This window comes from Sabethes cyaneus, chromosome 3, assembly GCF_943734655.1.
Source record: "Sabethes cyaneus chromosome 3, idSabCyanKW18_F2, whole genome shotgun sequence".
Classification (NCBI taxonomy): Eukaryota; Metazoa; Arthropoda; class Insecta; order Diptera; family Culicidae; genus Sabethes; species Sabethes cyaneus.
The window spans coordinates 176,688,374-176,832,552 of NC_071355.1; the positions used below are offsets into that span (position 1 = coordinate 176,688,374).

The 144,179-nt window shown below is 40.5% G+C and overlaps 2 protein-coding genes across 2 annotated transcripts; both read left to right on the forward strand.

Moving 5' to 3' along the window:
• Window positions 1-37,325: 37,325 nt before the first annotated feature.
• LOC128743390 (zinc finger protein chinmo) lies at window positions 37,326-103,134 on the forward strand. The gene is made up of 6 exons (XM_053839954.1): window positions 37,326-37,440; window positions 90,589-90,809; window positions 90,876-91,369; window positions 102,418-102,562; window positions 102,635-102,839; window positions 102,914-103,134. The coding sequence occupies exons 1-6, from the start codon at window positions 37,326-37,328 to the stop codon at window positions 103,132-103,134; spliced, it is 1,401 nt and encodes a 466-aa protein (XP_053695929.1).
• Window positions 103,135-131,914: 28,780 nt separating this feature from the next.
• LOC128740436 (uncharacterized) lies at window positions 131,915-132,694 on the forward strand. The gene is made up of 3 exons (XM_053835976.1): window positions 131,915-132,023; window positions 132,116-132,264; window positions 132,515-132,694. The coding sequence occupies exons 1-3, from the start codon at window positions 131,915-131,917 to the stop codon at window positions 132,692-132,694; spliced, it is 438 nt and encodes a 145-aa protein (XP_053691951.1).
• Window positions 132,695-144,179: the final 11,485 nt, after the last annotated feature.

Below are 144,179 nucleotides of genomic sequence, written 5' to 3' on the forward strand. Positions count from 1 at the left end.
TTGCTCTGGACGCAGCAATCACCTTCGAGTGTCACCCGTTTTGCTCCGGACTCCGGAGCGTTGTATATCACTGCTAGAGTGTAGACGGATAACGCACATACTGCTCGTCTTGTACACACTACCGGCTATATCCTACCACCCACCATAGTTGGGTGAAAGTGAAAGTAACCGACGAGTGCTGCGCTTAGATGGCATGTACCCTTGCAGGGTTGTTGTTACCTAGCACCACCCAACCCGTAAGGACTTTCCACTTGCCCAAAAGCTCTCCGCACTCGCACCCGCGCCCACTGACTGTGGCTTAGAACCGGGTTTGTTGTTCGGATAGAAATGGGTGGTCGGTTTTCCCACCCTGTGGCGTTTATCTTTGGTGGATGACTGTAGACTATCATGCCGCTGCTGCTCTGCTGTTGCTGGTTTCAGTTATGTTTTTGTTCTCGGCTTTTGTTTTTACTCAAGGACTACCGCTCGCTCGTTCGGTGCCTGGTTCGTATTGTCTATCATCGTCGCAGGAGACAGTTGGAATACAAGGAAGCTGAGCGCGAGTGATCGCAAACGCATACAGCCGCTGGCTGGTTGGTTGGCTGACTGGCTGGACAGGATCGCAATATTTAGCTTGTGATAGTAGGGCACTGTTGTCGCCATGGTGGGCGGGTATGCCGGGTTTTTCTTCTTTTTTTTCATTGACTGATTTTTGCTTCTCCAATTCCAATAAAACGGATTTCTGGTTTTTAAAGCTTTCTATAATTGGTTTCAAGGAACTTGAAACAGGAAATGTAAAGCATCTGGCTGTGAATTATTGCCGCTTTAGTTTGGGACTGGAAACTAAAAGCGAAGCAGGTTATTGGAAAAGACTTTTATTGCAGAATGAGAGTACAATCCTGGAAACTGGATTCAGCTGGCGCATAAAGTTGTAGTCTAAAGTTTTGCACTGAAAAGCATGATTGTATTGTAGAAAATACTTCGGGAAATTCTTTATAAACTGTTTATTCGTACGCTTCTCGAAGGTTAATGAATCATTTTACAACAAACGTCAACCTTTTATATACCTCTGCTCTACACTCTGCCTACTATTTCTCCTACAGTTCGGCCATCCTGACAAAATACATCGTCCTCGATGTACACTATTATAAATCATTATCCTGTGTTTCCATAATTTTAAAATCTGGAACTAGACTTCGGGCTTCGGGATAATGAAGAAAAAATGTCTTCTTGTAGGCTCTTCAATTGATATTTTCTTCGGAAGTTACACCAACAATTCATCATTTCGTACTAGAAGCTTCAGAATTTGCAATCCAGATTGTCAAGTCATAAACGACTGCTCCAACAGTTGTTACGATTCTAATAGTTGCTGCTCCAACAGTATTAGTCTCACTTCTGACTGCCCCAACAGTCACACTAGTAATCGCACCAATGGCTCCAATTGCTGCTCCAACAGCATCAGTTTTGATTCTGACTGCACCAACAGTCACACCAGCAGTCGCACCAACGGCTCTGGATTTTTCATAGAAAAAAAAACTAAACGATACAGGTGATTTTGCTCCAAATTCAGTTCTTCCTGATTTGTCGATTGCTTTGAAAAAATGTAATTTGCCTTCGATTCTCGAAAAATTTTGCAGTGTGGCTGATCGTAAATATGGCACTCGAACGGACATGGAGGATAATCCCACTTCTGATAATTGTAGAAAATACTTCGGGAAATTCTTTATAAACTGTTTATTCGTACGCTTCTCGAAGGTTAATGAATCATTTTACAACAAACGTCAACCTTTTATATACCTCTGCTCTACACTCTGCCTACTATTTCTCCTACAGTATAGAGGTAGAGTTAGAACTCCGTCGATGCTTTAGTATCGAGAAACGATAACCGGAAACAGTTTCATTTCTTGGTACTTTACCAAGAAAGAAATTAGTTCAGACAAATCTGAGGCAGCCTTTATGAAAAGCACATACAAATATAGCTGTAATTTCCCAAGGTGAATCGTTTGTCAGTCACTTCGGTGGTCGTTAAAATAATTACAAGAGGAACCTTTCTACCCTAATTTGCATAGTCTGTTGAGAAATGCTACGAACCGACTTTCGATGTGTAGCGAAAATGGTTTTGGCTGTAGAAATAACTTTTTACTGCAGCTGTAAAAAGTGCGACTAGAGAAAATAAAAGTAAGCTACTACTGCTTGAAAGTGGCACACAAAAATGCGATTCTAAAGTCCTTTCACAGAAATAGCGCTTTGCTGCCGGCTTCAGTGTTCATAAATACCGGAATTATCCCAATGGAGTACACGCTTGGAAACGCATTAGCTCTCCTGATGAAGGAGTGCGTCTAATTAGGAGGTAGCTATTTTGGAAGAGGAACATGAACTTCAACTTTTAAAGTATACACCATTTGGTTTTATGTACCTGGCAGTGTACAATTAAAGTGCTACAACTTAAAAGCTTAAGCATCTAGATAAAGATCTTAATATTAAAGTACTTATTTTCAAATAAATTATTATTTGTTAATACTTCATGAGAATGGTTCATATGAACGTGCAACGGCTTACTTTAATATGAACCACGTAAAAATTACATTTTAAATCAGCAGGCTGCCTAATAATTGCGCACCAATTCAGTGAAATTTATAAAATGCATTCGACGTTGTTCGCCCGGTAGGATAGCTTGACTTGACATAGCGGCACTTGCTGATTGTGAAAATTATTTTCAGCGTTTAATATTGTGCCATGTCAATAAACATCACCGGCCGGTCCGACAGCCACGTATAAAATTTTTGAGAAAAAAATTAAATTTACAAGATGAAGTAATTACTAGTGGCTATAATAAAAGTTGTCACTTAAATGGGCTTTAGCAAAATCAAATACCACTGCACTAAGCGTACGTTTGTCCATACTGATGATGATCAAAAAGCAAACTAGTCATTTTGATGCTATCCAATTGTGTTACTTGCCATTCGAACGTGTTCCGTCCTATCTGCTTACTTATTCACGAACTGCAACTTCAAATAACTCCAAAGAAAATTTCAAATGACTCTTCAAGAAGAATTTCAACGCAAAATTTATTTAAGAGAACCTCCAGAAAATTTTAAGTAAATTTTCAAGAATATTCACCACCATTAAGTCCAATGGCACCAATGGCAGGTGGGGCACGTTCTTTCGGTTGGCACCCGAATGTTTTACTGATTAAACTACTGCCGCACCCTTATATTAGGTCTTCATTAAGTGTACATTTTTCCGTACTGGTAATGATCAAAACCCATAGCCGTTGGTTTGAAGCTTTCCAATGCTGTTTCTTTCGCTCCGACCGTGTTCTGTTCGTTTCTTCAATACATGAAAATTGATTCACAGTAGTCAGTCCGGGGACAGCATCCCCGTTGGCGGATCTAGCAGGCCAGTCGTCGTATTTTCCAATCTCTATACTCCAGTCTGGACTGGACCGGAAACTTGGTAATGTTCCCAGCACTGGGTGATAAGTGTAATGTATTTAATTACCGTGGAGTGACCTCTCTATGTGTTAGAACTTTTTAATAGAGTCTGCTTGCCCAATTTGACTTTCTGGATGTGTCATAAAACTTTGTCTGCTCGTTCGAGTCGTACGTGACTTATCTTCGAGCGTGTATCAAATTGAGATTACCGGAATTAGATGAATTGTACACCCCTGAACATGTCCCACAAGGTAACAACTTGTGGCCGTTATTATTTATTATTTTCTTCAGTGACGTCTACCTTGTGTTATCGAAAGGTCGCAAACTTTTATTTAGCATAAGCATAAGCATAGTATATCGCCCGTGTGCTGCGTTATTGACGTTATTGACCAGGACCGATGAAAATTGCAAAATGATGGCTGGAAAGAGCATACTTGGGACAGCACGCTATTCCTCATTGTGCAACATTATCAGGTCCCTGCATGCTGATCAATACCGACGCCGGCCACGTCCGAATGCGGGTCCTGGTGGGATGGGAAGGAATGTTAGTACAATACTTGTTGCTACTAAAGACCAGGGAATCCTCTGCATCTTCACAAATATTTCGAGAAAGGAATTGTTGTTAGTAGATGGGGGGAACTAGATGGCTAATGTAAGTATGTAAGCACCAGTTATATGAGACTAACCTGGATATTCAAAAAATTTCTTGTAAAGCCAGTAATTACGAAAATTAAAATACCTTTAAAAAATACCTTTTTAATAAATTTAATATAATGCCATTGGTGCTCATATACAACCATAACATAATTATAATATCGAAAAATACTACGCACATGCGAGATTTACGGCTCGAAAACTACGTAACAACTATAATACTATAGTTATAATACTATAATAATAATAAGTAACTGAAAACAAAAATCAGGCATAATGAAACGAGCCAATATAGTCCCTAAGTTGATAAGCATTTCCTGCTATCAACGCTAATATGCAGAGATATAGCGCCCTACACGCTTCGAAAGGTCGCAAACTTTTATTTGTCGAGAAACTCAAAATCTTCTACACTATCAATGCAGTTTTAAAAACAGCAGCCATTGTTTGAAGTTCGTTCCGCTGCATTTGGATCCATAGAAATGAGAAAGATCAATTCAGATTCATAAAACATGCTTCAATACTCCCATTAACGTGTTAACTGTACATCAACAGTTGGTTGCGAACTATCTATGTCAAATTACAACAGAAGGTCAAGGGTTTAAAACGAAATTTAGCATTGAGACTTTGATGTAACGTTAGATTACTTTTTATCGATTTGTATATGCATCCCAAGTAACAATTTGGGTTTTATTACACTCTTATGATGGCATTTAAGACCAAAATTGACCTTGAAAACCGTCATAAGAGTACAATAAAACTCACATTGTTGCTTAGGATGTGTCGGCTGTGTTTGAGAAGTTGACAAATCGTGGAGAAAGTAACTCAAAAGAAAATTCCATATTACTTTTCAAAATTAATTTCCACGAGACTTTCTAGTAAAACTTGATGAAAGTGCTAATAACTCTTTATTAAGCATACATTTGTCTGCGCTGATAGCGGTATTAAAATGTTAGTCGTTTTGTTGCTATCTAGTCCTGTCCAGGGATGGAAAAAAAATTGCTTCTAGCGATCAAGATCATTGGAGCGATCAGATTCAGATTCATTGACATCTTTACTTGTAAGCGACAAATACTTTGTCGCGATCTGTACAGATTATGATCAACTTCATGTCAGATCATGTTCATTGCATGATTGCGTTGTGAAATATAACAGATAAGGACGATTGGTTGTGTGCAACGTATGAATCTAAATTCAAACAACATGAATAACCTTTTCTCTCGCTGCTTGGTAAGATATAACACTGTATCGACTGGTGAGACTGTTTAGAGAACAAAATCTTGTGATTAATGCTAAAGATTCACGGTTTGTCATGTACTGTACGGAACGTGATCTGTGCGTGTGGTGATAACTCACAGATTTGATCAAAATCACTGATTTTCCATCCCTGGTCCTGTCACTTCCCACCGCGACAGCCAATGCACTGTCTCAAAAGAAGAATGTCGTGTTAGCTCTTTTGTATATACCACATACGAAATTTGCTCCACTAAGGCTAGTTTGTATATGCATGCGTCTTTTTTGTTTTTGCTTGTACATGACTCAACTCTTTTTTGTCATGACGTAAACTCTTTTTTGGGGAGTGCGGAAATGTCTGGTGCGAAGAATGATAAACTAAGTGGACTAGAAAATCTTGCTTGCACTCACACTCTTTCGGTTGGTATCCGAATGTTTTACTAACTAAATTACTACTCCAGGAATTTTTTTTTGGACGATTTTCGGAAATTCCATTGTTCGAATTTCCATTTCTGTTTCGTGCTAGAAGCGTTAACTCAACTTGTACACTCATTTTTCCAGTTTTTCAGACTATAGAGCCCACAGACCATTGATTTTATAAAAAATTTTTTACTCATATCCTACAAATTATTTTTCTGCCCCTCGATTTTCCAAGCCAACGGGGGTGACAAAAACTTTGAAAATGGCCTTATCGTACAAAAAATAATTATCTTCATCGAGGTGAGTGTGTGGTGCGTGAAATAAAAGAACTGGAAGAATAAACCCAAATTCGACATTAGATTACTTAATATAAGGGTGCAGCAGTAGTTTAGTGAGTAAAACATTCGGGTACCAACCGAAAGAGCGTGGGGGCGAGCTCTACCTGCCATTGAACGACCAAATATATTGACCAGACCAGAGCTCCGATAGACCAGAGACCAGAGACCAGAGACCAGAGACCAGAGACCAGAGACCAGAGACCAGAGACCAGAGACCAGAGACCAGAGACCACAGAGACCAGAGACCTGAGACCAGAGACCAGAGACCAGAGACCAGAGACCAGAGACCAGAGACCAGAGACCAGAGACTATTTCAAAAACAATGGACAATCGTTACCTTTTGAGTCGTCCGAGTCACCAAACCCAGCTATTATTATGCATTTTGAGTTTTTTTTCTCGATTCTAAAACTCTAACTGCTTTCGCTCAATTTTTAAGAGAACTTACAATCGACTTATTAGACTAGTTTGAATTGTGTGAATTCATCATACAACACTAATAAAACTTAATACTCTTTCACTTACTTTGTTTTTTTTGTGTTCATATCTTTGCAGATATTACCAATTCACCGTTAACATTGAATAGGTAAGTACGCTTTTATGTACCGATGGAACATACATAAAAGTCACTGTTTATGGTTAAAGCTGCAGCATTCCATTTTCGTGGAAATCAAATTTGGTACATTCAATATATTAAACTCTATTTCAAAAACATAAAGCTAGTTCTTAGTTAAGAAATAAATAAATCATTTGGGAATTGGAAATTTTTGCTAGACATCTTAAAGATTATTGGTTATTTTTTCCAATAATTGCAATTAGCTGTTCATTGCGAATTGTAGAAATTCAGTCACATAAAAAAACAAAAACCATTTGATTCAAACGAACTGCCTAGCACAGAAAGCCTTTATAATTGGCTAGAAGGTTGCTCCATTTCGTGAACGTTAAAATACCCGGCAAAGCTAAATCTCCTTAATATTGACGTGACCGAAGGAATAATTGGTTCAAGTAACAAAACGCGAGAAATCAGCGATTACCTTTCTTGCTATGGAAGTGTTGGAGTTCGGAGTAGTTACCTCCTTCGTGCTCTTACTTGAAGTGTGAGTTGTAGATTGGCGTGAAAAGTAATTTTCCTTTGAATTTTGATTCTTGTTTGAAAATGCATTACACTTACATCGAAATTTGTTAATGACTGAAATTTAAAACTGTGCATTTGATTAATTTTGGTGTGCCGTTATAGATTCGGAACAAATCCGGATCCAAAATTGGTAAAATCTCCATCATATTCTCATTAAGATTTCTCGTACCCAAACGTAAAACCCTGGTGTTATTCATTCATGCTAGACGGTCATTAAAAACTACTTCCTGCGAACTGTCAGATTCTATTTTCTGATTATAAAACTCGCCGGAAAATTTTCCTTTCCTTCGCTTAAGGTAAAACTAAAACTCATTAGTGCTGGCGCTAATTCTTTGGCACATTCCGAGCATAACCAGAGCCTTCCGTTGTTGAATCGCGTCGTTCTGTTCCACACGTGAAGCTCGTAAAACAATCATTGAACCTGGCAACCCAGACGGACATGCAAGCGAAAACTACATCCTCATCCAAATGTTTTTCAGCATTATTTGCTCTACTAACTATAGAGAAATGTCACCAACGTTTATTACTTTCAACCGCATGTTACGGTCTAATGCTAAACATTCCGCTGAAAGTACAATGCATCCGATGGGAACAACCGGTCGCTTTGTTTGAGCTTCGAATCCGGCCTGCAGTCGCACAATGAAACAGTCAAAAAAAAAAAAATCGTGAAAAGACCGCTCAAAGAGCATAGCGACGGAAATTGCATTTGTGAACACACGCACAGTCAGTCGTTTCACTGACAAACTAATTGAGTTCAATTGCCGAAAAAAGCGAGCGCATCCATGAAACGAATTTGACCTACAAAGCAGTTTTCGGTCGGTTCGCGCTGGGTTGAGGCTGAAGCTGCCATGCATGCTTGGGAGGGGGGTGGTAGTAATGGGACATCGTTATGCTACTTCTGTACGGTTCAGAAAACGACGACGACGACGACGGCTGCGGCGCATCACCCTTCCGTCACGTTTGGCAATACAGCAACTGCATGCGCACACACACGGAATGCAGCTGGACTCGATGCGGTGCAGAGTGGATTCAATCAAAGGCGCATGAGAGCGGCCGCCGTTTCCACTTCGCTTGATGGTCGCGTGGTCATCATCCATCGTTGTGTCCTCAAAATATGGAAATTAATGAGCAATTAAAAATGCATACAGTCAAACGTGCCCGCCGCCTGGCAATGCATGCGTGTGCTTTGTTTGATTGTTTTTCTTCTTTGTGTCGGAGGCAATTTTTTTCGGAAGTTTTTGTTTTCGGGCGGGTTTATAAACATTTGCGGAAAACATCGCTCGCACGAGCCCAATGTTTTACCCTTAAAGTGCAGTTCTGTGTAAATTTAATGTTTGTAACAAACTGCACACGCATTTTAGTCGGCTGTGCGTGTAGGTTCAACAAACTAAAGAGTTTTCTGGTAGATTTTTTGCCCCCCCCCTAAAAATTTGTTTATTATGCAATCCTGCAGTAGGCAGCTGGCATAAACTGCGTAAGTGATTGCGTTAATTTGAGCTTATTTATTTCCGCCAGGTTTCGCAAAGGCGATCAAATAACAAAGTGTTTAGTGTCAAAACACACCCGGGGGAAATATTGGGGTATGATTTTACTGGAGTCATTTAATACTGCTTGCTGCAGTAGGTAATTCAACCTGGTCAGCTAGAATGCGTTGCAATTGGGTACGCACACCGGACGCCTTTATTTATCGCTTGGGTCCAAAGGGTCAATTGTACACAGTTTCACATCTGGAAGGTCTGATTCCTATTTTATATTACTATTATTATTGTGTTGTACTATACTTTTAAGAAGATGGCGCCTGTTAGTGTTAGAGAATTCTGGCATAAAAATTTAGAAGATTATTTTTTAGAGATCAATAACAAAGGTTGAGACAACAAATTCAAAGATGGGGTTTGAAGGCGAAGATTTGAAATATTTTACTCAGAAAGCAAGGTATTTTTTTCAATCCACGGATTTTATTAAGCTCATGGAAGGAACTTTAGACAAAATCCAATAACAATTATAAAAAAATAGTACAAATAAGGCCATTGCAAATAATTTCAAAAGTTGTTGTCACCACCCCCCCTCCCCCCCCCCCCCTTGGAAATTGGCTTGAAAAATCGGGGGGCAAATAAATAATTTGTAGGATATGAGTTAATTTTTTTTCATAAAATCAATTGTCTGTTCTGGGTGGGTTCTACAACCTCAAACCTCGAAAAATGAATGTACTAGTTGAGTTCAGGGATGCCACATATAATTCTGTGTTTTTTGTTAGAAAAATCTGACAACCTGTACGGCGAGGAAAAATATCTGTGCAAAAATCTGTCCAATGCAAAACAATGAGAGTAAAAGAGATAGAGAGTCATTTTGCTGACTATTTCCGCCTCTTTCACTCTCATGTAAAAGCCCAAAAATCTGTTTAATCTGTGTAATTTGGCGAAAATCTGTATTCTATGCATACAGATTCTGTACAGGCGATTTCTTTCAATATCTGTTAAACACAGAATAATCTGTGCATGTGGCAACCCTGGTTGAGTTAATGCCTCTAGTACGAAACAGAAATGAAATTTCGAACAACGGAATTTCCGAAAATCGGCCGAAAAAATTTTCTTTCGTTTTTGTCAATGCCGTGGTACTATAATCCGCTTTCGGAACTTGATCGTCTATTTGAGGCTAGTGCTACGACCTTATTGACTTTTAAACGTCTGTTAGTCGAGATTTGATCCTTTATGACAGACTTTGCTGTCGGCTGTTAGGGTACTAGACAACTACAGAGCTACAAAATAAATAGTAAACCCAAAGGCCTCCAAAATAGTATGAAACAGCACAAAAACAAATACAAAAATATGGTACAAAAATAGTCATGTCGATTTTTTGGACCAAAAAGCTTAATTATGAGATTAACTTGTTTAAAAGAATGATATAAATCATTGTGATTTCATGACAAAACACAATGACATGACACCAGAATGCATGATGTAACCACGATTTGTAACGGATACAGACTAGAGATGGTCGGGTATGAAAATTTGAATACCCGAACCCGACCCGTACCCGATCAAGAAAAAAATTAAAAACCCGTACCCGACCCGAACCCGCAAGTTTATTATTTTTGATACCCGAACCCGACCGCAACCCGACGGGTACGGGACGGGCCCGGGTACCCGACCATCTTTAGTGTTAAAAAGGTCAATAGAGATACCCCACCCGACCCATACCCGGTTTCAAAAACAAAAATTAGAACCCGTACCCGACCCGAACCCGCAAATTATTTTTTTTCAATACCCGAACCCTGCGGGTACGGGAACGGGTGCGGGTTTCGGGCAAATTTTCCGCTACCCGACCATCTCTAACACAGACATTGCAAAAATTGCATAAAACTGGCAAAACTGATAATAATGTTGTATAAATAGGAAACGAAAATGACTGAAAATTTTACAAAAAATGATATAAAACCCACATAAGAACACAATACAAATATCATACCAATGAAAAGCACAATACTAACACAAAAATTATACATGTACAGCATAAAAATAATGCGAAAATGACCCCCAATTGGTACAAAATTGGCGCACATTTATACAAGAAATACAAGAGACTCCCAAAAAGGCATTGAAATAACACAAAACTGACACAAATATTACGCAAAAATGGTACAAAAATGAGTTAAATCGAAAATATGCCTTGAATTGAAAGTGTCTCAGTATTTTTTTAATTTTTATTTAGTGCTAAAATTTTTAAAACAAACTTTAACAGCTAATTTGGGAACAACAAATTGAATCTCGCCTTGTTTAAAAAATGTTTTAAAACACGAAAACTGCATAATAGAAACGAAATAGAAACGATGCTGAAATGATGCATGCCATTAAAATTAGGCCATTGCAAATCATTTCAAAAGTTTTTGTCAACCCCCCCCCCCCCTTGGAAATTGGCTTGCAAAATCGGGGGGCAAAACTATAATTTGAAGGATATGAGTTAAATTTTTTTTATAAAATCAATTGTCTTTGGGCTCTACAGCCTGAAAAACTTGAAAAACGAGTGTACGAGTTGAGTTAACGCTTCTAGCATGAAATAGAAATGGACAGCGGAATTTCCGAAAATCGGCTAAAAAAATTTTCTTTTATTTTTGTCTTTTTTTCGTAGATTTTTGCATGGAAATTAAAAACGAATATATTAAAAGCAAGCATAGATTTGGTTTCCACGTTTAAACTTAAAATAAAAATGCCTAAAATCCATTTTTTTGCTCGATTAAAAAATTCTCTTTGTTTTTCTTTCGCCCCCTCCCCCTTCAGTGGCCCAACACCGGAGGGACAAAAACTTTTCAAAATACTTGTAATGGCCTAATGGAAGAATGATATAAATAATGACAGAGAAATGATTCCAAAAGGATATTAAAATAGTGCAAATGTGGTATAAAAATGATACAAAAATGACACAAAAATGAATACAACTTTGATACAAGATCACAAAACATGACACAAAAATGGTGAAAATGATAATGATAATAATGTTGTCAAATAGGATACGAAATTGACACAAAAATAGTACAAAAGTAGATAAAAAATGAAGCACGAAAAGATATTAAATGAAATAATATTATTGCGACATTTGCCTCTATTTAGACTACCCCGATTTACACGATTATCACAGTCGAATCTCGCACACGATTTCGCTCAAAGAAAATGAAGTGAAAAGAAGGGGAAGAAGGAAAAAGAAGTCAAACTCATTAGTAGATCAAACTAGAAGCCACTCTAGTGTCAGATTAACAGTGCAAAATGCGGTACGTTGCATTAAATGATTCACAGTAGTTTAAATAGTCATAAAAGGGGCAATAAATGCTATACGAAAATGATTCGGAAAAAACACAAAAATAACATAAAATAGATACTAGAAGCAATTAAAAATTACACAAACTAATGAAAAAATTAAATAAAAGCCATATAATAATGACAAAACTGTAGATATATTACCAAAATAAAACAGCAAATACTAAATACTGATACTGAAATAAAAATAAAACGTGAATAAAAATTAAGCCGACAAGAAAAAATAATGAAAATAAAAGAAATGAATGCAAAATAGGCACAAAAATAGGTTAAGTCGATTCTTTTAGCTAAAAATGTTTCAAATTATAAGTGCGACAAACAAAATCATGGCTTGTTTAAAAAATATTATAAAACATGGCAATTTCATCATAAAAATGGGACACAAACGGTACCAAACTTATGAAACAATGAGACAAACGATGACAGAAAAATGATGTAAAAATAATTCAAATTTATTCACGAAATCAGCACAAAATATTAAACAAATAGGATACGAAGATGACACAAAAATGGTATAAAAGTGACCCCTTCTTCTTCAGCAGCATAGAGCCGGGGTGGCTCGTGCTGTTTCAAGCACTCGTCTCCATTCAACTCGGTCTTGGGCCACTCGTCGCCAATTTCCTAGTCGTCTCAGAAGTCGCAAACCGCTCTCGACCTGGTCGAGCCATCGTGCACGTTGGGCCCCCCTGTTCCTGGTGCCGGTGGGGTTGTTGAAGAGGACTATTTTCGTCGCACAGTCGTCCGGCATCCTTACGACGTGTCCGGCCCACCGTAGCCTGCTAACTTTCGCTAGATGTACGATGGGAGTCTCCCCAAGCAGTGCCTGTAGCTCGTGATTCATACGCCTCCGCCACTCTCCGCTTTCAGTTTGTACTCCGCCAAATATCGTCCGCAGCACTTTCCGCTCAAACACGGCAAGGGCGCGTATGTCCTCCGTAAGCAGCGTCACGGCTTCAAGTCCATAAAGAACTACTGGTCTAATAATGGTTTTGTACATTGTTAGCTTCGTGCGGCGGCGTATGCTTCCTGATCGTAGCGTTTTACGAAGGGCAAAGTAGGCCCGATTTCCCGCTTGGATGCGCCGCTGGATCTCCTTACTAGTGTTGTTGTCCGCGGTCACCAGCGATTCCAAATACACGAACTCTTCTACCACTTCTAGTTCGTCGCCGTCAACGGTTACCGTCCGTGGGAGGCGCACATTTGTTTCCTTTGAGCCTCTTCCTTTCATGTATTTGGTCTTCGACGCATTTATTTTTAGCCCAATTCTCCTAGACTCCGCTTTCAGTCTGGCGTAGATTGCCTCCGCCGTCGCAAAGTTCCTGGCAATGATATAAAAGTGACCCAATAATGGTGAAAACATTTATTTGAAAAATCATAAATATTATATCAAAACCGCACTAACACATATATGAAATGAAAACTTAACAAAAGTGGCATGAATTATACAGGTACAGGGATACCTCGATAGAAGACAATTTACAATTTCTAAAAGTTGTCTTATATCGAAATTGTCTTATATCGAAGCATGGTTTTTTCAAAAAAAAATTGCATTAGCGGTCGCCAGTTTTGCTCTGTGTTATGTGTTTACGGTTTTTGAACTATTAATTATTGTTTGAACTATTAGTTTTCTACTATTTTTGGGGTTATTTTGAAATAATGAACATCTTCATGGCACCGATTTCAGAATGGAAAATCAGCTCTGGTATCGTTACCAGCTATGTCAAAGGGATTTGTTTCGATATAAGACAAAATTGTCTTACATCGAATTGTCTTATATCGAGGTTGTTTTATAACGAGGCTGTCTTATATCGAGGTATCCCTGTACACGAAAATAACTCAACAGCAATACTAAAAATCCATAAAATAACACATGAAAGACCCCTAATTGATAGGATAATGATGACAAGAAACAGTGCAATAAAAAACCAAGAGTAAATGAAAAAATACAAAGAGAATCCCAAAAAATGGCATAAAAATACGTAAAGTAGATTATATTTTGGTAGAATATTTTAAATTATGAGTGCGCCATTATAAATTATGCCTTTTTTCAAAAATAATATAAAACATGACAACCATAGAAACAGTATTAAACTGCCGTAACAATAGACAAATGATGGCAGAAAAATGATGTAAAAATAATACAAATTTATTCATGAAATCATCATAAGTTTGATATAAATATGACACAAAATATTAAACAAATTGGATACGAAGATGACAGCGTCATCATGACACATACAAGGTACAAAAGTGACCCAATAAGGCTTATACAAATACAAATTTGAAAAAAAGTTTATGTCCTGGTCCCAAAATATTGTTGAAGCCCCCCCCCCGGTCAAGAAAAAAATAATAACATCAAACCTTCAATAACTACTTTTTCTTGCTTCAATAACTAAACAAAGGAGAAGAAACCAGCATTTGTTTATCCATTATATTAAAATTTTAACATATTAAAATGTTGATCTGTAAAAAATCTGCTTATCACTAAAGAATGCAAAATAATGATATAACAGTTTATTTTTATGCCCCTTCACTTTTCGAAAATTTTTGAAGGGGGGGGGGCGACATAAACTTTTTTTTTCAAATTTGTATAAGCCTAATGGTGCACAAAATTATTTGTAAAATGATAAATATTATATCAAAATGGCACTGACACATATCTTCTATCTTCTTCTTCTTCTATATATAAGAGGCTTGTCTGTAACCAAAATCAGGTCTCTGACAGGGCGTTATAAGAGGCTTATCGGTAACTAAAACAGGCCCTATACATGCTTTAGTAACAATGGGTTGTATTCTCAGTCACCTCACTGGTGGACTGCTGGATGGCTCGATTTCTCAACTGGTCGACTAGACTGCTCGACTGGACTCCCCGACTAGACTGTTCGTTATGATTGCTCGACTGAACTGCTCAACTGAACTGCTCGACTAGACTGCTTGACTCAACTGCTCGATTCTACTGCTCGACTTAACAGCTCGACTCGACTGCTTGACTGTACAAAAAAAAAAGAAAAAATTCGCATAATATTTTTTTCGCAATTTCCTTGAATTCTTGTATTTGAAAGATGATAACTCTTGAACGCATGGTCAAAATGCTGTGATATTAATACTGAAATACCAAGAAAACTGTTGTGAACACATTTTTCATATACAGTAAAGATTTGTATAACGCGGTGGGTGGTGCTGTACGCCCAGCGCGATATCTCAGCTGTCCATTAACCAATAAAGTTGATTTTTAGTACATTGTTAGCATATGGTATAACCTATTCAACCACCAAAAATCAACTTTATTGGTTAATGAACAACTGAGATATCGCGGTGGGCGTACAGCACCACCCACCGCGTTAAACAAATCTTTACTGTAGTCAATTCAGAACAAAGTTCGTATGTGGCTCTAAGCAAGACTGTCACAGTATCTTTTTGAACACAAAACCTTATGGCAAACTAAAAATTTCAAAGCATATTATACATTTTGCAGAACTATCCTCTTTTGAATGTACACAACGTAATAAAAACATTTGGAAATGTGGCTCGTTTATGAGGGTACGAAGGTTGTACTTGGACTAGACAATCTCAGTTGCTAGCATGGGTCAAAGTCACCGCCAGGCACTGTACGTAGGTACAGGCAGCGTATTTTTCCATTGTGTGCAGTTCAAACAAGTTCCTCTCGAAACGCAACGTAATGACTGGACGATCAACAAAGTGCGTTTCCATCCACAGTGCGTTCGTGGCCTGGCAAAGCACTGCTGACCTGCTTGAGTACCGAAGTACGTACCTACCTTCCACCAACCGACCGTAACAGCTGTGAGTTGCGTTTTTTTTTCTCTTCAAATATTTGCTTAGGAACACCTTAACTCGGCACCGTTGCGTTGTTGCTATGCACCAAACGCATAAAAAGCTCGCGCTTATTGATTTGTCCTCGAGACGCGTTATGGCCTTGCGTCGTCGCCGGTCAATTGTGCTGCACGGTTTTTAAGCTCACCGAGCGAACGGATGTGAACGCACTGCTTAATTGCTGAGCAGCCCAAACGGTGTGGGTTTGTAAAAAAAGAAAAAAATCATAAGCATTTACGCCAATTCATTGAACTAGGGTTGGTTAAGCAGCAATAGATACCTTTAGTAATCTTTACAGATTAGTCGAGTAATTTGTAATTGCAGTGAATGGTGCCCGAAATACCTCTATCTAAAGTCCTACGTATCCTAATCGAGCGCCACTACATTGGCTGTCCTTACGAAAGGAAAACAAGTTCCGTTAACTAAGGACAGATTAAAAAATGATTCTAAGCCTACGACCCTTAGTTGCGTGGAAACTATATCTTGAACCAGCTAGGGATGAGTTTTCTAATTTCTATAATTACACAAACGACACACGTGCGTAGTAACATGCATACTGACAAAAAACCAGCACACAGCAATGTGTTGCAACATATAACATATCGCAAAATAGCCTGCAGAAGGAAACCGGTTTTGGTTTACTTCTAATTGAAAGTTCTAATTGAAACGAAATTTAGATGCTTGTGAAAGGGTGAAAATAATTAATGTGTACGAGATAAGTCCAGGTTTCATCCTGATACCAGCTATGGCAAACCAGCAAAGTGCACAAGGAGTTCAAAGAAAGTTTGGGCCTAACCCCTTTCCCCTATCCAGATTTTCCGAGTTCCCCTTCAAGCAGTAAACTGAGGATGCTGCATTTAGGGAACACTAAACTGTGTGGAATCGTTGAAATCGTTTGCGACAGCTTTGACGACCCACCAATGTTTGAAAACCTTGCTCTTTATGTCTTTCGTAAATGTTTTGTAGGGAACTGATTTATTAACAAAAATATTTTTAATTTTAAAATGCGAATATATGAGATCTAAACCTGTATATTTACTCGATTATGGGATTAATTATTTTTTAGCTGATGTTTATGCAATAGAAAATTTTTATAGGCTGATTTTTATCACGGACGTGAATTAACGCATCATTCCATCGTTTAAAGAAGTCTTTTGCGTAAAATAACTTTCCACGAAATAAAACAAACCACTCAGTTACTAATCTAAAAACACTTTCCATTCGGGCAAAAACATTAAACTCGAAGCAGCCAAGCCTTTCATTTATCGTCTGTGTATTTTTCCGCTCGGAAGAGGCACGAGGAAGCGAGGATTTTTATGCTCATTCCACCGACGGGAGTCATATTTTGCGCCCAGATGCTGCCACAAACCGGTGGCGGTAGCGGCCGGCCGTATATTTCCATCCGATGCGATCTGCGTGGTGCGTTCTGTGGAAGAATGTACCTACACCAACTACCAGCAGCAGTAGCAGCAGCATCAACCAACCTCCCCTTGATAGTGCCTTTTTTAACCCAGTTTAGGTTCTACGCAGTGAGTGTGATGCCGCGCGGCCAGGATCCCTTGTGCCCGTTTCCTTCTTATGCAGCAGTGAGCCATTATCGTCCAGCCCGTTCACCGCCGAAGAAGGGAAGCGGCACGCAGATGGGGTGTAAATTTTATGCCCGTAAAACAAGCGATAAAATGCAATTTTATTACAAAATATTTCAGTTTCCAAGTGCCTCGGCCGCACGCTTCGGCAGGAGAGAATGGGGATCGTTATGAGGCAACTGCTGCTGCTGCTGCTGCTTCTAAAATTTGATGGTTTGACTTTGCAAAGAGCAGGATAGTATTAACCCTTTCGTTGTTGTCAGAAAGTAATAAAATTGCATGTGACAAAGAGTCGGCATGAGGAGGCTCATAAAAGTACGCCAGGTTAGGTGAAGTCGTAGAACTCTAAAATCGATATCAAATTTGAAACGAATCCGACCAGATAGAGATATCAAATTGAGATTTATGCCTGTTGTACGACCCTTGTTGGAAAACTCATCCATATGCAACTGAATCGGTTGTTTGCAACGCAAGAATTGGCACAGAAGGGGGTTGAGGGAGCTTGCGCCATGTTCCTTTTTTTATCGTCTGAAGAAAGAAGAAACAGTCTACAGTCGTGGCCGCAGCCAACCGCCGCATTAAGGCTAAGTTTGTTTTGCCTTTCTACTGGTGTATGATCCCTACATAATGCAGGCGCGATGTACTGCAGTATCCTTAGACGGAATGAATTTTCACTTTCACCTCAGCACCATGGAGGGTCGCGGAGGCAAGGTTCTGCATAATGTTTAATTCCAGCATATAAACCATCCGACAAATGCTTCCGTTTTCCCCCCACCACGCCACGTGAAGAAGGCGAGAGGTAAGAGGAGGTGAATTTTGGGGGCAAATGTATCAATGCAGCTTAGGGAACGCATGCTTCCTTCCACGCTCGCTCGGGGGAGTGGTACCGTCTGGTTTATGTGCGGTTATGTATAAAGCAGGCAAAGTGTATGCTAATTTGGCTGCCTTCGAGTTTTCCATTTTACGCTGTGCAAAAGTAAACTTCGGGGAGTTGCATTTATACGAGAGCGAACCTTTTTTACTGCACGAAGTACCTCTGCAGTGGCTGACGGATGAAGTTTATCGTTAACTAGCAAAAAATGGCGGCGGGGATGTTTTTTCAACTGTAAATGTAAGCGGTAAATTTAGGAATTTAGGATAGTAAAGGTAAAAATACTGAATACCATTTTTAAAGGATTTGTAGTGTTTTAAATGTTAACTTTGAATAATCTCTAGAGCTCCACGATTATGAAAAATATAGAAAAATATTAATTATTTAGAAATACTCCCGTAGTCCAGGTCCAGGCCCCAACCCAAGCTTAGACTCAGACTCAAGCCCAAACCAATGCCCAAGCTCAAGCTCAAGCCTGAGCTCAAACCTAAGCTCAAGTCTTGGTGTTCTTATTTTTTTCAACTAAGTACGGGTATAATTTCAAATTTTCAGACTCTACCATCTCTACTTAGGACGCTGGGAGTTATGGCCATTGCCGTATTGGAGGTTCGCATTGCCTTGGATGGGCTTTCACAGGATATACTTGTAATAACGCGACTTCCCTTGGCTTTAGAGTAGGTATGCATAGCAGAGGCGAGTCTGTGGTGCGTGTGTGGAATGATAGAGTAGGGAGAATAAAACAAAATTGAATATGAGACTACCTAATATAAGGGTGCAGTAGTAGTTCAGTCAGTAAACATTTGGCCAGCAACCAAAAGAGTGTGGCATCAAGTCCCACCTGTCACTGCCCAACCCAATATACAGGGTATTAGATAGCTTAGTCCAAATATTTCAAGGACCACATTTGACGAAAAAAATCCTTTCGCTTCAATCATTTTCATCAGACTGTGTTCGTCGCACGTGGTAATCTAGTGTGCTATGCGTGATGTATGAATTCGTGAAGTATCCCGATTCCGGTTAAAATTAAATTGCAACGAAACTTAAGGTATAACGGTATTGACTCCTAACATTGCCGGGACGATGGCTCCCATATCCTCATATTAGCCATTAGGAAAGTTTAAGGGTAATTTTCATTACAAAATTTTCATAGTTAAGTACAAAAGTTCATTGTTTACATAGTTTTTAAACTAGCGCTAATTTAAGGCAAACAGAACCGAAAACTAAACACGTTTAATAACTCTGTAACGATAGGAAATTGATCATATGCGTAGAAGGATTTTTTCCGTTAAATTTGGTACTCTATCACCCCCTGAAATATTTGCACTAAGCTACCCTGTATATTGGGTTGTGTAATGGCAGGTCGGACTCGCACCCACGCTCTTTTGATTGCCGGCCGAATGTTTTAGTGACTAAACTACTGCCGCATCCTTATATTAGGTAGTCTCATATCTAATTTTGTTTTATTCTTTCAGTTATATCATTCCATGTACGCACCACAGACTGGCCTCTACTATGCGTACCTACACGGAAAGAAATTTGATTCTGATGCCATGAATGAAATCGTGAAATCATGAAATGTGAAGAAGCTCGTGATATCATAATTATTATTCATGGTGTATTTACATAAATCATAAGCTAGAAACCTGGAATCATGAGTCATTTTGCTCGTTTTGGAGATTAAATTCCTATCCATGTAATAAGCGAGCTATTTTATATTGTCATAAACGAATCTCAAGTAACAATTCCAAGTTTTATTACGTTCGTATAGTGGTTTTCATAACCAATTTCATAGAACCGCTAATAAAACTATGAGCTCCACCAGAACTTTCTGATGACCGCTATAAAACTGCTTTCTGACCAAGTCAGGCCCACTCCTCAGAATATTTTCATAACCTTTATAGGAATCAGGTTATAAGCTCAAGTAGTCGTATCACGCTCTGTTGAAAGCAGCAATAAAACCGGTTAAGCTTTCGCTGCTTGACAACCGTCGCCATAATTTAATAAAGCTTTTCACTTTTCACTCTGGTAAAAGCTGAATAAGTTTGCCAGTTTTGTCAACTTGAAGATACATCCGTGAGCAGAAAAGTTAAAGGTTTACTGTCAAATTATTCTGATCGATTTCGTTTAAACGACCGTAATAAAATATCCTATAAAATATTTAATAGACTTTAAGCAATTTCGTTGGTTTGCAACATGTGCGCATTTAATTTTATCGTGCATATTGATATGTACGGATACGGATGTTGGTGCGCCACTGAAAGTTTGCAATTATCGAAAACTGGTGGTTTTAACAAAACAAGTTAGTCAAACTCAATTTCAAGCAAAATCATTTTAGTTGCTTCCTCTGCCAGAAAAACCGATTGATAATAACTTTCTGCAAAACACTTTGCTTTGATGAATTTTTGTTGGGGGGTTATAAAAAAAACTAGAATATGGCAATATGGCCTCGCATAAAAAAGTGATTTTGGTGTTGAACCTCAGTATTCTTCATAAAAGCAAAGCAAAACCGAGGTGCCGTTATTGAAAATTGACCTCCTGTTTCTATACGACAGACTTCGTAGCCAGCTGTTAGAGTACAGCACAATTGCAGGGCCAGTTGCTACGATTCTATTGACTCTAACAGCCTTTCCCAGTCGCGATTCGAATATACGACGACTGGCTTATTAGGCCAGTGTCATACCTCGAAGCCAACTGGGAGGCTCTAATTGTTCATAATAGCCGCAAAAAATTGTTTGATCAGGTTGTTACCGTTTTAAAAGCTCTATAAAACAAACAGATTTCTTGCGGTTTGACAAGTAACCGCGAAAAGATCAATTTTGATTGGTGCGCCATTTTGTATTGCTACGCCACAATTATGGTAAGTTTATAAGAGACGTAGTGCAACCAACAAGTTTTAATGTGGTAATAACGGGTGGCAAATAAAATTTTGGAATTTTTTCGTGGCCCTAATGCTTATCAACAAACGAGCTCAGAGAGAAAAGAGAGTATGTTTGTGTGAGCTCTCTCTCCTCTTTTTGTTAATATTTTTTGTTTTGTTTATGCTTGCCCAGTTTTGCTCAAAATTGCGTCGAAACAAGAAGCATGTCGGGAGCGCGTTGTACATTTCTACGAACTGCAACAGAAATCTCGGCAAAAAGTATACGGTACAACATTTGAAAAGCAAACATGTTGCGGCTTCGACTCTTTACCATATCCTAAGATACCCAACAGCTATTCGCAGGCAAGCTAATGGAAGACCAGCCAAAATTATGGACGCAGAAAGACATCGTTCTATTTCTCGTTTCTTCAACAACAAACCCTCTGGTTTGGCTATCAATTAAAATGCACCAGACGAATGTTTGAAGATAGTTTTGATGGACAATACGTATATTGGCCGGATAGAGCATCATCGAATTACGCCAAAAAACACAATCGTTCCTGAATACCCATTTTTACCCGAAAACCACGACCCGAAAAAGCTGTCTCAGTGTGCCAAATCGAAGATTTCTTCGGGATTTTGAGTTCCTTGGTGAACAAAAATAACTGGAGAGCCACGAATTGCAAACAGTTGATTGGTAGAATCAAGAGATGCATTCAAAATGTTGACATGACGGCCGTACAACGCTTCTGTTTCGACATCAAACGAAAGCTTTTCCGAATAGCCAATTACGGGCCGTTTTCAAATGTACACTAATTTTTTCCAACAATGGATAATGTATCTTTAATTTCGGTAAATCAGATCTTCTTCATGTATCTTTGTCTTTTTTTGACAGCTTGAGAAAAAAATTCCAAAATTTTAGTTGCAACCGTTATAGGCAACCACAATAAATTTGCTTTATTAATAGTTTTATTATGGTTTTCTAGCTAGTTATAAGTGTGTTTGGAATCGTATCCTCTTGGTATTGCGCAATATCACAATAAAACCAGAGGCAATGATTAACACCGCAATAAAACCTTTTCAAAATTCAACTAAAACCAAGTGGCTTTAAAACTGTTGCTTTGGATACTTTTGCTGCAGACAAAATCGGAAAATCTCAAACTCGAAATCTAACTCTAGTTTTATTAGTTCTGTTCAATTCCCAAACAAATCAGATGTACCACAAGGCAGAAATATGGGCCCATTGCTTTTTTCGCTGTACTTTACTATAACGATGTGACATTATTTCTGGAAGACGAATGTAAATTAATGCACGCGAACGACCTGAAATTATTTCTACTGTGTTACCTGACTCATAACGAATAAACGTTATATACGGGGAATTCGAATAGAGCATACAAATATAAACTATATTACATAGAAATTACATGTTTACTCCTAAACTAAAAGCATGAGAGATTTTAGAATTTCGGAAATAGGGGTTCGTTATGAGTCAGGTAACACAGTAGCTGTACGGTCCATTGAAGACTGTCGTAATCTGCAAAAGTTACTGCATAGTTTTGTTAACTAGCGTCATAAGAACTGGCTCAGCGTTGGTACTGCAAAATGTCAGCTTATTAAATTCCACGGCATTGTCAGTCCAATACTGTTTGAAGACAACGTAGATACCGAGACCATATTCAAAAAAAGTCGAACTCGTCAACAATCTGGGTGTTGTTCTTGATGCAAGGTTTTATTTCGACATGAACCACTCGGCTATCTCCAAAATTTTCAGACGGGACTTCGAGCATGACATTTTAATTTCTTGGGGTTGGTATTGGAGTTGGAAATGATCACTTTTCGTGACGTTTTATATTTTTTGGAATGACTTCTTCCGGTAAGACCTAATACCACGTCAAAACATTGCATTTTTCAGATTTCCAGTGATATTGAAATTGATTGAGAGCGGATTGTTGAAGTGTGTTTTTTATGCTTGTGAACAAAATGCACGTCTGTATGTAACACTAACTTATGAGTTTACGTGTTTAGAATATACACTGATTGTTTATTAGATTAGACGTCAATGAAATTTATCGTCAATATCGAATTATTTTCATATGTTTTGCACTTAGAAATTAGCAAATTGTCTTAATTTGGACGTTTGTTGATGAGTAGAAGTAGATAAATGGTTCGAAATAAAGCGTAATTTTTGTACGGTGCACTCTACGATTAATTTACGTTACAATTTTGGTTTTATAAGCCAGCACTTTCTATTTTTTGTGCTCCGTAAATCTAAAACTACTCCATTTCGCGATAATATATCACGAAACGGATTGGTAAGCAACGTACTTGTCAACAATTTTCGATAGCTTTCCCCAGGATATGGAGAACAAAGGGTAGACTCTAAATGGAACTATACCGGTAAAGTTGCTACTGAGCTACCGATTAATTTTCGATTTGATCATTCCTCGAAGTTTAGCTTTTGCATTCTACGATGTGATTCACTACTTCGGCTGAGGTAGCAGTTCGGAAGAACTAAGTTGATTGTACCTTTATTCAATCGTAAAGGACATTCCGCCTCCATCCAAACTTGATGTACTATTTTGACTTTATATAGGTACACATCTAACTATATATTGCATCGTGCTTCTTATTGTTCGTCGACATTTTCCAATTTAGCCCTCGGCATTCGGCTACGAATGGCTTCTCGTTGCGTAACAACCTCAAGTGCAAATTTCAACTAGAAACTTCTGTACACAATATAGCCAGGGAATAATATATAATGTGTGTGTGCCACGCAGCAGGCAGGCAAGCTATTCCTCACGCACAGGACCACACCGACGACGACGACGACGACAACGAAGGCAATAGTAACAGCAGTAGCAGCAGCAGCAGCAGCAGCAACGCCTAACCATCGCACGCACATAGAACATAATTTAAAATTTCCACCCGCATTCCCACCTCCTAGCCGCTAGCGAAATCAGAAAACCAGTATTTTCCCAGTACTTTTGCGAAATAGAGTTGGGAAACGCACTCGCATTCTCTCGGTTGGATGCCCCGGACCGGGCCGAGCTGGTTTGAGGTCATACGCACCGAAATAGTAGTGCTATGCTATAGTGGTGGTGCTACGCTGCTGCCCTGTGCGTCATTTTATCGGTTCATGCGCATTTTGAACGCATTCGCAATCGAGAGTGCGTTTCCCATTCCACCCCTTCACCGCACAGAGTGGTGGGTGGCGGCTAGGGTAGCAATCTTCTGTCCCGTGCCTCCTGTTCTATCAACTATAGCAGCAGCAGCAGCAGCAGCAGTTTCCTCTAAAGAACACCGCTCCACAGATCCCCAGCCGCACGGTGTTCCATCTTCCTTCCGGTGATTTCGATAGGTTTCTCTCTCACACGCTTTCTGTCCGGCTGTCACTCTCTTTCTCTTGCATTCGCACTCGTACTTCTTCGTGTTATGTACATCAAATGCGCTGCGTGCGGCAGGCAGGCCGGCCCCGGCACATAGGCCAACTAAGGAATGGATTCGCCTTACGGGTTTCGGACCAGACGGCGCCGGGTGGGATGGGAAACCGTGCACTGCGTGATGTAAGATCGTTTGGAATACGAAACGCATTCAGCATTCTTCGGGTTGCCCGTTCGGGGAAACCGGGGGGTTGCCGCTCGGTTCCCCGAAGACCGCGCCGGATGTATGGCAAGGCCTTGTGCGCTGCGGAGCGGCGATGGCGGCAGCGGAGTGGTTCTTTGTTCGTTGCGTTCGTTGATTTGGCTGTATTTTATGTTTTATTTTTTTTTCTTTCTCGGGGGTAGTACGACTGCACACGCAATGCCAGATATGGGGTTAGATTAGGGTTGGCTTAGTAGAGTCGCAGTGCAATTAAGGGCCTTTTTATTGAGCCGAAACTTATCTAGTACAAGCAATCAAAAGGAATAACCATTGCCGTTTCTTTTACGAGGACAAGGGTAACCTATACTGCGGGCTGGTGGATGCTTTGGCTGTACTTTTTGTTTCTAGTCGTTTTTACTATTTTGAATTGGAACAAAGCTATACCTACTTATTCCGTTCATGCTCAACTGCATATTGAAAAGAAAATTGGCGACAAACAGATAGGAAATAAACAATAATTTTTTACTAATTAGGAGCTAAAAAGCAAATTTTATTTTACTTCATTCAGTTATTCAACACTTTATAGTATAACTAACTGCGAAAGTTCGCACGCATCTCGGAAAAGGTCGCATTAAAATAATAATTGCCGCTGCTCCACTTTAGCGTGCGCTGGTCATCTGGTCTGAAGGTCACGGTTTCTGATACGAATGGACAACTATGCCAACAGCCATTAGCATTTCACTGATCCGGTCCGATACGGCGGTGCCGGTGGTGTGGTGGAAAGCCACCACCGCCGGTCAAGTGGCAACCATCCGAATAATTACTCGACGTGAAGTTTTGCTGCTGCTGGTGCTGCTGATGCAATAGAAAACGCACCGATAAATTAAAGCAGAAACCGCGCACAACTCGGAACGATTGTATACTGCAGAAAAAAAAGACGTAGAAGAAGGCGAATTAATATTTATAAACTTTTTTGATTGAAATTGAAACCAACACAAGCGGTCGGTTTAATGCCGTTTCTTTGGCGGTCATTCCGGTGCGGTCGGTTCCGATGCAGCGGCAGCAACAGCAGCAGCAGTGCGGTGGTGGTGCGTTGGTGCGTCGTCGTCGACGGGCAGATACGCACGGACGCATATCGCAAGGAGGAACGCAATTTAATTGAGGTCGCTTTTATTGGCCCCAAAAATTCGCTCGTTTCGTTCCGAGATGCCGCGGTTGGTGGTGCTAAGACGTTGACCGTTTTGCGAAGCAACCGATAGACCTAGCTGGGCTGGCTAGAGAATGTCTTGAAACACAATATTTGCTTAGTTTGTGCGAGGCGTGGTCATTGGCAGACATTTAAGATAATAATAGTTTTTAAATTTCGGCATTGACTCTCAGGAGAAAAGATCGTTGAAACAGATAATATTGATGTTAACATCCTCACACGCAAGCTTTTAGCTTAACAGAGTACTCGTTAAAAAGCGAGCATAATCTAAGATCTTGGATGGAATCTTGCAAGTTTGCTTAAAACCGAAAAGTTTTGTCCTGTCAGTCCTATTATATTGAAAAGTCAAATCCTGAGTTATCTCAACATCTTCGTTAAAATACAGTGAATTTAATATTATTAAAATAACAACAACTACAACAACGACAACGACAACGACAACGACAACGACAACGACAACGACCATGACAACAACAACGACAACGACAACGACAACGACAACGACAACGACAACGACAACGACAACGACAACGACAACAATAACAATTTCATATCCAATCACAACTGCAATTTCATGTTTCAAATCAATTTGAAGTAAAACCAAGCAAAGTAAATTGATCTAGTTTTATTTCACAGTTTAAGTCCAATTCAAACTTAATTTCAAGTTCAATATAAGTCTTATTTCAATTTCAATTCCGTATTCCAGTTTAAGTGCAACTTCATGTCCAAATTAATTCCAATTTCAACACTAATTTTAAGGCTAATTTAAAGTGCAATTTCAGACACAAAAAGCAAAGCAAAGCCTTGGGTTTATACCGTCTTTAGACATTACCCTTTTTTATCGACAGACTTCGCAGCCGGCTGTTACAGTACAGGAAAATTACGGGGCCAGTGCAACGCCTAGTAAACCATTTGGTTTGTATATCTCGATTGCAACTGAGATATACGAAATCATATCTGCACGGAAAAGTTATATTTCACACTGTATAAGAACATGTATGTACCAAAGTGGAAGCAATATACGTACGAAAATTTTGACAATTATTTGTAATTCTATCTTGCATTTTATACAGCGGTTTTTATAACACGCATCTTAATACTCTTGAATATATGATTAAGATATAACTTAATATTGCTATCAACTGTACTGCTTTATAATTGACAGTCATGAGTTGTATATGAGGATACGCACGACTGCAAAGCAATTTATTGTTCACTTTGTTTTGACACACTCTATTCATTATACAATTCCAATGAAAACTTGTCATGAAAACGATTTTATGTGAACTTTCTATTACGATCTTGTGTTATCCTACTGAATCTATCTAGCGAGCACCGCCTAGCCGAGATTCGAACACATGGCGACTGGCTTGTTAGACCAGCATCGTACCTCGAAGCTAACTAGACGGTTAATTTCAGGCTCACAAATTTCGTGTTCTAGTTTAAGTCCTACTTCGAAAAGAATTTTAAGTCTAGTTGAATATGAGTCCAATTTCTAATCTAATTTAATACCAATTTACAATTTTTTTTTTGAAACGGTGGTTCTACAATTAATAGAGGGACGGTAGGGGAAAGTGACGAAAAAAAAATTTTTTTTTGGAGTGGAGGGGAAAGAGTAGGTGAGAGGAGAGGTTATTGGTAGCTACGCTTAACAAGTAGTCGTTATGACTCCTACCTTTTGTACAATGCTGGAAGGTCCATGGGTCGAATGAAGCTATAATCTAAGATTATAACTGGATTTGAAACCACAACACCCGCCATGGCATGTGGCTCGCTGGTACCCGTATACCTTTGAACCGCAGAGGCGCTGGTTTGGTGGTTCAAAAGCAATGAATTTTAAAGGAAGGTAAGGTTGGCAAAAGTTACGATGTTGGAAATCACCCTGTCTCAGAAGCCTAACCAAACCAAACTAAACCAAATTTTTGAAAAAGTGTCGCGCTCCACCCGTACTTGTTGTTGTTTTTTATTTACGTCACTTTACACTCGTTAGTGCATTCGTGTCGGTCCACCCGTACTGATTGAGCTTATTTTTTAATTACAAAAAGGGCCACCGACTCAATTCATGATGGATCCTTGATAAATGCCGAGACTTCAACTTGCAGACTCACCATTTGTTTATAGATTTCAAGACGGCGTACGATTCAGTTAAATGAAATGAGCTGTAGCAGACTATATCAACATGATTTCCCAACAAACCGACTAGGCGAAAACAATACCCGACAGAGACCGTCGACTTCTAAGCAGACCCCGTACTTCTATTTCTTCATGCACTGCAACGAGTTTTTGTGACTGTGTGTTTAGCTGCCAGCTGCAATCATCGCTCGTCGTTCGTCGTTACAGCCCGATCTTCTGATACTGATTACTCACGACGGCTCGTACTCCCGCCCGTGAGTAGAATCGAGGGCGTAGATGAAGGAGAAAAAGAAAAAGTAATGCAAAATTTATGTCCTTTTGCGCCACGAGCCTCACGGGCAGCTGATTCTCCACGAATTTTTTGATTCGGGAATAAGCTATGCAAGAAGACGGTGTGAGAATGTGCGTGCGCGAGTGTGTAGGTAGCAGAATGTCTGCATACAGCACCGGCGGCTGTTTCTTTTGCTGCGTGTGCGGCGTAAGCGTTGAATGCTATGTTTCTTATACTCTTTCGCGTGTGAGTAGGCTTAGTTGTCTTCTCGCTCTATTCGCAACATTGAAAACACCATCTACCAAAAATTTAAAAGTTTAAACATTATAACAACACTTGAATATATAGTCGTGTGGTCCAATGGTTGCCTAAAACCATAGTTGTAAGATCAGAAACTGAAAACTACACGCTTCCGCGCCTCCTAGCTTGGCTATTCACTAATTAAAAGTTGTTATGCTGAGCGTCTTAGCAGAATCTCGAATACGCTATTGGCTATTCAATTATACAAATTAGAGTATTTACAGGTATGGCCGCGTGGAGGCACTTGGGACGGCTAGAGCTATGTTAAGCGCTTCTTTCTAGTTGCCTTCCACATATCATACCCGTACCCGGTAAGATAAAAAATATGGCACTAAAGTTAATTTTGTAGATAATCATTAGCTCTATAAATGCCGCATACTTAAAAAAGTAAACCCTTGGGTTATAAGCATGTTTATCGAAGCATTTCGCAGCCGGTTAATAAAGAACAGGGGGGCTAGTCCAACGATCCTACTGACTCTAGCAACACCACCCAGCCGAGGTTCGAAGCTAACTATCTCGAGTACCTCGAAGCTATCTGGGCGGTCCCATACTATTTCAAATTTTGCTTGAATTTCGTGTCCATTCGACCTTATGCCCATTCAGCCTTGCATTCATTCGACGTCATCTCTATTCTGCCTCGTGTACCTTAGGTCTTGTGATCTTATGACATTATGAGCATTTGGCCTCATGTCCATTCGATCGTATTTTCCACGCATTTTCGTCTGTTCGGCCTCATGTTCACTACCCACACAAAGTCCATTCGACTTTAAGTCCATTGGGCCTTCTATCTCTTTTGCCTTATGTACATTCGGCCTCATGTCCACACGATCTCATGTCCCTTCTACTATATGTCTATTTGGTGTTATAATAATAAGGCCTTATGTTCAGTTGACCTTATATCCATTCGATCATATGTCCATTGGGCCTCACATTTATTCTGCCTCGTGTCCATTCCGACTTGTGTCCCTTCGACTTTATATGCATTAGGCCTCAATACTGTTCGTTTTTATGTCCATTAAGTCTCGTATCTATTCGGCCATATGTTTACTCAACTTAACGTCCATTTGGCTACAGATTCATTAGACCTTTGGTCCAGTTGACCTCACATCCATTCAATCTTTCGTTAATTCCTGTCCCTTCGGCACCATGACCGTTCGACCTTATGTTCATTCAACTTTATGTCCATTTCAAGTAGCACACATTAGGTCCATTTAGTTGAAGCAACCGAATTACGACTAAAATTAGTCATAATTCGGTTACCACAACTAATTTATAACAACCGTGCTAGTAGGGATTAGGCCTCATTCTGCTTAATGGTCATTCGGTGCTGTGTCCATACGGTCGACAGGGAAGGAAAAAAGTTGTATGTCTTGATCGCTCGATTATTTGGATTGTATAGTGAAATTTTCAGATGATTTTTTTTGGGAAGCACATTTTAAAGAACGTTATGTGTCATTTAAGAGTTCTTTATTTTTGTTACAGGCGCGCTAGTGAAAGTAATAGTTGATACGTAAAGACGGCAATTTTGAGCCTACTGATGAATTATCATTATCATGTGGATTAATCTACCACCGTTACAATTATTCGTTTGCTATACACAAGAATTAATCATAACAAACAAAAAAAAAAAAGAAAAAAACAGTGTTTTGTGTTATTAGCAAATGCTTTGAAAATAAGAATCATCACCACAACAAAACCAAAAGTATTAAAAAGCAAAGGTTAAGGTTATACTACTAGTACGTACAGTCAAAACGAATTATTTTTTTTGCATATATTCAACCTGTCAACCTGTTTCCAAACAGTCATAAAATTAGGACAGTAGTGCCTTAGCGCCGAATTTAGCTAATTATTTTTGCAAATTTATCACCACCACGTCGCTGTGCAATATTTAGCGACCCAAGCTAATACCGTACTAGCTATCAATTAATGCATACTTCAACGCTAGTACGGCCCCGTAAGCCCGTTGCGTAGAACTTAAGCAAAAAGGCAGTACCTAAAAAATGCATGCATAATTTCAATCAATTTATTATACTTTCAAATGCGGTGCGGCGGAACCCCACATTATTTAGTTGTGCTGTATGCACTTCAAGCACAAACGGTCGTCGAGCAGGTTCAAGCGTATTCAATATCTCCTTTCGGCTGAACGGTAAACTCAACACACCAAACCGTAAGTTTGTATTCGAAAAATACGGAAGAATGAGTCAGAGAAGCGCACTTCGCCGGTGCACCTGTCCAAACTTTTTGGCTACGCACTGTACCCAGCGTCCCGTACGGGATTCGGTACTTTTTCTGGGCACCACTAATAATCCATTCCGAATAACGGCTCCCGTGGAAAACAAAGGCAAACACTTTTGTATTTTACCTAGTGCGATGCATTCATTAAAACAAAGTGTGCTCTATGCTGTGAATGCGTAATTAGACGAAAAATGCTACATTGGTTCTGCAATCTGCAGCTCTGGAATTGGACAATTGGAAGGCACGGAAAAACTGCACACGTGCCACGACTGCTGCCGATGCTAGGTTCTGACGATAGCTTACGGTATTTCCAGATTGTAGTACCAACTACGCAAAAGGGATACGACGTACATATGTGGTAGCTTTTCCGTGGGTGCACTGGTTCATAATATATTATGAGCTGCCTATTACCGTACACCGTTGGAAACGACAGGGAAAGTGAAGAATCGAAGCGTTTCGGGTTGGTCCTTTTGTTTTTTGGGGTGGAAAAACGCTCTGGCGGAAATCGGTTTCCCTCGTACCCACGTGTTTCTTGTGTCTTGATTGATAACACTGCAGTATGTTGCAGTGATTACGACTGCCAGTCAGTGGGTACGCTGTCGGTATAGCTTTATTCGAGGTAAAAGATGAGGGGTAATCGGCGCGTGCTACGGATGGAGGGATACATTTCCGAATGTGCCGCGAACTAGCATTCGTTACGGAAGTAATTAAAGATTTGTACTGAAAATGGAGGGACATGAAATGAAAAGAAATTTCCGTGAGCGGTGTAAATCACTATCTAAAATATGATGGATTTTATGTTATTCGAATGGATTTTGTTTTAGTAGAAAACGAGCAATGTTTAATTCAATGCTGCCAATGCGTATCGCAGCTAAGTGCATGAGTCAATAAAATGTCAAACGTCGTTTTTCGACCGAAACCAGGCAGTAAAAAAGAGGCAGCTGTACGCATTTTTTTTCGCACCGTCCAGTTAATCGGTTTCTCTTCACACATCTTACAACCACTTAAGCTACAGGAGCTAACGCATTTTCATTCGTGCACATTTGATACAAAAAAAACCGCATGTGCAATTTAAAGCCCCCGGGCGAAAATTCACCAACAACGGTTTATGAGACGAATCGAATGCGTAGCGCAAATACGCACCTCAACGCAGAACCGCTTGAATTTTTCTTCGTTTCTCACTTCGTGTTGTTTTCATTTGTACTTCCGTTTTTCAGCTATCGACTGTGTTTGGTGCGAAGAAACGCTAATAAAAAATACAAACTGAAACAGCCCACAGCACAGAGCAAAGCAGAAGCTGCATAAAAGTGCGTCTGCGAGTTTTGTGTGCTGCAGAAAGAAGAAAAATAAACCGATTCGTCTAGCCTTCAAGCCAGTTAATTGCAAATAAAAACTAAACCGACCGCTGCCACTGCGCATACCACCTCATCTTCCATTCATTGTTTACTGTTCCCGTACCCATCCCATTCATTGAGTCGGTCTGTAAGATACTAGTAGGAGCTTTGTAATATGTTCAATATCCTTGTCGTACAATGAAATGAAAAAAGTCACTAATTTGAATATTGTAATCTATTACTTACTTACTTTTTGGCGAAAATCTGATTGTCGAATCAGTGCTGAATTACGCTTCCAGCCTTCCCTTACAAATCAAAAAGCTTCGCACAGGATCTTTGGTATTCCTCGCATTGGAATCGTGTATAGGAATTCTACATGAGATTCGTACAGAATGCCTTGCTTATAGAACCGGGAATTTTGTATGAGAATCCAAAAGGCGAATCCCCTGGATACCTATAACTCGGTAAAGGAATCCGCTTTACTATAAATTAAGAATCCTTGGGATTTTGAAACAGGAATCCAGTATGTGTTAGCAAGGGTTGTCGGTCTTGGACTGCCATTTTCCAACCGCCTCTAACACTCGCTGTTTTAGCATCTTTGTCAACAGCGCACAATCAACGGGTGCGGTGTCTGCCTCGAAATCGTCGTCCTCTGTCGGGTTCTCAGCAAAATATTGTTTTTACTAGTCGCTTATCCGGGATCCTTACCCTCCTTCTTCTAATATGCCGCCAAGAGTGGATCGCCGGATCTTACGCTCAAAAACGCCTAGAGCACAGCGATCACTCTCCTTCTACGCTCACGTTTCATAGCCGTAGAGTACCACCGGGAGAATTAGTATTTTATACAGCGCGAGTTTCGTTTGGAGTTGCAGGCTATGGAACCTTAGCTGGCTACGTGATCCGTAGAAGACCCAACTGGCACCCGCTATCACGGATGTTGTCACATGTCACTAACATACCAACGAATTTGCCACTATTTTGATGCTTGATAGCACGTATCAGCCTAATTATAATTCGCCAAAAGCCACGGGCGTTCATTCCGTTTGACTGAATCGTACGCCCCCTTTGAAATCTATTAACAAATGGTGGATCTGCAAGTTGAATTCTCGGAATTTATCGGAGCCGCAAGGTGATCATTTTGTCCGTCGCGGAGCATCCTTCTCGGCTTCCTGCGACGGCCTCAGTCTATAAAAAAGGATGGGACAGAGGATTTTGTATGCAGAGCTGAGGAACGTAATACCCCGATAATTGCTGTATTCGAGTAGATGGCTGTTTTTGTAAGTATAACATATGAGACCTTTCAACTAGTCCGTATGTTGCACCTCTTCAGTCCAGTATAGTATAACCTGATGGATTGCACAACTTTAGCCGGTCGCTTCCGATTTTCAACCTTGTACAAAGTTGGTGCGTGGATCTATACCCTTACTAATACACCAGGATTCCTGCTCTCAGAATCCCGTGGATTCTTATTTCATAGTAAGGGCGATTTATTTTCCGTTTATACCTTTATGTACATTTTGTACGAATCTTATGCAGAGTTCATCCACACGATTCCTATGCGAGGAACCTCTGAGATTCTGTACGAATCTTTTATGTTCTGTCAACTGCTCCACCTTGTCCACCATTTAACAGTGCATCGAAATATTGTTTCCAACTTCTGACCACCTCCGATCTTTCGATAACCCAGTTTCCCTTCTTGTCGTTGCGCACAATAGAAGTCGGAACGGTCCGCTTCGTCAGATTTCAGTGTACATTTAAAAGAAACTTCTCGTATCTTGCCTGTTAAGGCAGTTCTCCGTCTCTGCAAGAACGCGGATTCGGTGCGTTCCTTACGACTGTAAAATCTCTTATCGGCAGCTGTAGCATTTCGGTATCTCTCTCGGCTGTGGCGTGTTACAGTCTTACAGTTGCAGCTAACGTGTGAGCTCTGGCTTGATTCTTCTTGACAGATACTCGCTGGTACTCTGTGTGAAAGCACTCACCGGAAGTGGCTATAGCAGTAGTACCGAACACTTCTCGCGCTGAGTACTGATCGCATCATGGATGTGCTGGATGTACTCTGCAGTCACTCTTTCCGTTGATAACCGCCGAACATTCAGTCGAATCTTCCTCGATGGTGTCGATTCAAATACGTTGGACAACCACGCGCGGATCTTGCTTACTACGCGATAGTGGTCCGAGTTTTCGTTTGGTCTCCGAAATGACCGCTCGTCTGCGACATCCGAAAAGTGCAGACCATCAACTAGGACGCGTCTGACCTGTGCATTTGTATTCCCTGTTACTATCTTGTCCTAGGCAATCATCATATTGCTTTTCAAGAAGCTCGTAGCTCATAGCTCCTTCAAATCATCGAAGTTGTCGTTCGCCGGTACGTACACATTGCTCAGGCTTACTTACTATACTTTACTTTAGTGGCGATGACCTGTTATCGATCCTACGCCGAACGAATTCCGGTCCTCCAGTATATTCGGTTGTGAGCTACCGTTCTCCAACCCACTGAACAGCAGCTGAAAGTGCATCGTCCTAGACAGCACACATCCGTCGGGTGCGGGGTCCGCACCGAAGACTACGGCCTCTTCCTGGTTCTCGGCTGAAAATGGTTCTGGCTACTCGTTCGTCGGGGATTCTGGCTACGTACCCAGCCTACCACATTGCACTACCTCCACCCCGTGAAGATTAGTGTCTTTTAAAGGGCCAGTTTTGAACAAATTGGCTGACTACGGGACTTCAGTTGGACATTGAAAGCCCAATTCGCAGTTGCAATTCGTCGTTTTACTTCGCGGCTTACATCGTTGTCACATGTCACGAACGTACCAAGGTAAATGGATTCCTTCACTACTTCATATCGGTCCCCAAGTAACAATTTGAGTTTTATTGCATTCTTATAATGGTATTTGTTACTAGTTTTGGTCATTAAAACCATCATAAGAGTATAATAAAACCCTCAATGTTACTTGAGTTCAGCTCTAGCTCGGAACCAATTTTGGACTCCTACGTTCCGTCTCAGCAACCATGTACTTCGTTTTGGCGATGTTAATGATAAGTATCAATCGCGCTGCTTCCGATGGAAAAGGCCAAAAGTTGTCTTCAACTGCTCTACGGTTGATTCCGATGCTATCGACGTCACCCGCAAAACCAAGAAGCATGTGATATTTGTGATAGAAGCATGTAATGAAAGTCCCGTTCCTTTCCACACTTGCTCTTCGTATTCCATATTCCATATTCCAAAGTAATGTTGAACAGCAAGTTAGAGAGTGCAGCCCCTTGCTTTGGTCCATCTAACGTCACGAAAGCGACTGAGGTCTCATCCGCTATTCTGATGTATGCTTTTGACCCACCCAGCGTCACATAAATCAGCATTATTAGTTTCGTCGTAAACCATGCTCTCGCATTATTTGGCACAGCTCGTTTCGCATGACTGAATCGTACAGCACCTTAAAGTCCACGAACAGATTATTAGCCTGCCAATTATTCTCCCGGAATTTGTCTTCAACGCACATAGATGGTCATTAACGGGCCTGCATCTAATAACAAGCTTTATTTATTTTCCATGCAGTATGAATCCGACGCCATCTTTTGCTTCTTTGCCACCACTATAGTAGATGTGACACTTGAATGTCGTTTCCGAAATAAAATCTATTGGGTGAGATTCGCGTTCTTCCTTCTTCAGCCCTCGCACTTCCTGAATGGATGCAATCTCAACCTTTATCTTCCGCAGCTCTCTTGCCAGTTCAAGAGTTCAAGTAGAGTCTCGACATTCCAAATATCGAGTTTTCAATAATTACTGTCCCTTTTCGTTTGCCTGGGTCCAAAGCAGATATTCTATTATGGTTCGTTTCCTAACTTATTCGCAGTATAGTTTTGTTTAAGCATGCCGGTTTACTAGGGCAGCGATGCTCCTTTTGCCAATACTTAGTGGAAGCATGAGTGCCTCCTTCCTGTCGGCATACGACCTTAGTTTCCATCGGGGCTGGTTAACCACGGTACTCGAAAAAACTGACAGCCCTGCATGAAGGCAAATATAAAACGCATTTAGCTCAAACAGTTTTACACCGGGTAGTATTCTTTTAACTGTCAGCTCATGGACATTACTACTGAACTGCTGACAGTATTTGTCTTTCTCAGTTTTCTACCCTTACCTTACATTTCAATCATGAATTGTAGTGCAGAATGATTGCTCACTGATTCACTGATATTTTAGATTTCCGAATTTAGTTTTTTAAACTGCCTGCTTTTTAAAATCAACCGAAACCTGGCTGAAGGAAATTGATTAAACTTCGGAGCACTGGCTACGATTACTGTAATTTCGTTTGCCGTTGTTGGCAGTTCAAAATTATTATCACGGCGCGTCACTCGTGACGGCGCGAACGGCGCATTACTCGTGACGGTGCGTTGAATCCTAGTTTCTCAAGAAATGAATGAATGAATGATTTACATTTGATTTTATCATTCACTATTGTCGAGAATGAATGAATGTAGAGAACAACGCGAACATGACCGCAAATGATTCGCTCGATTCAAGTTGGCAATACTGAGTTCATTTCATCTGTACTAGAAACAGCAGAGAATCAGCAGTATATTGCAGCAATTCAGGCGCATTGCATAAATTGAATATTAGATTTCTTAGCACTGGTTATTCATAATTTATTTCGATTTTTTATGGGAATTATGACGCAAATTCGTATCTGTATATGCACACCCATTTGGGGAGATAAGGGATTTCGGTACTTAATGGAACTTTTTGTAATTAAACTAATGATCGAACTAATATTGTGGTTGGATGAACTGGATGCAATTTGTCTAAAAAGTGGTTTACCGTATTGAATATTGTTTTCCCAAAAGCCACCATAATTACTTAAACAATTCTATTTGGGTATAAAATAATCAAAGTAAACCAGTTGCTATGGATTCTACTCCATTTTCTCAAAATCATAAACAACCAGCTGTGTTGTACGCCATTTTCTAACTCCGCTGTTCTGTTCTTTTTGTCTACCTTGCAGAATCCAACACAGTTCGTCGCGCAAGTGACAGCTTGTCAACAGTAGCAGTTGTAGCAGCAGCAGCAGCAGCACCCTTCGAAAACGCCACGCCGAACCCAACCAAACCAGCCGTCAGTCACAATGGATCAGCAGCAGTACTGCCTCAAATGGAGCAACTACTCGTCGAACCTGGCGGCGGCCTTCTCCAACCTGTTCGATTCAGCAACGCTGACAGATGTCACGCTGGTCTGCGGAGGTGAGTAGCGTGTTTCAGTACCAGTACCAGAAGTAAAACTTTTTCCTTGGGTTAAGGGATCGATGCCTATAAAAATCGTGCTTCTGTTTTACGACGCCGTCGCGAGACGGATGTCATCAGTGATATCCGGCAGCGTTCAGATCCGATATCCGGTCCTTTTGCTATCTTGTCAAGTCGTGCCAACGAAATCGGACACACTGTGTGTACCGGAGTGAGCTAAAGATTTCTGCCACCGAGGCATTGATATGCTGCTTCCGGTCCAGACGGACCTATATGGGCTTACAGCTTACAGGAGAAAACATACACACTCCTTATTAGTTAGGGGTGAAATTCTAGAGGTGCGTTGAATATAGCTTGATAACATTAGCCGGACCCAATGGCACAATCTCGCGTCGCGAGCGATTACTTCATGTTACTGCAGGCTAGGACAGTGGATTTCCAGAGGATTAGACATTTATTCAAAAATTTATTACGCCTGCGATTGCGTAAATTTGAGAGTGAGGAAGCACAAGCTGAACTGTCAACACGCGCGGTGTTCAGTTCGAAAAGAGTTTTCATATATGGTTTCACCCCTTTCCGGAGCCAACGTTGGCCAAACAATGGCCGTGGATCGGACCGTAGAATGGTTGGAAGAATGGCGAAGTCTATTTTCTCCAAAATTCAAATGTAGCTGGTTGTAAAAGTTCTGTAGCTACGAAAGTTTGCCGGATTGCCCATCATCATAGGCGTTCTACGTCCTAGGCGGTCTGCTGTGGAGCACAGGAGCACATCGTTACTGTGTTGACAAGTGCGCGGAAATTATTTTTTTCCGCGTTTACTCTACCGACTACGAAAATTAAAAACAGGGGCGTACTGCGGGGCAATCATTTTATCACCATATTTTGGGAGTTTGAAACTATTTTACACTTAATTATCAACTTACTTGGCAGTAGGTAACATCACTTTTTATCTACTATTCTCGTATTTTACGCTGCTTATGAATCCGACTCTGTTGCTGCCGTCGGTTAGGTTCGCACCGGAAATGGTTTGCGGAGTGAAATCGGTTGTCGTAACGTATCCACTGTCCAGTACCGTTCGCTTGGTTGTCAGGCCAGAGCGGGGTTTGCAAGCACCTCGTATAATTGAGCCGAAAGGATTAAAATTTAATAATGTGTGTGCCGACCCGAACTGAACAGAGTAGCCGGTTGGTCGTCAGTGTGACGTGACAGGACTGCGATAAAATGTGTGTTATGAAAATTAAGAGAAATGGCTGGAGTTTTTTTTGCTGAGTTTTGAAAACGTTCTTTTTTTCTATTTGCTGCCCTTCTCTCCGACCGGATGCTGGAATTGCCAAACCCAATGACGACGATGTTTGAAGAAAATGTGGTTTAGTGCAATATGGAGTTGGTGATTTGTTGTAATTTTTTCTTTTGCCTACAAAAGCTAACAGAAATTTATGTTCGTTTCAAATCAAGCCGGAATGCAATAAAACAGCAATTGGAAGGAAAAAACCTACGCCCGGACAGAACAGAGCGGCATACCCATTCGGAGTTGATTTGGAATTGATTGCCGGAGGACGCTTGCTGGCCTACATCAGAGAAAAATTATTTCCGGATTTTGGCCTGCTATCGTCTTCAACTTGCTATGGGAATGAGAAGCAGTTGGTGGGTATAAATTTTCCCAGCGCAGTTTGCTACGCGAGTTTCTTTGCGGAAAATACTTTTCGATATCACGAGTCGTGTCCTTGTTGCGCTGCTGATGATCAGCTTCGACGTTGCCAGATGCCGCAGAGTCAAGAAGAGAAAATCAGGCATGGCGAAATTGAAAACAATTTTCTGCTACAATGATTCAGGCGAGGAAGGTGAAATTTATCGCTTAGAAGGGATCCCGGATGCGGCACAAGCAAACGTTGCACACACCGGGTAAGGAGACGCCCACCGTTCGATTGTTTCCTCCCAGCCGGAATATCTGCCAAAAATGTTAGAAATTTGAGCAATTTCAGCGATTTCGTTTGGATAAATCTTGGTCGATGACTGTGTGGCATAGAAATGGGTTTCTTTATCCTGGCGTTTTTTTGGAAGCCATCAAATGAGCAAGAAAGCTTCGCCATGACTTCTTCATGCTATGTCTTACGGTCATATCCAGCAGGATGATTAAAAAAAACTTTTAAATCCTTCTATCAGAGAGGGAAGCCAAAATGTAACAAATCATTCCATTGAATACTGATGACTGGTATAGAAAACCACTCAATATCGGTAATATTCATTTTCCGCAGTGTTTCATAACATCCATTTTTCTACGGTCCAACTAATCTGTTCGTTCACTAAACAGCGTACATTTTCTATGCAGACACCAGCAGGCGACGGTTACATACTAAATAGAGCGACCTGTGAGACTCCCTAAGTTAAAAAGCCTTCACGATTTCCGTACCTCCGATCAGCATTCTTCTGTGGGGTTTAATTTTCTAAATTGAATTCAAGTTTTAATCCAACCAATCCCTCAGTAGATTTTACCTCTCGTCAATAAGACTCCCATTTGACTTCACTCCCTGCCTTGTTCGGCCCTGCCAACCGATTCAATTCCGCAAGTAACGCGTGCCATTTTAAAATTTTCCATCTTCATCAGAGGCATCCGAAAAATCTATTTAAAAATTAAGCTGGAAATTTTTCAAACAAGAAACTTTTACCTACATTACGCTATTCGGCGAACTCTACAGTTCTAGTTCGTCTGCCTGCACAAGGATCCGTTTTTCGGGAGGGTTGTGGGTGTGGTGGAACGAACGGTGACGAGCTAGAGATACCAAGCCGAACAGCCTGTCTCCTGGCTGTTGCTGTTCTGTCAGAAACTTTTCACCTAAATTTCCCACCCATCAACATTCCGGCTCTCACCCATCTAAGGCAGCATCCTGTTTTGCAGCAAACGAAAAAGCTTCTAGTTCAAAATGCGTATTCATGAGGATTTTCTCAACTGCAAAGCGGAGTGTGGTGCGGTTGTTGGTGCGGGGTTATTTCACTTTTATCAGTCGAAGAGGAGATGCTCTTCCTTCGTCTGCCAAACCCAAGGCAGTTGTTCCCTGTGTCCTGGTTGCTCTGAATTAATGATGGCGATGCCTTTTTTCATCTCCTGCGTGTGCACTTGAGAAATAAATTAGTAAAGTTTTACGCCCGGCTGCTGTCGCTTGTGCGTTAGGCTCACACTTTTCGTCACTTTACAGCTCCGAAGCTTGAAGATTCGCCGGAGCGCAGGAGCGAGCATATTTTTTGCGTTGTTACTAGTACCCACAGCACCGTCATCATCGGAAAACTGTGATGAGGTAGAACCGCTTGCTTTCGCTGGCTGGAGCAGCTGTGTAGGTTTGTTTGTGTGTGTATGGATAAGTACTTCTTTCCTGTAAGTTTGCCGAGGCAATTCAAGTCGGCGATAATAGTGGAACGAAGGAGGTTGGATTGACTAAGTGATTTGCATGTGAAATTGGGGCAAATGAGTTTTGGGCAGTCGTAGCTGAAAGCGCTGTGGCTTTTTTGTAATACAGTAATCGGTTTCTGACATTTTGATGAAACAGTTACAAGTTCTGCAAAGCTGTATTTAAAACATTATGCTTAAAAATGATGTCTGGGTAAAATAAAGCTCAAAAAGTTGAAATCCAAATATCAATCTATCAGAATAATGTTTGTTAAAATCAAAAGTAAACATTTTGAATCTTAAGACTTGCTAGAAGATACAATGCCTATCCTTCAATACAATACGAGGTTCAGAAACGACGCAGCGATTTGGGAAAAGGAAATAATGTCCAACACATGCTGCCATAATAGACCGGCAAATTGCCTTAAGCATTATATAGAATTTATTGTTCTGTTAATAAAATTTATCATCTTTTAGTTTATTCCGGTGAATAACATTGCGAAAAAATTACATGCACCATAAAATTAACTTTTGAAGTTCGTCCGACAACATAAGTAAAGATATTTGAGATGATAATAAAATATAATTCAACTTACAGGTTTGTTTGAGCCTCCGGATCTCGTTTGAAATCTACGAGATATTATATGTTACATGTCCTAAAAAACAGTCATGCATGTTAATATCAAACTTGTGAAAGCCCGCACCGTACTGCGCGCCGTGCCAAAATGTTTTGCTTCGCTTATAGCCAATACGTTCTCAGTTTCGGTGCATTTTTCCGAAACGCTAATTAAACGAATATGACATCACACCTCGTAACAAATTTCTATTGTATGGTACGGTGCAATATAGGTCCAGAGCGCACCGTGCGGCACCATGCCACAGAATACGGCAGCCAAGCAACTTATACATTCGTATTCCTTTGTCAAAGGTGCCTTAGTAGGATCGTTGTACTTGCCCCGTAATTGTACTGTATCTGTATTCTAGCAGTCGGCTTCAATGTGTGTCAATAAAGAAGGGTCAAGTCTATAATGACGTTAAAGCCTAAGACTTTGCTTTGGTTTCTGGGTTGATCCCGTATCGCACTATGCTACAAGTTTGCGAGCGAAACCACCAGCCTACCGAGCAATACCGTGCTAGTGACGGAGTTGAAGTACGGTACTTACTGAAATACTGAGTCCGAGTTTTCTAACACCTCAGTCACGTACACAAAATATTAAGTATACAGAATAGAAAATAACGAAGAGTTAGATCATGCAAGGTTCGCTGGCACCGTGCGGTTCCGAGCCGAAGACCAAAGCACCGTGTCCGGGTTTTTTTCTTTCTGAGCTAACGAGCCAATACACAGCACAAATATTGCGTTCAATTATCAAAAACACCTCAGGGGCCACTCCCGGTGTAGTGGTTAGCATTCACGCTTCTCACGCTGAGGACCCGGGTTCAAATCCCAACCGCGCAAAAGTCACGAATGACCCAAGCTGTTAAAGTGACTATATAAAAAAACACCTGGCGCAATTCAAATGCAAGCCAGTAAGTATTTAACTTAGGTATGATATCTTAAAACTACTTTATTGGCATGCCAATTTACAACGGTTATGCAGCGGGACGCACTGCGATAGATTGCTCGATTAGATCAGATCTGACTTGCGAGTATGAAATGAAGGAGAGTTCTTGATAATTTATCAGCCACCTTGGCTTCAAGATACTAGAGAAGAAGAGCATCTCGTCACGATCTTAGGGGACATCCCTCAAGTCACGATGTGGATTTTATTGCGAACTCTCTAGATTCTATAGGTTCTGGTGGCCAAACTGGTCATTCTACCTTACTTTTCGGACTACGGTCCCATTTCGAACATAATATGGTTTTCTAGAATTGTTGGTAAAAGGCAGGCAACCCAGTTAGCACCAACTCGTATATCAGTGTATGAAAATTATCGTAAATATCTCTTAACAAATTCGAAATAGTAGCTAAAGCCTGATAAAGTGGGCCCAAGTTTATTTTCTATCGTATATAATGATAATAACTGACATACATACGATTTTTAACACAAAATGGTATGTACGAAGCGAGTCGCACCTTATCGGATATTATCGTATATAAATAATCATATAGTCGTAATGCTTAAAATTATTCCTAGTCACGTATATCGCCTCCAAAATAGTACGGATATGCCAATTTTGCGCATCACATACGATTTATTAGCCTGTATATCTGTACGTAATGCTGATTTTTATCTCTTATCTTATATACATATGAAAACGCTAGCTGGCAACTGCACACTGCACGTTCGCCGAGTGTGGGGTCTGCCCCGGAGTGGATGACCTCCTCTTGGTTTTCTGTTGAAGACAATTTCGGCTGCACTTTGGTCAGACATTCTGGCCAGTTGGTAAACCTAAGTGGTATATAGTTAAGTGGTATTATCTCTACTTTATCAGCATATTTGTATTCTTGCTACAATTTGTGACTCAAGTGTTTGCGCCTCATTCCGTTTTTCATAAATGACAGAATCCTTCGCTGAAAAACTCCAGGCAATCTTCGTTCTGCTTCCTTTAGCGCCTATGCTTAATGCCGGCAAAGAACAACCGGATGAATTAGTGTTCTGTACAAATTTTGTGTATTTTGTGCGACTTATCGAGCTTTGGGACTTAAGCTAACTAAATAATCCGTATAAAGTCCTGTTCGCAGCTGTATTATTTATTTTTTTAATTGACTGTTGTCTTACGATATAGCCTGGTGTACCTAATTCCTCCAATTTACTAGGTTGTTTACTGCCACCTTCTAATACCTTAGATACCGTGTATTTGCCACCAGATTTCGCTTCACCTCTTCTAACCAACTTGCACACTTAGTTTCTGGGTGTCTTATACCTAACCATCTTCGAAAGGTCATTGTCCGACATGTTTTTAACATTTCCACAATAAAAGCCACTTTTGGAATATTGGATTCGCCATAGATTGGCGCAAGTTAAAGTTTCATCCTCCTTTTGCATAATCCGTTCCTCTGTACACTGCCGAAGATCGTTCTTACCACTCATCTCTCGAAAACTCCGAGCACTCCCTGGTCCTCCTCGAGCATTGGTCCCGTTCAATGCCCGTAAGAAACAATCTGTTCAATGAGCGTCTTGTACAGGGAACACTTTGTACAGGGACCTAGTCTGTTCGACCGCAATTGTGTGTGAATCCCATAGTAGTCATGTTTTCCGCTAAAAATGTGCTTCCGAATTTCAAGACTAACAAAAAAAAAAAAAAAACAATTTCAAGACTAATGCCATTATTCACCGTTAACAGTAAGTAGAACTAGACAAATTCGAGGTTGACTTCCTCGCATTCTTCACCGTCGAACGTTACTGCCATGTTACTGACTTGTCCATGATCTTTTATAGCCCTTTGAGGTTGATTGTATCATTTGCAGCTTTAAAGTCGATGGACTGATGATGTGGTAGGGACTCTGTATTCATTGCTGAAATAGATGATCTGTGCAGGGCGAAGGTTTGGTTCGTCGTTGACCGTCCTTCAACCGTTCGTCGACTTGACTTGACTTGATAAATTCCCACAAATCTTTGAGACAATGAGAACGGCGATCGCCAGATAGTTCTCGTTGTCCAGCTTGTCACCCTCTCTTACAGATCCGGCAGGTAACTGTCCATTCTTACACTTTTCTAGTAGCTGTATACCAAGTTCATACAATCAGCCAGTTCAGGCCAGCGGCCGGCTTTTCTGGATTAATCAACAAAAGCTCCGCTCCGATGCGATGCCATCCTATCCAGCCGATTTATTGTTCTTAAGCTGCTCGATGGCATCCTTTCCAAGCAACAATGTGAGTTTTGTTGTACTCTTATGGCGGTTTTCAAGGCCAGTTTTGGTCTTAAGTACCATTATAAGTGTGTAATAAAACCAAAATTGTTACTTGGGTTATTTTGTGTGTGTGGATATTATTACTACGACCAGTATTTTGATCTATTGTGATCTTATCCAGGTGTTGTTCCGCACTTCGTTGTTATTGCAGTATCGCTATAGAGTGAGCGAACTGCTTATTATCCGTGCTTAAAGTGTCGGTGTGTTTTCACCCCTTTTTCCCTCTACGCTTTTTACTACTTTTCAGCCAATCTAGCTCTAGAACCAGGAAGTGCGGAGACTAATTACAATTTGTCCTTGGACAAGAGGCTTCATTCGCACCTCGAGCAAGTATCATTCTTATAACCAGTCCCGGCAAAAGGTTTCATATGGTCGGTAAAGCAGAGTTCAGCACAGAGTGAGGGTGTGTTTGTGTGTATGCATGTGTTTCTCACTACTTATGCATTACCACTCTCGTTCCTAGAACCAGGAAGCGGACCAAGCTATAATTTGCCCTTGAACAAGGGCAACATTCGCACCTCAAGCAAGTACTACTCTTATAACTTGCCCTGGCAAGAGGCTTTCATTGTTAGTAAATGCAAAATGCAGTAGGAAGGATGTGGAGGGACCTGAGAATAAACCCATGCTAAAGTCACTTAACATCGAATGGCCTGATTCTACTAAGATTCGAACCCACGACCACTCGCTTATCAAGGCAGACTCGGTAACCTTGCGGCTACAGGGCCCCCCTTGGGTTATCTTCGCCTATCATTGGGACTGACACCTCTTCGTTCTTCGTTTATCGCACCGACGAAATTGGTTTCTGCGCCGTCAGGGATTTCGGCCTAGGTGTCATTCAGTTGTTCGTCGAAGTGCTGCTTCTACCTTTCTGTCCCCTGCACGCTATGTCTGAAGGGTGCGATTATGCAACTTTGACGTACATAAAATTTTCTTTCACAACGTGTTAGTACAGGTTTCCACGATTCAGAATATGCTAATTTTAAAAAAATCCATCGGGAAAAAATTGAAAAAAGTCATTTTGAATATTTTAGCTGTAATCAACCGGGTACAGGTGTACGCACTAGTAATTCCATGAGCAAAAGTACTCCGATGTTGATCAAACTTTGTGGATTTGTGCTTTTTATGAAAATTTTAGACCACTTAGGATGGTGCTAAAATCATCATCTGTGTCATAACACCTCTTAAATACTTAACTCTCGGATACTTTTTCATTTCAACGAATCTGACAATGAGAGATTTTCTTCGTGTCCCCTCTCTTCCGCTTTTTACGGCGATACTAATGCATTTTAGCACATCAGCTTTGCACGAATTGGTTGCCGGAATCACTGGCTAACTAAATGTTTTGAAAATTTTCTTTTCAATGCTTTAGTTTCGCCGTATAAAACGGAAGAGAGGAGACACGAAGAGAATCTCTCATTGTCAGATACGTCGAAATGAAAAACTACCCAAAAACTTTTGAATCGCTCAACTGATTACAACAATTTTGATAGTAGTCGGAAGATATATTAGTATCTAATAAAAACGATGCATTGTAACCTATACTAATTTTTTCGAATAATATTGGTTTGAAACCCAAATCATCCAAACCATGACATGATTACAAAAACCTTGAACATGTTTCCATGCAATGACAACAATAAGATCCCAGCTTTTGTATTTTTTTGAAAGCTTAAAAGGTTAAAGCGGTAGGGAAAAGTAATGAAAATTTTTTGGGAACGGAGGGGAAAGAGTGGAAAGCTTGGTTCGACCCATTCACCTTCCAGCTTTAGACAAAAGGTAGGAGTCACAACGACAACTTGTTATACGTAGCTACCAATTACCGCCCCTCCCCCTTACCTTTCCACTCTTTCCTAACCATTCCCAAAAAATAGTTTTGTAAAGAAGAAAGATAGTGCTTACAAATTATGTTGCGGCCATCTTAGATCTTAAACAAAACCGAGTGATGTGGCAAAAAGTCGATTTCTTGTCATAATCTAATATGCGACACTTGGAATTGTCGCTCCAAAAATTTTTTCACCTAATTTGAAAGCCTCATCCTTTCTTTTTACAAAACCATGTCATTTGTTATTTGTTTATATAGCAAGTTTAGGGAATATCACACGATAAAAATGTTAAAGTTAGCCAAAAATCAACTCTTTTTAATACTGTTCTGGTCACTTGGCGAACGAGGGGTCCACTGTTTCGAGTTCTTTCAAGTGAAATTCTCCATATTTAACAATTTTCATTCATCAAGCACAAAAATTTAGATATTTGAAGATTTCGTGGCAGTAGTGGCATTCAAAAGTTAAGTATTCAAAAGAAGGTGTCAAGACTATGATGCTGATTTTTGGGACCAACCCAAATCAAGAGGGGGTACCGTAAGCGCCAAATTAAAAATACGGGTCTAAAATTTTCATAAAAAGAACAAATCCACAAAGTTTGAGCAACATCGGAGCATCTTTTATTATGGAATTACTAAGTCCGTACACCTGTACCCGGTTGATCACAGCTAAAATATTCAAATTGACTTTTTTCAATTTTTTCCCGATGGATTTTTTTAAAATTAGCATATTCTGAATCGTGAAGACGTGTACTAACACGTTGTGAAAGAAAATTTTATGTACATTAAAGTTGCATAATCGCACCCTTCAGACATAGCGTGCCCTGGCGGTCATCTGTCAAGATCCACTCTTATCTTGACACGTTTCGGCTTGCGGCATGAGGCCTTTGCGGGAGTTTCTGGTAGAACATCAGCGTTTCTAAGAATGGTGTAGCTGCTCCAACCCTGCATACACCTCGTCTTCCGGGTAGTGTTTTTTTCTCTTGGAATATTTAGATTCGCTGTATCTTCTTGTCTTCCTTGCTGCCCGCATACTGTTCTTCTTATCTATCTTCCTACATATAATGTCATACCAGTAGTTCGCGTGCGAAGTCAAGCTGCTTCAGCCGCGCAAGATTTAACCGTTGGTAGCGAATATTGTTCACTACGGAGAGTTTATGGCGCATCTTAACCATAACTATGTAGTGGTCCGAGTCAACGTTAGCGTTCGATAGGATCTGATGTCAATGGTGTCTGAGAAGAGCCGACAGCCCGTCAAAACGTGGTTAATCCAGGATTCTGTCTGATTTTGTGCGGGAAGAAGGTATGGTCATGTTCTTGGAGGTGGAATAGTCGACAAGTCTACTCGTTTCGTTTCGTTGGCCAATTTCGTTTAGGCAGTTGGTGTGCGCTGAACGCTCCAACCACCGCACAGTGGTCCAAATAGCGGAATACGTGATCGTGTGATATTGCGTCGAAACGCGAAGTTTTTCGCAAATAGTGTCTTTAGGAATATTTCTTGGTATAATAAGCCCCTTCTTATTTGATCAATCGCTGGGTGGTTAATTCCCTCAAAAGTGAGGTACGAAATTTATTTTCTCGCAAATTCGAGATACAGGTTTAGTACTTTTGGCAAAGTTGTAGTAAATATCAATACAAACAACTTTGTCAAAGACACTATACTTGTATCTCTTCATGGAAATTATCTATGAAGCGTTATTCTTGGACAAACCCTTTAAAACATTTTTTAAACCCTGACTTATTCTGGTCAACTTTAACGTGTTCATAGTGTTCTAGAAAGTTGTTTATCTTGCTAAAATCAACGTTTTTGTAGAACATTATTATACGTTATTTTCTGAAGTTCCGGAGATTTTGAACTTTTTTGGTGAAAAATAATACTTCTTTGGGCTTAAATATTTCCCAAGATGGCAAATGGTGGCAGATTAGGATACTAGCCTAGCAAGCCAGTCGTGGTATGTTCGTATCTTGGCTGGGCAGTGTTCCCAAGTAGCACTTGTAACTAATCATAAAAATAAAAAAATACAAAAAGGTTGCACAGCAGTTACATTTAGGATACTTGTAACGAGTTAGGTTACATAAAATTAAAAATAGTTACTTTTTAGTTTTCTAGTGACAAAAATCTCAAAAAGTTACCAGGTAGTTACCAAATGACCAAATTGAAACCATTTTTTCGAGCTGTCAACAACTTGGTCGTCGCAAAACAGTCACCTTTCAGTTACGAGTTACCAAATAGTTATCAAGTAACACAAATGAAACCTTTTTCCAAACTGTCATCAACTTGCTGGTCGCAAAACAGTTAATTTTCCGTCACGAGCAGTTACGAAGTCAAAAAAAGTCAGCTAGTAACATTTTCGCAACAACTTGTTCACTGTTCCTTGTAAACACAACGGATTAAGCAAAAACTAGATCTCAAGAATTTTACTAATGGTAAAGATAAACAATTAGTACACGGGTTGCAAAATGCTCTTGTAAATGCGTTTATTTACTTAATTGATGGTACTTGGAATCCTCTCCGCACAGACATTGGTATTAAGTAAACAAATTTTGATTATTCTCAAACGTCAAAACGATCAAGTTACATCGAAACGAAACCGGCAATGAAAATAGGTTACAGTGTAACTTAGAAATGACGACATAAGAAATAAGTGACCACAACAGATTTAATATTGGTTACCGTAACCGATAGCGTAACCAGGTCGAAGGCTAAGGTTACGTGCAACTAGAATGTAACTGAAATGTAACCTTCTATGATTAACACTGCTGGTAAACTGTATTATTCAAACTGAAACTATTCTTTGATATTAACTTAACACTTTCTTTTCACAACAATCACTAAAAACAACTTTTCCCAATATCTATGAACAATGTCTGCTTCATATCAATTCATGCAATATGCCGAAAACGATGCAAAACTTCCAGGACGATGGTGTAGTAGAAAACCAAAGGCAAAATGGCTATGAATTTTACTAAGTGATAGCGAAAACAATTTGTTTTTTAATGATTTCTAGATGAATGCTTCACTAATTCATTATTGCTAAGAATAAATTTAAAAAACCAGAAAATTAAAATTAAAATTTTTATATTTGTACATATTTGTTTTACAAAAAATCAATTTTTCAAAGAAGTTAGTAACGAAAAGCTAGATTAAATCAGAGCGCGTGAATTTTTCAAAGCTAGAATCATGCATTTCACCATAAATTTTAAACTGCATTAAAATTTGTGTTGAAATATCAAGCGAAATTGATACACTCTTCTATATTCAACAGTTAAATTTACTGCTTGACGTTGACAGCAATGGATTGAAACTATGCAATAAAAGTTTCAAGATAACTAATTTGCCACCAATTGAAAGCCAATTTACAGTTTATGTGTAACTTCAATACTAACCATTTTGTAACTACACATGTTACATATTGGTTATTGAGTAACTGTTAATGTAACCATATTTAGTTACATAAGTTGCGCTATTTCGGTTGCACAACTGTTATATTTTAGGTTACTGTAACCGAAGTTTTACATTCAAATTTGTCGCATATCAGCCGCTGCGACTCAATTGTGACAACGTGTGCTACTTGGGTTGACAGAGTCAAGTAGAATCGTTGCAATTGCCCCGTAATTGTTCTGTGCTCTAATAACAGGGTGCCTAGCCTGTCGATAAAGAAAGATCTAGTCTTAAAGTCTTTTATATTTACACCCAAGGCTATGCTTTTTTTTCACGAAAATTTCTCTGCAAACAGGCAAAATGTGAAAAATATTTGGTTCTTCTGCCACGAGCTAATTTGTGGTTTTACTTGATATATCTTTTTTTTCATTTTTTGCTTTCAAATCAGTTTTTCGTAGAAATTTGTCCAACACAAATTAAAGAATCGTTAAATGTTATTTCCGCATGCAGCTCTCGCACAAAATACCGTACAGTTTCAGTTTGTTCTAACAACTATATGATGTTCCATTGACATCCAGTCGGTAGGTAGGTACCTTCCGCATAGCTGTGACGTAATTTGACCAACCGTAGAGAAAAAACATCCAACCGGCACAGGAGAAAGTTTTCATCGCTTCAATATCCTTTCCCTCTCGGTTGCGATTGAAAGTTTCAACGGAAAATTCATGAAATGCGCATTAGGTTGCCCACACCACCGTGCACCGTCGTTCGCCCGGCAGGCTGCGAGACCCACTTTTCTCTTTCTGACAGAAGAGTGTGCTATCAGTCACCCGACGGTGCCGATAGCGGCAGAGTGGGCTGGGCGGCTGTCGAAGCTTGGTGAGACGCAGATCCGTTATACATAATTATTTTATACATGGGAAAATGTAGGGAAAACAACAAACAATTCAAAGTTCCTGCGTCTTCCGTACCCCTTCCGGGTTTCCACAGCCCTCTTTTGCAGCGCGTTCATTTTCCGTATCTGCAGCAGTTTCGTACCCGCAACCCTTTCCCCGTGATAGTCAACGATGCGATCAGCGAGCACAGCACGAGCACAGGATCTCGCTTTCACTTTCACAAAACTCGTAACCGTCGGGTCGCATCGCGTTGGCCGCCTGGCATGGTGGAGCCGTCAGCTTCAGTTTCCGGTGCGTGGTTTTTGTACACGGCTGTGGGAGGTGAGCCTTTGCGTTCGAGCCTGAGAATACACATAAATTCAATAACGTTCGAATAAATAAGACTCTTTGAAGAGCTCTGGCACACATTGAACTGGCAGGCAGGCAGGCAAGCACCGGACAGGATTGGCGATGGCAGGTGGATTGGGAAGCTAATACCTAATACACGCGGGTCTTCCTTTTCCTAGCATTTGGCTGGCCAATCGGGAGGCAGCCAGCCATCGGAGCAAACACCGGGTAAAAGATTTCATTTCTGTTTTGCGCTCCGAAAAGGGGTAAATATATTGTCGCTTGAAAGTACTCTCACGATGTTTAGTAGCACTGATAGCAGCTGCTATCGACATAGACAAAATGAAATGATTTCGATATGAAACATGTAAATAGGTTGTGGAACGAAAGATGTCTGTCTTTCATCGTGGCAAAGGCAAACGGCATCACCTAAATAGTGATGTTTTTCCTAGATTGAGACTCTAGACAAAACTTCTGATAAGTAATGCCACGTGAATTCGCTTTCCGGTGGGTCTTTGTCTCGAACGAAACGCTCTATCCACCCGGGAAAGCCGGGTATATTATTGATAAACGCGTTCACAACAATGCGGAAAGCGGCGGGCGTCACTGTTAGTGAGATGTGATGTTTCCTTTGATGTGAAAATTTATCGAATATTATATGCTGGATCGCTCGGAGGCCCTATGAATAGCAAGTCAGAACAGCTCTGCCTGCTTGTTATGTACGTACGAGTACGAAGGAGGAAATATGCTGCGGTGTTGTTTTTTTTTCTCCGCAATCATTCTCCTATTTGGCATACCTGTGGTAATCTGATTCGGGAAATTGAAGCATGTTTAAATCTTTCGGTATAAAGCATGGCTGGCAGATGCTGCAAAGCGCTTTTGCTGTATCAAAAATATATTTCCGAGGTTTAAAATTGTAAAATATTACAAATTAATTTTCAATATTACTTCACCGGGTTTCAACTATTAGTTTATAAAGGTAGAAATTATAAATAAGTTATTATAAACTCATTCTTTGCGGAAAGTTTTCTACTTCCATTATGGATTACTGCAAAATGTAGTTTAAGTCCAAGCACTGCAGCCCTCATGCTGTATCATTCCAATTGACCAATTCCTGAAGAACATTTCCATCTCTTTTGGCAGACTATGTCTTCATTAGCTCTGCCTTAAGACCCACTTATATTGTTGTTTTTTTTTTCGTTCAAACTTAAAAAGAGCCATCCAAAAATATAATAAAAGGACAGTGCAAAACAAAACTTGCCAGAAAAAAACCCTCTTCTAGCAGTTTACCTCGCTCGTGTCCTATCACTGTCAATTGTAAAGTCAAACATCGATTCCCGGTCCCCCGGGAAGTGCCGTCCGGCTGGTGGCGCTCTGGCTGGTTGGTTGGTTGGTCGGTCGGTCGCTCGGTCGGTTGGCCAGCAAGCGAACCGGATGCTCAATTGCCTGCGCTACTGGAGAACCGGCAGTGGCCAGCACAGTCGTCGGCCAGCGCAGCGTGCGGGAGATGATGTAGGATGCGGCGAACCGAATGGAATCGATTTTTGCGCACAGTACCCGCGGTAGCATTTCATCGTTCCCTTGTCGTACACACTTGCCCTACTTCCTGGGCGGTTGAATAGCTGTCTTTTTGCTAGAGGAAAACTCATACAAATGAATGGGTGGTGTATGGCAGCACTATGGGCAGGAGGTCCGCTGGAAAATTTCCATTCGACCGAATATCTTGCCAAACATTGACGCAAAATTGAACGAGTGGATTTTTTTTTGTTGAAGCAGGTCTATGCTATGGTCTTATCATACGCATTTTTCTAGCTTGGTATGATGAGTTGTGTGCGAGCAACCCTCCAGCAGAAAAAACCAAACCCTCCTCGACACAATGAAGATCTACTTCGATGCGACTCCTTGTGTACGAGTGAGCTTTGCTGGCAGCATACTCTCGGGGACCACAAAAGCGAAGCGTTATCACGATTTCATTTTTCCCAAACACGCCTGTTGTTGTTGTTGCTGCTGCTGCTGTTGCAGATACAGGGTTGTTCCGAGATTGCTTTGCTTCGCTGTTTGGTTGAGCATTGATATTTTTGGGCTGTCTAGAGCAACCCCGAATATCGCCGGTACCGGTGATCCTTGCTGTATTCGTTCATTGTAGTTCCACTTTCCTTCTCACGATCCTTCGTTTTCCTCTATTCAAAATTGGTCAAACTGCTTCTACTGAGTGTTCCATGTTTTATGCTTCAGAGAAATCATTATTCCTCTCGAAATGAAAATCCACCATCATCGCTACCGGTCTGCAGAGCTAGGACGGTAAAACATAGGCTAGAAAAAGACAGCATCTCGGAGGAAAATCGTCCCGAAGTACGCAGCAACAAAAAAAATGAAAATGTTTACGTTGATACCCTGTCTGCCTGCACGGAATAAATGAAAACCCCAATCCTGCCGAGAGTCGGCAGCTAGCGGAAGGATTAATTCCATTTTGACGATTCCGACGATTTTTCTTCCGCTGCCGCTGCTCTTCGACTGTGCCGTTTGTTTCGATTGACGAATCTTTTCCGTACGCATCGCTTCCTAATGCTTCCGCAGATGGACGGGTTGTCGTTTCGGCTGGCAAGTAGGTACAGGTTTGTGTCATCTTAATGGATGTTTCAAGTGATCGTGAGTGGCTGTGGACCGATTGTTGTGAGGGGTGGGAGGGGGGTTTGCAACCGGGATGGCACAAAAACAAGTGACGCGTTTGGGTTATCTTGAATGTGTTTTTTTTCGAAGGTTGGTGAATTTTTCAATGCGGAACTTTTTCAGTCAGTCAGTCGAAAATTTGTACTGTTAGTGAACGAAGAGAGGCCGGATGGAAAGATTAGGTATATTTTAATGGCTGGTAGGAAGTTTAAATGGACGATCTTTTAGCGTATTTACCTGAACCACTTGACTCGACTTAATTTGAACGAAAGAAGATTTTAATTTGGTGAAGGTTTATTTCATTTCTCAATTTGTTCTTTGCTCGATTTATTACTTTTTTTATTTTAAAATTCAGTTGGCACATTCTTTGTTCTAACATTATGGATTATGGATCTCAGACTTACGATCGCAATAACTTTCTCAAATTTCTATCAATCTAAAGAATTACTACCTATTCTTATCGATGTAAAAGTGGATATCTCTGGGCTTTGACTAACTGGGACTGGGACTCCTCATCTAAATTAATCTAATCTTAGCTCATTCTAACGCTGTACCAAGCATATTCTTGTACCACAAATATGATTCGATTATCCGGGCTGAAAATAAAAGTGATCACCCGGATAATCGAGTCCGGGCTGTAGTATCTAGTTCCCTTCAACTCATTGAAATCAAGCGGAAGGCAGAAAGCGTGGACCTCCCGTACCAAACGCTTCCCTTATATAGATAATGATTTATTTTCAGTCGTTGGGGGTTCTTTGCCAATAAAGTGATACTCCGTAACCTCGGGGACGAACTAATGGCATTAAGATCACTAGCAGCCTGGCTAGGCCTGGATAGGCCGAGGACAACCAAAAGTATTAGTTTAAATAATACACGAATAATACTTGAAAATAAAACCACAAGTTCAATGCTTTACCTAAAACTACAGGTGTAAGATTGAAAGTCAAAAACCACTCGGCCCTGCTTCTCTCAGCTCGAGTACTCAATTACAAATTGGAGTATTTCCGCGTATGGCCACGTGGAGACGCTAGGTAGGGTCTTGGGATGGCCACTACTATGTTGGACGCTAGAAAGAAAAAAGGGGGTCAAAACACCGACACTTTAAGCGCGGATAATAAGCAGTTTGTTCACTCTATAGTGATACTGGAATAATAACGAAGTGCGGAAAACACCTGGATGAGATCACAATAGATCAAAATGCTGGTCGTAGTGAGAATGTCCATACAAGAAAAAATGTTGGACGCTTCTTCCTAGCTGAAACATTTAGATCCTTAAAATCAAAGATTTTTAACGTCGAACTGAAACAACTTTATCCTTGAAAAAGGCTAATATAAGTAGTCGAAGCGTCGGGGCGAATTGAAAAGTCGGTTCTTATTTCCGTAACAGACTGAAAAGGCCAGTTAAAATTACAAATCTGACAGTCGACAGCGTAAAAAGTATACACTCCTGAGGAAATAAAACAAAATACGCATGCAACAATAAATACAGCCATAACAGTCGAAGTGTAAATGTTTCATCTGCGAGAGTCGTCGTTGAAAATTGTCTGCAGTCGAAACCGAACAGTTCGTAATTAGGCAATTACAATATTTAAAAAAGTTTTTGTCCCTCCGGTGTTGAGCCACTGAAGGGGGGGGGGGGGGGCGAAAAAAAAACAAAGAGAATTTTTTAATCGAGCAAAAAAAATGTGGATTTTAGGCATTTTTATTTTAAGTTTAAACGTGAAAACCAAATCGGTTCTTGCTTTTAATATATACGTTGTTAATTTCCATGCAAAAATCAACGAAAAAAAGACAAAAACGATAGAAATTTTTTTGGCCGATTTTCGGAAATTCCGATGTTTGAATTTCCATTTCTATTTCATGCTAGAAACGTTAACTCAACTCGTACACTCATTTTTCTAGTTTTTCAAGCTGTAAAGCCCACATACAATTAATTTTATAAAAAAAAATTAACTCATATCCTACAAATTATTTTTTTGCCCCCCAATTTTACAAGCCAATTTCCAAGGGGGGGGGGGGGGGGGTTGACAAAAACTTTTAAAATGATTTGTAATGGCTTTATCTTAAAGATTTTTACATCATCGGTATAAAAAGACCGACAGCAAGGTGGCAGAGGAGCTGATAGCTCATTTACAAAAAGAGAAAGAATATTGGTCCAAGGTTGGTCCCCTGCGGTACGCTAGCGGTGTTGCAAAAGGCGTTGGAGCGAACTGAACGGTTTGGGAAGGGAACATTTAAGATAAAGAATTACCATCAAAACATTTTTTCGGAAATTTTCTCGAGAGATGCAACTAAGTGTCTGCTAGAAGTACTATGACCAAATTGAAAGAAAAATGTACTGAAAATCCAAAATAGAGACTAAATCAGGACCAACTGATAATTAAAATAGATTTACTGGCACTACCCTAGCAGTGGTTTGAGTTTTATTGCACTTTTATTGTGGTCTCAATGACCAATTTTGGCCAACAGAACTGTTATATGAGTATAATAAAACCTGAATTGTTTTCTGGGTGGAAAGTGGATCACCAAGCTTACATAAGTCGGTTTTGGCGTAGAAAAATCAAGTAGTCGTATGTTGGCGGATCAATTTTTACGCAAATAAAATTCACTTATCGCAAAAATATTGACCAATGAAACCAAAAACGTCGGATATTCGGGTTATACTATGACGACTTGTTTACAATAAATTTCATAGTGAAGACGGAAAAAATGCCCCGGCCTGGGACCCCAGTAGAATTATATGGAATTAGATATAAAATTGGATTTGACTTTAGAAGATTTAAGTTTGAACTTGAACTCGGACTTGAATATGAATTTGGACTTCAAATTTGAATGAAATGTAACATGAAATTAGACCAAGCCTCGTGTTTTTTAGTCTTGACCTTGAAATGCGGTGAAACATATATTGCTCTTGCGACTTGCAAGGTACTGCATGTGACACGTCTGACAGCGTGTTAGTCGCGATTCCCCTGAAAACCCGCGTTAAGAATCGCGGCTAACACGCTGTCAGACGTACAGTGTCACACGCAGTACCTTGCAAGTCGCAAGGGCAATATATGTTTGACCGCATTTCATGGTCAAGACTAAAAAACACGAGGTTTGGTCTAATTTCATGTTAAATTTCATTCAAATTTGAAGTTCAAATTCATAGTCAAATCCGAGCTCAAGTTCAAACTTAAATCTTCTAAATTCAAATCCAATTCTATATCTAATTCCAAGTCCACTGGGCTCCTAGGGCCTGCATAGTGTCGTCGTCCCTCCAGTAAACACAAAGTTAGATTAAACTTCTCGATCGGTGGTTCTACAGTAGATGGAGGAAGAGGCACGATCTGTGTCTAAAAATAACCCAACCCATGTCGCTACATTAATAAGGGGGTTGTGCAGTCTCCTTTTGGCCAGCACCTCTATGGTTTAAAGGTACAAGTACCAGCGAGCCACATGCCCTGGCGGGTGTTGTGGGTTTGAATCCGGTTATAATCTCATATTATAGCTTGGTTCGACCAATGCATCTTCCAGCAACGTGTTAAGCGTAGCTACCAAATCCCCCCCCTCTCACCTTTCCACTCCCCCCCCCAGTTTTCAAAAAACCTTTCATTACTTTTCCCTACCGCCCCTTCATCAATTGTAGAATCACCGTTTCTAAAAATATGAAATTACAGCTAAATTTGGGCCAATTTAGAATTGGAAGCTGGACATCAAATTAAACTGGAAATTGGATTTTGAATTCAACTCATAAGTGGCCTTGAATTCAAACTTCAAATTCGGATTTAAGTTAGACATAAAATAGGATTTAAAATGGGCCATGAAATTGGACTTAAAATAGGGATTAAAATTATAATTAAAACTTTATATGAAGGTGGGTTTGAAATTGGTCTATAAACATGTAAGCTCAAAATTGCAATTAAATCTATCTTGATAATGGACTCAAATAGGACTTGCAATGGGAACTGAAGTTGAACTTTGAATTAAACCTGAAAGTATACTTAAAATTGGACTTGAAAGTGGACATATAAGGGTACTTCAAACGGGACATGGAATTTGAAACATAACTTAAAATTGATCCTAAATTTGAAATTAAATTAGTTTTGAATTTGAATTTAAAATTAAACTTGAAATTTTATTTGAAATTGGACATAAAGTTGAACTCAATTATGGAGCAATTTGTGCTTAAATCTTAACCTCAAATTGAACTGGAAGTTGGACTTGAAATTGAACTCAAATTTGGACTTGAAATTAGACATTAAATTGGACTTAAAATGGGGTGTCAAATTGGACTCAAAATAGGACTCAAATTCAACTTAAAACTTTGTTTGAAATTGAACTTAAAATTGGACATAAAATTAGACTTAAGTTTGAATCTTTTAAGGTGAAACGGTACTGAATCCAACATGGCCGGGCATCCTATATCTTATATCCCCGCTAGGACGCCATTTTTCCAGCCATGTTGGGATTCAGTACCGTATCATCTTAAACTTGCAAATTTATTTCAAATAGGATAAATAGGATTTAAACTGAACTTGAAATTTTGCTTGAAATTGGGGTTAAAATAGAACTTGAAAATTGTACTTGAAATTGCATTTGATATTGACCTTAAAATTGGGCTTGAAAGTTGACATGAAATAGGATATTAAAATTTGAGCTAGAATTTTTGCTTAAAAATGAAATTCGACTTGGAATTGGACTGTAAATTGAACTGAAATTTATCTTAAAATTTTAGTTTAAGTTGAACTTTACATTGGACCTAAAATTTGAGACCTTTTCCAGATTCTCTATTGACAATAGTTTGGCAACTTTTTCGTCAGGCATTCTGGTCACGAGCCCAGTCCATAATAGCCTGCCCTACCTTCACTATATTCGCATATTTGTATACTTGATACAGGCCATTTTATATTTTGCTGCTAAGTTTCTAACACGGAATTTTACACTGAAAAACTCCAACTACTCGTTGATTAGCTTTCTTCAGCATCCATGATTCATGTCCGTAAAGGGCCGTCGGGAGAATTAATATTCTGTAGAACGCTAATTCTATGTGAATTTGCAAATGACGGGACTTTAGCTGGCCTAGCTAGCTTTTACTATCGTTTTACTTCGCGGTTTACACATATAATTAACTCCGCTATATCTTATTCCCCATCTAGCTCTATTTCCGCAACGGCACCATTTCGACCCCCACGATGCCTGTCAGCAATCATGTACTTGATTTTAGCGATGTTAACGTTTAGTCACAGTATCGCTGCTTCCACTTAAAATGTCCAAAAGTCTCTTCCACTGCTGTATGATCGATTCTGATTATATCCCGAATGATATTTTTGCTGCACCTCAACCTTAGCGATCTCGGTATTTTGTTAGCTAAACTCGATAAACTCGGAGCTTCGACAACTCTTACAACAAGGCTTGCTTTTTATCTACAGAACCGCAAAACGGTTGTGAAACTTGGTGCACCTTTATCTGACTGGTTCGGAAATTGCTCCGGAGTACCTCAGGGTAGCACTCTTGGACCTTTACTGTTTTCGCTGTTTAAAAATGATTTATCCCGAAGTCTACCGTCTCGCACGCGATTATTTTATATTGACGACACTAAAATTTGCACAGTCATTCGCACCGATATGGACTGCCTGAGATTGCAATAGCTGATCAACACGTTTACGGAGTAGTGCGACAGTAACTATATGCCGATTAGCATCCCGAAATGTACAGATATCAGTTTCTCCCACGAAAAGCAAACATTAATCTATGACTGCTACGTTTGTTTTCGTATTAAACCTTCCAAGGGAAGGTTGAATAGCAGCTTAGAGGGGGTATCCCCTTTCCTTTTCAATTTATCCAACAACACGAAAACAGCTTAGCTCACCTCAAAGTTCTCATTCACTATTTTGGCGCATGATTTTGGCACATCCAGTGTCGCACGAATCGGCTTAACTAGTTTCGTTGGAAAACCATGTTCTAGCATTATCTACCAAGAGCTGTGGTTTGACTGAACCGTACGCCGCCTTCAAGTCAACAGGCAGGCAGTGAGTTTGCAAGTGAACAATTCGCACAAAGTTTCCGAATTTCATCTAGGTATAGAGCAATTTTCAATTTTTTTAAGACATTCAGCAATTAGATAAGATGCAACCTTTGTTATCCGTAGTTGATTTAGATATTAAACAACGTCAATTCAAACACTTTCCCCTACTTAAAAAATATTCGCAGTAATCACTAATACCTTATTGTTTTCTTTTCTTTCCAGGTAAGATATTTATATTTCGGTGTTGTTTGATATGTTTTCACGGCATATTTTCGGTAAGCTAGAACGAAGGTCAACAAGGCTCTTACCTAGACTGAAAATAGGCCTTCTGGGAAATCATTTACTCCGTACGCGCCCGTCGGTTCAGGATACTTATCCACACACGCCCACGATCGCTGATTGACAGAGGGCGTCCTGTTATGAATTACCCACATATATGCGTAAATCGATATCGTAACAACGCGCTCTGCCCTGAAAGAACGCGAAAGGCAATCATATGGCACGAGACACATCACGAGCTATCTCGGTAAAAGCTTACGGTCGCCATCATCCGCCCCGCCCCCAACCCCATTCCCGCAGGCACCGCTTTTCGCACACACATATTAGGACCCATTTTGCATCTGCGATAAAAATCTTCTTTTCGACGGCGACGGCTTCATTATTCCAAACACACGCATATAAAAATTCTTAGACTTCCCGGACCTTCTCAAGACGTAATAAAGAGGACTGGAGAAGCGAGAAGAAAATCGGATACAAACATTCTTTCGTCGCCAGCCACCAGTCGCCTCCATCGTCGCCGCTGCCGCCACCGCCGCCGCCAGCAGCAGCCATTTTGCGCCCCGTTATCGATGGGAACCGTGGGTGGGGTTTGGTTGGCTGCCAGGGTCGGCGAGAAAAACATAAAATCATGAATAAAACGATACAACTTCACACGCACAACGACCGGGACGACAACCAACCATCGCACCGGCTGCGTGGCGAGGAGAAAGAGCACCGCACAAACTAAAGAGGCGAAAAAACATAGGCGAAGGCGCGCTCATCGAGTCAATTTTTATGTCATTTTCCTTTGCATGTGCGGTGCAGGCAAGGGGGTAGCAGGGAGGGGAGGGGGTATTTTTATTGTATGCTGCCACTGACTGTCGGGGTATGCTTATGGAGTGGGCGGAACGGGGGGGTTATGTGGGCTACCGTTGCTCCTTTTGACGACACAATGAGCGTCGGAGCAAATAACCCGACCGGCGCTGGGTTCACGATTCACCGAGCGATAAGTTGAAAAGTGATATCGTAGACAAATTTGTTATTTTCGATACTGCTGGATTTGTTGGAGTTTCCCTAATGTTTTGTTTTCGAGTTTGTCTTCCGAGATAGTTGGCGGCAAGAGAAAGACTTGTATGAATAATAAATGCGTTTTGTTGGGTATCGTAGTTTTTTAGATGCTTTATTAAAACAGAAGAAGGTTTGCGTTCTTATAAGTTTTCTTTTTGTACCAAGAATTCTTGTTTGGATCAACACAGCCGTCGACAATATTCAACATAAAAAAAGAAGTATTCAACTTTAATAGATGTTTGTTTGTATTTGATCAAAATCCCTCCTTTGAGGTCGATCTTAATTTGCTTCATTTCAATCCAATGCATGAATTTGTTTCCCTTACATTCTAGACAAATCTCTACTGTAAACTGGACAAATTTGCATACAGCATAGTTCTCTGGCGTTCAATCTTCGATTTTTGAAAACTCGATCGACGCATTTACGTTTACATGTTGTATGCATTTAATTTTGTGATTTATCTATCCTTCGAAAATCGACCTTTTCGCCCCCCAGGAAACGTTTTGCATCCTTGAGATTTCTCTCACTACACTAGTATCCGAGCGTCGGAAGACGCGTGTCGTCTTCCGAGAAGTGCTACCGGCGACCATCTTTCTCCCGCCGACTGGCGCCAAATAATCGTCACAAGCGGAAAAGCAGCCTGGAACGAAGAATTAATAAATAAATAAATGAGAATAATACCAAGAAGAAGAAGATCATCGTCGTCGGCACGGTTGGGCTGGGAAAGGAATTGATTAATTTGTTTACAAGCTGCCATTTCGGCTGCCGGCAGGGGAGGGTCTCCTTATGCGTCGGATGTTGGTGACCGGTCGGTGCCGGTGCCGGAAGAATAAGAAGCTTTCGGTCGTTCCATCGCACACCCATACACACATTTGTGTCAGTGGGTCGATTTTCGGTGCTTCCGCTTCAGCGCGCTCTCCTTGGGTGCTGCAAACCAGTCGGAGCAGTCGCTGCCGTAGGTTTCCACGGGAAGGATCTCCGCGCCTGCTGCCCGGCGGGTGGGTGCGCGGTGGGTTTTTGTGTTTTTTTTCTCGAGTTTTCTTTTTGAGAAGGGACTCTTTTTCCTTTTATTTTATTGCTCTTTTTTTCTCGCACATCTTTGGGATGCCGGCATACAGCATCTCCGCTGGTTCGGGGAAAATTTATGCTTCTTTGGTAGTATTTTTTCTCTCCACCGGTTGACGACTCCTGCAGTACCGTCGCAGTCGTATGTTTGATGCCGGTTAGTGGTGGTGTTATTGTTGTCGGTTTTATGATGGAAGCGTGGTTAGATTTAATTATTGTAAATGAGATTTGTCTGGCGGGTTCTGGGACGAGGTGGCTTTGGGTGTCGTGAAAGGTTGTTTTCTCTCTTTTTTTATGCTTATTTGCTATGTCTTGTTTAACCGGAGTACCAGGAAGGATTTCATGGAAACAGCTGTCGGGAGCAGAATGCGTAAATTCATTTTTTTTACTGGTTGGAGGTATATTGGGTAAGGCCAAAGGCATAATTTGTTGAGTAAGGTGAAGGTTTTTGTTTGTGGAGAGTTTTCCGATAGACGAAAAGAAAAGGGGTTAATTTATGTCTGGCGATGTCCTTTATTTTTTTTTCGCAGAAGAGTAGGTCACCGTCTGGCCGCTAATTAGGTGTTGTAAATCGATAATTTATCTACAATACCATGATGGTTCCTTTATCAAGGAATAGAATATAATGAAATTTAATTTTTCAACTGTAAGTGTATGTTTTTTACCATCATAGAAGACTAAAACTAAATAGCGTCCTCAGAGTTGAACAATGAAAAAACTCCTAATTAAAAGTCTCAATCTTTTGTTTGCACTAGTCACGTTTCCTAATCGAATCCTAGCTATGCAAACAGGTAAAACGTCGCTTCATCAATTCGGTAAACAGGAAAAATCATTCGCTGTCGCAATCCATTCGGCAGTGGCGGTGGCGGCCGGCGACTCGGTAGGTATGTGCGAGCATTCTCATTTCTCCGATTTGCGAAAAAAAGGACTATACGTACCGATCCGGCGTACCCCCGGCAGGACTTTCCATAGGCCTCCCTATCGCGATTGGTTTCATTTGTAGCGACAGTTTTGCTTGTACCTCACCCGAGTCACTCTACCGCCCGGCATCGAGGATCCAGCATTTGCTCGAGCTGGCCAACAGCAAGCAAACAAACTGAAACGGCCAAGCGAAAACAAAAAATCGAACTGTCGTCCTGTGAGCTGTTCCTGCTGCTGCTGCTGCTTCTGTTACGGCAGGTATCCATTCCATTATTTTGGCCTGCAACTGCCTGGGTGCCTAGACAGCGCTGGTTTGAGTTGCGAAATACGATTTAGGCATATACTCATCGAAGCATAAATATCTGCTATGGAAAACGGACCCTCCTTGCGTTTTTCTGCCGTGCAAAAAAGGCCGATGACCGTGGAGGTGAGTTGCGCTGCCCGGGTAGAGCACAGCGCAGCGGTGCGGTCGGACATGTCGATCAGGCAAAATTCAAAGAAAGTCTTCCACGGGAGCTGCAGACCAGTAAAACAGGAAGGAAGGAAAAAATGTGCTCGACGACGACGACGACTGAGTTAACCGTTCGAAGCATTGGCTGGCCGGGTTGCGCATTGATGTCCAGGCTTGTTGGTTGACTAGCTGGCTGGCTGGTTGGTGGGTCTCGCCGTTCGTCATCCAATATTCTAAAATATTTATCATTGTTTTCGCTTTCAGTTTGCGATGAAATCGGGAACGGGAAATGAACAGAAAAGCATACGTGAATCGGCAACCCGATTTGACGTCGCTGGTTCAAGAGTGATTATCGCGCACGAATGGACTAAATTTGAATTAATAAATTTCTTTTAAGCTGCCACTTTCTTAGGAAAGTGGATTTTAGTAAGATTTTGATAAGCTTGATTTAACAGAAGTTTTATTGGGTTTATCCTTGACATTGTCATCTATTTGTTATGTTCATGAGCAACATAACCCGAAGAGTTGTCATGACGTCTCTGAAATTACGGACCATTCACAATGTAATTCTGCATAATTCGAAAGGATTCTTTATTCAAACTTAAAAAAAACTAACTCCGTTCAATGAAAATTGTTAAAAAATTGCCTGTTGAAGCCCATTTTGGTGGCGTGTGTCTATTTCAAGCCGGTGGCAGTAATTTGGTTAAGGAGCGATGCTTGTCACCAAACAGTTTTCGTCGTAAATATCCTTGATGCGGCCAATGACTTTAAAAGTGTACTGCGGAAAATAGTATGTAGCCAATCCAGTGGTCACTAATTGTGGCACTTAATAACAGAAAAAAGGGATTAAAGCACTAGACCGATCTTGGGTCACTTGTCACCAATTTCCCAGTCGTCTCAGAAGTCGCAAATCACTTTCGACTTGTTGGAGACATCTTGCATGTTGAGCCTTCCTGTTCCTGGTGCATGCGGGGTTGTTGAAGACAACTGTTTTCGTCGCACCGTCGTCCGACAACCTTACGACGTGTCTAACCCACCCAAGCAACAATGTGTGTTTTATTGTACTCTTATGGTGGCCTTCAAGACCAATTTTGGTCATAAATGCCATCATAACAGTGTAATAAAACCCAAATTGTTACTAGGGCACCGTAGCCTACCGATTTTCACTAGATGGGCGCTGGGAATCTCTCCAAGCACTGCCTGTAGCTTGTGATTCATACGTCTCTACCAATCCCCGCTTTCAGTTTGTACTCCGCTAAATACCGTCTGCAGTACCTTCCGCTTGAACACGGTAAGGGCGCGTATGTTCTTCGTGAGCAGCGTCTTCAAGTTCATGAAGAATTACCGGTCTAATAAAGATTTTTTACATCGTCAGTTTCGTACGGCGGTGTGTGCTTCTTAAGTGTTTTGCGAAGAGCAAAATAGGACCGATTTCCCGCTTGAATGCACCGCTGGATTTCCTTACAAGTGTTGTTGTCTGCGGTCGCCTGGGATCCCAAATAAAAACACATCTACCACTTCTAGTTCGTCGCCATCAACCATTAACGTCCGTGAAAGGTACGCGTTTGTTTTCTTTGAGCGTCTGCCTTTCATCTATTTGGTCTTCGACGCATTTGTTTTTAACCCAATCTTCCTAGACTTCGCTTTCAGTCTAGCGTAGATTGCCTCCGCCATCGCAAAGTTCTTGGATATGATGCTGGCTATTTAAGTCATCTGCCAAGCCTTAGAGTTGGCCTTAGTGAAATTTATGCCTCTCTTTTCGACACTCGCTCATCAGATCACCCCTTACAAGCGATTATTAACAGCATGCAAGATAAACCGTCATCTTGGCTTAACTCTTGCCGCGTCTTGAATGGCCTTGAGAGTGTAACCTCGACGCGCACGAAACTCATCATTCGATGCAATGTAGCTCTGATCAGTCGCGCCAGTTTATCCGGAAAGCTGTATTCGTGCATTAACTGCCATATAGCTTGTCTTTACTAACTGTATCATATGCTGCTTGGAAATCAATAAATATATGATGCGCGAGTAGGTAGTGCTCCCGACATTTTTGCGAAATCTTTCGGATGGTAAAAATCTGGTCCATAGTTGCGCGAGCCTCCGTTGAAGCCCGTCTGGTAATTCCCTACGAAACCCTGTGATAGCCGCCATAACATGATCTAGGAAAGTACCTTGTCGGTGGCGCTTACCAGCGTTATGCCGCGATAGTTACAGTAGTCGAGCCGATCGCCCTTTTAGATTTGTTTATTTGTTTATTTGTTAGTTGTATCTCAAAATTGGCAATACTGATCACGAGCCAGTTTCGTTGACAGGTCGTCGTTTTAGGTCGTCGGCATATGGGTCATTCCATCTCAAACGTACACAAAAATCGGAAAAATTGGATCCGACCATCAGCGATTTCAACCAAAGTTGGCATAATTGTTCATTCCGACCCTACAACCAATTTCCCAAGATATTATGCCGATTAATCAATCCCCCTAGCAGTGGCGCTATTTCCTTTTTTACAGATTTTCAAAAAAAGTCATTTTTCGGGTTCAAATATGTCTGAAACAGTTTGATGTGAAGACATGCTAATTTATCTTTTCTATGAATTTTTGGCCACGCAATCGAATGATCAGTTTTTATCTAATTTATCAACATCATGCATTTTTTTGCAATTTAAAACGAAAAATGCGAATATCTCAAAACACCCCCGATTTTATTTTCAAATAAATATGCTCAAAATGTTCGCCAGAGAATTCTACATAAGAATCACTTAACTAGAAAAAACAATATTGGTAGTTTGGGAGATATGGACTTTTGAATATCTGGGGCATGCGTAATTTTAACTGAATTGTTAACGAAAGTATGTTTAAATACGTCTAACTGAAACTTCCGGACATTAAGTAAATTAAGATCAGACAAAGCACTACTTTCATCCATTCCTTCGGTAGCACATTGGTGATATTTACGATTTTGTTTCACGAAAATAGAAAAACTCAAGCAGTTTATATTTTCTGTATAAGATTAGGTTAGACATAGTTCACGGTTGACTTCAATTTTTGAGTTTTAAGATTTTAAGTTTTAACCATTTACCGCTGAATGTTTGCGGGCATAACACAGGACTACGAAAGCAGTTATTATTTGTCCATTTAGTCAGTCAGTAGGATTGTTGTACAAAGCCCGTAATTATCCTATACTCTAATAGCCGGCTGTGGAGTCTCGATAAAGAAGGGTCAAGTCTTAGAAATACGTTTAAGCTCAAGGATTTTTGCATGAACGTTATTTAGAAATACTTTTGAGCATTGATGTGAAGAATTATGTTCTATCGGCTGACAAATGAACGATTCAACTCTTTGAATATTTTAAATGGTCCCAATTCCAAAGTCCTTAAAAAGACCGTTTTGACTTTTATCGCGCTTAGGCGATGGTAGCGGAGATGAGATGAACTTGCTTCGCCTTTTACTACGCCTTCTGATGAACGTGGTAAGCTTCGGAATATTAAGTTCCGTTGAAAACGATACTTCAGAAAGCAATCGCATCAGAATTCTCGATTGGAATGAACTTTCTGTAAAAAGCGTAGACATCTGTTTTCCTTGCGCTTCTTCTACTCCTGTGCTCGATGACGATGGTGCCAGAGCTTTTACTTGGACTAAATTTTGTTCCGAATGCCGTAATACTGAACTACTAGCCTTTTGCCTAGTCTGGAGCCCTCTGTTGGCTTCGGTTATAGTTTAAGGCGGAACCGAAAGTGGCTCACGTTATTGTGTTAGTGCGACAAACACTGTACTGTACATCTCATGTGTTCGTTAAAATCCTAAACGTTTATTTGAATATTGCATTAGTATTGGTAATATATGTCAAATAGCGGAGCTTGCAAACATAAACAGCTGATTCGCAGCCAACCGCACTGACTACAAACATCCCGAAAAAGGGTTTTTTTTTTCTTTATCAAGGCATTCCGATTCAATCAAAATTAACAGCAGCAACTGAATAATGCGTAGGATCACTAGGATGTTTAATTAATCCGCTTGCATCGGATTGCGTTTTTGATTCCTGCGTTTGCGTTTTGTTTGTCTACTTCACTCTAAGCTCATCGATGCAGCGAAAGTTGAAAGCTCTTTAAAAGCTCATTGATGTGACGAAAGTTTGATACTGTGTTGCTGCTTTTTCGGAAATCGCTAGTTCAACGAAATATGTGCGTAACCAAATATCTATTAACTAATTCTAAATTATACATTGGTCGCTTTTATGAACACGTAATGATCGATATGTTCAGTTAAATTTATTTTCCATTGGCAATTATGTTTTGCTGAGCATTTATTGATACATAGCAGATCGATAAATTGAATTACAAGTTTTAGGAAATTATAACAGCGCTGGCAGCACTGATTACGTAGCGAAAGCGTGCTCTGCCAATACAGATACATTTTTAAGGCGCAAAACAATACATGCTTCGAATGGTAGCCATTTATCCAGCCATCTTTGAGCCACTTTCGGTTTCCCCTTAATAGCTTATCGTTTTACATGATTTGGAATATAAAATATGTGTACAACTCTAGCAAAAAGATGAATATTTCAGCCATGCTTACAATGGTATGGTAGATGGCAGATCTGCAAACGCAAAAAGTATAGTGCCCAACACTGAGCCTTGCAGGACGTTCGTAGTTTGTTACTACGGTACAGACTAAAAATGAAGTCTTGGCGCTACATTTCGACGGAATTTGGCCGCCTGCTTTTTTTGTTCGACTGCGAAGTCTAGTCGACCGTCAGTAAACAGGACGATTCCAGGGCCAGTGCTACGATCGTATTTTCTCTAACAATCTCTTCTACGACAACTGGACGTCTCATACGACAACGACAACGAATTAAATAATTTGAAAAATTTAAAATAACATCATCAAATAACGTTACCTACAAATATCTTACTGAAGAGTGGTACCGAAATCGGTAATTTGAAATCAACGAAAAATTGCATACATTGATTGAAACCCGATACCCGGCGGAGAATGGCCGCCGCAAGCTGTGGTGGCACGTTTGGCTAGAATGCAAAAAAAAAACCGCTAGGTTTGATATTTATTTCGATTTATATTCATCTTCCATTTCCACGGTGATTAATGTTTTCCATTCAGTACGTGGCAGACCAAATCGCGTCCCCGTTGTGCTGCCTGGCGTAGACCGCCACCGCCGACCGGATAGATATTCGAACGCGACTCTCGAACTGTGTCCTTGCCGGTTGCCGAATTCCAATATCTGGACATCGTTTACCATATACATAGTGGAGAGCGGCCCTCGCAGTAAGGGCTGGTGAACTTGTTTTGATGATGATTTAACGCTGAGTGCTTACAATGACGACGACGACTCTCTCTCTCTCTATCTTGGTTGGTTACGATAGTCGGCAACCCGGAGGATAGAATGCACGCATTTTTTACGGAATCACTGTCGGTGCAATGCAATATTGGGAATAGTTGACTTTCCACTCGAATTGTGAACGTACAGAAGTTTTGTCATACATCAACTGGATTGACGTTATTGAAAATGACCACTATGGAAGCAGTCGTTTTAGGGTGGCACTTTAGTCGGCAATGAATGCCAAGAAAAAAAAGTGATGAGCAGGAAATACTCCAGATTTTAGACATAAGGGACACTGCATAAAAGGCGAATGCCAGTCCGCACTTCATGGTCCACAAATTGAAATTGATGACTATTTGTAAAATGCTAATTTCATGTATATTGCCGTTATCTGTCATTCATTTGCGTTTTTGATTCCTGTGCGACTTCTTTTGCTACTGTGGCGGAGAGCGTTCCAGCATCCATTCGAATGGATACAAAGATTCCTAGCGATTTTCCGTAACCGATACCGCCAGCAGTGGCACGGGTGTGGTGGTCATATTCCATCTCCGCTGAGTGTTTAATGAATATTGATTTATAGGTACGCTTCAGAATGAGATTTTTCTGACCACCCACTCGCGCGTCCAAGCCGTTAAAGCCTAAAGGGTTAAAAATGTACGTCCTAGCGGAGGACATATTGACAGAACCCTCGAAACATTTCCCAACTGATTGGCTGACTGGTAGCACAGTGCAAACATTATCATCGCATGTATCAACAATCATGCTTCTGTCGACGATATAATGGTTTGGAACTGTTGTGACGGAAATATTTGAACTGCGAGAGCCAATAAGCGCCACGTAACGGTGGATCAAACAAACGTGGGCACCGCGAAAATTGATTTCATATTAGGATCGTACCATGGCCGGAACGAACTGGGTTTGGGCTGATGAATGGGAAGCCGGAGGAAAACTACACATTTCAATTTCATCTCCTCCGGAGGACCCACCGGAGACGAAATAGTGAAATGCCGATTCCAACTTTTGCCCGCTTTGCTCGACTCATCAGTCATCGAGAACAGAGTGCTGCTGGTTGGTGCTGTTTGAATTTCAATTTTCATTTTCAATTCGCGACATATACGGTTTTTTTCTGCTGAATTTTTCCATTATTTTGGCTGGTCGTTATACTGTTCGGGCTAGGCTCGAAGTGAGAATTCGATTTTTTCCGCTTGATTTAATGCGATATGTCTGCCAACCTGTCGTTGACGAATTCTGAATGCGTTCCGGCTCTGACTGCTGACGACACGTAACAAAGCCGTCTTTTTTTTGTCGAGAGCCTCCAAAGGGTGACGGGTGCAACCGAAGCCAGTTTCATTTGTCTATGCAAATACGCGTGTCGTTTCTTGCATCACGTTGCGTGCCATGTATGGGAGAGTCCTTTGATGGGAAGAGCCGTCCGTAGATTCGGTTACCGCTACGATGCGATGGGAGAATCGTTTCCACTAATTGATAACGTGTCTGGAAAATGCAATCGGTACGTACGCAAATAGAAGGGACAACTAAACTCTTTCTGCTGTCGGACCGATTCGTTATTAAATGCGTGAAGACATTGTTAAAATGAATCTCTCCGGTCTAGCAACTAGCCAAAATGTAACCTGGAAAAAACTGCATCCCAATTCTAGCGAAAAATGTTCGTTTTCTTACAGTTGAAAACAAATCACCACGTGTCTTCATTGCTTTATAGATTCAACTGAAAACCGTAAAGTTATACATTTTCGTTGCATTTTCGTTTAAGTCGTTTAAGTCAAGAAAATTTCTGGCAATTTGGAAATAGTCCTACATGTTTCCGGTTTTCAAACGCGGCGATCGACAAAATATAAGAAATTATAGTGGCTTATCTACTGTTTTACCTGCCTCACTGCGAATATGCGTGTTATTGACATAAAACGTCACCATGCGTTTTATTCGTTTATAACGCATATGCAGCTAATGTCGATAACAAACGATTTTTTATAAGTTGTGCTTTTGTTATTGCATTTAACTTGTAAAAAGTTGCATAAATAACAATTCAGTTTCACAATACAATTATTGCGTACTACTAGCACTTGCAATATAACGTTTAAGTACGTTATTTTTAGTGATCAATATCAAGGATATTTTCGATACAAGGGCGATATTTTTCGAAACCTGTCGAACCAACACGATCCCGCGAATACAACGCATATTCGAAGTGAGTCAGGTAACACAGTAGTCTCGCAGCGCCATGCAAGCTGTTCTTAATAATAGTAAGCTATGTTATTCTCTCACATATGTAAAGTTATATCTCTTTCGATCATTATGCATTTACACCAGGCCAAGATGATCCGTTTGCACTGACCTTGTGGATTTTACGACTTGCATATCGCACATGCAGCAGAAGGCACAAATCGATGTAGTGTACACCGATATGAAGGCAGCGTTTTACCATATCGGCCATAGACGAATACTTTTACATTGGTTAAATTCATGCTAACACTACAGGTACAGCTTAATTCCTGTATATCCTCCTCATTGTCAAACAAATGGGGCGTACCGCAAGGCAGCAATATAGGCCCACTGCTTTTCTCGCTGTATTGACATAGCTTTATTTCTGGGTGACGCAAACGATATGAAATTATATCTAGTTGTACGGTAGTTGTAATATTTTCGTTAATTGGTGTCGCTAGAACTGGCTGATTGTTATTAATTCAAAGTGTCAGGCTATGACATTCCATCGCATTGCAAGACCTGTTATTTTCGAATATAGTACTCCAAAGGGTTGGACAAGTCAACGATACAGGCGTTATTTTCGATGCTAAGCTTAACTTCAACCTGAATCCCTTGGCTATTATCTCTAAATCAACTCGACACCTCGGCTTTATCTCGAAAATCGGGCCTTATTTTGACCGCAGTCGCTTTGTTGGGCAGGTGTCAACTTAAAACGTCGCACAATGGGCAAAAATGAGCTCGTAATCCCAAGAATGAGAAGCCGCTGGTTTGAAATCTTACAAGATACCTATTATTATGTAAAAATGCAGGAAATCGATTGGTGATGATTTCATCCTGCGCAGTCTTCGGGAAGTGGTCCATTTTGCCCTATTATCCCCATAAATCGTGATAAAAGCTAATTAAATAATATATACACTTCTTTGCCGCCAGTGAAATGAACTCAAATAGCTTTCAAATGTTGTCAAAACATCAGAAGAAACCAATCCCATCCATTCCATACTGTGCGAAATGCAAGAATAGTCCATTTTGTCTAATTCACCATCTATATACATTAGAGTGTCCCAAAATAGCACTATGTCAGAAAACCCGGGGGCTCACCCCTCAAATGATAGCTTAGGGTGTCACAAGAAAACTTTTATATGACGTCAGCATTGGTTGCCGCGATTTAGGGGTCGCACATTTGAGTTTTATGAAAAAATGGCATTTTTCAGGAGTAAATTCAAAAAAATATTTTTAGAAATGTTATAATAGATGAAACAAGGTACCTAACTATTTTTTTCACAATCATTGGGATCTGATACATTCATAAAAAAGTTATGGTGGCATGTCTGGAGTCATATTTGGTTACAAAAATTTATTGAATTTGGCAAAAATTTAAAATTTTCGAAATTTCATTTAAATAAACGTCAAAACAGGGTATCGAACAGTATCTCAGAGTAACATACGTATACTGTATAGATGGGAAATTTTATGACGAACAACTTTGCCGAAGAAAGTATGGACGTATCTTCAAATCTCGCTGAGGTATTCACGGTTTTCTGAAGGCGGGACCAAACATATTTTCGCAATTTTCAAATTTTAGTAGTTCCACGTGAAAGAGGTAAATGAAAAAACTTGAACTGTTTACTCTAAACGTCACTTACGTTTTTGATTACAGGAAATATGCATCTTCCAAAAAATTTGGCAACATTTCGGCTCAAGAATCCCTTCTAAAAAGGGCGTATTTATTTTAATTGGTACTATGTTTGAGAAATTGTATCTCCTAAAACTAGGTTTGCTCCATAATGAAGCCTAAGCGTGAGTTTTTGAAAATTGAGTTTTAAACATGAAAAAATAAAAACTGCAAATAAATTCACTATGCTCCAAAGTCAGGAAAAAATGTAAAATTAAAATATACAGGAAATGGTAACCTCGATTTTTTTGGTGATTTGATACATTTTGAGACTTTTTCTGAAATGGTGCACCATTTATCAAAGGATTTTGTAGAACAACGACTTTTATGAATATTTTGTAACCTAAGATTATTATTATATTTCTTATTATTATTCTTATATTTCTCGCTATACATATATGTAATTTGAATTTGAAGAACAACTTCACATGTGCTTGACAACACGTGTTCAAAATAATAATTAGCTTCTAAATGCAGCCGTATTTAAGATATTTAAAAAAAATTTAATATATTTTATATTTTTATTATAAACGTGCCGTTTTCATATGTCATCCGCGTTATATTACCATGTTAGCAACTAGAATAAATATTACTAGAATTAATATTTGTCTGAATACACCATGCTGATTCTACCATCTACTGATAGTACAAAAAGGGTAAAAAAAAATTTCAGTGTTTATTTTTTCAGGTTGAAAAATCAATTTTCTGCAACTCACGCTTAGGCATCATTTTGGAGCAACCCTAGTTTCGGGAGATACGATTTTTCAAGCATAGTACCTATTAAAATAAATACGCCCTTTTTTAAAGTGATTCTTGAGCCTAAATGGTGCCAAATTCTGTGGAAGGTGCATATTTCTTTCTATTCAACACGTAGGTAACGTTTAGAAGACATACTTCAAGTTTTATCATTTACCTTTTTCACGTGGAACTACTAAAATTTGAAAATTGCGAAAATATGTTTGGTCCCGCCTTCAGAAAAAACGTGAATACCTCAGCGAGATTTGAAGATACGTCCATACTTTCTTCGGCAAAGTTGTTCGTCATAAAATTTCCCATCTATACAGTATACGTATGTTACTCTGAGATACTGTTCGATACCCTGTTTTGACGTTTATTTAAATGAAATTTCGAAAATTTTAAATTTTTGCCAAATTCAATAAATTTTTGTAACCAAATATGACTCCAGACATGCCACCATAACTTTTTTATGAATGTATCAGATCCCAATGATTGTGAAAAAATAGTTAAGTACCTTTTTTCACCTACTTTAACGTTTCTAAAAATATTTTTCTGAATTAACTCCTGAAAAATGCCATTTTTTCATAAAACTCAAATGTGCGACCCCTAAATCGCGGCAAGCAATGTTGACGTCATATAAAAGTTTTGTTGTGACACCCTAAGCTATCATTTGAGGGGTGAGCCCCCGGGTTTTCTGACATAGTGCTATTTTGGGACACTCTAATATACATAGATAACCTAATTAAAACGATTAAAACTAACTCAAAAACAGTCTTCAGAAAAAATGTTTACTTTATCATACTGAATAACTTCGGAGAACAGTTAAAAGCAATAAACAAATTGGATGCAAAGTTATTCTGCAGAATTGATTTTTAAGCGTACTTTTTAAACAAATCATTATATATCGCAACTAGTATAAGATATATAGTTACTATATTCAGAAAAGTTCCTCATTTTAGTGTCTTCTAAAGTTTTTCTGAAGAAAATTTTTTGTTTGAACATATTCAAAAAGACAAAAGTTTTTATCACCATACTTCTTCTTTTGTCTAGATGGTCACCATGGTAGATGAATATAAGATCACCCTAATAGTTTGAAAAGATGCGCTGTATTTTTTTGATAAACTTCTCCAAAGACACCATCGTTGAAAATTTAGGATTTTTTTTCGCAATAGCAAATTAACGTGTTTTTGTAGATCTAGGAGAGAATCAGGCAAAACGGACCGATTGTAAATTCATTACGGTACTAAATCGATGACATTCAACTCTCCTTATGTCTTTCGAATGAATTGGTGCTATTCGAGTCTATTCCCCTGTCTTTGAATTAGTTTAAATCACTTTAATTGGGTTATCTATGCATATGGGGGTGAATTGGGCAAAATGGACTATTCTTGCATTTTGCGCAGTACGGAATGGATGGGATTGGTTTCTTCTGATGTTTGTACAACGTTTGGAAGCTATTTGAGTTTTTATGCGGTTTATTTAGATCATGATTTTTGGGGAAAATGGGGCAAAATGGACCACTTCCCGAAGTCTGCGCAGGATGAAACCATCATCAATCGATTTTTTTTACATAGAAATAGGTAGGGTAGAGGATCCATATTTCGCCAGGAGCCATATTTCGCCAGTTTGATGATTCCAAAGCTTTTTTGCATATTTTTGGTCGACTTAAAAGAAATTATTTAACGAATTGGTAAAATTAAGGGCATGTACTACCAAAAATAATTAATACCTGTGGCTTGTTATTAATTTATCATATTATAATTACAATTTGAAAATACTATCTCATACTAAGTGTATATTTTTTTACAAAATCAAAACGAGAGACGAAAATACTATTGGGGAAAAATGTGCTCAAACTGTTTCATTATTCAATTATTCTTGACCAATATGATTCTATGTATAATATTTCAACTAATTTTATACTGATTTCACTTTAAACTTTGGATAATTTTGAAAAATTCATCAAAATTAAAGTGGCGAAATATGGTATCCATTTTTAGTCATGGATCCAAATTTCGCCACTTGATTTTTTTTAAAACCGTTTTCGTTGGATGGTCTCTAGTTATGTCATTTCTTTTATAAAATTGCAGAAATTATAACAAAATCAATAAAAAAAGTTAGTTAACTAAATATCGAACATTTTTCTTGAATATTACAGTTTCCTTAACGGTACAACTTTTTAAAGGTGGATTAAGAGTTTTATTACTTCATCAGTTGGATTCAGTGCCATTGACTCCACGAAATTCCTTACTATTCAATGCCAAAGGGACGACAAGTGAATTATTGTTGTGGAATCTTCGGGAATACAAAACACATGTCGGCCACTAGCAATTTCTCAAAAACAAAAAATGATAAAAATATTCGAAAAGAATGGAACAACAGTACTTAAACGGTACTATTGTACTATTCTTTCCAAATATTTTTATCATTCCTTGTTTTTGAGAAATCGCTAGTGTACGGGTATAGAGGCCTGTCTGGCCATACAGGACTTCTCCCTAATACAATTTGTCAATTTGACAGAAAATATTAGGAAAAAGTTATGCATAAGTAGATTCAAGGTGCTTTGATTCTTGATATTTTTTAATTTATGAATTGTCTTAGCCCCATAAGGTCTACATCATTTTTAGCATCGCAAAATTCACTAAAATGGTACTTTTAAAAACTATTATGTCTTTCAATATTTTTTCACCAAATTTGGGCGATTTCCCGAAAATCTTTTCTATTTTGATAATATCTATAGATAATGGCCATATGTCCGGAGTCCCTTGGAGGACCGTGACATGGCTTTTTTAAATAAAGTTGCCAAATATTTAATTTTTTTTAAATCTGTTGATTTTCGTAAATATATCATCGACTGTGGACATATCAGTTACTTTGCCGCAGTTACGAGCCATGGTGCACACCATTCGGATTCGGGGGGACACTATGAATCCGGAACCGGTTCCTATTAAGGGAATTTTCAGCATCAGTAATGTATGTCGTATCGTATATCAAAAAATATCAGCATTCGACAAAATAGCGATTGGCAATCATCTCATGTCTCTCAGAAGCCAGGTCCTGGACAAGTTCTTTCGAAATCCGTTCCGTGCTTGAATCAGAAAAGAAACCCTCCCCGGGGCCGGAACCGGTCACTTGGCCTCTGAGAGACATGAGATGACCGCCAACCGCTGATATTTTTTTGATATGCGACACGACATACTTTACTGACGCTGAAATTTCCCTTTACTCGTAACTGCGGCAACGTAACTGATATGTCCACAGTCGATGATATGGTTACAAAAATCAACAGATTTCAAACAGATTTAAAATATTTGGCATCTTCATCTAAAAAAGCCATGTTACGGCACCCTAGGGAACTCCGGAATAACGCCGGGGTCATAAGACATATGGCCATTATCTTTAGATATTATGAAATTAGAAATGATATTCGGGAAATCCCCCAAATTTGGTGAAAAAATATTGGAAAATAAAAAGTTACGACCATTGTAGTGGATTTTGCGATGCTGTGAATAATGTTGATCTTAGAGGGGTTAATGCAGAAGAAAATATTTCTAATTCTTTTTAATTGCTTGAATAAAATGCCGTCGCTTTACTTAGAGTTTCCTAAGGCCTATATGATACAATTGCTATTAGACCTTCGAGTTTCGATTCGCATATATTTATCGGAGACAGAGAAAATTAAGTTACTTTATGAGTGAATTTTAGTCAATATGTAAAAATATTTCTACTATTTTGGTGCTTTTCATTGGTTTATTTGTGGTTTTATTGGTATTTTATTGGTTTCCAAAAACGTTTCTTAAACAATCACTTGAAAACGAAGCAAAATCTATTTATCAACTGGATTTATTAAGAATATAGAGAATTCATTTATAAATTTAACATTAAAATCTATTTGAATAGTGTTTTTCTAAAGTGGCGAAATTTGGGTTCAGAGGCTGGCGAAATTTGGCAACTGGGTGGCGAAATTTGGGCTCAGAATACACATTTAAATAATCACCATAACGAGAAAAATACACAATTTAGTATGAATATGATGATTGAATCAGTAAAAGAAATGTCAGAAGTATAATATTTTCATGTTATCAAATATCTGAACTTATAGAACCTTGTTCTGTTTCGTTTCATGTAAATTTTATGGATAAATGTGGCGAAATATGGATCCGTCACCCTATATGGTAAGATTCCAAACCAGCGGCTTCTAATTCTTGGGATTACGAGTTCGTTTTTGCCCATTGTGAGTCGCTTTAAAATTCATCAAGCCATTTATATTGCTAAGAAGAACGGAGAAATAGCTTAAATGAACATTATTTCACTGCTGAACGGTAGGAGTAGCTGTCGGACAAGCAAGCGTTTAATAGTTAATTGGCTTTCCTCTCCTTTCGTTAAAAGTGCCACTCTGACAGGTATACGGAAACATTTCTAACCAAAACCAAATTTAAAATTACTGTATGCGAAGAATGGTACAGTCCCAAGTAACACACAAAACAAGTTAGAAAATAATTATCATGGAAAGTAGTTGTTTAAGAGTACTATAAACGTACTTTAAAAACATATGTCGTTATTATTAAGTTTTTGAGATGTTTTGCGATAACATGTATGGGTCATTCCATCTCAAACGTACACAAAAATCGGAAAAATTGGATCCGACCATCAGCGATTTCAACCAAAGTTGGCATAATTGTTCATTCCGACCCCACAACCAATTTCCCGAAGTTTTACGCCGATTGATCAATCCTCCTAGCAGTGGCACTACTTCCTTTTTTACAGATTTAAAAAAAAAGTCATTTTCCTGATTTAAATATCTCTGAAACAGTTTGATGTGAAGACATGCCAATATACTTTTTCTATGGGTTTTTGGCCGCGCAATCGAATGATGTTATCAGTTTTTATCTAATTTGTCACCATCATACATTTTTGCAATTTAAAACGAAAAATGCGAATATCTCAAAACACCCCCAATTTTATTTTTAAATGAATATACTTAAAATGTTCGCCAGAAAATTCTACATAAGAATCACTTAACTAGAAACAAACAATATTGATAGTTTGGGAGATATGACGTTTTGATTATCTGGGGCATGCGTAATTCTATATGAATTGTTGGTGAAAGTATGTTTAAACACGTCTACCTGAAGCTTCCGGACATTTTCATGACTAAATAATGTATTTTAATGGAAAAGATGCATTTTCAACATAGAATTAACATATAAAATTTTGATGTTTTGGATACTTTTGTGTATATTTAAATAAAAGTAACAAATTCGTACAAATTTTTATAGTTTTATTATTTAATTGTGCTAGTTATTTGTGCAATATAATGCATTGTTATGTCGACTAATGCGGTATTTTACTCATGAGATTATTCGAAACTTCGAAATAATTTTGAAACTTGACAATAGCTTTATTAACTCTTCATTGCACTACGGAAACAACTAGCCTAAAAGCGAACAAAATTCAGAAACGGCCTACATAAGTGATCTTATGTAAAATTTTCCGGCAAATCTCATGGTGCTCTTTTCTGCTGCTAGCTGTGTTGCTTTGGGTGAGTGTTATGTCTGTTAGTCTCTGCTCGTACCTTAATATTTTTTATTCGGCATGAAAATCGTTAAATTCAATTCAGTTGTTAAAAAGTTATGAATTTACAAAGAAGCTCTGTAGCTAAAACTGAAAAAATAAATAACAATTTTTGGGGCTATTCTGAATCCTAAGCGCGCCTATCTACGCCGTTACAAAATTGCTTCATATATCCCACGAGGTTGAATGTTGGGTCCTATGCATTTTGTGTTATAAATCAATGATTTGCCAGATTACTTATATAGTGCAATGTTACAGCCAATTGGTTATTTTCTGTAATGAAATGCACACCTAATTTGATAATGTATTTCATTGCATGTTTTTTCAGTTTTCCTATAGCGGTCTTAAAATAAAAATTGGTTGGTGCGCTTATGGCGTAAACGGCGATTTTCTGATAAAATTCTACATAACGACCAAATCCAAAATGTCACCAAAATATTTTTACTTGATTCTACTTTGCACAACCAATACATTTGTTAGTTGTTTCATTGCAAATTTAGCAAATATGACATGAGATTTATCAAGGTTTGCGAGAACTTTTTTTAAACCGTCGGGCCTCTTGGTGAACGAGGGGTCTACTGTTTCAAGGAATTAAAAGAATAATCCTCATTGTTTAACCATTTTCAACGAATCAAATACAAATGTTCCAATGTATTTATCGACCTCGTGTCAGTAGTGGCCCGGTTTCAACGAGAGATACTCAGCTGTAACATTCACCTATCTTATCTTAATTTGAACGATTTTAGTCAGTCAAAACATGGAGCTGACGAAAGTATGAATTTTCTATGAATATTCTATATTAAAGTTTATCCCAGTTATTTATTTCACAACCAAATGACAAAGGGTACGGGTGGGTATTTCCAGCCCATTAAGCGGTAGCCTGAACAATATTAAGAAATTACATTGAAACTATAATTATTCGAGACAAGATTTTTATACCAGTTGATAGAATATTATTTACTGAATATCGGCGTGTATTTTGGTTTTAATGAAACGCTACTGAATTTGAGTTATAGTCGCGAGAAATGATGAAGTCGCAGCGGCTAAATTGAGCCCATTTTCTATAGTGGTGTCTGTGTTTTTTAAATCCGACCGACCGAAGTAGCTTGCCTAGGGATTAGATGCTTTACAAAAACAGATCAAAAGAGACCGATGGATAACGTTCCGGTATTGCCTACATTCCGGGCTCATTGAAGATAACTTGTTTTGCAGTGACAACAGCTTGCTGCTATGTTGAACTAGCTATGTCAACACGATAGAAGCTTTTCAGGCGTTTCAGGCCTCATATATCGGTAGTAGTGTGAATAACGCACCATATGCTGGAATTAAAAACCAAATGTTGCGAATGGCTAGTGAATGAAAATTGGTTTATATTTTCATATCAGAGGGGAATTTTTGTGTTCTTCCTTGATAAAAAGAAGTAGAATTGTTCTGTGATAGCATATTCACAGCTGTTTAGTTTCTAGAATAAGTAAACGTGATCATAATTGTGTGTTTTCCAAACCATCATCAAGAGCGGATGCGCATAAGCGATTGCTGCTGGTTTTTTCAGCCTGATTACGTGCCAGTGGAAAAACAGTGGTTCTGATGTTTGTTGAATAAAATTTAGCAAATTACATACATTTTTATGAAAATAGTTATAACACCTTAAAGTCTATTCGTTTCAGTATTGTTATATAGTGGCAAAGTTTTTATTTAGGAAAGTGTAGCCAAAAAAGGTAATGTATGCCGAAATTAGTATCGTGCTGGGAATACCCTCCCGTACCCAATCGTTTCCTTGATCGGTTTTTACAGTTAAAGTTCCATTACTTTATCATGCAACAAAACCACTTTGTGTTATCCTTGTTGGTATTCTGGTAACTTTTCACCCAAAGCTCGATGTAAATTGATCATTTGTTGTCGGTAGCATTCAGTATTAACGGTTTCGCCAGGCTTATTTCGCTCATAGAAGATCATTAACTCAGAAAAAAATAACGCAGGTTTTCTTTATAATATTTTGCTTCATTACGTCATATTTTATTACGTACCTATTCTCGATTTGATTTTTACATTCCATTTCAATTGGATTAAGCCCCAAGTCTCTCATAATCACTAGGTTCAAGTGAAATCGAAACCAAGGAACGAAATTTAAGTATTCCTTTACGAAACATCAATATTTATCTTGAAACCAATCGTCCAAACAAACTCCGCTGCAACTGCAGCTAAACTAACAATCTTGCAGTAACTGAATAGTGTCAACGCAAACACAGAGTTATCGGCGCTTTCCATGAAACGAACGCCCGATTTTATCCGAAACTAATCATCATTTACGTCATCTTGATGGTCGGCGCTATCCCTGCAGCTATTGCACCGGGGCGGTCAGTTTCAATCGGATAGCAGTACGTCACCAACGAGCAACACCATCTCTGTGCTGAACGGTTTTGTTTACAAACATTTCCTCCTATAATCCATGATTATCTGCGATTCAAAAATAAAATATGATGATCGAGCGCTCGATCACTCTCCGGTTTAACGAAACAATCGTTTAACTGTGGTGCGATTCATGCACACAATAACGCAGTCCTATAGAAATAACCTGCGAGTTTAGCAACTTGTTTTATGCAAGTCGGCCCGTGATGCATTTGTCGAATTAGTTTTCAACACAAAGCCGCCTTAGTGAGAAACAAACGACTAACTATAAGTTTAACAAATCGTAAACATAAGTAACTCGCCACCATATGCATAAGGTTTATGTTTCGACTGAGTAGATGCGACGCTCTAAACGCTGGCGACGCATTATGATTTTTCGGCGTGCAAACAACATAGCGCTCTAGGCCCGCCAGCTGAAAGATAGCTCCGCGAACTCAAGAGTCGTGACCTAATTTTGAATTGCTCTTGCCTTTGTTCTAAATTTTGAACAACGGGCGCATGGTGGCATGCAACAGCAGCAACAGCAGTGGTGGCGATGCGTGTACGCATACGCAGTTGATAGAGTAGGGAAGCTAAGCAAATACGCGGTGCATGCATGGGGCAACCCATAAACATACAGCGCCGAACGGGCAGACAGGCAGACAGACAGACGAACCGAACGGTCGGCCCCGGGTGGAAGCACACATTTTTTGACTTTGAATGCACACGCACATTCGGTGTCAGTGGTCGTGTCCCCGTTCCTCCGCTGCCCGTCAGGCTAAATACCACCCACCCGGTCAGGCCATCGGAAATGAGAAATGCGTTTCAGAACTCACGCTGCTGCTGCTGCTACGCTGCGTTCCGTTGGTAGCGAAACCGAAAGTGTGTCAAACGCATACAGATACGAATCTGCCGAATGTGTAACGTTTTCTGTGTTTAGAGGTTAAACTCTATCGTCTTCTTCATACCCGATAGGCAGCAGTATGGTATTTAGATGCTGCTGCTGCTGCTGCCATTTTAGTGCCCGGTCGGGATGTCATAAATTATGCCATGGATTGCATTGCAACTAGTCATATAGGCTAACCCTACGGTTAGGTACGCCGGGAATGGTACGGGTTCGGAATGAAGTGCGCGCCACGGACAGAAGCGTGAATGTGTTAACAATTTTTATAACGCAACTCGAAAACCGTTGCAGCAACGACTACGACGCACGGCGACGACGATGATGGTGGCATCCCAAAAGCACGGAAGAGGGTGGGGGTGGTCCGGAGATGGTTCGTTGAGTGATGACGTTGTTGGTCATGTTTTGTGAATCAGCTGGGTAACTTAAAGAGCAGATCGTTAAAGTGTTGACATCGTTTTACAGATGCAGCGTGTCAAATGGTGGTGTTTAATTTGTTTTAGAGCGGTTAAATATTGGTCAGAGGTTCTTTTTTGGAATAATTTTTGTTTTTGTTGAGTAGGGAAAAGACGTCTCAGTGAGACATTTTTTTCCAAAAAATTTAAAATTTTTTTCATGATAGCTACCAACGAGCTCTTCAATCTATTTGAAAACTATATCCTTGTAGTTGTTTGAAAAAAAGTTTCAGTTGTTTTGGTTATAAGCTAAATTAGTTATAGCCACCAATGTGAAGGTGTAATTTTGTCTCACTGTTCATTAACATTTGGGAAGAGTGAGACAACGAGTATTGCATCCTGAGTCACCTTTTTGGAACCAATTTAAACCATATTTTTAGGTAATAAGGAATAGTTAAGTGGTCGTGCTGTTTATTGTGTTTAAAAAGCTTACATTATTGTTGGGTATGATTGAAAATTCCGATTATTCTCACATATATATTTATACTCATATAAAGGACAAATCCCGGACATCTGATTTTTAACTTACATTTCAGAGTTCATTTACAGTCAATCCCTATGGATTGATTTGCAATTGACCACAAAAAAAAATTCAAAAAAATTTGCATGGCGACAGCTATGTCTCAGTGTCACCCACCCCAGCTAATACCAACTCGTATATTAATGTACGAAAATTATCGTAAATATCTCATAACAAATTCGAAATCGTAACTAAAGCTTGATAAAGTGGGACCAAGTTGATTTTCTATCGTATATAATAATAATAACTGACATACATACGATTTTCAGCACAAAATCGTAAAATTGTACGGAGCAACTCGCGCTTAATCGGCTATAATCGTAAATAAACACTTATATAGTAGTAACGCTTAAAATTATTTGCAAAATATTTTGTACCTTACTGCCTTATACTGAGTTGACTGTCAAATAAACATTATAGCATCACTACGGATCCCTCCTGCTTTGCCTCGTCCATCATTTTCGAAAGAAATTATTCTAAATGTAATGCTTGACTATGGAAACATGTGTCGTTGATTCTACTCGGTGAAAAAAGACTCTTCCTTTTCTACGTAACGTTTCAGGCTAGTACGCTTCACCTATCGTCAGACGCCTAAAATAATTTGTAAAGAATTCCTAGCAACTATCTGAAACAAAGCAGCAAATGAAACGTTCAAAACTATTCTCGGATAAGAGAGTCGTTGATTTTCCTCGCTTTGAAAATTCTGCGTCACGTCACATGCACAAATGCAAGACTACAGTTTCGAACAAATTCTTGCAATACCTACAATCTGGCCAAAGGAAAGGATGACCGCCCACTTTTTGATGACGTTTCTCCTTCAGGACATCAATTTGGACTAAGTTCAATCTTAAATGTTAAAGGCGGTTGAAGAAAAGGGGTGGTTTAATACTTTAAAAAAATTATTTACATTCAGGACTTAATGGTGTCCTAATGTAGACGTCTTAATGTGTCTAAATGTAGACGTCTCTTCCCTACATACGATTTTCAGCACAGAATTGTATAGCAGTATGGAGTGAGTTGCACTTAATCGGATTTTATCGTATATACATACTTTGTAATTGTACTATTGTATGTATATGTTTTTATATCATGAAGATCACCTTGTGTCCGATGATTTTTTTTTACAAATAAACATTTAAACAAATAAACAAACATAGGTGAAATGCGTATAATTATTCCACATCACGCATATCGCCTTCAAAATTGTACGGATATGCCAATTTTGCGCTTCAAATACGACTTATTCGCATGCATATCTGTACGTAATGCCGATTTTTACTGACAAAAATGCTAACTGGTCTTTTAGACAGCACATTTCTTAATTTAGAAATTTACTTTCTATTTTTGTATATTATAATTTTTCTTTTAATGTAACAGAAAAGATTTTTTTTTACATTAAGTATCACAAAATTTAACAGCGAACTTAAAAATTATCTCGAATTGTTTGCTAAATTAGATAAACGATATCGATTTACATAAGTTCAAAGCAGTATAACCTGCAGAAAAGCGACAAAGGAAGCAAGCTGTGGTTACTTCCGTGAGGTAACACATGGACAATGCGAATCAATGGAGATCAATAGCTAATGAAAAAACCATTTATTCTTTTATTTAAATGCCTTTCCTTTAAGAAAATTGTAAAAAATTTCTAAAATAAAACACCAGTTTTTGATAGCAATAGAGTAGAAAATTTTCCAGTACAAAATTGATATCCCGAGATTTCTACATTGAAAACTCAATGTTTTGACTGAAAGTGAAAAAGTGTACTTAGAATTTTCCTATTTATTTATTAAAAGTCATGCACTCTTTGAATTCGTGTTTCATTCGAATGGCATCAATTTTTAATCTTAATACATACATACAATGCACAGTGGGCAAAATCGACTGAAAAAACGGAACGGAGCCGCTGTTTTTAAAATCTATACCTATAAAGAAGGATTTCTGTCTGTCTGTCTGTCTGTCTGTCCGTATGTTCCTTATAGAATCGAAAACTACTGAACCAATCGGCATGAAAATATGCATGTAGAGGTTTTTTGGGGCCAGGAAAGGTTTTAGTGATGGTTAGAAACCCCTCCCCCCACTAAGAGGGGTGGCTCCCATACAAATTAAACACAAATTTCTGCATAACTCGAGAACTAATCAAGCAAATGGAACCAAATTTGGCATGTGAAGGTTTTCGAGGGCAAGAATATTTTCTATAGTAAATTAGGACCTCTCCCCACTTTAAGAGGGGGGGGGGGGGGGGGGGGCTCCTGTACCAAAGAAACACAATTTTCCTCATAACTCGACAAGTAATTAAGCAAATGAAACCAAATTTGGCATGTGGGTATTTTTGGAGACAAAAATTTTTTCTATGATGAATTGGGACCCCTCCCCGTTTTAGGAGGGGGGATCCTATACACATGAAATACAAATTTCCTCATAACTAAAGAACTAATCAAGCAAATGGAACAAAATTTGGCATGTGAAAGTTTTCGAGGGCAAGAATATTTTCTATGGTGAATAAGGACCCCTCCCCACTTTAAGAGGGGGGGCTCCTATACAAACTAAATACAAATTTCCTCATAACTCGAGAACTAATCAAGCAAATGGAACAAAATTTGGCACGTGGGTGTTTTTGGAGACAAAATTTTTTCTATGATGAATTGGGACCCCTCCCCACTTTAGGAAGGGGGGCTCCTATACAAATGAAATGCAAATTTCCTCATAACTCGAGAATTAATCAAGCAAATGGATCCAAATTTGGCATGTGAAAGCTTTCTAGGGCATGAATATTTTCTATGGTGAATTAGAACCCCTCCCCACTTTAAGAGGGAGGGGGCTCCTATACAAACGAAATACAAATTTCCTCATAACTCGAGAACTAATCAAGCAAATGGAACCAAATTTGGCACGTGGGTGTTTTTGGAGACAAAAATTTTTTCTATGATGAATTGGGACCCCTACCCACTTTAGGAGGGGGGGCTCCTATACAAATAAAATTCAAATTTCCTCATAACTCGAGAACTAATCAAGCAAATAGAACCTAATTTGGCATGTGGAGGTTTCTGGAGGCAAAAATATTTTCTATGGTGAATTAGGACCTCTCCCAACTTTAAGAGGGGGTGCTTCTACACAAATGAAATACAAATTTCCTCATAATTCGAGAACTAATCAAGCAAATGGAACCAAATTTATCATGTGGATGTTTTTGTAGGCAAGAATATTTTCTATGGTATATTTTCTATGGATTTCCCCACTTTAAGAGGGGGGGGGGGGCTCCTATACAAATGAAAAACAAATTTCCTCATAACTCGAGAACTAATCAAGCAAATGGAACCAAAATTGACATGTAAGTGGTTTTGGACGCAAGATTTTTTTCTATGGTGAATTGAGACCCCTCTCTTCTTTAGAAAGCGAGTTATGGCCCATCTCCCCTTTAAGAGGGTGGGCTTCCATACAAATGAAATGCAAATTTCCTCTTATCTCGAGAACTAATCAATCAAATGGAACCAAATTTGGCATGTGGGAGTTTTAGATGGCAGAAAATTTTTCTATGGTGAATTACGACCCCTTCCTCTTTTAAGAGGGGAGCTCCCATACAAATAAAATTCAAATTTCCTTATAACTTGAGAACTAATCAAGCAAATGGAACCAAATTTGGCATGTGGGAGATTTTGGAGTCTTGAATTTATTTTACGATAGTTAGAGACCTCTCACCCCTGTGGTAGGGGGATATGGACTCTCATACAAATAAAACAGAAATTTTTGCGAAACTCAAAAACTAATCGAACTCGAGAAATTCGAGACATTAGTCAATACAAGACCACAAAAACTATCTATAGTAACACTAGATCATTCAGGACGAGACGGTCGCGAGTGTTGCCGGTGACCCGCCGTCGGAAGCGCCGCCCACTGGGGGGCATGCAAAACTCGAGATTGTGACAAAGATCATCCGAGATTCATGATTTATGTACAACACAGGTTAATTTGTGGCAATACGAAGTTTGTCGGGTCAGCTAGTATAAGGATAAAAATTACTTTTCTTATGTGAAAAATCACGGAAATCGATTGATGATGGTCCCAACGCGCGGAAATGACGGGAAGCAGGCCATTTTGCCTCATTCACCCCTATTTTTTTACAGTTTTGAAAGAATCACATATATTTTCTCTAATTTGAGATTCTATAGTTAGAAAAGAAAAAGAATTTTAGAAAAAAGGTATATAATCAATTTTATTTGAATGCAAGATAATCTAGTAGTCTGTTTTACCCTATTTTACGCGACGTTTTTGTACCACAGGCAAAATGCCAATTCGATACTTTTACCAGAGATTTACGAGAAGGCATGCTTGTTGGGAAGATTGAAAAAGTCAGAAGATCGACGACGATCCAAATTTTCGCGAAAATGTCGTGTAAGGGAATGTTTTGCGTTGTTTTACCCTGCAACTACTACTGAAATCTGAGAATGTCTTAATAGGAAAAGGAGCAAATGTGAAAGTTTCGTCCAAATTTGGTGTGTTTGTTCCTAGTCGAAATATTTTAGACCCATATTTTGTTATTGAACGCTTAGGGTGCCTCTTTTTGAGTTGGGGTTGCTTCAAAAATCATCATGTTTGCCATTAAAGATTTCTTCAAAGTTTCAAAGTTTTTGTAGTTTGGAATGCTTTGAGCTACAGTCGAATATATTTTCTGAAAAGTTGATTGAAATATCTCTTCTTTGGGACCAAAATCATTACAATCGATTCAGTGGTTCAAAAAATATGAAGCTTTGAATGAAATAAAATCGAAAAGCATGACGATTTTTGAAGCCACTCTAACTCACAAAGAGGCACCCTAAGCGTTCAATAAAAAAAATATGGATCTAAAATTTTTCGACTAGGAACAAATACACCAAATTTGAACGAAATCGAAGCACTTTCACATTTGGTCCTTTTCCTATCAATATATTCTCAGATTTCTGTAAAAGTTGTAGGGTAAAACAAAGCAAAACATTCCTTTACATGACATTTTTGTGAAAAACTTGATTGTCGCTCGACCTTCTGACTTTTTCAACCTTCCTAACAAGCATGCCTTCTCGAAAATAGTGATGTTCGTTAATCGTTCGATTAATTCAACTAATCGAATAACACATGGAATATTCGAATAATTTTTAATCGAACACTGCCAGCACGAGTAGTTGCATTAATCGAATAGTTCAATGAGTACGAATAATGCTCGTTAATCGCTCATAATCGTTCGATTCGAATATTTTTAATCGAACACTACTGACACGAATAGTTGAATTAATCGATTAGTGCAGACAACGCTCACCGATTAATCGGTAATTGAATAATTGAAAATTTCGGACGTCACTCGAAAATCTTTGGTAAAAGTATCGAATTGGCGTTTTACCTGTAGTACAGAAACCTTGAGTAAAATGGGGCAAAACACACTTGTAGATTATGTTGCATTGAAATAAAATTGATCATATACCTTTTTCAGAGCATTCTTCTTCTTTTCTAACCACAGAATCTCAAATTAGAGAGAGTTTGTAGATGATTTTTTTAAAACTATTGGAAAATACGGGTGAATGGGACAAAATGAGCTATATCCCGTCATTTTCGCACGTTGAGACCATTCTCAATCGATTTCTTGTGATTTTTTACATAAGAAAAGTCACTTTTTACACCTTAAAAACAGCGGCAACAAAAAGTTCCGTTTTTTCAGTCGATTCTGCTCACTGTGCAATGGTACGCACGCTGACACACAAAGAGAAGTGTCATTTAAGCATGCTTACTCCAAGAATCTCTTACTATTCTTCCAACATTTTTCCTGCAATTAACCTATTTTTTCGTGCACGCAAGAATGCGCATCGCGCAATAAATATTTTCCGGTGTCCGGTTCTGGCCCTCATCAATTACGTTAATCGCAAAGATGCCACAGCTCACAGCTCACAGCTCCCAGCTCGCAGCTTCAGCAGTACAAAAAAAAAACCCACAGCTTGATCTTTTTCTGTTGTTTGTTTATTTGCTTCAATCCAGCACTGACCAGCAGAATGCATAAGCGGGTACTGTTGAGGTTGCATCACATTTTTAACGTGAGAAATAAAATACACGCATAAACCATAGCGGATTGGAGGAATTTGCTGGCATATTCCGGCCATAAATTCCGAGCGTCTGCAATCGTTCAGTTCGCACTCCAGTCAGTAGTGGAATGCTGCATTTCATGGACTGGTTGAGAGAACTCATTGGATTTTTTACGGATTCAAAACTATTTTTAGTATTAGTCAAATAAATAAATAAATAAAAAAAAACTATTTTTACCATAAAACATAGAATAACCTTTTTGTAGAAACTGCCATTTTTAAACAAACACCTGTTTGCCTACCTTTTGGCGAACATTTCCGCCCGTCCAGACTCCCTTTTTGCGGCCGTTATCGTGTGGGTGCATAAATCATAATACAAACAAACCGTTGAATAGAAAATAACAAGATTAGATTTCGGGTAGCCGCCGATGGAGGCGCCAGAAAGTTAAAACATACACGTTCCCGTATGCCATTATCGTTGCATCATCGTCATCATCATGCATAAACCAGGCGGGTGCAATTTGGAACCCTGTATTAACCGCCTCATCCCAGCCGTATGCCCAACAACCATTCGGCCCATGATGGGTTGCTGGCGATAAGGTGACAGCCTGCATGGGACAGCTGAAATGGACGAGCTTCCTGGAAGCGGCACCCCAAAACAGCGCAGACGTAATATGTGTGTACTCCAGCAACGTTTTGATTTTCGTACTCACCACATATCGCCCCAAACACAATCGTAACATTAGTCAGCGCATTCGATGCGCAACTCAATGCGCGCATTTTTCAAGGTCTCAGCAAACAAATTTTTTGGAAGCTTGTGGTAGCTATAGCATACGTTGATGCATGGCAGATATAGGCATAGGGGTATCGCAGCAAAAAACTGGGTCGGAAATGAACTGCATGATTTTGGGCGGCATGTGGTTTGTTTGCTGATTCAGTGACGATCGATGCATGCTGATAAACGATGAGCATGCTTTCGTTTATTATTTCGTTTGCGGGTTTATTTTAGAACATGTTAGAATTAGGTCACTGGTAGTAAACGGCCAGTCGATGTTGCGATGCTGATTCAGGGTATTTGTGTGTTTATAAATGATATCTTAGCGCAACGGAAAAACGAAAAAAAATTGTTGGAGTGATTCACCCTTTTGATTAATTGTTTTATGTATGTTTGTGGCAGTTGTATTTTATCATCTCTTATTTCCATTTTTGCAGGAACCATCTTCAACGCTCACAAGGTCATCCTGGCGGCTTGTTCAAAAAACTTTGCCGATCTGTTCGAGCGGGCTCCAGTCGGTACGGGACAGATATGCGTCATGCTGGAGGCCACCTCGGCAGACAACATGCACGCCTTGCTCGAGTTTATGTACAAAGGCGAAGTGCACGTGTCACAGAAGGCGCTGGAAAGCTTTCTGAAAGCCGCTGAGAATTTGCAGGTCAGTACAAACTTATGCCCCAACGGTCAGTTTTGTTCGCTACTAACAGTTTTGCTTCACCCACAGGTCAAAGGTCTCACGACAGAGCACGGCAAGTTTGCCAGCGCGAACGCAGCCCAACCCCAAACGCCCAACAACCTGCCATCACCCGCTTCACGCCGACAGCAGCGAAACTCTCTGTCGGCTTCTCTTGAATCCATTAACCGGGTCGTTAAAAATGAACCCCTATCCGGGAGTGGTGCAGGAGGGGGAGGCTGTGCAGGCGGCGGCGGTGGAGGCGGTGGGAGTACGACACCGAATTTTTCCTCCTATCTGCAACCGTCCTATCTGCCGCAGCCGTACGAAAGTTCCAGAAAACGTTCGATCCGCAGCCCGTTCTACGAGCACCAGGAAGCCACTGCCAGAGGAAGCGTACTGCGGGACGGCAAAACTAGCATCCCGGGTAACGACAGTCCGGTGAGCGGCAGCAAGAACTATCGACCTTCGAGCAGCGGATCATCGGCAGCGGCGACGGAAGCGGACACGGTACACACGGATCGGGACTCGCCGCAACAATCCAAGTGAGTGTTGGTTGGTTGATTGCTAGCTTTACGATTGGTTTCCCAGTCAGTTGCAGCTGAACAGTTGTACAGTTCTGTTTTCTGAAATTAATGTTGTTTAATAATTCCGTCGAAAATTATGTAAATTTCTCTGGAGCGTGACCATCAATACTATTTAGACATGTTAGATCAAGTTTCCCACTCATTTAGCTTCGAGGTACGATGCTTAGCTGACAAGCCAGTCGTCGCATGCTCGAATTTCGACTGGGCAGTGCTGCTTTAGAAAGCCAGTAGGATCGTTGCACTAGCCCCTTTATTGTCCTGTACTCAAATAACCGGCTGCGAAGTCTGTCGGTAAAGAAGGGTCAAGTTCTTAAGGACGTTAATACCCGTGGCGTTGTTTTTAATTTGAGTTAAATTTACGACAACTGTTCTCCATCGTATAACCACAGACAAACAGACATAACTCTTGGAAGAAAAATCAACAAAAATTATCGTACCTCACATTTAGCCTGAACACTAGCACCATCTTTGATCGACATTCCCAAATATTAAATAGCAACAGGAGTATCTCGCGAACTAGCAAGTATTTTTTATGGGGCATTCCCCTTCTTTCGTCAAAAAGCGCCACTTTGACCAAAACGGAGACATTCCCCACTAAGCCCAAATTTGAAATGACAGTTTAGTCGGTACGAAGAATGGAAAACGAGTGTAATGTCTGTGGTATAACGGTGAATGCATCTGTACATTGTTCTCAAGCTTCCTCACTGTGTTTCGTCCTGTGTTGAATTGAAAATTCACACAGCGTATCAAACTATGGTCACCAAAGATATGCGAAGTTTAGGAAAAAATTTATGGCAAAAATTTTCGCATTGCTATCATGTTGTTCCTAGATATTCCCGAATCAAATTATAGTTACTGGGGCTGGTACTAGTACAAGGGTTTTCGTGTTTTTCCTACGATTTTTGAACCAATGCGGTTTTTTCTTCTTCTTCAGCAGCATAGAGCCGGGGTGGCTCGTGCTGTTTCAAGCACTCGTCTCCATTCAACTCGGTCTTGGGCCACTCGTCGCCAATTTCCTAGTCGTCTCAGAAGTCGCAAATCGCTTTCGACCTGGTCGAGCCATCGTGCACGTTGGGCCCCCCTGTTCCTGGTGCCGGTGGGGTTGTTGAAGAGGACCGTTTTCGTCGCACTGTCGTCCGGCATCCTTACGACGTGTCCGGCCCACCGTAGCCTGCTAACTTTCGCTAGATGTACGATGGGAGTCTCCCCAAGCAGTGCCTGTAGCTCGTGATTCATACGCCTCCGCCACTCTCCGCTTTCAGTTTGTACTCCGCCAAATATCGTCCGCAGCACTTTCCGCTCAAACACGGCAAGGGCGCGTATGTCCTCCGTAAGCAGCGTCACGGCTTCAAGTCCATAAAGAACTACCGGTCTAATAATGGTTTTGTACATTGTTAGCTTCGTGCGGCGGCGTATGCTTCCTGATCGTAGCGTTTTACGAAGGGCAAAGTAGGCCCGATTTCCCGCTTGGATGCGCCGCTGGATCTCCTTACTAGTGTTGTTGTCCGCGGTCACCAGCGATCCCAAATACACGAACTCTTCTACCACTTCTAGTTCGTCGCCGTCAACGGTTACCGTCCGTGGGAGGCGCGCATTTGTTTCCTTTGAGCCTCTTCCTTTCATGTATTTGGTCTTCGACGCATTTATTTTTAGCCCAATTCTCCTAGACTCCGCTTTCAGTCTGGCGTAGATTGCCTCCGCCGTCGCAAAGTTCCTGGCTATGATATCGAAGTCATCTGCAAAGCCTAGAAGTTGGCTACTCTTGGTAAAAATCGTGCCTCTCGTTTCAATGCCCGCTCGTCGGATCACCCCCTCAAGAGCGATGTTGAACAGCATGCAGGATAGACCGTCACCTTGTCTCAACCCTCGTCGCGTCTCGAAGGGACTCGAGAGTGTCCCAGAGATGCGTACGAAACACATCACTCGATCCAATGTAGCTCTGATCAGTCGCGTCAGTTTGTCCGGAAAACCGTATTCGTGCATTATCTGCCATAGCTTGTCTCGATCGACTGTATCGTATGCTGCTTTGAAATCGATAAAGATGTGATGCGTGGGCACGTTGTACTCCCGACATTTCTGCAAGATCTGTCGGATAGTAAACATTTGGTCCGTAGTTGCGCGAGCCCCCATGAAACCCGCCTGATAATTCCCTACGAAACCTTGTGCTATCGGTGACAGCCGGCGTAACAGGATCTGGGAGAGTACCTTGTAGGCGGCGTTTACCAACGTAATACCACGATAGTTGCAGCAGTCTAGCCGATCACCCTTTTTGTAGATGGGACAAACCACTCCTTCCATCCATTCCTCCGGTAGCTTTTCCTCCTCCCAAATCCTCGAAATAACCCAGTGTAGAGCCTTTGCTAGCGTTTCCCCGCCATGTTTATAAAGCTCTGCCGGTAGGCGGTCCTTCCCAGCGGCTTTATTGGTCTTCAGCAACTTGATTTCTCGTTTGACTTCTTGGAGATCAGGTGCTAGGACATCACTATCTTCCATGGGCGCTCCTAGGTTAATTTCCGTTCCGCCTCCTTCTGCGACTTCGCCATTGAGGTGTTCATCGAAGAACTGCTTCCACCTGTCGACCACCTCGCGCTCGTTTGTAATTAGATTCCCTCCCTCGTCCCTACACATGTCAGGTTTCGGTGTGTAGCCCTTCCGAGTTTGGTTCACCTTCTCATAAAACTTGGGCGTGTCATTAGCTCGGAATAGTTGTTCTAATTCTTCACGATCTCTGTCCTCCTTTTGGCGCTTTTTTCTCCTCAGGATCGTGGTCAACTGGTTCCTAGCTCGTCGGTACTTGGCCAGGTTCTCTCTAGTGGCAATACTTAGATAATTTTTCCAAGCGTTTTTTTTCTCCTCCACCGCTTGTTGGCATTCCCCATCAAACCAATCATTTTGTGTACTCCGAGGCTCAATACCTAGTGCCGCGGTAGCGGCCTCTCCGATGGCCGAGCGTATTCTGCCCCAACCGTCTTCGAGGTTTGAAGCACCTAACTCCTCGGAAGAAGGCAGTGCCTCATTCAGTACTCGCGCGTAGTTCTCGGCAGCTTGTGGGTTATCTAGCTGCCTGATGTTCAGCCGAGGAGGGCGGCTTTGACGTGTCCGGTATACAGTGGACAGCTTTGAGCGCACATGTACTGCTACTAGGTAATGGTCAGAATCAATATCCGCACCCCGACGGGAGCGTACGTTCGTGATGTTAGAGAAGAACCGGCCCTCTATGAGAACGTGGTCAATTTGGTTCATTGTACGTTGGTCAGGTGATCTCCAGGTGGCTTTGTGGATATCCTTGCGCGGGAAAAAGGTACTTCGGATCACCAGGCCTCGGGAAGCTGCGAAGTTTATACATCGTTGGCCGTTATCGTTTGTGTCGGTGTGCAGGCTATGGGGTCCTACCACCGGTCTATACATTTCTTCCCTACCGACCTGGGCGTTCATATCCCCGATGACGATCTTGATGTCCCGTGACGAGCAGCTGTCGTACGTAGCCTCCAGCCTCGCGTAGAACGCTTCTTTCTCATCGTCGGGTCTACCTTCGTGCGGGCAGTGCACGTTAATGATGCTATAATTGAAGAAACGGCCCTTTATCCTCAATACACACATTCTCTCGTTGATCGCCTTCCAATCTATCACGCGATCCTGCATTCCGCCCAGCACTACAAAGCCCGTTCCCAGTTCGTTGGTAGCGCCACCGCTCTGGTAAAACTGGGCCTTTCCGCCACGTATCTTCCATACCTTCTCTCCTTTGCGACAGATTTCCTGCAGAGCTACGATGCCGAGTTTGCGGGGTTCCAGCTGTTCAATCAGCACCCGCTCGCAACCTGCGAAATTTAGCGATCTGCAGTTCCAAGTCCCGAGTCTCCATTCGTCGTCCTTATTTCGTCGCCTAGGTCGATGCCGAATATTCCGCTCCGAATATGCTTGAATGTTGTTAGTTTGTGTTGTTTAGGTGTGTAGCCGTACTGGGGCAACACAACCGAGTCTCGTGATGGGGCTGCCATCTTATAGTGCCGAGACTCACTACCTCCTTCCCGGTTAGTATACGACCTTAGTTTCCACCGGGGTTGGTTACCCGATCTCCGCTAAGGTTGCTCGTATTCCGGCTGGTACCACGAGGAGGTCGGGATCGGAGTTGCTAGATAAGAGGCTAACGACCACTATGGGGTCTATATTCCGCATTATCTAGCCGTTTACCAACAATGCGGTTTTTTGCGACAAGTTATTGATTGACTTCTTGCTGCTAGCAGCAGAGCCGGGGTGGCCGGGCGTATCAAGAATTTCTCTCGACTGTACTTGGCCCTGGGTTCACCTACTTTACTTTACTTTAATTTCATGGCAAAAGGCTGTTATAGACCATACGCCAAACGATTTATGGTACTCCAGTACTGTCTGTACTGGGCTGCCGTTCTTCAATCCCCTCGAATACTCGCAGAACGTGCTGCTTCCTATTTAAAAGTCCCAAAGGCTACTTCCACTGTTTTACGGTTGATTCCGATGATATCTACGCCATCCGCAAAACCAAGTAGCATGTGAGATTTCATAATAATTGTTCCGTGTCTTTCCACGTTTGCTCTTCGTATTGCACCTTCCAAGACAATTGGAAATAGCAGGTTATAGAGTGCATTCTCTTGCTTCAGTCCATCTGACTGCCTTACCTGCTATCCTGACGCATGATTTTGACCCATCGCACGAACTTGTTTGACAAGTTTCGCCGGAAAACCATGTTCTGGCATTATCTGCCACAGTTCATTTCGTTTGACTGAATCTTACACCGCTTTAAAGTCCACAAATAGCTGATGTGTCTGCAAGTTGTACTCCCGGAACTTGTCTAGCAACCGACGCAGGGTAAAGAACTGATTCATCGCGGAGCGATCCTTACGAAAATCAGCTTGGTATTTGCCGACGACGGACTCCGCTAACGGTCTTAGTCTACAGAACAGCATACGGGAGAGCACCTTACAGGCCTCCATAGTTTTTTACAGTTGTGTCGATGCCCTTTTTCAAAGATAAGGATGAGACAAATGAGGCCCTTCAACCACTCCGGCATTTGTTTTTCCTCCTTGATCCTGACAATGATCCGGTGGATTGCTTCGTACAATCGCTCACTCCCTGATTTTAGAGGTTCAGCCGTGATACTGTTCTTCCCAGTAGCCTTACTATTTTTCAGCTCACTAATTGACTTCTTAATCTCTTCCTGTGTTAGTTCCCTCCACAGCTTGTCCATCGCTTGCAATCGTTCTCCATTCAACAGCGTCCGGAAGTGCTCCTTCCACCTGGCTACTACCGCCGTTTTGTCATTAAGCAGGTTACAAGCACTGTTATTGCACGTCATACACATCATAGGCATGGCAAGAATCTGCATGTTATGCAGAAACTCTGTATGTCCGTGTTTTTTAGACGGTCAGTTCTTTTTCCCGCAGCTCTAGTCTCTCTATATCTTTCTACGTTCTGACGTGTAGTCGCAGTGAGTATGCGACTCCTGCTCTGTTTCTTCTCATCCTTTATTTTCTGGCATTCAGCATCAAACCGCAGCAGTTACACTATCTTCCGCGCATCATGTCTACCGTCTCTCTTGCAGTTGCTTCAATGGCACCATGGATGCTTCTCCACAGCCCACTTATATGTTCTTTCCATTCTGTCTGCTGTTCTGCGATTCGTTGATCTCTACCGTCAACCGCTGGATGTTGAAACGCAGCACTCTCTCAGTGCGAGCCCTCGTCGCATTCGACATTCTTGCGCGATTCTTACACACAGCGAGACAGTGGGATGTGTCGATATAAGGCTCCCGAAAAAACCGTACATCGATGACAACCGAAATATATCGTCCGTCGATCAGAACATGATCAATATGAGAGCTAGAGTTTCCATTTTGATGCTTCCAAGTGTATTTCCGAATATTCAGACGTGGAAATTAGGTGCTGGGCACACTCGATAGGGCCCTCTCGAGCTTGTCTTGTTCTTAGCATCATCGGGTTTATCATTTGTCGGTGCATGAAAGTCGATTAGGCTGTGGTTGAAGAATTTTACCTTAATTATCAACACGCATATACGGTCATCTAGAGACCTTCAACGGATGCCCTTTCTCCGCAATTTGGCCGCTTACTTACTTAGTTCGACTTACGTCTTATGACCAGGCCTGCGTAGCATAATTCCTTCATATAATTCGGTCCATGGCAGCTCCATGGCGGTCCATCACTAGATCTCGCTCAACCTAGTCTTGCCTCCTCGCTTGCTGTGCCCCTCGTCGTTTTGTTCCTAACGGATTCGATGCGAAACCCATTTCTGCAAGATAGTTGTCCGGCATTCTAGCAGCATGTCCTATAATGTCCCAAAGTATCCGTCTGGCTTTAACCACTTTATGAATATTGGGTTCGCCGTAGAGATGCGCGAGTTCGTGGTTCATTCTTAGCCTCCATACACCATTCTCTTGGACGCCGCCAAATATGGTTTTTAGCACCCGCCGTTCGAAAACTTCGAGTGCTCCTAGGTCCTCTGCGAGCAGTGTCCACGTTTCGTGGCCGTAGATGACAACCGGTGTAATTAGCGTTTTATGCAGTGTGTACCTTGTACGGATGCTCAGATTGTTCGACCGCAGGTGTTTGTGGTGTCCATAATAAGCACGACCTCCGCTAATAATGCGCCTTTTAATCTCACGGCTGGTATTGGTGTCCTCTGTTGCCAGTGAGCAGAAGGCAGGAAAGACCATTTCCTTGTCGAACTCCCCTGCGAGATTCGACTGCGGCTTTGAAATCGATGAACAGGTGATGCGTGGCGTCTCGGAATTCGTGGCATCTGCCGCATGGTGAAGATGTAGTCCATTATAGACCGGCCCTCCATGAAGCCGGCCTGATAACTTCCCACGAATCTATTGCCTATTGACGATAGTCGATAGAAGATGACATTCAGGTCTTTCTTGTAGATAGGGCAAATAACCGCGTCTTTCCACTCCTCCGGTAGTTGTTCCATATTCTAAATCTTGACAATCAATTGATGCAAACAGCCGGCCAACTTTTCCGGCCCATTTTAGTAAGTTCCACTCCAATGCTATTCTTTCCAGCTGCTTTGTTGTTCTTTAGCCGCTTGATGGCCTCTTTATCGATGAGCATTTCTCCACTGCTTGTTACACCTATGAGATCACTACATCCAATAGCATGGTCTTCCGCCTGCACGGCATTGAGGTGTTCATTGTAGTGCTGCTTCTACCTTTCGGTCATCGCACGGTCGTCAGTCAAGATACCTCCATCTTTAGCTCTGCATATTTCGGCCCGCGGCACAAAGCCTTTGCGAGATTTGTTTAGCCTTTGATAGAATTTAGGTGTCGTGGAACCGAGATCTTCATACTCCATCTCCTTCTGGTGGCGCTTGTTCTCCTGGAAGAGTCGAGTTTGCTGTCACCGCTTCTGTTTATATCGCTCCACATTCTGACTGGTGGCTCTACGCAGCAGCCTTACAGGAATTTGGCCGCTGAACTTCTTGAATAGCAGCGATCTTCACCGTGAGTTGATGTATGCGAGAGCTTCGGTATACCGGGGCAGCAATACCTACATCCCGCTAAAGGGTGTAACCGTTCGTTGACTAACCTTTAAGAAATTTCTACTTTAAACTTGGTGGCTTATGCGCCACTCCCGGTAACCCGAGAGACCACCAGTCGTGTTAGGTTTGCCCGACTAATGTTTAGCATGAGATGTTTCTCAGGGGTCGGCTAGAACGGTACAGGGGTTACGCAACTGAAAATATATACCAAGAGAACCGCTTCACACCGCCGTGCGATAGAACCGCTAAAAACAGGTATGCTACTAGATCCAAACCCGCGAACGTTACGACCCGGAACGAAGCTGAAATACCAAAGTGAAGGCAACGAAAGGAAGAGTGAGTGATCCCTAGAATGGACTCTGCTCAAACGTACGAATGAAAAACGTAAAATATCTTGAACTTTGTATTCAGTAACCGTATAACGTTCGGGCTGGACAATTGTTTGTAGGTTTTCTAGCACTGAGTTTATGGCCATAAACGTATCACATACCTGCGCAGGGTTTTTGACGATGCTCGACGATGGCTAGCGTTGTCCTGGTCGACGGCGAAGATGGCGACGTCACGGTCGATGGCGGTTGACTCGTCGCCGGGATGTTCGTGTGTGTATTGGCCGAAACTAAAGGTGCGGAGGGTGGTTCGGCTGGACGGAAGGCTTCCGATTTTACTACTCACGAGAGCGACGCAATGACTAGGGTCATGCGTACCCGGGGTTTATCCTTGGCAGGGACCAACATGCCCGGAAGACCCCACGTACTACGTTTCCGTGATAGATCTCCCGAAACGGAATAAAACCCCTACCTCAGACTCGACAAAAGGCACGCAATTGACGACGTGTCCTGATTGTCGGCTCTCAGACTTCGGCCACGGAGTGTAACGATAAAAAGGCCGGTAAAACACGCGCGGCAATTGACGACCGCCGTGTACACTTTCGCAACGCAAACTTAACGAAAAACACCACACGCCCCCGTTTAACTGCCACGAAGGCGGGCCTTAACTGCACACACGAACGGAACGGAAAGTGGACCGTAGCACTCCAGAATCCAGCAAAAAAGAATTCCGCACAAAAAGTGCATGGAGCGCTACTGTCCCATGCGAACGGAAATACACAAAAAGTCTAACAAGAATTCAAAATTTACCTTTGTACGATTAATATCCCGGTACACTTGAACAGAGTTCACTTTTAAGGCTTTTCCAGCAATCCAAGGAATAACTCTACAGTAAAATAAATCCTTTAATTAAACTCACTCACAATTAGCTTAACTACTTTGGTACCTTGGTTTAATTATTTAAAAAAACACAATAACCCTTTGGTTATTTTAAACTTGAATAGCACAATATTCGTTTAAACAGCTCAATAGCACTTTTGAGAACTTCTGTTCACCAGCCGATATGTAAGCGAAATGGACGAGTAGCTTGCATATTTTAATAAAGAAACCTCGGTTCTTTTATTTAAATTTTGGCGGTTTCTAGACAGCATGGCTGCGCCCACTAAACGGATAAACTGATTTAAGTATGGCGAAATGAGTACCTTATTTTCTCTTGCACACCTTTAGCAGCATAATACTAAAGTGACATCTAGTGGTCGTTACCGATTTATGTTTTATCGAGCTTTACTTTCATGATACGAAATATTTCACGCATGCAATTAGAATAAATCATCGCACGTGCCTTATACAGTACTAGCGTTGCCTATATTCCGGCGTTACCCGAAATATTACGTTCGCGAAACTTTTCACATATGAGCAAACCTTTTAGTTGAGCTGAGCAAACATTAAAAATCTGATGCAAATAAAATTTATTATCTAAATTTCGGCGTAAAATCCACAACATGTTACAAGGGGTCTGTTAAATTAGGTAGAGCGTGCGAGATATAGCGTTTTATATTTTGCCGCTAGCTTTGAGACAGACGCTGTTTGAGCCGTCCATCGTCTGGGGAATAGGCCCTTAGGCTCGCACCTCTTAGCTTAGCTGCTCCAGTATGAAGCATTTCCAGGTATGGCCATCGATCGTCATGGTTTGACTTAGATCTACGAGAAGGCGCTAGGCAGAGGCTTGAAAGAGCCGTAGCTATATTTGATGCTCCTACCAAGTAACTCTCATCGTTTCATAACCTCCGGACTACTTGAAGATCACAAATATTTCGGCCAAAACTTCATGTTTTCGGTAAGCCATCCATAGGTCTGATTTGACGTGTGACATGGCGTTCCATACTATTTTAGGACAACTTATAGATCCTCAGTGAAGGTAGCCTGCACCCAGGCAAGCCAAGTCCTTCAAAATGCCGATTTACACATCAGTGTCAGTGAAAACAGGTCATGACACCAACCAGATGTTTGGTTTGGACTTCACTTTCTCCGGAAAGTCCTCAAATTTCTTCGTTGAAATCAGGGCTATGGTGTGCTTGTCAAACTCCATATATTCGATGCGTTACTAACATGCACCAAAAATTTGGCTCTTAGGGTTACCATTTTTTCCAAATTAGAGTGACCAAGAAATTTTTGCAATATTTTTATAAATTTTTTACTTTCAATTAAGGCGTTTTTTTAATTGGTTAGAAATTGAAATAACAGCGAAGAAAAAATTTGACTTATACATATAAAACTAAATCGCTTGTGAAACTTTAAGCTCGTTTTAATTAATTACAATAAAAATTCATTACGACAATTATCAATGACCTTCAAACAAAACAAGTTTGGTTAGCTTATTACGAATAGACTGAATGCTTTTTACTATTGAGTATTTGTGTTTTTATGAAGAACGAACGGCCTGTGCGGCTGCTGGAGATAGCATCCACGCTGAACAGCTTTTCGTCGAAGTTCAACAAGGAAAGTAATTTCTTCGAATGAGTCACTCGTAGTTCCTTCACCTGCCCCGTAGTCAAGTACCGTTTCACTCTAGCTGTGGAAGATGAGTGAAAGTCTTCTGTGATCATTCTTCACATGAATTTTTCAGATATTTTGACTTCCTTAGCAAGTTTCCTTATGAAACGTACCGGGTTGCGAGCAATCTTTGCATTTGCACGAACCTATTCGATCATGGGCCCTATTCTCAGAGTTATTAATATTAGGTGTACATGCAAACCGCGGATCTCCACTTCCCTTTGCCTAGGACCATCCTGTAGGTACGTTTTGATGTGATAAACTAGTGCCAAATGACATTCTACCAGCTTGGCAGTCTTTTTCGGTGTCTTCTGGGCAAATTTGCAATAAAATAATTTCGATGTTCTGATGCAGCACTTCAAAGTAAACGTAAACAAATCTACTGTCAACAGAAATGAGTCATTAGTTATACAAATTACCCTATTAAAGTTTAAGCATTTTCGCACTTTTTCTCGTCGTATATTAGTGACCAATCGCAAAATATACTATTTACCTAGTGAAACAAACTTCTTGTTGATCGCAGCAGTTCCATTAGACACTAAGTTACGAGATTAATAAGCGCACTTATCAATTTTCCTTCTGTTCTGCTCGTTGCAGTCGCTACGAAAACCACAGCCCCAGCACGACACATCACGGCAACGGAAATGGACCGGTATCTTCGAACACATTGGAAAGGGACGACCGAAGTGAACGGGCGTTATCGGAGGACAAGCTGAAAGGTGACATCAGGGAAGGAAATGAGGTACGTACAGTGAGACTTCGTGGTTCAAGTTTGGTTAAAACTCGATTCTGCATTTTTTCCGTTCACCTTCAGGCTGGTGCCGAGGACCTACGAGTGAAAATGGAAATGCGACCGATCCAATCTCCTTTGACTTCATCTGCTCCGCCTACACCAACGACGCCCGTGGGATTCATCAACGTGAAAGGTGGGCTACCCGGTGGACTGGACGGAACGATGCCTTCGGTGGACGTGTTGACGATGTTGAGTGCTCAAAGGGCCGGAGTAGCAGCTGCCGATGGTTAGTGTTTTTGTTTTGTGTTTTGCTAAACTTGAAAACTGACGTTGGTTGTTCTTCCCGCTCAACTATTGCAGGCTCTCTTCCGCCCGGTAAGAAGCTACAGTGCCATCTCTGTGATCGCCAGTACGGCTACGAGACGAATCTGCGTGCACACATCCGCCAGCGACATCAAGGTATTCGCGTGCCATGCCCGTTCTGCAGTCGAACATTTACCCGGAACAATACGGTCCGGCGGCACGTCGCCCGAGAACATAAACAGCAGGAACAGTACATGCAGAATCAACTGCATAGCTAAGATGTTGCCGTTTGCCAACAACGACCGAACGTATGAACGTATATATTTGGAGCTTCTGCCAGCAGACCATCGGCTTTAGAACATGCGCGCAAGTAGAAGTTTAACAAGTGATAGGAAAGAAAAACGCTGAAATCCGAAATTTACTTCGCAAACAAACTCCTAACTAACTAACTACCAACTAGCAAACTGTAATAGGCAGGAAATGTGAAACACGAAATTGGCACTGCTGCAATCGATACAACAAACTTCCAAGAACGGGGAGTAAAGAGAATCCCCACATTTTGAGATGTATTTTTCGCTGTCATTTGATCAAATGATAACACCAATGGAACTGTTATCGCGATTCGAACGAAGAGATAAATCTGCGTTTTGAATCATTTACCTAGTTATTTCAAACCGTTGAAACTTTTTCTTTTGAATTGAAGTTCCGCTCATTGAAAGCTGAACTTTCCTTGTTTAGCCTGCGAGTTTTTTATTTCTCCGGTGAGCAATTTTGCCCGGAAATAATCGTAGCATTCTTTCAACATTTAAACAAAACGTTAATCACCACAAGTGTCATTATTTAATAATTTAAATAAAGCAAATAAACATAGTTGAAGTAAATCAATTCACAAGCGTAACTGATACATAGGCAAGATATTTGAAGATAATTTCATTTTTTGTGCAAGTAAACTACCCAGATTTATATCAATGAACGATAGTTTCCTCACACAATACAAGTTGAACGTAACTAAGAAAAAGTAATAGAAGAGAAATAAATTATGAAAATGAATACACAAAGTACCTGCTGATAATAAGAAATCATAGTTTAATGAGAATATTTAAATATAAAATATACGGATAAATATTTAAATATATTGTAACATAGATGCAGTTGCAGTAAACAGTGGTCATGCTGGCAAAAAGACATTTCAACTGCTCAGTCGGTGGCGAGAAGCTAATAAACAGACAGAGCAAATACTTGATCTGTACAAAATAGACACCAAGCTGCAGTGCAACTAGACAAAAACAACATACGAATGATGAGAATGATTTAGCATTGTTTTCTGCAATTTATTCTGTTTCTTGTGTGCTTAGGAAGCACGCCAAGAAACGCAATTTCTTAAATACTGCAAAACATAGTAAGAAACTGGGTGCCTACTAAGAGAACTACTACTACTATTACTACTACACTAATTTACTACAGCTGCAACATACATTACAGTTCTACTACTACACAACCGCTGCTGCTCTGTTACCGCGTAATAAGGCAGCCAAAATAGTAAAATCAATAGAACTATCTAACTATTACTTGTTAAATCCCATTGATCTCAGTTTAGAAATTCTTCAAACAAAACAAGAAAAAAGGCAATTATAGACTCAAGCAAACCCAACGGAGAGGCCTGTTTTCCGATAGATGCGATCGCCCCCAAAACGTGATCGTATTTCACCTCGCTAAACGGAACTGGCGGCATGCGAAGAGGCACATTCCGTCAGTTTTGTTGTACAATTTTTTTCGTTTTCCTGATTTCATTTACAACCCACAAACTTTTGGCAAAAAATACATCTCAAAATTGCTGGAAAATTTACGTAACAAGGCGCGCTCGTAGTACCAACTTCGCTGCCATCTTCTGTCAGTGATAGAAAAAAACACACAAAACAAAATCGGAAGGACTTTGTTTTTTTTTTAGAGTTTTTGTTTGCCTGTCAAGAACAGCAAGATGCATAACAGTAAATCAAATCAAAACTAATGTGCTCATATTAATGTATAAGTTTGAAGAAAGAAACAGTGCAGAGAATAGAGATCCCAATTGGATCTGATCTCCGAACATGAAGACAAGCAGAAACTATTCAAACGCAAGCGATTGAAAAAGAGAGAGAAAGAGAGAGAGGAGGTGAACTCTGATTGGATAATTGCATTTGGAGTTACAGATTATTTTTATTACTAGCTTTTCCTGTCAAGATTTGTCAACCGAAGTTACCTATATATAGCAAGACAGCAAAATTTTTATTTGCGCTACAAAGATGCTAAAATAAACATTTCTTTTTTTATGTTAACGATTGAATAAGTAGTAAGCAGCAGTCCTTAAGCAACAAGTATACTTTTAGTGTCAGCTATACGATACCAGAACGCAATATTACGCTCGAAGTTTGGAGCTATCTCGATCCAACTTCCGAAGAAAACGTTGTAGATTTTTAAAACGGTACCAACTAATCGAGAGCTATTTAATTTATTTAAGCCATATTTATTTGTTCTTTTTTCACTTGCGAAAAGCATTGTTAACTCCAAGCAAACCTTCCATCTAGCTCAATTTTCCGCAACGGAAAAGTTTCAATGCAGATTGAGAAAGCGTTATGGATATGAGTTGTTCATAGTTAAACAAAAAGAAAACAAAATAGGTGAAATGAAACAATAATAGTGATATTAAAAAAAAGTGTACCCTTATTGAAATAGACTCGACATTGCATAACATCTGTTAAAAAACCCAATAGTAGCAGCAATACACAGAAGAAAACTTGACTACAAGGAAGAAAACTTTAAGTTATGTTTGGGATCGGCACAAAGTTGTTCGCAATTTTTTGCCAATCAAAGAACGTTTCCCGAAAAATCAACAGTTTGTTTTAGAAACTGCCATTTAATAGTCACGGAATACCTCATTTTCTTTTTAATTAGAGATACATTCTCCTAATTTATTTACCAACGAATGAATCCATTTTCTTCCTTATAGTTTAGATTGCGACAGAAGTCATAATCAAACAAGCAAACCATAAAAGATTGATGATCATTGAAATCAACTACCTCCATTTATAGCAAGCAAGCAAGCAAGCAAACAATACATAGTGAGAAAGCATTTAAGACACTTCTACTGCAATAGAGCATTCATTTTTTTTCCCCGTAAAATTTTCAAGAGGAAAAAGAAACATAGAAGAAACGGCATTTTACAACTCAATACAACTTACGTTAAGTCATATTTCAAAACAGTTTTAAGACCTCGAATCGGTTCAGGATTTTCGTTCGGAATGAGACATTCGAAAAAGAAGAATAAGAACAAGAAGAAGCAGGACATAATAATTTAAAATTTAACGTGTTTGCAGCAAAACAGTACACTTTCACAGGCAAAAAGCATCCAAATTATCGATTCAGGCGTGCAAAGAGAAAAGTTTCGGATGAAGACAAATTAAAAATATCAGCGAAAAAGAGCAGTAAAAATTTTGGGCAAAGTTTAACAAAACAAAAAAGGATATTTCGGACGACTAAAAGAAAAACAATTTCGGGCCGCGAAATGCCAAAATCGGAAATGGCGATAACCAGTGCATGTTTGGACAAAAGAAAGAAAAAAAAAAAATACTAGGATGAAATCAAACGAAAAAGAAAAACAAGTGCGAGCACTTTAAAAATTTTATTATTAAGGACAAGTCGAAAACCAGCAAGTACCGGCGAAAATTGAAAAAGAAATTGAAATCCGTTCCATTTTCGCGGGAGAAAGGCATAAAGAAGAAAAGGATAGGTGGAGGAAAGTTTCCCCCCGCATTCTTCTGTACATATTACTAGATTCTGCGATACAATGAGAAGAACACTACTTGGTGGAGCGAACAACACATATGAAAAGATCACACGCATTGCACGCAGGCGCAGAGCAAAATGCGGAATCTGTGAGAAACAGATGACAGGAACGCAAGCTGCATATAAAATAAACAAGTGAAGACAAAGCAAATAGAAGCTATAAAATAGCTTGAAAAATTGAAATTTAATAAAATTAAATTTGGAACAGAAGCGATGAAATGGACATAGTGGAAGCAAAATTAAGTATAACCGTAACAAAAAAAATCTAATGTCTAGAGTGTAAAACTTTTTGATGAGAAAAAATTAAGTAACCATACCCTTTAGATTTAAAATTTACTGGATGAAAACTATAAATATTACAATGAGATAAACATAACTACTACTAAATCTTACTTAAAATTCAAAAATTTATGTAAAGTGGTGACATAAACACAGAACAAGTGTGTAAATAAGAGTACTGGGCAGAGCAGACAATGCATATAACAAAAACGTTTAGGCTAAATTCTGGGCAGAAAATTTAAATAGATAAAGAATAAAAAACACACACAAGTTTGGATCCATCCCAATGAAAAAGAGGAACTAGACGAGTTTGAGTTCATTTTTTCTTCGTTTCTACTTTTAAGGAAAGAAAAAAGTAAAAGAAACATAAAAACACACACCATTTTGGCAAAAATCGTTTCGGTATCATAGTTAAGCTTAGTTAGAAATGTTTAGGCAAAAACGTTTTCAAAATTAAACCAATTTTTAAGCAAAATTCGAAATTTTAAAGTAAATTTTCGTTGCTGTTTTTTGTTGGGCTAAATGAAAATTATAAAGCAAAAAGTAAAACAAAGTAGAAACCGCGGGGAAACCGTCCCGAGTGTCCCCGCCGGGCAAATCCCTCTACCAGAACTATCATTTAAGGGAGAGGTACAGGAGCGGTGTTGATAAGAGCTGTGTCACCAATTTACATTGCACACTAAATAATCGTCAAAATTTACTAGCTGTTACGAGACTAGTGTTTTTGGGAAGAATTTTCGGCATTTTTTCGGACTTACATACAAATCTATTAGTTTTTGGCGTATCATCAAATCCCACTACATAGTAAACGCGCGAAAGGAAGGAAGCAACCAAGGACCTTAACCTTAGAGCGGTTAAAGCAAAAGATAGTTTCTTAAATTACAATTTTTCAGCTTCAAATCAGGCTTTGCGGGCGTCCAATCTCGGTGTTACTTGTGAAGCAAGTTACACTTCCGCATTTCGAGCCTTTTTCTCGCTCTCACGAAGGGCGCAGAATGAATATTCGATTGATTTCTTGTGTTGAATGGAGAATCGATTCGTTGAAAAAACCATTTTGTTTTTTGTTTTTTTAATTTTTCGGTTTCACTACTGTTATTTGCAAAAAAAACTTACGTTAGAATGCAAATGCAAAAATCTAATTGCATAGAAGTGTAAAGTTTAGACATGTAAATGAAGAAAAACTCAACTAGTCACACGTGCAACACACTCAGGTACAATAAAAAAAACACAACTGTAAGGCGTTTAACATTAAGGATAAAAACATTTGCAAGCAAAAAGCAAACAAAACACTTTTAACGTAAGGGTAACCCTTTGAAATACATCTGTAACAAAGTTAATTACAATAACAGTAACCTTTAAGTTTTTTTTCATCCGCGGATTAGTTTTGTTTCGTGTCCGAAGGCTTAAGTTGATTTGTGCAGGCTTGTTTTTACTAAACAATGTGTAATAGTAGAAAAGCACAGAGAAAAACGAAAAAAATATACAAAAAAAAAAGAAATCCAATCTATGAGAATAGTTATGTAGCAAACTAATGTTAAGATAGACGAAAATGGATATACTTAACGACGAAAATACGTAAGAAGCCGATATAGCTTTTCATGAACGAAGTAAAAAACAAACAGACTAACGATACAATTGAAGAAATTCAAAATTGACAAAAAAAAACAAAGAAAAAAATCATCAAAATGCACCCAAAGCAAAATTACGCAGATTTTGAACGTACCTTTTTGCGGAGCAATAGTTCTTTCGGAATACTGATTTTAGAGCATCTTTCGTTACAATTAACTCTTTATGAACTTACGACAGAAATGTTTGCGACTATAGCCACACTATATTTCAGGGCTGCCAGCACCGCCGCAGTGCAAACAGAACGTCTAGAGGCTCTTCGAGCAGCGAACCTTTTTTTCCTATGAAACGATTCGGTTTCTTCGCAAACAGAAGCTATTCCATTGAGGCTACAACATCAACAACAACAACAGCATGGGAGCGCCAAAGTGCACACTCTAAGAGGCTTAACGAATGCATTTTGTGCCAATGTGTTGCTTGCTCGAAGTTGAGAGCGTCTGAGCTGCACCCGGCAAAACTGGCAGCTCTGAACCGTTGATTTTTAAATATTAACAAATGCCCGGAAAGGTTACACACTTTCCGGAGAGGAAATCGCAGGAAACTGATATGCAATAAGCTAGTCTAATTTTGTTTGAAAGATCCCCAAGATTCACATCCCCAATAAAGCCCCAATGGTTCTGAAAGTAGAGAATAAATGCGTTGACCCAGTTTGACAGCCTGCGCAGGTTTGCAATTTAAACACAGCCGCTGTCTATTGACAGCCATCAATGTTTTATCGTACATCCTAAAGACTGCTGATTACTATTACCTCATTTTTATGTATAACTAAAATAGATTTTACTTAATTAAGTTTGTAAAAACAAAATACTGACACCATAAACTGTTGAATGTGCACCGAGCAGCAGCTGTCAAACGCAAGTCCCGTCTGTCAACGGAATGTACGTTCGTTGGCCGCCATTTATTCACTTCTCGCAGGACCGCCTCAACCAGCCTTAATGAACTTAAATAGTTTATATCGATGATACATAGTGGAAACAGTTGACGTATAGAGTTAAGCTCAGTATTCCTTGTTTTTAATTTGTTCTTTTACTTTACTGTTCGATAAGACCAATCTGCTTCCATAGTATTCGATGGAGGCGGAATGATTTGCAATAGTTACAGTGAAAAAATAAAAATAAAAGTTGACCGCTGAGAAATAGTTTAAATAAGCAAAGGGACGAAGGTAAAATACAATTTAAAAAATAGACGAATTATTTATTGAAAATCTGCATTTTTTCTTCAAAGGATGGAAAACAGAATCTACAGAAGGGAAAACTAATTAATATTTACAATATTTCTAATGAAATAAACAGATAGAATCATATACAACAAAACAGTTAACAGTACCCTTATACAGTACTGACAATAGTTCATTTTTGTACAATAGTTAAACACACAAAATGGATCAAACAAATCAACACACACAAACACATACAGCTTCCACGTATATTTCAACCGTTATGCACCACCACCACCACAACCACCACCAATAGACCATGCCAGTTTGATGGATTTCTTTTCACACAACAGTTGAAGCAACTTTTACACCAATTTCTACAACTACAAACACTAATTTTATAGCATACTCGCAGAAAAAGCAACATCAAACACATTGACGCGCATTTAACGTTTTGTTTTGGTAAAATGCACTGAAACAAATTCGATGGCATTTTCTGCGAAAGCTCGAAAGCGACGACGCTGATAATTACGATAATAATCATAATAATAATAATAGTTAAAATGACGAGTATTTATTGTTATGTTTTATGACACAACCAATTGGCGGTTCGGTTTAGCTCTTAGCCGAGAGGAAGAATTTCCAGTAAAAACGCATTTTGAAATAGTTACAGATCTGAACAGTCGTTCGCTTCGTTTTTTTTCACAGCCGAGTTGTTGGCTAATTGCAATCAAAATAACCAATTTATGTGTACACAGCCAAACAAATCGAACGTCAACAACTATAAAACAACAACAAAAACAACAACAGGACACGGACACGGACTATTAGACCTTGGACATTTCTCGACGCGGGCCCTCCCATACATGCACTAGATTTAATTGTGTTGTTTCATAATTTTCATCGCACGAGTACCGCGTATACTTACCCTAACAACAATGCTGAGAGGCGTGGAGAAAAGGTTAATTGAAAATCTATAATATCTAGCAGATAGTATCGAATCCCACCGGTTATTTGATAGTTGAAATAGTCGTAAAGCAGAAAATTTTAATTTACTATTCTCCACCGCTGGCTGGAGAAGGAAGGCAAAATTTGACTGCATAGGCCGATATTTAGTATTTAAATTTTTCCATTTCTTTTCCCAAGAAAACAACAAAGAAGAAAAAACCTCGATCCGGATTAGTAGTGACAAAACAGTCGTGAGGACGATGCTCTCTCTGTCTCTTGAAAACCCATGGGAATCTTTACCGCAAACAACACAATTAAATACCTCTTCTCAAACAACCCGGAAGAAGATGTACGGAACCTTTATCTGGACACGGAATTTGCGATGATTGATTGATTAATTGGAATAAACTTAGAATAGCGAAGTAATTGTGTCGCGACAAATAATTGAAGCAAAAGCAAATCACTTATTCTACAAACAAACGTTTAGGCTCTTACCTTCTAAATTTTTACAGTTAGGTGTGTTCTAGATTTTCTGGGTTTTGGGAATTTTCTTTTATGAACTTTAACATATTGGACAAGTTAGCATTTAGAACTACTACAATCTTGACGGCAGCGATTCTGCCGGAAAGAAAAAAACTATTCGGAATAATGTTGTAAATCAGCTCTACCTTAAGCTTATAAGTTATTTAAAAACAAAACAAAACAGGCAGCAGTAATGGACGCAAAGCGTCTTCGTGCTTGAGAAACTAAACTGCTTCATCAAAGAAACAGTCGTTACCATTTATTTTACTATCAGTTGCTGCAACGCCGAATGTGAATTGGAATTATAAGATTATGATTATTAATATTAGAACAAAAACAAAACAAATCGTGCAGGCGATGAGCAAGTCCGCCGCTGCCGCCGCCGTAAAGAGTTCACTATGCGTACTAAACATATATTTCAAGTTCTAGACCTAGGCAACACTCTGATGAGCATGTAACTTTATTTGGAGCCCAGTTGTCGGCAACTGTGGTACTCAGGCGATAAATTGGAGTCTAAACTAAAAAAAAGAAACAAACGAAATAACAACAACAAAAACAACAAAACGAAAAATTTGTCCTATAGCTAAAATAGGCGAGAGAGAGATGCAAAAATCTAAATATTACCTATTGTGTCTTAGCGGGAATGCGCTAGCTTTTTGAATCCTGGTTCAAATGCAAACACAAATTTAAAAAAAATGAAGATGCAAAAAAAAAGAAACCTTTCATAAGTTATTTTTAACTTTATATTTTATTAAGTTTTTGTAATTTTACAACCTTTGTTTTTAAGTTTATAATTAGTCAGCTTAAGTTTTTTTTTCTACTGTGCAACAGCGTGTGTACAACTGAGCAAGAAATTAAAGCATTGGAAGCTAACTATAAAACCCGTCGATTCGTCGGTTCGGAGAGAAAAATAAACAAGAAACACGTCCAGCTATAGAGTTTTGTTCGTTGAATTAACAAAAAAAAAAAAAAAGAATCAGTTGGCTTCACGCAGCAGCAGCAGTGTATGAGAAAAGAAGAGCAAAACTATATTACTTGATTTTATAACGTCAAAGAAAGAAAAATATAACCCGAAAGTCGGAAATAGTCACTGTTGTGTTTTTCGTTTATTTTTCCGTTAGTTTTAAGTTATGTTAAGTTCCCGTCTCATTGTTTTCTTTCCGTTGCAGAGTTCTAAGCAGCTTTTAAGCTGCGTGTCTCTGGCTACTTCCCATCCATCTTTGATATTTTGTTTAACCATCTTTGATGTTTTGTTGTACTGTTCATTTGGTTTATTTCGTATCATATCATTTCACTGTTATTTTGTGTGAGTAAACTTGTTTGCATCAATTTCCACGGTCTAGGGAACACACTTCATATTTCCCCTTTACTTTTTGCTGTATAGCAGCTTATCAAGCGCTTGTTCCTTTGGATTTAACTCTACAATAGTTGAATAAGCTACTCTTAAACAAAAATGTTCATTGGATGCTTATTTCTTGAGCTTCATTGCATTGAAATTATTGGGGCATGGCGGACTAAAGTTTTTCAAAAAGCCATCAGTTAAGAACGTTTTTTTATATAAAACATGACGAATTCAAAAAACTTTGAAAAATATGTTGAAAAATGAAATTGTACTTCCAGTTTCATCCAGCTTCCGCGGTCGGATTGCTATGAAATTGCATCAAATTAAGCAAAAAAATCTGTAGAATCGAAATCAGAAGTAAAATTTTTGATTTTCAAATTTTTTCGTTTTCTATATCTTCTTAAATTCGACATGTTTTACACAAAAATAGTCTTTAATTTCTGTTTGGCTTACCATGACGGTGCAGGAGTCCAAATAATCAACGAATTTATTTAGTGCTGTTTTGTGCATAAAGATATTTAATAGCAACTTATTTTGCCTATTTCATTAGTAAACCGAGCACACTGTGTGTCTTAAATATTATTGAAATTAATATGACCAATATCATGGAACTACCTACCACTCTGATTAGGTGAACACCGCAGCGCCGATAGCGCAGTAGGTGGCGGCTAGGTAAAACCAACTAATTTTGGTTCGAGTCTTGGCTAATAAGCAGCAACCCAGCAACTATTTGAAAAGCTTTCACGCTCTCGCGAATGGCAGTAGGCCGGTAAAATGAGATTATAACATGTGTAGAAAATTATATACAGCAATTTTATGCACATTTAGCGTTGGGTTTTGCTATCTCCTAGTGCAGAACTTATCCAATGCAGTACCATGCGGTTGGCCAAACTGGCCCCTGCCAAGGGAGTTAGCTTTGGGGGCACCAACTTCAAATTTATTTACCTCAAAATTACTTCAAAAGTACTAGCAAGAAGTGAAGTACTAGATAAGAAGTACTATACGAATCATACATGATTGTATTGTTTTGGACGACAAATTGAGAAACTTGGAAGGAACACTGATTTAGGAAACCTGGAGGCATCAAATTTGCTTTTTGTCAACGGCGCGGAGAATAAGGTGTATGCGTTTTTAACCTGAAATTTATGTAATGAAAATTGTTGAATTTTTGCACGGTTTTGTGGTTGATCACTACTTTAAAGATCTTGTAAGAATAGATGCAGTAGAGTTAGTTTTCAATTTTGGAAACGTTCTTCTTTGAATCCGCATTTTTGGGGAAAAGCTGTAGGCATACGAATGAAGCAGCAAACGAGAATACCAAAAACTACTACACCTTTTGTCATACATGGTGCTAGAATGTTGAAGCGTGTCTCTGCCGCTCCGAAGTGTGAGTGACACGACGAGTAAGCGATTATTCTGGTATTTCTTTTCGGTGCGTGTGTACTAGAAATCTGCCGCATGACTGGTCGCAAGAAATAATGTCAAATGTCTTCAGATTTTGGTCACCAACCAGCACATTTTACGTCCCTGCTATATCAACTGGTTTCTAGTTAACGGTTTTCTAATGGTTAGCTTTTATACAATGCCTTCAAAAAACAATTTATTGGCAGATACACCTACAAATACAAATTGCTGAATTGAAGGAAAAGATGGGCTTCACCACGACGAATTCCAGAGGTCTTAATTTGTATTTTAATTTGTACATTGTTATAGCAAAGTTGACAAAGAACCCGAATCTTAAACAGTCTTGCAGTCGACCCCATAACTGCGTTGTGATATGCAACAACAAGAAGCTGATCAGAATTCGGTAGAATGGTATCTTTTTGAACGTGAGCTCTTCAAAGTTCACTTTCAAGAATAGTATAAAATAGTCACTCAAGTATCTGAAGCTTCACTCGTTTTTCCTACAAATGATATCGATTCGTTCAGTATCATTTTTATCAATTTAATTCATTGGAAAACCAAGTTTAAGCATCTGCTATGACCCATTTCGTTTAACGCAATCGTACACCGCCTCGAACTCCGCAAACAGATGATGAGATGGTACATGCCGAATTCATACATACGTTCAATCCGTCGAGGAGCAACTCTCTTTGCGCTAAACTTTCGTCGACAAAGCATTCCGATGTTTGACGAAATATGGTAAAACACCTTTTAAGGCTGAACTAGCCAAGTGCCCGACCTTACTCGGGACCCGCTTTGTCTCACAGCATCTTGTACATCTGTTATCGCAACGGATTCCCATAATTTCTGATATTTGTTGATTATTTTCGGTGAAATGATGACTACGTTAAAATCCTTTTTTACACGTGACGTTTCAGTCTACTATTCTCCGACTATCATCAAATTCTAATTAAGCGGCCAGAATATTCTCCTTTGTCATTCCCATAATGTAAGAAACAAAAACTTTTTCCTTATTTGGACGTGTCTGCTTTTGTTCCTTAGACACTTACTTACTTACTTAATCAGCTCCAGACCGTAGTTTCCTCTGCTGTACGAAGAAGTCGTCTCCATTCCACTCGGTCCATGGCCGCCATTCGCCAGCCACGTAGTCTGCGTAGGGTTCGCACTTGATCGATCCAGCTCCAGTCGGATCATTATTGAGAACTTTTTTAACCGGACTGTCGTCCGACATCCTCACGACGTGCCCGTGGTTCCCTAAAGTAGACCAAGCCCAAAGGGAGCCCAAAGTAGACACTTGTACATCTGTTTTGATGAGAAACAAAGCTTGTTTTTCCTTATTTAAACCCCACCTTGTGGAAAGCTATCATACCCCTGTTTTGAAGAGGTGTAAACGCTCTTTTTGTTTTCCATCCACTTGTGCGTCTGATATCAATGTGATAATTTCCATAATGCTTGATAAACAAAGCTCTTTTTCCTTACTTGGTCCCTCACTCGTCAGCGAGCACACCCTTTTTGTCACCCCCGTTTAGCGACTCCCGTATGACATTGAACATTTCTACCCAGTTTGATGAAGAATCAGTTATGACGGAACACATACTTAAGTTCACTTTTATGTATTCAGATTGAGTATAATTACTACAGTCATGTTTAAACCTTCTTCGCGATCCTCCGGCATTTGTTCATCGGCTTTAATATCAGTGGGAGAATGGTAGCAAGTAGCCAAGCTTCAAGTTATTCAGCTTGTCTTATCGTTGAAGAACACGTGCTCTTCGTGCTCATATTTCTTCTGACGATAGACTATATTTTCGGCAGCTTTGGCCTCCCTGTTCTCCCTTTGGGTGCTGCATACTCACAGCAAGCAATTGCTTTAACGATTCTTGGACTGGTTTTTCAGGCCTTCAGCTATCGTTATCGAGCCATCTATTACACTACTATCCACGCGTAGCACGTTCCAGAACCCTAGTTATTTCTTACTTCTAGCAACAGCCGGGGTAGCTCGTGAAGCATCTCAAACATCACTCCACTGTACTCGGTCCTGGTCTACGTACCTCAACTTTCGTCAGGATCACGATGAGAATCTCTTCAAGTAGTGCTGGCTGCTCTTGGTACCGCTTGGCCTTCGCCATTTTGCATATTTATGTGCATTCCGCCAAAATAGTGCCCAATACCTTGTGTTACAGCCTCAAGTTAGTAGAGGACTACCGGTGTACTTAACGTTTCATACATCGCCAGCTTTGAGCGGTGGCGTATGCTCCTTGATCGAAGCGTGTTGCTGAGGAAAAAGCAGGCCTGACTTCTAGCTTGAATGCGTCGTTGAATCTCCTTACTCGTGTTATTGCCGACGGTGACCAAAGGACCTAAACAAATGAATACATCAGCAACTTCCAGTCTATCGTCACTAATAGCCACTGTCCGTGGGAGGCGAACGTTTTTTTCCCTGGAGCCTTTTCATACCATACATTTGGTTTTTGACGCATTGATCTAATCTAATGTAATCCTCCTAACCTCGGTTTTTAGTCTGGCGGAGAATGCCTCCGCCGTCCCAAGGTTTCTAGCGATGTCTGCGAAGGATGGGAATTGAATGCTTTTGCTGAAGATCGTTCCTCTACGATGCCAGCTCACCAGATCACATTTTCAATTGCGATGTTAAATAACATACAGGACAGACCATCTCCTTGTCGCAACCCACTTTGCGATTCAAAGGAAATGGAGAGAGCCCTAGAAACACGCAGTACATCACTCACGCTGGGTAGCTTTAATCAACTGTGTTAGGTTGTCCTGAAACCAGTTTTCGTGCATTTTCTGCCCTAGCTGTTCGCGCTCTACTGTGTCGTATGCTGTCTTGAAATCCACGAAAATATGATACGAGGTCACGTTGTACTCCCGACATTTCTAGAGAGTGAAATTTGTCCTGTAGTAGCACGGATTCCATAATGCTCCTGTAAACTGCCCTATGAAATTTTATGCTATTAGCGATAGACGAAGTAACCTGATCTGGGAGAGCATCTTGTAGGCGGCGGCGTTGATCAGTGTATTGCCGCAGTAGTTACAACAATCGGGCCGCCCTATTTGTGGATGGGACAAACCACATCTTCTATCCAATCTTCCGGTAGTTTCCCCCTCTTAAATCTTTGCCAGTGGTTTCTTACCATTTAGTCCTGGTCGATTTGATGGCACCATGAATGTTCCACTAGAGATCATTCATTTCTTTACCGATTTGGTCTACTGTTTTGTGGTCCATTGATCTAGCTTTTCGGCGTATTCTACAGCCACGTCCTCAACTTTCAACAACTGGATGTTAAAAAGCATTTTCCTCTCGACTCTTCGATTCGACAACTGGGTCAGTAGTCAGAGTCGATGCTTGTTCTTCGAAAAGGTTTTAAACGATAGGCTCAGAACTTACAAGTGCCGACTCATGTTCGGAACATCCCAACAAACATTTTATTTGAAGAGCAATTTATTCAACCATTATACAGCTAAAATCCACTAACCAAGCGTTTGATCAGCAATTATGCAACAAAAATGTTTGTTGAGATGTTAAATCTCATTATCATTATCGCCGCACAGCAGAGATTTGAGGTGCTACTTGTTTCAAGAAATCATCTCTCTGAAACTCGGTTTCAGATCACTAGTTAGCCGTGAATTTTTCGGGCGTGTTAGAAAGCGCAAGTCAGCTTTGACTTCACACTGCGCGCTGCGCACGATATTCGTATATTCAGCGATACTATGAGATGTGAATGTATGTGGCACATTAGTCATATGCGAATTGAATTATTCGCTTCTCTGTTTTCTCATGATAAAATCAGTTGTCGATGCCCGTTGTATATATATATATTCATTTTGAAAATTTTCCAACCAGCCTTAGCGCCCTTAACTTAGAGCCTTAGCGACAACAGATGCGCAGTACAGTACAGCGGTCTGCATTCAATGTTTTCACCAAACCGTAATCCAAGATGTTGGAATAAGCCTTGACCTTCCAAATGACCTTGAACCGCAGTTGCTGATCAAGGGGTGTTCAAGGGTAATAGAGTTCTACTTAAAAAAAATTCCGGAATTAATATCTTCAGATAAAATCTGTGCCACCTATAGCATTTTTCTGAATATTTCAACATTTAACTAGCACGATAGTAAAATCATTCAATGCAGTTAAACCTTGGCACGAATAAGGTGCATTGAGTGTTCAAAGCGACTTACCCTTACGTGGGACATTTGGTCATTCTAGACAAGTCATCGAAATTCGGGACTGTCCCACATAACTCGGGACGTGTGATTAGCCTATTGTAGATCACGGCAACCTTCGCATTTCATACTCACGACAATTTGTCAACTTGGTTTGCTGTTAAGAGAACTGTTTTGATGACTTTTGAGGAGGTTAAGAGTTTTTCTGTGAATCCGTCTGCATATTCTATAGATTTGAATTCCTTTTCAGGTCAAAAGCCCACATTTATCTGTACGAACAGCATGAATGTAATGTTAACCTTGCTGTGCATGTTTTGTTGGGAGGGAATAAACATAAACACAGTTGAAAATCAACTTTTCAGAAAAGCCTTATTGCCAAATGCAAACAAATCAAGTGAATCTTGGCCATTCAGCTGTTTTGATAAGTTCATTTACAACTGACAGTACGAATACTAGACGAGACGCGACACCAGACATAAGTGCTAGCCGTCCATATACCGATTAAGTAAACTTGACGATAATTCGATTTTTTATTTTCGACGTATGATCCAGAATAAATCTTTAAAACCAAATTCGGAAAATTTCGTGTAAATAAAACTCACGTCACGTAAGGCTCAGCAGAAAACAAACTGAGCTGCAAAGTAGAAGTTGCTTTCACGTTCAAACACACATACACACACAAACATCCAATAATGTCATAACTGCTACTACAAACCTTGTACATATAATGACACCTATAGAGGGCGAGTGCAAAAGCAAAACGAATCTCGGATGCCGACTGTATGATGATCACCGTGTCGGTCGAAGTCATATTCGGAGTAGGATTAAACAAAAACAAAAAAACTCTTTAACCTGTGTAGCTGTACGCGTGAGGGTTACTGTTTTAGGTGAAAAACAAAAAAAAACTGATAAAACATCATTTATGTGGCAACCTTCAGCGTACAAAAAAAAATAGAAAACACAACAGCTGTTCTATTAAAAAAACACGAAAAATCTCAGCAATACGATCTCTACATGATATCTAAAATAACTCTAAAATTAATCATTACTGAAGTAAGACTTTGGCAATGTTCTTACTTTAAAATTCTACCTTTAGGCGTAATGACTAAGAAAATAAAAAAATACATAAAGTATGACGATGTTCAGAACCATATTGTAACGACAAGAAGAAAAAAAAAAACGCAATTTTGGACTAGAATTTTAATTTATATTTATATCGAAATTAGATTTTAGCGTTAAAAGTAAACATTCCTTCGTAGAAGATGGGCATCATACCAGTTTGGAAGTAGTTTGCGTGAAAATTCCCCAAAAGAAGAAAAAAATCAAGAGATACGATCAGAAAAAAACCATACTACCAGTTCACGATATAAAAATGGTATACCACAAGAAGAATCATAAGTTTAAAGGATGAAAATATTGTTAGAATCTATCATAAAGAAGATGTGTGTATCTGAGTAATCCAAAAACCAAAAACAAAAGCTAAAACCGAAGGCAAAATTTAAGAATAAATTTAACCCTTAGATGTTTCGATGTAGTTTGACATTAAAAATGATGGAATCGTGCAAGAAAAAAATAAGAAATTAATTTTAGGAGAACGTTTCCACCAGCAACCAAAAAAACAAACAAAAAAACTGATTGTTTCAATATTACCTTACACCATCCGGAATCATCGCGTTCATTTGCTCTTGGCAACAACTAACAGCAGCGCATCAACTCATGTAATGATATGTTTTCCGGTCGCGTTTAGCAGCAGTCACTTGCAAGCAAAACACAAGCCAGCACACAAGTTTTGATTCATAATCGAAGAAAAAAGTACAAAACTGTCTTGAAACTAACAAAACAACTAAGAAAGTGAGCAAAATTTACACTGATAAACAACACACTTTTCGGAAGTACAAAATTTCAGGGTTCAAATTAAATCAAGCATTAAAAAATTATAACAAAAAAACCAGAATAGAAATCATAAGCGAAGTGTTACAAAAAAAAAGACATCCAATGTGTAGAAAGAACAAAAAGGACATCCGGATATGGATACGGGCAAAATCGGTTATATTATTACGTGAGAGATGAAATTTATTACCCGTGTGGCTAATACAGTAGAACACAGTTTGATTAAGCGGGTGGCCCCAGGAAAAAAAAAAGGAATGAAAGAAAAACATACGTAAATTTAAGATTTAGAAACTATAATACTAGTAGGAAAACCACGTACACAAACTAAGTTGAAACTTTTCGGCAACTACTCAAACACGTACACACAGACTCACGTTCATCCAGGATGAATTTCCTATTCGCCACCAGACACACAGCAAAGCAGAGCATCCATTTTTAAATATCGTTTCAAGTTCCAATAATTGCGCCTATTTATTTCGACCATGTTTTGGAATTGAAATCACTGTAGAGATCCGTCGTTTAGGAAAGATCGGCGAGACGTTTTTAAAATTGCGCTTTTCGCATTCATAATTTTTCATTCGTTTCAGATTCGTTTCGATGAGTGTAACTTTGTGTGGCAGCTTAGGGTGTTCCATCGGGCACAGCCGAAATACATTTAAAAAGTATACTCAAAATCCCCTCTGTATACGAGTAATAAACAATATATTACATATTGGAAAAATTTTCGGGCCTTACAACATGAACGATGCGGCTCTTGTTGCCTTGCTATGGAACACCGAAGGCTTCACAGCTGATTGGATGGGTTCGTTATCCGTTGAAGTTCCGTATTAGTTTGGGAAAGTGCATGATTACAGGATTATGAACCTGCTCGTTATTGCGTTGGTTTAGTTTGTACTGACAGGGCACATATCGCTTATTTTTACAGAACTTATTATTTAATTATTCAACTATTTTTCTTTGATTATCTGGTAGTAATTGATTATGAGTATGGAATAATATTTATGATATCTGTGATTTTTAAATACATTGTAATTAAATAGTAATAAAGAAAATGGATACTAAGACGAAAACCAAACAGCTTATTGATCACTGTAATTTATCGGAAGGAAAGGTATTCAGTTTATTCGAGTGCTAGAAACTATATGCGATAGTAGCAAGGACGCCACAGTACCGACTGCATGATTAAACATATTTTGATACATTCACGAATCGTCAGCCGAGCAGGAGGAGAGCGGTGAAGATTGTTGACACATACACATACGACTATTTGATTATTCAATCCCGAGTATATGAGGCGATTTAGGCGGCACTGTCCTAATTCTTAACGGAACACCGGTGCGTCTGTTCGACCCGAACTGTGAACTTAACTATTCATTAAATTTTTAAACTCGTCAATATTAAATGCTTATAGACGGCAAGAAGAAACTACCACATTCAACTCATGATATTTTAAGTATGCATTTTTTCACGCAAAATCTATTTCACTCACAGAGAAGAAAGATCAATCCGAAAAGTAAAATGTAACAAAAACCGATAACGAACGCCATAAATGATCGCAGAATTGTCATGAAGGAAGTATGGAATGAATTGAATAAGAAAGATAGGTTCACGGTAATATGCAAGAAAAAAACGAGAAAACAAACAAAATCACTGACAAACACTGATCCCATTAATTTAGAGAAAAGTGGATGCAAATAATAAATGAACAGAAAGTGGATATGATAATTTATATATGAATATTATAAAAATAAAAATTAATTTGTTGCTATATACAGCCTATCTTTTTCAATATCAATATCCGATAACCTTCTCATGTGTTATATGAAATTATATGAAATTTATTGGAATTAGTTTGTCAACTTTTACCTTTATGACGTAGTTTATCAACGTAGTATATCGGTACTATGAGAAATTCAGAAGTGGCCTCCAAATAATTCGGTCTTCGGTTGCCATTCTTCGATCGTTCCGAACAGTCGCTGCTCGAGCATCCTCGTCAACAAGCCTCTTGATCGTCAGCCTGCTGTGCAGGGAGCTGGATACTATCCTCGCTGGTCGTTACAAAAGAACATTGTGCAAATCATTGTAAATAATTGGCCAGCTGATTGCTCTGGAACTCGTCACAAAGTTCTCTCACTCACGTAATCATGTTAGCCTTTGGACTATGATGCCCGCAAAGGCATGGGCGTGCAGCTAACGAGACATAAAAGTAAATCAGGTGAATGATCTTCCTGTGAACGGCTCATGAAAAAAAAACCATGGTTCTTCGAACGTACAAGGAACTTCGCATTGGCACTAGCACATAGCCTTTCAATGCAGGCTCGTTTACTAGCTTTTATCCCACGCTTACGCGCTGCGCGTGCAGCAACAAGTGCTACTCGACATTCAGCCCTACCTTCGTCCGAACGAGCTCTTTGCATAATTTTCCTCGCACGAAAGCACGCTCCGCGGAGTTCCGCAATTTCAGCTGTCCATCAGTTAGCAGGTGACCTCCCATACCTATTCGGCTTTTCTTAGGCATGGTAGCGTCACACACTCGCGACAGCACCTCAACCAAATAAACAGCGTTCAGATCGGGCAGATCGCGATCACCGCACTCTCTTCGGATCGCTTCCACAAATACTTCGGGATCGAAGTATGATGTCTTCCATCCACGGGTGATTGGAGTGTCGGCTCTACTCGTCGCCGGCCGCCTCGTTATCTGACCAACACCATAGTGGATCGCCTGATGGTCACTGTGCGTGTAGCCATTGTCTACCCTCCAGTCTCTTATCAGACCAGGACTGCCGAATGTCACGTCGATGGTAGACTCCGCACCGTTCCTACCGAAGGTACTTGTGGTGCCGACGTTGGCCAGATCTACGTTAAGCTTTGCCAAAGCCTCAAGCAGAATCCGACTCCTATATTTCGTGCGACGACTTCCCCACTCTACCGTTAAAGCGTTAAAGTCACTCGCCACAACCACCGGCCTTAAACCAGTCAACACAACTGATACTCGGTCTATCATCCGCGTAAACTGCTCGATAGACCAACTCGGCGGAGCATAACAGCTGCAGTAGAACACTCCACCCACTTTGGCAACCCGAATCCCTCGTCTGCCACCGTCCCGAGCCTATCCGAGACCCAGTTGCCGTTTCCGGCAGGGACGCGATATGGGACTGAGATTTTGGCCATGTCCATTCCATTGCTGACTCAGAAACTGCTTGGTGTAACAGCTGCTGAGCCGTGCTGCAGTGGTTCAGATTGAGTTGTGTCACTTGCACTATGAACGTGGCTTAGTCGCCGGCACACCGGCCGGCCACCTTGGACCTTCAGTTACGTGCTGTGCGTCCCGCTTACCGGTACAGATCAGGCACTTGGGAGGCTCCGCGCAGTGTCTCGTTTTATGGCAAGCATTGCCACATCTCCTGCACAATTGGCTCCTATCTGGACCCTTGCAGTTCCAGGCCTTATGCCCGTGCTTGAAGCACTGGAAGCAATCCTCCGACTGCTTCAGCACGCTTAGTGGGCATTCCGACCACCCCACTTTTAGCCTAGCAGCTTTCAGGGCTTCATTTCTGTCCGCCAGGGGAAGTCGTATGGCGGCTACCTGGGTCCCGACAGGACCTTTACGCAGGTAAACCGCCTCGGCACTCCACTTTGCTCTTTGAGACCTTGTACGACCTCGTGCACTTTGGTGATCTCATCCAGGTTCATAAGCTGGAGAGTCACTTCTAGAGTACGTACATGCACTCCATCCCCGAGCACTCCTTTCGATATTGACTTGCAGGCGGAACTCTTCTTGGTGCCGTCCTTCTTCAACTTAAGGATCATTTCGCCCCTGCGTGAGCGGCGGATGCTCCACACGTCCGCGCCCAGATCCTTGAGCAGGGCATCTCCTCTCATGGCCTTCAGAACCTCCGAGTATTTTGACCCGTCGGTTTTCAGGATAAGAGCGTAGCCCAAGGTTAGTCAAGAGAGGTTTTCTGATGTTCAAATTTGTTTTTCACCCCTGCTGGGTTACCCTTGACGATCACCGAAATTTTCAAAGCGGAAACTGTTGAATGTATAAACAACGTCATGGTTGCTAACCAATTGTTCCGCGCACTTCTGTTCTACAGACTGTGAAAACTAGATCACCTATTTTAACTCACCTTGAGCGTTTCGTAGAATTGCGAAAGCCTTAGCTGTTATTGTAGAGATGTGATCATTGAATCTGGCTTTACAATCAATAGTAACGCCCAAATCCTTAATAGCCTGTACTCGACGTAAATGGTTTTGCCCGATAGTGTAATCGTTTTGCAGGGGGTCACGTAGGCGGCTAAAAGATATGACGCAACATTTCGTGACGTTAACTTCCATGCCATTCAGAGTGCACCATCGTGTGAGAGCAGAGGTGGGCACCGCTAATCAGCTAACCGCTAACCTTTTAGCCAGCGAGTAGTGCGTTCGCTAGGTTTGAAATCTGTTAGCGCTTTCATTAGCTTTCGATAAGTTAAAGTGCCACTAAATAAACTACTAGCCGCTAATTTTTGAAAATAATAACAAAAATAAGTGTGCGGTTTCTTACAAATTGATAAAATTGTTCGCTGCTGTTCGCGACGCGAGCAAATATAGTTCATTCATGGCTAGTTGAACTATTTCCAAAAATTATTTTCAAAAATTAGTGGCTGGTAGTTTATTTAGTAGTACTTATGTTTATCGGAAGGTAATAGAAGCGCTAACACATTTAAAACCTAGCGAACGTGCTACTCACTAGCTAAAATGTTAGCGGTTAGCTGATTAGCGGTGCCCACCTCTGTGTGAGAGAATTAATATCGCCTCGAAGAGCGCACCCATCAAGTGCGGACTTAATTTCACGGAATATCTTTAAGTCGTCTGCGAACATAAGTTTAGAACAGCTCAAACGACTGCACAGCTCGTTACCAAAAAGTACAAATATCAAGGGTCCTAGATGACTGCCTTGAGGCACACCGTATGGCACCTCGAAACAAGCCGAATTAGTACCATTGATGCTGACAAAAGCAGAGCGTTCGGTAAGATATGATTAGATCCACTGTGTTACCCAGGTTGGTAACCCCATACACCGCATTTTTTCTACTGCCAGTGCGTGTGGAACTTTGTCGAATGCCTTGCTGAAGTTGATGTATATCGCATCGACCTGTCTTCTTTTTTCAATGCTCGTGATCAGTGAGTTGACGAATACCATCAAATTCGTGGCTGTAGACCGTTTTCTCATAAAACCGTGTTGGTGTTCCGAAATTATTGGGTGTACTGCATGATACACAACATCATAGACCATCTTTTCAAGAACCTTGGAGAGACAGCTCAGAATTGAAATTCTGCGATAGTTCTCAGTGCCATGGACATTTCCAGTCTTGTGTATAGGAGTGATGGACGCGACTTTCCACATCGTTGGAAAAATACCACAATCTAGTGAACGATTGAAAATGATTGACACGGGTGTAGCGAGGGATGTGGCAAATTGTTTAATGAACGATGGTGGCAGACTGCCTTCTCCAGTCCTTAAACTCGGTCCACGGGCCACTCGTGTTGGAGCTTCCCACTGGTTCATCGGTTAGCTCTGCCAACCCTCTAGCCTGAGGGCTTTAACCGATCAGGCGTTTTTTCGGTCCACCAGGGATGCTATCCCGTGGTCTCAGACGCTTGGCAGATGCCTTACCGATGTTGGTAGCGCTCTCCGTGGCTTCCAGGGCCGCGTTGCAACATGCCGTCAACGAGCAGGCATCCGTCTGTACTGACATCGACGCCTTCACGGTCTTCACCTCTCCTGCAAGCACCACGTGGTCGTCGTGCACTTTGGTCGGTGCACACAAGGTTCTCCGAAGCATGAGCAAGCCCTGCTGCTCTGGAGAAATTGCCGCGATCTGACGTGAACTCGATAATTATATCGAGCTGCTGTGACGCTGCTACCACTTTGGGTAGTGCGTCCCTATTCTTTTCCAACGCCCTAATTAGCGATGGACCGTTCATCGCTGTGTCTGGCGTGGCAGGCGTACCGCTACCTTTGCCACTCACACTAGCGCTTCGGGTTGCATCCGTCTCTACCCTTGGCGAAGAACGCTGGATGTCTCCTCTCGCGAACGGGTTTTCCACCGTATCCGCACTTGCTGTAAATTTGTTTAAAAGACTCATTTTGATTCTAAAGGGTCCCCCTTCAAGCCGCTATCCAAACCCATTTGAAGTAGTCGCTTTAATGATCCCAAGGCGATCTATGGAACAGGGAGAACCATGCCAGGGTTGGGGCAGCGCCTTATGGGCAACTGTACCTCAGAGCCAGATCGGATCGGTAAATCAGGAAAAAGCATCTGAACCTGCTCCCGCCCGGTGGTCGCCGGTCGTTGGATTTGGAACGTACTTGAAGGCCTGCCAGGTTTTACGGAACGGAGACACATGCACCGTTTGCCACCTCGCCGTTTTAAGTCGCTACCACGCGTGCTCGGTAGGGTTAGAGGTGTACATTGGTTCAGTCACGTGTTATGTTCCTTACTCTTTCTATTGGTTTGCCCTCATTCGGCAAAAGCTCTCGAATGGCAATAAAGGTGTGTGTGTGTGTGTGTGTGTGTGTGTGTGTGTGTGTGTGTGTGTGTGTGTGTGTGTGTGTGTGTGTGTGTGTGTGTGTGTGTGTGTGTGTGTGTGTGTGTGTGTGTGTGTGTGTGTGTGTGTGTGTGTGTGTGTGTGTGTGTGTGTGTGTGTGTGTGTGTGTGTGTGTGTGTGTGTGTGTGTGTGTGTGTGTGTGTGTGTGTGTGTGTGTGTGTGTGTGTGTGTGTGTGTGTGTGTGTGTGTGTGTGTGTGTGTGTGTGTGTGTGTGTGTGTGTGTGTGTGTGTGTGTGTGTGTGTGTGTGTGTGTGTGTGTGTGTGTGTGTGTGTGTGTGTGTGTGTGTGTGTGTGTGTGTGTGTGTGTGTGTGTGTGTGTGTGTGTGTGTGTGTGTGTGTGTGTGTGTGTGTGTGTGTGTGTGTGTGTGTGTGTGTGTGTGTGTGTGTGTGTGTGTGTGTGTGTGTGTGTGTGTGTGTGTGTGTGTGTGTGTGTGTGTGTGTGTGAATGGTATTTTCAGCAATTTGTCACACACACAATCAACTCTCACTCTTACCTTCTCGCTAAACAACTTGCACACAAAAAAGCGTCCGTAGACGTAACAATGACCGCACTAGCTTTCAACCTATGGAACATCCAATTTTGAATCAAATCTTCAAGCAAATCTCACATTCTAAACTTACAACAATTCACGCACGCGAACACACAAAACACACTGCTGCCTGCTTTCACGATCCAGATCGAAATGGCAGAATAGCAGTTCTGTAATCCTCAGAAAAGATTGCGAAGCATATTCGGTATTCATGATCGGAAGTACGTTTCGTGAAACGTCGCATAAACGATTGTTTATGGCTAAGCATGCATGACTTCATATCCTTCTTCCTTCCGTCCTTTATCCGCGTTTTCGTGTGTCTACCCGCTTCGGCATTTAGTGAGACGGAAACATCGTCAGGAAATGGCTTTGAATTGTGCTGAATTTTGAAAGTAACCGAATATTTACAAGTTTCAGTTGTTTCAAGTTTCTTGCTTGTGAGTATGGTACAATATCGAATAGTGAACGTAAGTGAATGAAATTTGAATTAATAACTTCCTAAAATAGTAGCCATGCTACAGTCCGATTTAACGAATTTCAATATAACAAACAAGAACAATTTAACAATTGCATCAATATATAAATAATGTAAATAAAGTATAATTGATCTGAAACAACAAGATATATTCGGCATCAACTTTCAAAAGAGCCAATCTGCACAATGTAAACAAACCGAGTGAAAGTTATTTTCTGCTGGACTAGCATAGGGAAAGAAACCCTGACTCGGTTTATTTACATTTTGCAGATTGGCCCTTTGGAAAAGTTGGTGCCGTATTGAATTGTTTTATTTATTTACGCAGGGGGAGGATGTGGCATCCTGATATGTGCAATATATCTATACTTACTTACTTACTTACTTACTTACTTACTTATGTGTCCATGTCCGCCGGTCCGGCAGAACAAAGGGATGAAATCAGAGATCTCCACTGCTGACGGTTACCCGCCATGGATTTTACCTGTCGCCAGGACAGGTTCTCGTCTACAGCCCGGATGTCGTTGGCTAGGCTGCGTCGCCATGAGCCTCTGGGTCTGCCTCTTCTACGCTGTCCTTGTGGATTCCAGTCGAGTGCTTCTCTGCAAACCTCGTTCGCTCCTTTCCTCAAGGTGTGTCCGATCCACTTCCACCTACGTTCACGAATTTCTGTGGCTATCGGCCGTTGATGACACCGACGATGGAGTTCCTCATTGGATATCCGGTTATCAGGCCACCAGGCACGAATTATGTATCGCAGGCACAGGTTAATGAATACCTGCAGTTTATGCGTTGTCTCCGCTGAGACGCACCACGTTTCGCAGACATACAGCAGTACGGATTTAATGTTTGAATTAAAGATTCGGGTTTTCGTACGTAGAGTGATCTGGTTTGAGCGCCAAATGTTTCGCAGATCTGCAAAGGCACTCCTGGCCTTCCTGATCCGTGAGGCTATATCAGTCTTGGTACCACAATCGGGCGTTGTTTGGCTACCAAGATATTGAAAGGCGTCTACCTGCTCAACTTGTTGTCCCGCTACTGTGAAGTTGGAGGAATTGTCAGTGTTAACTACCATAGACTTAGTTTTCGCTACATTGACTGTGAGACCTGCTGCCTGGGAGCTCTCGGAGAGGTCATCTCACTTGCTCTGCATATCGTTTCGGCATTGTGCGAGCAAGGCAATGTCGTCGGCTAGGTCGCGGTCATTGAGCTGCTCCATCGTTAGAGGATTCCAAGGTAATCCACGATTTGGTTTACTGTCAATTGCTCCAACTAATATCTCATCCATAACGATGAGAAACAGAAGCGGTGATAAAATGCAGCCCTGTCTCACGCCAGCAGTAACCCTTATGGGGTCGGACAAGACGCCGTCGTGCAAAACCTTGCAAGAGAACGCCTCGTACTGAGCCTCGATGAGATGGACTAGCTTATCTGGAACTCCTCTACGCCTAAGTACGCCCCAGATGTTTTCGTGATTGAGTCGGTCGAACGCCTTTTCGAAGTCAACGAACACCAGCAGAAGAGAGTCCTGGAATTCGTTGATCTGCTCCAATTCCAATATAATGCGGAGCGTTGTGATATGGTCTACACATGATCGGCCAGCACGGAATTCAGCTTGCTGCCGCCGGAAAGTAGCGTCGATCTTCTCCTGGATCCGGTTGAGGATTACCTTACAGAGTGCTTTGAGAGTAATACAGAGCAACGTGATGCCACGCCAGTTACCGCATTCCGTTAGGTCTCCTTTCTTAGGGACTTTGACCAATATGCCCTGCATTCAGTCCACCGGAAAAGTTGCGGTTTCCCAAATATTGCTGAAAAGCTGATGCATCATCTGGGCTGACAAAGATGGGCCAGCTTTGAGCATTTCGGCTGAAATACGATCTATCCTTGGCGCTCTATTGGATTTAATACTCTTGATGGCTGCTACAATTTCATCCAGCGATGGCTCCTCTGAGTTCACGCGATTTATTCGACAAACTGTAGGCGTCATACGCTGCTGGTTTTGTTGGTCTCTGACATTTGAAACTCGGAAGAGTTGTTCAAAATGTTCAGTCCATCGCTTATGCTGTTCTGTACGGTCAGTCAATAGCTGACCAGCTCTATCCTTTAGCGGCATCTCTTTATATTCATCCTGACACCACTAAGGCGGCGAGAAATATCGTACAACAAACGGATATCACCAATGGCGGCGGCGGTTTCTCTTTGTTCGGCTAGGGAGTTAGTCCAGGCTCTCTTGTCCCGCCTACAAGGACGTTTAACAGCTCTCTCCAGTTCGGCGTATCGTTGACGGGCAGATGTCTTAGCCGATCTGGTCCGCGCTCGCCCAATGCCGGCTTTCGCCTTTCTCCGCTCGTCGATCTTCCTCCAAGTTTCATCCGAATTCCACTCCCCCCGCCCACTGCGCGCTTTGCCGAGGGTTTCATCATTGGTCGTGATGAAGGCGTTCTTGATGCCGGTCCATTGCTCTTCGACGGTTCCACCAGGTGGCAACTCCGAGGCTCGAGATTCAAGTTGTTCAACCAAGGCTCTTTTCACCTCAGCATTCTCCAATCGGCGGACGTCGTAGCGGCACCCAACTTTCTCCTCCCGTCGTTGGACACGTGCGTCGCGCAGACGTATCTCAGCGATAATAAGATGATGGTCGGATGCAATTTCAGCGTTGCGTTTGTTGCGTACATCAAGAAGGCTCCTTCTCCATTTCCGGCTGATGCAGATGTGGTCGTTTTGGTTTTCTGTTCGGCCGTCGCGAGAAACCCACGTGACTTGATGTACTGGTCTATGGGGGAAGAGCGATCCACCAATGACCATGTCGTTATTACCAGAGAATTCTGTAAACAGCTGTATTGCTGTAAGGTTCCTAATCCATGTTCTGAATCTGGCAATGATTATTCGCTCATTTATCGGTTCCCACTTCATCAGGGCCGCATGTGCTCCTGGGCTCAGTAGGAATCCAACTTCTCCTCTTTCTCGAGTAGCATTTCCACCTCGTATGCCGGAGTAGAGCAAGACTTGCCTGGATGATGTCCTGTGTTCGCCAGTACCCGGCCAGCGGACCTCGCTCAGCTCCAGGATTTCAAGCTTCAGGCGGCTAGCTTCCCTTGCAAGTTGAGCCAGCTTGCCCTGCTGGGCAAGGGTCAGTATATTCCATGTTCCGATTCGTGTCAGTGTTTTCATGCTAAAGGTCGTTGCCAATAATCCAGAGAGACTGCTTTTTTCATTTTCGGTAACTTTTTTGTGTTCCGGTACAGTAGGCTGTTAACCTAAGGTCCTTATCCCGCTGATGGGGTTGCCATCTTAAGGTGGGCGGGAGCCACTTTGCCCCCTTTCCTGTTAGCATACAACAATCGAAGTTGCGTACTCCAGCCGACACCTAGTGGAGCTAGGAATAGGAGTTAATGAACAGAGGTTATGGAATGCACATGTTCACCCTTTGCCAGCCTTTTAGTCTATACTACTTCATATTAAAATTAAAATCTTTTTTTCGGCAGAAACAAAAAACAACGGACAATACTCATTTCGTCTAAATCATCAACCGTCATTTGCATGCGGTTCCCTATCTGTAACGATGAATTTATTACACTTCATGTATAACATCTGCCAAGAGCAGTGCCGAACGGAGATAATGCATAATTTGGGCGTTCAGTTTGAGCATAAATCCCCCGTTTAGGGATGAGAAGAAAATCATCCGAAAAGAGTAGAGTTATTTGTTTTTATTTGCCTCGTTGAACAAAATTTCATCGAGTATTGTTTAGGATTTGCAAATTTTCTCAATTAACGTGCTGTGGGATGGTATATTGTTGTACTTATCTTACAATTACAACATGCAAAATGTGCATAGAAATGGCAACGGACTTCTGTGAATTATACCAGTTCGTTGATCGAAATCGTAAAAGACATTGGAATTTGGAAATTTGCAGCTAAGAAACTGCTATTTTCAACAACAATAAAAAATTTCAATTTGAATTTTGAAGCAGGTGTTGGATTAAGTGAAAGTTTATATCATCAGATATTTTTTATGTGCACCATTTTGATTGAAAGAGTAGGTCAAAATGCCATGTAAATTTCCTGTTGTTTTCTGGATTTTTACTTAGGAAATATGAAATGCAAATACGATTAGGTAATTGGTATAATACAATAGCATTATCAGAAATATATAAGCTTTAGTTTACGCTATCCTAAGGATGTGTGCTTTCCTGACCTTTGACGCTTAATTATCAAAAGTGTGAACGGTGCATTTGAAATTTCCTTCCATCTAAGCAGCCCGCCTACACTACTCACCACAGTTCAGTCAACAATGGCAGCCGCAGACATTTCCATTAATCCGGTCGATATTTTGGATGAGCAATTTGCACAGTACCTACAACTAGCCAAGCAATTACTACCGAAACTTAGAACTCCCAAAGGTATTAGAATGCATACCACCAAAAAAACGAAAGCCTTAAAACTTATTTTTACCTTCACCACCACTGACGCCGATTACATTGTTTGTTCACAGATCGTCAAATATGTTCCAAGTACATTTCAAGATGTTGCCAGCTCGGAAACGCCACCCACTCGGCGAAAAGTTACCGGAATGAGTTCTTCCGGTATTTTCTCAAAGTGCTGGATGCCACTATTCGGAACCAGCTGCACTATGTTCAGATGGTAGGTGTTTCGGAAGGTGTTTTCCAGGGATGCTTCAATTATTGTCGAAAGTATTAGCAAGTTACCAGTTCTTGGTAATCGATACGAAGTACAGACTTAAAACATAACATAAAACAATTTTCATTGCCATTCTGAAAGTAAACCGTAAAAGTTGAACATCCCCGCGGAGCAAATCGATGTGTTTTTGTGGTTAAATTAAAAGTTAAATCTTTCGTTTCTGCTTTTCTGCCTGGCATGTGGCACTTTTCAGGATGACCAGCCAGTTCGGCCGACAGACGAACCGAAGGATGCATTTCGTTGGTCCAACGATCGAAAAACGTATGTGGCTACGAAAATCATCCCCAATTATGCCATACTTGTGTACATGGCCGTTTGTGACGATCCCGAGCAAGGATGGGATAACGGCGGCTTTGGGACTTACGAGTTTTAGGTGTTGAATGTGCTACGATATATCTGCAGTGGCGGTAGAAATCACAATATTGGAATGAGCTGTAGAAAAACGGTATTTAGATAAACGTGCTAAATTTGGGATTGTATCTAAAAAAATTTTTTTTGGTGCTGGTATGAATATTAATATTAAGGATGTTCCAGAATCCGCATTGACATAAAACTAGTATTTATAAAAATTGATTCTTTCAAAATTATTGTTTAACTTGAGTCTTTTCTGCACAACATGATGATTTAAAACAAAGCTTAATACAAGAGATAATATTTTTACTTTAGTTAAACTTTATCTATTTTATTGTATTACTTCCTGTCTGCATCATCCAATCGAAAAATATAAGTTTTCGGAACCCATATCTAGATTAGTATAAAATAATGACAATTCAACTTTGTAAACCAGAGTAATGGACATTGAAAATGTTGAATTAGGTTGAAGTGTTGAACTTGAATGTAATATCTCATCGCACATGAAAAATCCTTTATCATAACCATATTTAACTTTTGTTTATGACTTAATTGTACAATTGTGTATGTACATAAATTAAAAGTTTTGCATTAGGAGCTACTAACCCAACTTCCCGACAGCGTGCTTTTAATTCAACAGCTGTTTTCTCCAGATTGTCCTCGACGCGACCCGACGGCATGCATTAGAAAATTTGAGAGACAGAGAGCGACAGAGTGCGTGAGAGTGGGAGACCCGTTGTCCTTACGCAGAATCCAGCTCCGTACCCTATCTGCCGGGCTGTCTGTGGACAGTTTACCGCCTCGCGCTGTTGTGGGGGTGGCGGCAAACAATGAATGGCGTGGAAATCGCTACCTTCTGGCGCGTGTCTGTGTCGCGTGCCGATCGGCGAGGACGTTCTCTCCGGATGTGTCCGGATGGTCTGGTCTGCTGAGGCAGGTGAATCCTGCGGGCGAAGAGGCCCATTGCATAGTCGGAGTCTGCCGTGCACGGAAAGCGGACCATTTTCAGTGAGCGCACATCTTTCTCCCGGTCGGCGGCGTGCTATTCCGGAGGAAAACTGTGCCAGCTCTTGGTATCAGTTAGCACTCAGCTGTCTAGCTATTAGGATCAAGGCGACGAACATTGAAGTCGTTGTGATTTTGTACCCGTGGAAAGGTAGATGTTGCACCTGATTTTGATCTGTTGCTTGATTAGTGCTTTCAGCGGTAATTGGGTTTTATAATCTGGCTAGGGAAAGGTGTGCGAAAAGTTTCACAGGCTGCAGGCAACAGGGAGATAAAATTACGTGAACTACTTGCTAAGCGAGTTTCTAGCACCGAGCGGAATTGCTACGACAACACGTTGAGGATGATTGTTTGCGTGCTGAGGCAATTAAGGGAACCATTAGGGAGGCATTAATCGTCCGGATATCATCGGGCGGTGACGCACTAAAGGTTTTTGATCTGTTGTTTATGAATAACTGACAGCCGCTCCGGTTAAATTTAGTGCTGGTTGCCTAATTTATTTTAATAGGGTCAACGTTGGCACCAGAATTAACGGGTCGCCGGTTTTGGTTGACAGCAGGTTGTGTAAATTTGTGGTTGATTGAAAGTTTGCAGGCGCACCGGATGGCAAGTTGGCTCATCGATTTTGTTAATGCTGTCGGAAAGTGTCACTGGCATGGGTTGAAGAGAAAATAAAGAGTTAGTTTTCCGTTGACACCAGAGGGTACCCGTGCCAGATGCCAGATACTGTGCTGTGCTAATTGAGTTGTCAAACCAACAAGAGTTAGTGTAAGTGTACTGTGAAATGTTGTCGCTTTAATTTGATCGTTAAATTTAATTGCAAAGTTGCTGTATAACATTGTTAGTACTCAAGGATTACAACGTTTGATATCAATTGATTACAGGAGGTAAGTGCTGATGGCTTTGATGTTTCGAAAAATTGTTTCGTTTTGCGTAAGTAAAAAAATAAATATGCGTGTAAACGTATGTAAAAAGAAAAATAAATATTTTTACAAGGGTAGCGAAACCGAAGTATCCATTTCAATTCAATGCGAGTGAAAACGAAAAGAGAGGTTTTGTGTATATTCTGCTCCTGAAGCAAATTTTCGCCCTTTGTTTAGATTCTTCAACATTGCCGGTTTATGTACGTCTAAAATGAACAATTGTTTGCAGAGTTTTGCAATAATTAATTCAAAAGAGTTAAATGATGAAATGTGCAGAAAAATGTTTCACTGTGAAAACTCTGTCATTGTTTCTACTCAATAATGCATGCAAAATATTATTAAAGCATATTTGTTGGTCGTATATGCTGTAGGTCATTTATCATTCGTTCAAATTAAATGTATCGCACAGCTATGAATGCCATACTAACGTATGTTTGACATTTATTCAGTATTTTGTCATTTTGCTGCATAATTCACTTTTCTTTTTGCCGTTGACGAAGATATAGGATATAGAATGGCAATTAGATCCTGACGATGCGGTTTCTATCTTACCACGGCTGATTGTGTCAATAATTTCCTCGATTCTGACACAAGAAGGCATCTCTTAGGTCGATATATGTCATGTAATTCGTTCCTGTCTGAGATTCGAAGACGTCGCTTTCGTTATTGTCAAGTGACTTAAGCATGTTCGATTAGTTTTTGAGTTTCGCAAAACTTTCTGTTTTATTTGTATGAGAGTCCATATCCCCCTACCACAGGGGTGAGAGGTCTCTAACTATCGTAAAATAAATTCAAGACTCCAAAATCTCCCACATGCCAAATTTGGTTCCATTTGATTGATTAGTTCTCAAGATAAGAGGAAATTTGCATTTCATTTGTATGGAAGCTCACCCTCTTAAAGGGGAGATGGGTCATAACTCGCTTTCTAAAGAAGAGAGGGGTCTCAATTCACCATAGAAAAAATCTTGCGTCCAAAACCACTTACATGTCAAATTTGGTTCCATTTGCTTGATTAGTTCTCGAGTTATGAGGAAATTTGATTTTCATTTGTATAGGAGCCCCCCCCTCCTCTTAAAGTGGGGAAATCCATAGAAAATATACCATAGAAAATATTCTTGCCTACAAAAACACCTACATGGTAAATTTGGTTCCATTTGCTTGATTAGTTCTAGAGTTATGAGGAAATTTGTATTTCGTTTGTATGAGAGCCCCCCTTCTTAAAAAGGTAAGGGGTCCTAATTCATCATAGAAAAAATGGTTGCCTCCAAAAACACCCACATGCCAGATATGGTTCCATTTGCTTGATTAGTTCTCGAATTATGAGGAAATTTGTATTTCATTTGTGTAAAAGCACCCCCTCTTAAAGTTGGGAGGGGTCCTAATTCACCATAGAAAATATTTTTGCCTCCAGAAACCTCCACATGCCAAATTTGGTTCTATTTGCTTGATTAGTTCTCGAGTTATGAGGAAATTTGAATTTCATTTGTATAGGAGCCCCCCCTCCTAAAGTGGGTAGGGGTCCCAATTCATCATAGAAAAAATTTTTGTCTCCAAAAACACCCACGTGCCAAATTTGGTTCCATTTGCTTGATTAGTTCTCGAGTTATGAGGAAATTTGTATTTCGTTTGTATAGGAGCCCCCCCTCTTAAAGTGGGGAGGGGTTCTAATTCACCATAGAAAATATTCTTGCCCTCGAAAACTTTCACATGCCAAATTTGGTTTCATTTGCTTGATTAGCTCTCGAGTTATGAGGAAATTTGTATTCCATTTGTATAGGAGCCCCCCCTCCTAAAGTGAGGAGGGGTCCCAGTTCATCATAGAAAAAAATTTGGTCTCCAAAACCACCCACGTGTCAAATTTGGTTCCATTTGCTTGATTAGTTCTCGAGTTATGAGGAAATTTGTATTTCGTTTGTATAGGAGCCCCCCCTCTTAAAGTGGGGAGGGGTCCTTATTTACCATAGAAAATATTCTTGCCCTCGAAAACTTTCACATGCCAAATTTGGTTCCATTTGCTTGATTAGTTCTTCAGTTATGAGGAAATTTGTATTTCATGTGTATATGATCCCCCCTCCTAAAACGGGGAGGGGTCCCAATTCATAATAGAAAAAATTTTTGTCTCCAAAAACACCCTCATGCCAAATTTGGTTCCATTTGCTTATTTACTTCTCGAGCTATGAGGAAAATTGTGTTTCTTTGGTACAGGAGCCCCCCCTCCTAAAGTGGGGAGGGGTCCTTATTTACTATAGAAAATATTCTTGCCCTCGAAAACTTTCACATGCCAAGTTTGGTTCCATTTGCTTGATTAGTTCTCGAGTTATGAGGAAATTTGTATGGAAGCCCCCCCTTTTAAAGAGGAGAGGAGTTATAATTCCCCTTATAAAGAGGGGAGGGGTCTCAATTTACCATAGAATAAATTATTGTCACCGAAAACACCCACATGCCAAATTTTGTTCTATTTGTTTGATTAGTTGTCGAGTTATGCAGGAATTTGTGTTTCATTTGTATGGGAGCCCCCCCTCTTAGTGGGGGGAGGGGTTTCTAACCATCACTAAAACCTTTCCTGGCCCCAAAAAACCTCTACATGCATATTTTCATGCCGATTGGTTCAGTAGTTTTCGATTCTATAAGGAACATACGGACAGACAGACAGACAGACAGACAGACAGACAGACAGACAGACAGACAGACAGACAGACAGACAGACAGACAGACAGACAGACAGACAGACAGACAGACAGACAGACAGACAGACAGACAGACAGACAGACAGACAGACAGACAGACAGACAGACAGACAGACAGACAGACAGACAGACAGACAGACAGACAGACAGACAGACAGACAGACAGACAGACAGACAGACAGACAGACAGACAGACAGACAGACAGACAGACAGACAGACAGACAGACAGACAGACAGACAGACAGACAGACAGACAGACAGACAGACAGACAGACAGACAGACAGACAGACAGACAGACAGACAGACAGACAGACAGACAGACAGACAGACAGACAGACAGACAGACAGACAGACAGACAGACAGACAGACAGACAGACAGACAGACAGACAGACAGACAGACAGACAGACAGACAGACAGACAGACAGACAGACAGACAGACAGACAGACAGACAGACAGACAGACAGACAGACAGACAGACAGACAGACAGACAGACAGACAGACAGACAGACAGACAGACAGACAGACAGACAGACAGACAGACAGACAGACAGACAGACAGACAGACAGACAGACAGACAGACAGACAGACAGACAGACAGACAGACAGACAGACAGACAGACAGACAGACAGACAGACAGACAGACAGACAGACAGACAGACAGACAGACAGACAGACAGACAGACAGACAGACAGACAGACAGACAGACAGACAGACAGACAGACAGACAGACAGACAGACAGACAGACAGACAGACAGACAGACAGACAGACAGACAGACAGACAGACAGACAGACAGACAGACAGACAGACAGACAGACAGACAGACAGACAGACAGACAGACAGACAGACAGACAGACAGACAGACAGACAGACAGACAGACAGACAGACAGACAGACAGACAGACAGACAGACAGACAGACAGACAGACAGACAGACAGACAGACAGACAGACAGACAGACAGACAGACAGACAGACAGACAGACAGACAGACAGACAGACAGACAGACAGACAGACAGACAGACAGACAGACAGACAGACAGACAGACAGACAGACAGACAGACAGACAGACAGACAGACAGACAGACAGACAGACAGACAGACAGACAGACAGACAGACAGACAGACAGACAGACAGACAGACAGACAGACAGACAGACAGACAGACAGACAGACAGACAGACAGACAGACAGACAGACAGACAGACAGACAGACAGACAGACAGACAGACAGACAGACAGACAGACAGACAGACAGACAGACAGACAGACAGACAGACAGACAGACAGACAGACAGACAGACAGACAGACAGACAGACAGACAGACAGACAGACAGACAGACAGACAGACAGACAGACAGACAGACAGACAGACAGACAGACAGACAGACAGACAGACAGACAGACAGACAGACAGACAGACAGACAGACAGACAGACAGACAGACAGACAGACAGACAGACAGACAGACAGACAGACAGACAGACAGACAGACAGACAGACAGACAGACAGACAGACAGACAGACAGACAGACAGACAGACAGACAGACAGACAGACAGACAGACAGACAGACAGACAGACAGACAGACAGACAGACAGACAGACAGACAGACAGACAGACAGACAGACAGACAGACAGACAGACAGACAGACAGACAGACAGACAGACAGACAGACAGACAGACAGACAGACAGACAGACAGACAGACAGACAGACAGACAGACAGACAGACAGACAGACAGACAGACAGACAGACAGACAGACAGACAGACAGACAGACAGACAGACAGACAGACAGACAGAAATCCTTCTTTATAGGTATAGATATTTGTATGGGAGCCCCCCCTATCAGTGGGGGGAGGGATCTCTAACCATCATAGGAACCTTCCCTGGCACCAAGAGCTCTTACATGCAAATTTTCACGCCGATCGGTTCAGTAGTTTTTGATTCTATAAGGAACAAACGGGCAGACAGACAAAAACCCATTTTTATAGGCATAGTTTTGTATGGGAGCCCCCCCCCTTGGTGAAGACAGGGGTCTTTTGCCATCGAGAGAACCTTCCCTGGCCCCAAAAACCCCTACATGCTAATTTTCACGCCGATTGGTTCGGTAGTTTTCGATTCTATAAGGAACAAACGGGAAGACAGACAGAAATCCATTTTTATAGGCATAGATTTGTATGGGAGCCCCCCTCTTAGCGGGGGAAGGGGTCTTTTGCCATCGAGAGAACCTTCCCTGGCCCCAAAAACCCCTACATGCAAATTTTCACGCAGATCGGTTCAGTAGTTGTTGATTCTATAAGGAACAAACGGGCAGACAGATAGAAATCCATTTTTATAGGCAGCGATTTGTATGGGAGCCCCCCATCTTAGTAGGGGGAGGGGTCTTTTGCCATCGAGAGAACCTTTCCTGGCCCCAAAAACCCCTACATGCTAATTTTCACGCCGATTGGTTCTGTAGTTTTCGATTCTATAAGGAACAAACGGGAAGACAGATAGAAATCCATTTTTATAGGTATAGATGCATACTTTGGAATCAATGGGTTTCTTTCTTGGAGTTGATGCGTTGCAGATTTTCCGATCTATTCTCGCACAAATATTGATAATCGATTGGGAAGCTGCTAAGCTGTTAGCGCTCAAAACCTATCATTTCGTGATTATCGTGACGTTCATATTTTTTTAATTTTTTGGAATGATACCCTATCCCAAACCTTACTGTAAGACGTAGTTCTACATCATAATGTTCCTGCTACAGGATCACCACAACCAGCAGAATAATCGGATATATGCAGCGCTTCTTTCTGCTATTCCTCGCTACAAACTGGTTGTTCAGAGGTTTCAGAATGATTTCAGGATGATGGTAAGGGATGTTTCTTTAAAATTTTGACGGTTTCAATGATATTCATAAAATCTGGTGTTAAAATCAACACTAAATATTACATCGGTAATGTTTTGAAGAACCATTTGCTTCCCATCGTAAAAAAAACACTGCAAGAATGTACCACGCTGCTTCCAACAAGATTTTGCACTGACTCACCAGGCGAAAGCTACACAGGCTTGGTGTGAGAACAATTTTTCGGTTTTTATTTGTTTGAAAGAGTGGCTACCTCGCCTAGCTTGAATCCTCTCGACTCTTCAATGCCTGGGGTTACATGCTAGATAAACTAGGGAGCACCAAAGAATTGACTGATTTGGGATGAAATGCCTTACAAATGCTGAATGTCTCACAAATAAAGACAAATGTTATGGATATATGTGAAAAATACTCAAAATTAAAACTTATGCAAGCGTCTTAGTTTTTGACCATTTACTTTACTGACAGTTATTACTACTCACCCTGTAAATTATAGCTGTGAGAATCACGGACTCCGTTCACGCTACTTTTAAAGTACAGGGTGCGTGGTGAATTTTTGCAGTAAATTTCAAATAGTGATTTCTCATGCTTGCGAAACAATATTCAGATATATCTGGCAGCACTGAATAGCTTATACTGTTGGGTGTTAGATGTAAACAAACAGTGGTGAGTAAACTGAGAGATGTCGAAACAAGAAAATAATCGGTCAGCCGTCGTCGTTTTATTACGCGCCGGAGCAAGCGTAAAGTTCGATCGGTAAAAGTGTCGAAAAGAACAGTGCACAATATGTAGAAGGATTGGGAAAGTGATAAGCTATCCTACACACATATCCGGAAGGCACGCAAGTGCCGTTCCATTACCGCTGAACGAAACAGTGTCAAAAAAGTGGAAAGAATGATTAACCCTTTGTCTGTACACTGGGGTCAATTTGACCCCAGGCCACTTTGAGAAGCTATAACTTTTTTATTTTTCAATGAAATTATCTATTTCCTTCGCGACTAAGTATGTCTACCGGAGATCTTTTATTGTAAAAGTTATTTGATCAAAAAATTTCGAAAACTTACGTTTTGCGATAATTTTATTGAAAAACTTACGTTGTCTGTACATTGGGATCAATTTGACCCCAAAATTCAAACTGCTATATCTCAGCGAAAACTTGACGGATTTCTTGATTTTTAAATGTTTTAGAAAGATAATTTAATGGACTAAATGATAAAATTATGCATGGTGACTCGGCAGGGGGACCTTTTACAAAGCAAAGCCGTGGGCTTAAACCGTCATTAGACATTACCCTTCTTTATCGACAGACTTCGCAGCCGGCTGTTAGAGTACAGGAAAATTACGGGGCCGGTGTAACAACCCTACTGACTCTATCTAGCAAGCACCGCCTAGCCGAGATTCGAACATACGAGGACTGGCTTGTTAGACCAGCATCGTACCTCGAAGCTAACTGGGCGGTTCCTTTTACAAGGGGACGTTGATGGGAAACTTATCGTTATCGGTTTTTACGTTGGCATATAAAGTTTTTGTAGTGAACTCGTAGAACCCAAAAAATTTGCGACCAAAAAAGATCGATTTTCCAGATAAAATGCCACAAGTAATTTTAAAGATTTCGTGTTCGCGAATATTTTTGTAGAAGCAACCATCGCTCTAGCTGAGATTTCGTGATATAAGCGTCACAAATCTAAAAAAATCTGATTTTTTCAATTTTTGTTTGCTAAAACTCCTCCTTGTGAAAGGTCCCCCCTGCCAGACCGCCATGCATAATTTCATCATCTAGTTCTAGTCCATTAAATTATCTTTCTAAAACATCTAAAAATTCGGAAATCCGTCAAGTTTTCGCTGAGATATAATAGTTTGAATTTTGGGGTCAAATTGACCCCAATGTACACACAACGTAAGTATTTTTTTTGTACAGACAGAAGGTTAAAAGAATCAAGCGAGGTCAATGAGGTCCATGGCTCGGGAAATAGGACTTCTCAATCCGGCGAGTGATGAACAAAAACCTTGGCTCCGGAGTTCTGGGAGAAGAAAATTTGCCCCCCCAGCAGTCCTGATATCAATCCTCTGGATTATATTGTGTGGGGCGTCGTCGAGTGGGCTACGCCTCACGCCACGCTTAGGTCGCTCAAAGCTAAGATCATCGAGATGATGACGTCTATGGATCGAAACGGGGCAAAACGTGCAAGCGGCAGTTTCCGGAAGCGTCTATCAACAGTCATTGAAAAAGAAGGCGATTTTTTTATGGAAATAGTTTACAATTCCCATGTGTTCTTACGAAAGAAACTAAACCACAAAACATTCCTCGCATATGTGACTAACTGGTGTTAATTTTCTAAAACATGTCATTTACTGCAAAAATTCTTCACTTTACAATAATTTGCACTATTTAGTTATTGTAATAGAAAATTAGAATGAGAACTTCGTAATTGCGACATCTAAATTCTGAATCAATCGATAACCAAACCATCAAAATCCGTTCATAATTGACAGAGCTATTAGCGTTAAAAATCTTTCATATCTTCATGGCGGCAAATAGTATCTAAATTACGGAATGACATCCTGCGGTAATTCTATGTCACAAATGAGCTAAATTCAATCCAAAGAAAGTAATCAGAATGTAAGTAACATGATTTACAATTGTTACATTTTGTTTAGCAGCAGGTAACATATTCAATTTTCAATATTGCTAGAAGCAATAAAAGAATCGCGCGATTACAAGGGAATGAATTCTACGAAAAGCGAAAACGAAAAGTCAATAAAACGGATGACGTAATATTGCGAAAACAGGGGAAGAAAAAAAACTAAGCGTGCACGCTTAATTCCATTTCAATTTCAAGAAGTACGAAGCGAGTGATTCAGTAATCGACAGCTGGAAGTTAATTGATTAAGGGTTGCCTAAATGGCGCTTCATCCAGCCAGGGTTCGTCAGAGGATGGTGGTTGAACTCAAGTAGTACATAGGTATATAAGGTAAGGAAACAATGATAGAACGAAAGGGATTAATTTACCAAAGTTTGACGGAACGTACTGAGTGGATCCTTCTTAAAATTGATTTTTTTTGCTTTTAGGTAATTTCCAATTAGGAATCAGACATGTGAATACAGGAAGATGGGTTGCCTGTCGGATTGAAAAATAATCAGAATAATTAACTCAAGAGGTCGAACGTCATCAACTGAATAATAAAGCTACCTTGAAGCTATTTTGAAGTTATGTATTGAATAAAGAAGATAATTGACTATCATAAGAAGTTAGTTAGAGCGTAGACTAAAGTGACCAGATTTCTTCTGGATGAATGCGGGACGGCGGAGGCATCTAAGAGGATTGAGCTAAACATAAATGCGCCGAAGACCAAACACATGAAAGGAAAAGAGACAAACGCGCGCCTCCCGTGGACGGTAACCGTTGACGTCGATGAGTTAGGAGTGATAGATGAATTCGTGATTTAGGATAGCTGGTAACCGCGCGACCGGTGACACTAGTAAGGGGATCTATAGGAGATTAATAAATTTGTAGTGGGTTCCAGGACACTCCGGGGTAGAAGGAAACGAGAAAGCTGATACTACATTAGCAAGAAAAGAGTCATCCACTAACTTTATTGGTTCAGAATCATTTCGCGGGGTTTCATCAAATGCCCTAAAAATGGAATTCAAAGAGTAGGAAATCAATACTATAAAGGAAAATTGGGTTGCCGCATCTGAACTACGGCAATCAAAAAAGTTTATTGTAACTAGTGGTAAGAAAATCCTGCTTAGTTTAAATAAAAAAGAACTGAGCATAATGTCAGGATTGTTTACAGAACACTTCCCCAGTAATTACCATCTTATGAAGATGGATACCCTCAGTGAATATACGCTTCTGGGTGTGGCGCGTTAGGGCAATACAGATTAAGAGTCCTTGGTAAAGGAGCATTGGAGCCTTTGAATATTTGGACTGAAAGCCCCATTAGGGTAATTAAGTTCATAAAAAGTGCTGTGCCTAATTGGGATAACTGTGCATATTGAGTACTGGTAACCACTCGAA

Coding starts and splice junctions, on each gene's coding strand:
- LOC128743390 (XM_053839954.1), top strand. CDS start 37,326: ATGGATCAGCAGCAGTACTGCCTCAAATGGAGCAACTACTCGTCGAAC. Junction 37,441..90,588: donor TGTCACGCTGGTCTGCGGAG/GTGAGTAGCGTG, acceptor CCATTTTTGCAG/GAACCATCTTCAACGCTCAC. Junction 102,840..102,913: donor CGGAGTAGCAGCTGCCGATG/GTTAGTGTTTTT, acceptor CAACTATTGCAG/GCTCTCTTCCGCCCGGTAAG.
- LOC128740436 (XM_053835976.1), top strand. CDS start 131,915: ATGGCAGCCGCAGACATTTCCATTAATCCGGTCGATATTTTGGATGAG. Junction 132,024..132,115: donor GAAACTTAGAACTCCCAAAG/GTATTAGAATGC, acceptor GTTTGTTCACAG/ATCGTCAAATATGTTCCAAG. Junction 132,265..132,514: donor AGCTGCACTATGTTCAGATG/GTAGGTGTTTCG, acceptor GGCACTTTTCAG/GATGACCAGCCAGTTCGGCC.